This window comes from Hyla sarda, chromosome 9 (assembly GCF_029499605.1).
Source record: "Hyla sarda isolate aHylSar1 chromosome 9, aHylSar1.hap1, whole genome shotgun sequence".
NCBI classification, from domain to species: domain Eukaryota; kingdom Metazoa; phylum Chordata; class Amphibia; order Anura; family Hylidae; genus Hyla; species Hyla sarda.
This window is the reverse complement of record NC_079197.1, coordinates 72,121,082-72,224,994: the sequence shown is the minus strand read 5'-3', so window position 1 is coordinate 72,224,994 and position 103,913 is coordinate 72,121,082. Positions and strand designations below refer to the sequence as shown.

General features: G+C 43.0%; 1 protein-coding gene across 5 annotated transcripts; it reads right to left on the bottom strand.

Moving 5' to 3' along the window:
• Positions 1-48,793: 48,793 nt before the first annotated feature.
• Positions 48,794-95,784, bottom strand: LOC130290989 (mitochondrial ornithine transporter 1-like). 5 transcript variants are annotated; one of them, XM_056539284.1, is made up of 7 exons: positions 95,713-95,733; positions 71,376-71,471; positions 69,709-69,967; positions 63,409-63,549; positions 62,072-62,238; positions 61,833-61,991; positions 48,794-49,123 (listed from the first exon to the last, which is right to left on the bottom strand). In XM_056539284.1, exons 3-7 carry the CDS (start codon positions 69,912-69,914, stop codon positions 48,996-48,998), a joined length of 801 nt encoding a protein of 266 aa, XP_056395259.1. In that variant the 5' UTR covers positions 69,915-69,967; positions 71,376-71,471; positions 95,713-95,733; the 3' UTR covers positions 48,794-48,995. The 5 variants fall into 5 exon arrangements, with proteins under 5 accessions (XP_056395259.1, XP_056395257.1, XP_056395260.1 ...); XM_056539282.1 differs by lacking the exon at positions 71,376-71,471 and having other exon boundaries at positions 95,713-95,784; XM_056539285.1 differs by lacking the exons at positions 71,376-71,471; positions 95,713-95,733 and adding an exon at positions 92,748-92,981.
• Between the last annotated feature and the right edge of the window lie 8,129 nt (positions 95,785-103,913).

Sequence of the window (103,913 nt, the reverse complement as noted above, 5' to 3'; positions counted from 1 at the left end):
AAGAATACAGTAAAGAATCCCAGTCTGTGTTAATGGTGTAACCTTCTCTCCTCTAGCCATAGAGGATGTTACCTTGTCATAGTTACCAGCCTACTGCTTATTTATATATTTGTACATTGTGATCAAATCGCCTCTAAGACGTCATTTTCTCCAAACTAAGTAACTAATAACTAAATAACCAAGTTTGATAACCTGTCTTGGTACTATAATTCTTGGTACCATACCATTAATTATCATAGTAGCTCTCCTCTGCACCCTCTCCAGTTCAGCCATGTCCTTCTTATATACAGGTGTCCAAAATTGAACAAAATATTCCATATATGGTCTGACTAATGATTTATACAGAGGCAAAACTACAGTATGTCCTTGCCACAAGCCTCTATTTCTCTCCTGATACATCCCATGACTTTGTTAGCCTTTGCAGCAGCTGCCTGGCACTGATCACTATATTTGAGATTACTGTCCACCAATATCCGCAAGTCCGTTTCAGTAGTAGTTTTACCTAATGTTTTATTATTTAGCACATAATTTTAAATGTTTTTCTTTTGGTCCAAGTGCATAACATTACATTTATCTACATTAAAATTTAATTTGCTATGTATGTGCCAAAGGTCTTGATTTACTAAGAGTGAGTGTAGTTTTGTTTGTGGGTTGTTTTTTTTTGTTTTTTTTTACAACTGCTCTGAGCTGTCGGGTTTTCCACAGCTCAAATCCACCAAATTTTATGTGCGAACATTAATAAATATATTGGGATTTTTTAAAAATGTCAGGGACATGCCCCTTTATTGCAGCCATGCCCTTTTTCTCTGGCAGCTACACCCCTTTGATGGGTTTTCTGAGTAAAATGGAGAGTTGGTCAGATTGGTTACATTTTTTTGGTCACAAATTCTCTTACACAAAGCATACAACACAATTTTGGCACAAAACCCAAGAAAAAAAAAACCTGTCTGGATCACTTTAGTAAATGACCCCCTTTGTTTTTAGTCCCTCACCTTTACCCTCAGCTTCTTAAGCAAGGCAGTAGTTCTCTTTGGAATACTGCCCTGCGACCCAGACTCCGAAGAAAGGGGATCATGTTCTGCTTCAGTATGTTGCAGTACGTGTTTCCATTCATGTTCCCTCAATGCAATGACACTTCCACGTCCATGCTTGACACACAGCCAAGAGCAATTCAGTGTAAGATGAGCTATGATTGGATAAAGGATGCACACACACCCCTCAGCATTTCCTGATTTTGGACTTCTGCCAGGCCAGCAGGAGTCCAAAGTCTGTGCAAGAGATAGGGGGGAAATGTGCTCTGGACAATTAGGGAGACACCTAGTGGCAGCTTTTTTTAACCTCTTAGGGACTCAGCCCATTTTCACCTTAAGGACTGAAAACTATTTTCATTTTTTGCATTTTCGTTTTTTTCCACCTCACCGTCTAAAAATCTAATCAATTTAGCACCAACAGATCCATATAAGGGCTTGTTTTTTGCATCACCAATTATACTTTACTGTACTTGACATTTTATAACAATCTGCAGTGAAAAAAAAAAACAAAAAATTATTTGTGGGGTAAAATAAAAATGCAATTTTTGCAAATTTTTAGGGCTTTTGTTTCTACACAGTGCACTTTTCAGTAAAAATGACACCTTATCTTCATTTTGTAGGTCCATACGGTTACAGAGATTTATGTAGGTTTTAATTTATTTTCCTACTTCTAAATTCTAACAACATGCACCAAAATTTGTATAACTTTTTTTGTTTTCCGTGTATGGGACTATAGGAGGGCTCATTTTTTGTGCAGTGGTCTGTAGCTTTTAAATCGGTACCATTTTTGTTTTGATGGGACTTTTTGATCTCTTTTTAACCCCTTCAGGACCAAGCCCATTTTGGCCTTAAGGACCAGAGCGTTTTTTGCACATCCTACCACTGTCACTTTAAACATTAATAACTCTGGAATGCTTTTAGTTATCATTCTGATTCCGAGATTGTTTTTTCGTGACATATTCTACTTTAACGTAGTGGTAACATTTTTTGGTAACTTGCATCCTTTCCTTGTGAAAAATCCTAAAATTTGATGAAAAATTTGAAAATTTTGCATTTTTCTAACTTTGAAGCTCTCTGCTTGTAAGGAAAATGTATATTACAAATAAAAAAAAAATGTATTCACATATACAATATGTCTACTTTATGTTTGCATCATAAAAGTGACGAGTTTTTACTTTTGGAAGACACCAGAGGGCTTCAAAGTTCAGCAGCAATTTTCCAATTTTTCACAAAATTTTCAAACTCACTATTTTTCAGGGACCAGTTCAGGTTTGAAGTGGATTTGAAGGGTCTTCTTATTAGAAATACCCCACAAAAGACCCCATTATAAAAACTGCACCCCCGAAAGTATTCAAAATGACATTCAGTCATCATTTTAACCCTTTAGGTGTTTCACAGGAATAGAAGCAAAGTGAAGGAGAAAATTCACAATCTTCATTTTTTACACTCGCATGTTCTTGTAGACCCAATTTTTAAATTTTTACAAGGGGTAAAAGGAGAAAATGTATACTTGTATTTGTAGACCAATTTCTCTCGAGTAAGCACATACCTCATATGTCTATGTTAAGTGTTCGGCGGGCGCAGTAGAGGGCTCAGAAGGGAAAGAGCGACAAGGGGATTTTGGAGAGTACGTTTTTCTGAAATGGTTTTTGGGGGGCATGTTGCATTTAGGAAGCCCCTATGGTGCCAGAACAGCAAAAAACCCTCACATGGCATACCATTTTGGAAACTAGACCCCTTGAGGTACGTAAAAAGGAATAAAGTGAGCCTTAATACCCCACAGGTGTTTCACGACTTTTGCATATGTAAAAAAAAATTATTTTTTTTCACTAAAATGTGTGTTTCCCCCCAAATTTCACATTTTTCCAAGGGTTAATAGCAGGAAATACCCCCCAATATTTGTAACCCCTTCTCTTCTGAGTATGGAGGTACCCCATAAGTTGACCTGAAGTGCACTATGGGCGAACTACAATGCTCAGAAGAGAAGGAGTCATATTTGGCTTTTTGAGAGCAAATTTTGCTCGGGGGGCATGTCGCATTTAGGAAGCCCCTATGGTGCCAGAACAGCAAAAAATACCCACATGGCATACCATTTTGGAAACTAGACCCCTTGAGGAATGTAATAAGGAATAAAGTGAGCCTTATTACCCCACAGGTGTTTCACGACTTTTGCATATGTAAAAAAAAAAAAAAAAAAATTCCACTAAAATGTGTGTTTCCCCCCTAATTTCACCTTTTTGCAAGGGTTAATAGCAGAAAATACCCCCCAAAATTTGTAACCCCATCTCTTCTGAGTATGGAGGTACCCCATAAGTTGACCTGAAGTGCACTATGGGCGAACTACAATGCTCAGAAGAGAAGGAGTCATATTTGGCTTTTTGAGAGCAAATTTTGCTCGGGGAGCGTGTAGTGTAGTGTTTTTAGGGTACAGTCACATGGGCGGGGGTTACAGCGAGTTTCCCAGCGCAAAATTTGCTGCATCTCAAGATGCGAGAAACCCACTGTAAAAGCCTCGCCCATGTGAATGTACCCTGTACATTCACGGGGGTGGCGGGGCGGGGGGGGCTTGCATCAGCTGTTGCAAAACCACAACTCCCAGCATGCATGGTCTGTTAGTGCATGCTGGGAGTCATAGTTTTGCAACAGCTGGAGGCACACAGGTTAGGAAACACTGAGTTAGAAACAGACAATGTTTCCCAACCAGTGTGTCTCCAGTTGTTGCAAAACTACAACTCCCAGCATGCCCAGACAGCTGAAGGGCATGCTGGGAGTTGTAGTTCGGCAACATCTGAAGGGCCAGATGTTGCGCCTGAACTAAAACTCCCAGCATGCCTGGACAGTCAGTGCATACTGGGAGTTGTAGTTTTGCAACAGCTGGAAGAGCACAGATTGGAGACCATTATACAATGGTCTCCAAACTGGGGCCCTCCAGATGTTGCAAAACTACAACTCCCAGCATGCATGGTCTTTTAGTGCATGCTGGGAGTTATAGTTTTGCAACAGCTGGAGGCACACAGGTTAGGAAACACTGAGTTAGAAACAATGTTTCCCAACCAGTGTGTCTCCAGCTGTTGCAAAACTACAACTCCCAGCATGCCCAGACAGCTGAAGGGCATGCTGGGAGTTGTAGTTCGGCAACATCTGAAGGGCCAGATGTTGCTTAACTAAAACTCCCAGCATGCCTGGACAGTCAGTGCATGCTGGGAGTTGTAGTTTTGCAACAGCTGGAAGAGCACAGATAGGAGACCATTATACAATGGTCTCCAAACTGGGGCCCTCCAGATGTTGCAAAACTACAACTCCCAGCATGCCCGGACAGCCAAAGGCTGTCTAGGCATGCTGGGAGTTGTAGTTTTCAGACTCCTAGAAGCAGCAGTGAAGATCTTCACTGCTGCCTCTGAGGACCACATACTTACCCGTCGCTGCTCGTCCACGTGGCCGGTCCTGCGCTGCTCCTCGGTCCCGCCGCTGGATCAGGTAAGTCCGCCGGTCCCCATGTGTTCCCCCCGAATGCCGCAGGTCCCCGCGAGCCCCTGCAGCGCTTCGTCCCCCGTTCTGCCCGACTTCCAGGGGCGGGCAGTGTGGGGGATCTGAACTTTCACCCCAGATCACTGTGATTGGTCCACAGGGACCAATCACAGTGATCGCTGACCAGGACCATCAATTGATGGTCCTGGGGGTGAAGCAGAAGTTGTCCCCTGCTGGAAACAGCGGGACTTCTGCCAGTTAACCCGTGCGATGCTGCGCATCGCCGGGTTAACTGCATGTCATTTATAAACGCCGGGATGCGCGAACGCACTGCACAACCCGGCGTTTATATATGACATTCTGCGGGAAGGGGTTAATTAATATTTTTATGGTAAAAGAGGAGAGCATATTTAAAAGAAGAAAAACTACCACAAGAGGACATAGTTTTAAATTAGAGGGGCAAAGGTTTAAAAGTAATATCAGGAAGTATTACTTCACTGAGAGAGTAGTGGATGCATGGAATAGCCTTCCTGCAGAAGTGGTCGCTGCAAATACAGTGAAGGAGTTTAAACATGCATGGGATAAGCATAAGGCTATCCTTCATATAAGATAGGGCCCGGGACTATTCATAGTATTCAGATTATTGGGCAGACAAGATGGGCCAAATGGTTCTTATCTGCCGACACATTCTATGTTTCAATGTTTCTATGTTTCTATGTATCAGAAGTGACCAAAAATGATTTTGGTATTTTTTTTACGTGTACGCCATCGACCGTGCAGTTTAGCTAACCTTATATTTTAATAGTTGAGACATTTACACACGGCGGTACCACATGATTTTTTTTAAATTACATTTTATTTAAAAAATAGGAAAAGGGGGTGATTCAAACATTGGGGGGCTTATTCACATGTATTTTTTTTTTACACTTTTTTTATACAAAAAAAGTTAATATATATATTTATATACTTTTGGGGGGGGTATACAATGCAATTTTTTGATTGCATACACTGATCAATGCTATGCCATAGCATAGCATTGATCAGTGTTCTGGGCACTCTGCTGCTCCTGCCTGCTCATCGAAGATCACGCACCTGGTGGAGCAAGGTTACACTGGAGAAGGTCTTGTGGCTTGATTCCTCCCGGTTTACGGATTCAGGTTTTTCCTTCCTGTCCAATTGACAGTGATATGTTTAAGCAACAGTGGGAGTCAGCCTGCTCCATGTGTTCCAAGACCTTTTTGGAACTCTTGGTGAAACTTGATGAAACTGAAAGGGGGGCACCTAGATGACAACTCTATGCTGGTCACCTGCGATGTAGAGTCGCTGTACACCTCAGGCACTCGGATGGCATAGCAGACACAAATTTTTTTCTTGAATCCAGTGAACTTGAACCGGACTTATGTGCATTAATTCTGGAGCTTCTCTCCTTTGTACTCAGCAGGAATTTTCTTAAAAAGGGGTTCTCTACCTGCAACTCCAGGGAACCGCGATGGGGGCGGCCTGTGCACCCTCATTAGCGAACCTTTTTATGAGGCTGTGGGAGAGGACCTTTTTCACATCTGATACATATTCCCACGCCGAGAAAGTCCTCTCCTGAGGCCGTTACATTGATGACGTGCTGCTTATCTTGCAGGGGACTATGAGTGAACTTGACGAATTCATGACATATCTCAATGAAAACACTTTGAACATTCATTTGATAAATTTAGCAAAACTAGCATGGATTTTTTGGACAGCCAGATCCAGACTGATGGCCAGGGGTTTGTTCAAACAAACCTGCATTGCAAGAGTACATCAGAGAATAACCTACTACATGCTAACTCCGCTCATCCCTCCCACCTGATTCAGAATACACCCATCAGTCAATATCTACAAACTAGACGGTTGTGCTCTACCGAACAAGATTTTGAACATTAAGCCCAGGATTTGGAGCAGAGATTCCGTTAACGTGGCTGTAGCAACAGGAGTGTTAAAAAGGCTTACTGGAGGGCAAATCGGACTGACCGGACCTCTCTGCTATACAGGACATCTACACCCAAGAAATCAAGTGGCCAGTTGAGATGTATTCTGGACTACAACTCACGCAGCGATGAGGTGAGGGAGATTACCAAGCGTCACTGGACTATCTTACAGACAGATAACACTTTGAGTACATTGGTAACCCAATATCCAGCTTTGGCTTATCGCTGCAGTAAAAATCTAAAGGACCTTTTTGTACACAGTCACTATGATAGTTGCGGATCATACATATTTAGCTCTAAAGGCCCAAAACCAGGATGCTCCCCGATGCGGTGGATGTATTGCTTGTAGCAACGTGATCAACATTCTCTGACTCCTCTGGCACATGATCTTATGATATCAGACACAAAATCAAATGTCTGACCAAAGGGGGGTATACATTGTGAAATGCCCATGTAACTTAATATATGTGGGCACGACTACCAAGAAATTTTGCCGCTGCATATGGGAGCATGTCCTTGATATCGGGGCTGCTACCAATGAGGAGAATATCCAACATCTTAAAACGATACCTCAACATTTTAAGTTGAAGCATGGCAGTGATGGTCATCTTCTTTAAATTTGTAGGCATTGACCATGTTCCTGTGGGAGCACAAGGTGGAAACTGGAGGAAAGTAGTAGCACAACGTGAGACTCAATTAATTTTCATTGGTCCCGCATGGACTGAATGAGGTGAACCGTTATGCGCCATTTTTATTACCTAACCGCCTCTCCCCCCCCCCCCCCCCCCCCCCCAAACTCACTTTATATATATTTTAGGCAAAACCTTCTGGAGTTCCTGTGTATTTATACTTTTGAATAGACTTTTCACTATAGAACTACCTTGAGCCCACAACAGACCCCCCCCCCCCCCCCCCGCCTTTTCCTACATTTGTGGTTATGGAGGTGTATCTCTGTTTACATATTTATTAGATGTCTAAAACGATTTTAGTCCCTTTTCTGTGCATTTCTGTACCAATAAAATGTGATAATTTTGAGCTATTAGATCTACATACGCTTCCTTATTTTGATGTGTAAACTTGCTAATGGCGTAGGGGATCTTAGTGTATCATACAAAGGGTTTTAGCTGCCAGAACAATACAGAACCCCCACAAGTGACCCCATTTTGGAAACTACACCCCCTAGACCAAACTACACCCCCTAGACCAAAAGTCAGTACTTTAAGTCCTTTCTGTGTGGCTAGAATGGTTACAAAGTCAGTGAAAAAAAACATTTAAAGTAGCTTTCTTTTTACAAATGCATCATTTGTGGGGCATATTTTGTTTACATTGCATCTGAAAAGGAGAAAATGCACCCCATATTTTATAACGCTGTTTATCCAGTGTTCGTAAATACCCCTGCTTAGGCCATATTTGGTTTCTTTGCTACATGGTGGGACCCAGAAGGAAAGGAACACCATTTGGATTTCAGGACATCATTATAAAAATGAAAGGTCCCACTCCATGCCTGCAAAGGATTGAAGCTGGTAGATCCATACTGCACCCCCAAAAGTGACCCTTTCTAAAAGCTACACCCCCTAAAGTATTCACTTGTGTTAATAGTTCATTCTTTGAGGCCTTTCTGCGTTGATTGTATTCACATAAGTCAGTGTAAAATATTTAAATGCTTTGTATTCCAAAACATGGAAGAAACATGCTGCCTCTGGCACTGATAAGGATGACTATTATGATTTTGATTACTGATCAAAATTATATGTACCGTATTAATCGGCGTATAACACTTTTAAAACTAAAATTCAAGGCAAAAAGCCTGCCTGCGTGTTATACACTGATAATTCTGGTCACTGATTTAAATCGGCCGCAGCAGCGGCTGCTTGTTAAGTATTAGCAGCCCAGCTGTCGCCACTTTAAATCGGTGACCAGCGGCGTCTCCTCCCTGCTCTGCTTAAAATTTTTCTTACCTCCCCCTCATCATTCCCCCTTTTCCCTGCTTTTCATAGTTTTTTTTATTTTCCTTACCTGGCTGCGCTTCGGCAGGCCAGGTCAGGCAGCGGGTCTTGTGTGCTGCGGTCAGTGAAGCAGATGAGTGACGTCCTCTGCCGGCTTCTCTGCGCAGCATCAGAGACGTCACTTTTAATTTCCTGCAGTCGCCGCACTCCGAACTCTGACTAGCAACGGCTGCAGGAAATGAAAAGTGACATCCCTGATGCCGCGCAGAGGAGCCGGGAGAGGACGTCACTCATCTGCTTCACTGACCGCAGCCCACAAGACCCGCCGCCTGACCTGGCCTGCCGAAGCGCAGCCAGGTAAGGAAAATTTGAAAAAAAAAACGATGAAAAGCAGGGAAAAGGGGGAATGATGAGGGAGGGGAAGAATAGCATAGGAGGAACATGATGGGGGGATGATGAGACAGGGGGAAATGAGGGTGGGGAATGATGGGGGCATGATAAGACAGGGTGGGGGATGATGAGGCAGGGGGAAATGATGGTGGGGGAGGCACTAAAGGCTTAATGTCTGTATGGATAGTGGTGGTCTATGACAGGGGGAAATGATGAGACATGGAGGGTGGCGATGAGAGGGGTAAATGTGGCACAGGGACTGATAAAATGGAAGGAATGATGTTGCACTGGAGGGGACGGGACCAAACTGAGGTGTAGAAGAAAACGAAGTTTGGGGGATGATGTGGCATTTAGTCCAAGTAATTTATTTTACATTTTATTTTTATTTTACTTAAATTTCCCTGTTAAAATGGGGGTGCGTGTTATATGCCGATAAATAAGATATATATTAAAAATAGATATATGCTAATATTCTGCAGAAAAAAGCATTTTCCTTGTGAGACATTTCAGCTTGCTGACCAAGAAAATGAAGACCTTGGAATGAGGCCGGAAGAAGCAAGATAAGAGTCAAAGTCGGAAGACAAAATATTTAGATATAGGCTGTGTAGAAGGCCAGAGATATCTGGAATTTTCTGGTAGAATAGGGGGATGGTGAACTATGGCCAAGAAAGAAAAGAATTTTAACCCCTTAAGGACGCAGGGTTTTTCAGTTTTTGCATTTTCGTTTTTTCCTCCTTACCTTTTAAAAATCATAACCCTTTAAATTTTCCACCTAAAAATCCATATTATGGCTTAGTTTTTGCGTCACCAATTCTACTTTGCAGTGACAGTCATTTTACCCAAAAATCCACAGTGAAACGGAAAAAAATAATTGTGCGACAAAATCGAAGGAGCCATTTTGTAACTTTTGGGGGCTTCCGTTTCTACGCAGTGCATATTTCGGTAAAAAGACACCTTATTATTTTGTAGGTCCATACGGTTAAAATGGTACCCTACTTATATAGGTTTCATTTTGTTGTACTTCTGGAAAAAATCATAACTACCTGCAGGAAAATTTATACGTTTAAAAGTCCTCTTCTGACCCCTATAAAAAAAATTTATTTTTCCACTTACAGGGCGGTATGAGGGCTCATTTTTTGCGCCGTGATCTGAAGTTTTCAATGGTATAAAAAGTGACCAAAAATAAGCTTTTTTGGACTTTGGAATTTTTTTTACGTGTACGCCATTGACCGTGCGGTTTAATTAATGATATATTTTTATAGTTTGAACGTTTACATACAAGCTTATTTTTATTTACACTTATTTTTTTATGGGAAAAGGGGCGGGATGATTCAAACTTTTATTAGGGAAGGGGTTATATGATCTTTATTAACACTTTTTTTTTACTTTTTTTTTTTGCAATGTTATAGCTCCCATAGGGACCTATAACACTGCACACACTGATCTTTTACACAGATCACTGGCGTGAATTAACATGCCTGTGATCAGTGTTATCGGAGCTTGACTGCTCCTGTGTGGATCTCAGGCATGGAGCAGTCATTCGCCAATCGGACACCGAGGAGGCAGGTAAGGGCCCTCCTGGTGTCCTGTAAGCTGTTTGGGATGCCGCGATTTCACCGCGGCTGTCCCGAACAGCCCGACTGAGCAGCCGGGATACTTTCACTTTCTCTTCAGACGCTGCGGTCAGCTTTGAACGCCACGTCTGATGGGTTAATACAGGGCATCACCGCGATCGGTGATGTCCTGTATTAGCTGCGGGTCCCAGCCGTTGATGGCCGCCGGGACTGACCCAATATGACGCGGGTCACTGTGTGACCCCACGGCATATCGTGGTAGCCGGCGGAGGACGTAAATATACGTCCTTCGTCGTTAAGAAGTTAATATGTTAATATATATAGAGACGCAATACTCAAGTAAGCAATCAAAATATAACATGATGATTTTAACGTGATAACTAACCTCCCTTTTTGTCAAATGTAAAAACCAATGTACTTCCGTGTAATAAACAGAACTCCTTGGGGCAGCAACTTAGCCAGTATGCTGAGAAGGAGATATTATACCAACTTTCTGTCTGGTGAGTATTCCTTGTGCACGCACTCAGCAGTATACAGTGGCAGTCAATCATAGTTTAAGGCCTAACCAGCAACAATCCTTGAAAGTTGGTGTGAGAAGTAGGATTCTGTTCTCTGGACCAAACTCGAGGGAAGAGCCAAGTCTGGTGGGCCAACAGCCCCGGTCGTCCAGGGAGACCCAGAACTGTCCAAATTAGGAGTCTAATCTCCAAAAGAACATGGTAAATCTGCTGATTTCTTTATGAAACTGCAGCTTTTCTGTGTCTTTTGGGCAGTTTTTTGTGGGGGCCTGGGAGATTGTTTTTGTCGACCCTCTAGGACTAGCACTAGCGACAGGGAATGTCCCCCCTGTGTGGTCTCAATTTCACAGAGGAGTTCTAGTCACAGGTGACTCACTGCTGCTGCTTAAATCTAGTCCACAGTTTAGCAAATCAGGAGAAGTTGTGATAGAACCTGTAAAATGTTCTTTTTGCCAACCTTAACATCGAAAATGCACTGCTTAATAAGATTTCTTCTGGATTTTTGAGCTTTAGGAAATCTAACAGACATTTTTCGATTTGGAAAATGTCTTGCTTGGATTTAGATTTTTTTACATTTTTAGATCTACTCAGTGGATACGGTCAAGGGAATCAAAAGTGCTGTAGATTTTAGATTTTATTTTTTTTTATCTCTGGTAAATAGTGATGTATCCCTGATAGCTTTTATACTGTATCAGAGTTAAAGCTAACTCTGATATCTTTTTATATTGTATCAGTCAAGTAACTTTTGTGTATCGTACTTCTGGCGCCAAGTTCGGTATCTGTATCAAAGGATAACTTTTGTGGATATTGTGTGGATATCGTACTGCTGGTAGATTGTGTGTTGTATCAGAGTTCTCTCATATCTTTTGTGTTGTACCAATCCAGTATCTGTATCAGATGATAGCTTTTGTACTGCTGATGGATTTTGTGCTGTATCAGAGTTAAAGTTAACTCTGATATGCTCTTTCTTGTATCGGTCCATTATCTTTTTCTGTATCCCTGATAACTTTTTAGTGTACTGCTGATATATTTTATTTTTCCTCTTTTTGTTTTGGGTTGGGCCTGAGCTAAAAAATTATTCTGGTATTTTATTTTTGTGTATCAGCCAGTATCAGAAGAAGATTAGTATCAGGAGCCAAATTTTTATTGTACCTATACACACCCTTGTTTGTGCTGAGTACCAATCTTCGTATGGCCGATCCATCCTCTGAGAGATCTTGTTAATAGGGTAATTACACGGTCCTCACTACTCCCCAAAAAAATGTTTAAAAACGTTGAAATGGTTAAACTTTGACAGATGTGAACAGACTGCAATCAGACGTAGATGAAAAGGTAGAACTGTATTTAAAATGTGTCCGTTAATTGAGCCCTAATGTTTTATCTCCAAAGAAATGGGTGACTGAGTTGTGCCAAGGAATGATGTATGAGTGTGCAAGATGGGAAGTGTATAGAAGTTTCAAAACGGTGTCAGTGTTGTAAACTAAGTTGTTGAGTAGGAATGGTTGTCTCATTGTCTCCTAAAGAATATTGCTTGGTGGCTTTGGATTTGGTAGTTTGAGTGGACAAATGGCTGTGTGCATTGTGTTAAGGAAGTTGGTGGTTTTGGTCCAGGAGTTGGTGGTGTGTGCAAGAGCTTAGACAGGTGATGTAGGAGCGGATTGTTGTAAGTAGCTTGATAGGATTAGAGAGAGAGAGAAAACAAAATAGAGACTCAACGTTTTGATGGAAAAGCACTTGAAGAAGGAAAAGCATGTGGATATTAAAGCAGTTGAAAGTTTGGAATATACTGATGGTTAACCCCTTAAGGACTCAGCCCATTTTGGCCTTAAGGACTCAGACAATTAAATTTTTACGTTTTCATTTTTTCCTCCTCGCCTTCTAAAAATCATAACTCTTTTATATTTTCATCCACAGACTAGTATGAGGGCTTGTTTTTTGCGCGACCAGTTGTCCTTTGTAATGACATCACTCATTATATCATAAAATGTATGGCGCAACCAAAAAACACTATTTTTGTGGGGAAATTAAAACAAAAAACGCAATTTTGCTAATTTTGGAAGGTTTCGTTTTCACGCCGTACAAAAAATCACAAACTTTTTAACCAAATTAGTACGTTTATAATCCCTTTATTTTGATGACCTATAACTTTTTTATTTTTCTGTATAAGCGGCGGTATGGGGGCTCATTTTTTGCGCCATGATCTTTACTTTTTTTTGATACCACATTTGCATATAAAAAACTTTTAATACATTTTTTATAAAAATTTTTTAATAAAATGTATTAAAAAAGTAGGAATTTTGGACTTTTTTTTTTTTCGTTCACGCCGTTAACCGTACGGGATCATTAACATTTTATTTTAATAGTTCGGACATTTACGCACGCGGCGATACCAAATATGTCTATAAAAAAAATTTACGCTTTTTGGGGGTAAAATAGGAAAAAACGGACGTTTTACTTTTTATTGGGGGAGGGGATTTTTCACTTTTTTTTTACTTTTACATTTTTTTACATTTTTTTTTACACTTGAATAGTCCACATAGGGGACTATTCATAGCAATACCATGATTGCTAATACTGATCTGTTCTATGTATAGGACATAGAACAGATCAGTGTTATCGGTCATCTTCTGCTCTGGTCTGCTCGATCACAGACCAGAGCAGGAGATGCCGGGAGCCGCACGGAGGAAGGAGAGGGGACCTCCGTGCGGCGTTATGAATGATCGGATCCCCGCAGCAGCGCTGCGGGCGATCCGATCATTCATTCAAATCGCGCACTGCCGCAGATGCCGGGATCTGTATTGATCCCGGCACCTGAGGGGTTAATGGCGGACGCCCGCGAGATCGCGGGCGTCGGCCATTGCCGGCGGGTCCCTGGCTGCGATCAGCAGCCGGGATCAGCTGCGCATGACACGGGCATCGCTCCGATGCCCGCGGTTATGCTTAGGACGTAAATGTACGTCCTGGTGCCTTAAGGGGTTAATGGAGAAGTATTCATATACAGCAATAGTAAAGGGGTCAGTTAAGAGGATGGGAAACAGTATGTTGCAGACGGCGTAGAGAAAGGTAGGATTAGAGGAGGTGAGAGTGTTTATGTAAGTGAGATTATGGTAAAAGAATGTAGAAGAGTCCAAAAAGTTTGTTGAAACTGTAAAAGAGTGTTAATACTTTGTACAGGAATGTACTGAAGGTGTCAGGGGGGGGCCACAGGGGTCCCCTGGATCAATGAATGGAGTGGTTTTTCCTAACGTGAAGATGATGAGGATGAGGAGTGTTTAGTGCTATGGAATGCAGATGGTATGCTAGGTCTCAGGGAAAGCAGTGTGTATGTAGTCATGTGGTGACGTTCATAGGATGGTTAGTATGATATAAAGTATGTTGTATATGTGTTATATGTTTTAAATGAATCAGGAATATATGGAAAATGACCAGTGAATGTTTTCTCTGTGAAGCTGTGTTGTAATGGATCCTTTTTAGATTGGTGTAGACAAAAAGAAAATCCATGTGGTATTAATTGAACTTATTTGATGATTTCATTAACTTCCTAATAAGTTTTGTTTTCACGGGATGGAGACCAAAAAATTTAATGTATAAGGAAATTTGATTAATTGTCTGATTATATTGCAGGAGTAACAAGAGAAGAAGTTTGGCCAAGAAATAAAATGAGAGATAAAATAAATAAAAAGTGATCACTATTTAATTGATAAATATTACCTAAGTAGTTAAAATCAACTAATGCGTTATAGAATTATAAGCTATGTGCATTGAAGGTGATTTTTTTTCCCCAAAAAAAATTCTCTCTCTGTTTTTTGAAAGAGCTCTGTATATTTTTTAATCTTTTTCATTTTTGGCGAGAATGGGGGCCCTGTGTGTTATATGTTGAGTATTTGAAAATGTTGGTATTGTTACATGTTACGTGTCTTTTATATCTCTTGATGTAAAGTTTCACAGGAATCCAGTCAGATAGTAGACTTTCAAGGGTTATTGAAGACTGACCAAACTTGAGGGAGGACAAAAAGCCTGACTCAAGGGGCGGTGACCGAGGAGTGGGAGGAGAAAGGTGGGGCCTATAGGGAGAATGACAGAGGCTCTCCTGAAACATAAACATCACATTAGATTTGAAGGAATTATTAAAAATTTTGTGTGTTTACAATACCTGCATACACAAATGTGATATACCTATACATTCTACATTTAATTCATTTGAATAATATACATTTTGGAGTGGATAACTTTATAATGATCATTTAGTGTAATCTAAAGATACTGAAAAAGAAGACTTGTTTTTCCCTCTCTCTTTGGTAGCTTTGCTACTCTCAGATTATGATTACAATTGTTTTAAAAACTTATGAGGTTAAGAATTCAAGAGCCATGATAAAAATCTGAGAATCTATGGTTATTGCGGAGTTATATATGTAAGCTTGTCCCAAATTACGCAAAGATGTAATACATAAGACAAGATATATGGTGACCACACGCAGAATGTAGTTCTACTGCAATAAACCACTCAATCTGATATGGTGGTTCAGAAAGTAGAGTTGAAGGTATTCACTGAGATGTGTAAGATATCTGAAGTTATGACAAAATGAGTATGGGTACACTTATTACCACCTATTGGTATAAAGGTTTTCTTGAATCCTTGGATAAACCAATCTGTAATTCGGGTGTTCAAATTTCTAGAGCTGCCAGAGAAGGTGGCCATCATGAAGATCAAACCAACATGAAGGAAACAGCCCCAGAAGCCAAGGGGACTAAATGGTTAAGGAGGCTGCCAAGGCTGCAGTGCTCCTGTCCTCCCACAGTTATGGTGCAAAGTGTACAGGTGGATGGGGAATGTTGATTTTTCTGGTTAAGTCTTTTACAGATACCAGCAATACATGTTGAGAAAGAGATCAATGGAAGAAGAAAGAAGTGGTACAGGGCAAAGACAGTATCTGAAGAGTTGGTAAGAAACTGTGTGTGCCAGCAGTTTTGTACCCCATGGTAACATACATGGCCTCATACGCTAAACAGAAGGGAGCTGTGTGTGTAGTAATGTTCGTATATTGGGTGGCCTCAGGATTCAACAATGCAAAAAGAGGGTCTGTGCAGACTTCATTATCTGCATCTGTTATGGCCTAGGTAAAACAATAAAAGTACCTGACCACCACACTAGAATGATCTTACCCGTTTCAGAGACTATGAGTAGACTTCATCTAACTGCCTAAGGTGGGTCAATATAAGTATGTCCTTGTCTGACTGTACTGATTCCCTAACAATGGAGACAATAAATATGACAGTGTGGGGCAAAAATAGAGGTACATTTTTATATACATTCTTTAAAAATAATTCCTGACAGAAAAAAAAATTCAAAAGCAGCAGAGATGTATAATTTAACACTTAAGAGCCCTCTATCTATAATTTATGAAGAAGGAAAGTGGGCATAGACACAGCAAGGGAGAACCTGCCTGTCACATTTTTTGCAGCTTCATGAAAACATTTTCTTCTTTAGCTCACTGTGAACATCTCTTATCAGCATCACATAGCATTTTGTACCAAATCAAGGTCAAATGTACTTATTAATAATAACTGAATTGTAACTGAAGTGAAAAGTAGAAGCTCATTACATTATATCTGAGTGCCAGACTAGCAGCTAAGAACCTTCACAGAGACATGTTTCTTAAAAATCAATCAATTTTATATATCTCAATTAGTACATATGGTGAAAGAGCCTTTCTAAACACCTAATAGAAACAATAAATCATTGTGCATACCACCCCAGTCAGCAGGGTTTGCATATTACACCCATATCGGTGAAGCTGGAAGGAAAATAAACATGGATACATGCCTCGCACTGCAAGAGGGTTCCTACACCATGTTCCTGATTTATATATCCTTTTTTTTTAATAAATAATGGTTTAATAAGTGACAAAATAGATAAGTTCAGTAATACATTTAGTAAATGTAAACAATTGCCAGATTAATGGAAATTCTGAAGTATGTAAACCTGCTTATGTTATTTTCAAGGAGATATAACGGGGGGGGGGGGGATAGCAGCCCACATACACAGCTGCAGCACTGAACTCCTGTCCACATGGGAACAATCAGAAGAAGAGATATACTCCAGTCTCTTCAGGGATGTTTTCAACTCAGATGGCTAAGAGTGCCATTTCCTAGGTTTTTTCCTTTATTTTTCCTTCTGTGTGTTTTTTTTCTTCTCTCCTCAGTATAGCTTATCTCTTTGGCTCACAGATACTGTTAAGTTACTTTTCTGTTTTGCATAATTTTTGCTTTAACTACTTTTCAGGCCCTGTAGAACATACTGTACTGTTTTTTTTTCAGTTTAGAGTTGCTGTTTTTAAACCAATGTTGTCCCATTGAGTTAAATGTAGATTGCATTCACTGACATATAGTAGTGTTGGTGCTTATTAGTAACTCCAGTAGAGTAGGGCTAATATATGAGTCCCAGGTGAAGGATCAGTCTGGGTACAAAGGGGGGTGGTTCATAAGAAGCCACTCGTCTCAAACCAGTGAAGCATCCCATACACTTTTTTCCCCCACCTGAACCTTAGACTATTAGGCAGACTATATTATAGGGAAAGATGACGTGAAATAATGTTTTTCTGGGGGGGGGGGGGGGGGAATTGGTAAGGATGACCATTATGATTTTGATTATTGATCAATATATATATACACATATATATATATATATATATATATAAAATAGATATATGCTAATATGCTGCAGAAAAACATCTCCTTATAAGACATTTCAGCTTGCTAACTTGCTGACCAAGAAGATGAAAACCTTGGAACGAGGCCAGAAGAAGCAAGATAAAAGGCTGAAAGTTGAAAGACAAAATATTTGAAGAGATAAAGACTGTGTAGAAGGGCAGAGATATCTGGAATTTTCTGGTAGAATAGGGGGATGGTGAACTATGGCCAAGAAATAAAGGAATGTTAATATGCTAATATATACAGACGCAATACTCAAATAACCAATCAAAATATAACATGATTATTTTGACGTGATAACTAACCTCCCTTTTTGTCAAATTTAAAAACCAATGTACTTCTGTGTAATAAACAGAACTCTTTGGGGCAGCTTCTATGCTGAGAAGGAGATATTATACCAACATTCTATCTGGTGTTTATTCCTTGTGTCGGCACAGTATACAGCGGCAGTCACTCACAGTTTAAGGCCTAACCAGCAGCCATCCTTGACAGCACTTCCTGATCGTCATTGACCTAAGGCAGACCTGGGGGCCTTTTAAAGACCCCTAGCTGCCTAGATATGCAGCAGCACCCTGCGATCATTGAGGGGTGCTGCCGGAGAGACACAAAGTGAGCCCGCTACCTCTGATAAACCTTTGCTGCTGCAGTCAGAAGTGACCACAAGCTGTAAGGAGTTTAATTGCTAGGACTGAAGTTCATTTTAGTCCCGGAAGTGCGGCAGGTCCCTGCCTACCATGGATTACACGCAACACCCCGCGATCGCATCCAGAGGTGCTACAGGGGACACAGAGGGAGCCACTCCCTCTGTTAAAGGTCACTTTTGACCTTGGCTGTAAGGGTTAAACTGCAGGTGCAGGCAGTGCGGCAGAGTCCCGGCTGTGCGATAGAGCTGAGACTATGCCACGATCCCGTGGGTACATCGGGCAGTACCTCCAAGAACCATGGATGTGTATATGCGTCCAGATGTGGGATGTGGAAACGTACCAATCCCCCCCCCCCCTTGGCGCGTTAATAATAATAATAAAGATTTTTTTAATCATTTTATTAAATTATTATTTTTATTATTTTATTAAATTATTATTATTTTATTAAATTATTATTTTATTACAATATTATTATAATTATTTTATTCAATTATTATTATTATTATTATTTTATTCAATTGTTATTATTATTATTATTATTATTATTAAGTGGCCTGGCTGCCGGACATTAAGCGAGCTCCAGGTCTCAGCCTGCTAAAAGTGACTTACCCGCAGCAAATCACCGCAAAACCGAACATCTTTAGGTGCGCCTGCTCAGCTGAAGATAACGGTGAAACGCAGGAAGTAAAATCGCAAGGGATACGGGTGAAATTTTGCTTTATGCCACGCAATGCCTCCAACCAAGATGGCGCTGACTAAGTCTGCGCCGATTATCGCTCCTCCTACTGACCAGCTCAACCACAGATCTTCTTTGGATCATGTTCTCAGCAATATCACCCGTAATGCCTGCAGGAACTGGGAGCTTTCTAGACCCGGCGGCATACGGGGAATCCCGCTCAGCCCCACACAGCACCTGCTCATCACCCACAGGACGACAACGAGCAGAGGGAAACCCGCTATCAAGCAGCGCACTCAGACAACAAGTCTGCTTGCCTTCTACAGCTGCAGAGGAAGAAGATGAGGTAGAACACATGAGCACCTCTCTTACCACTCATGATAAAACGGCAAACCTATTAGGCTACTATGCGAGTGGCCGATAAGTCTCTGACTGACACAACAATGAGAGACATGCTCCTTCTCTTGCGCACTACCTTCCTGCAGGATATACAGCAAATAGAACGCCCAATGCAAGCATCCCTTACTGAAATGGGAGACAGGGTGAATAATATAGACCAAAAATGTGGGGAATTTGCCGCTTCCCATAATGAACTGATAGACCTACATTACATTGCAGAAGAAGATATACTTGCATTAAAAGCTAAGGTGGAGGACCACGAAGACCACAGACGCCGCAACAATATCAAACTGCGCGTTGTTCCGGAATTGGTGGCTCCAGCAAATATCCCGGATTATGTCCACACTCTAAACACGCTACCGGACTGTTCTTCTCATGATCTAATCATTGACTGAGCACACCGTGTCCCCCGCCAAAGACACTTGGATGACTCTGTGCCAAGAGACATACTTGCCCAGATACATTTTTTTCATATTAAGGAACGCCTAATGGAAGCCGCCAGGCGAAACAACAGCTTGTCTGCTCCCTACCATCAGATATCTATATATACAGACTTATCTGCTGCCACCTTACAGGCTTGTCAAGCCCTTTTACCCATTACCTCAGCACTCCGATCTGAAAAGATCCTCAACAGATGGGGCTTCTTTGTTCGCCTTCTTGTCAAGCAGGACAATGCTGTTCATGTGATCAGAACCTTAACAGAAGGTGAAGCTCTTTTGAAGGATTATAATATACCTCTTCTATCACCAGAGGCGCACTCTTTCAACTGCTCCAGATCTGCCCATCCTTCCTCCATCATCAAGGACTGGTCAGATACATGAAGACGCGGTGACACCTTTACCATTCTGATGCGTGGGCTCTGGTGCCGTTTCCATGCTGCGGCTACAAAGTGGACTCTAACCCCCACTCTTTATGTATTGGCATGCACTTGTGTTCACCTTCCTTCTTTCTTGTTTGTTTTATTGTGTTTTGACTTCTACAAGCCCTATTGCTAACGGTCCCAATTACAATATCCATTTACATTTGGCAGGCGCACGCTGGCTGGGAGGTGCGTTCTACCCCTACTATATCCATAACCGGTCATTGCATGTTTCTTCTGTCCAGTAACAAGATAGTGATAACTTTTGCTAGCTTAAACGTGAACGGGCTCAATTCCACACATAAGAGATCGCATCTTTGGAAAGAAGAGCAAATCCTGAAATGTGATATTTTGTGCCTTCAAGAAACGCATCTGCTAGCGGCAGATGCTTATCATCTGAAACACACTAATTTTTTCGATTCTCATTATAGCTCAAAGTCCAGAGGGGTCACCATTGCCATCAAGAACACGATAGCTTTCACCTTACATGAAGCCATCTCGGACTCCAATTGGAGGTATGGGATTCTCAGATGCATCATCAATGCCACGCCACTAGCCATTGTATCTTTATATGCGCCGAACTCCGGCCCATGTAGATTCCTGGAGCGTTTATTGCGAGTTGTCCAGAGCTCTCCCTGGGGCTCTTTAATAATATGCGGGGACGTTAATACCATCTCTAACCCTGCTCGACTCCTCCTCTCCTTCAAATTTCCTCACTGCAATGCCTTCACCTATTTTTTGCAAAACTGACCTATTTGATGGCAAATACAAAATGGTGAAGAGAGGGACTTTACATTTCTTTCTGGAGTACACAACACATATTCCCGCATTGATCTGTTTGTAATCAATAGATCGCTCCTTACCTCTGCTCTCAACACGATCATAGAAGTCATCAAATGGTCTGACCACGCGGTCGAGATCGCTCCAGAGGAAGTTTGAAAGACTATGAATTCGCTCCCCCCCTGACAAAGCCCCTGGCCCTGATGGCTTTTCCTACTCTTACTACAAACGATTCCAATCGTTATTAGCCCCACATCTTGCCTCTGTCATTCGGCTATGTTGACAAGCTCTTTTCCAACAAGGAACCTACAAGCCTACAGAGAACCCATCCCTGCTCTGCCAAAACCGGGTAAGCCATCAGACTGTCTTCAAAACTTTCGTCCCATACCACTACTAAACCAAGACGTTAAGATTTTAGCAAAAATTCTTGCCTCACGTATAACTTTAGTTTTACCCACGCTTGTCAACTTAGACCCGTCTGGGTTTGTGGCTGGACGCCAGGCGTCTGATAATGCCAGGCGCCTGTTTAATATCTTAATTCACCTGAAACACTCCCAGACTCCTGCCTTACTGTTGGCCCTAGATGCCAAAAGAGCCTTCGACCGTCTTCAATGGTCATATGCCTTCTCTGTGCTCAAGCAGATGGGGTTCACTGGAGCGATTTTTCAAGCTATTTTGTCCTTATACTCTTGCCCGTCTGCCAGAGTTCTGGCTAACAGCTCCTTTTCTGATTTCTTTACCATCTCCAAGGGTTCCCGTCAAGGCTGTCCACGGTCGCCACTTATATTCTGTCAATGGAGCCCTTGGCACAGGCTACAGACTACACGCCTCTATTAAAAAGGTGTTTAGATGGGGTTGACAACTCCTGTCATCTCGTTGTAAGTGGATGACATCATTTTGTCCCTTACCAAACCTCGTTCTCGTTGCCAGTGGTCATGGACACAATACTATCATATGGCTGACTTTCTTATTACCACCTTAATGGAACAAAAACACAAGGCCTTACCTGTTAATCTTTCACCCTCCTTGATAGAGGCACTACAATTATCCTACTCCTTTGATTGGAAAACTACGTCACTACAATACTTAGAAATTCAATTGTCCTATCCCCACAAAACCCTGTATACCAATAATTATGTCCCCTTACTGACAGCAACTGAGATCTCTTGGGTGGGTAATGTTTCTTTTAAATGTTTCTTTTACCCCGCTTTCTCTATTTATTTTGGACTTTACCTATTTCCCTCCCATCCTCCTTTTTTAAAGGCCTCTCAAGAACTTCTCTCCTTTTTATATGGGGGGGGGGGGAGGAAGACACCCTCGGATAGCTCTGGCACTACTCGCAAAAGATAGACACATGGGCAGCCTTGGCTTGCCTGATATCAAACACTACTATACGGCAACGTTAGTCTCTTTATTGAGACATTGGCAATGCAACTTGATGAATCTACAATGGGTGGAGATGGAGGACCTGTCGGTAGATCCTTAAAAACTTTGTGATCTTTTAGTTATCATATTGGAAACTGCCTACTCCCGTATTTCTCATCCCCCTAATTAAAGCTCCATACTCTGCATGGGTTGCGTAAGTAGCTGAGGACAGCACACATACTATACACAGTCTACGCAGATGCTGCCCCTTACAATTATCCAGACATCTATACCAGTTCTAGACCTTTCCACCTGGATCTCTAATGGCCTTACACACACTCACGTTCTCCAAGAAAACACTCAGTTGATTACTTTTGAATCCCGACACATGACTTTTAGAAATATCTGCAAATACAACACTTTTTTGCAACACTTAACACAAATTTTACCTCCAGCAGACTTACACAGCATTACACCTACCTATCCCTACCTCCTAAGGTCTTAAAATTGTTTTGTTTTAGGGCACTCATTCATGCATCACGGTTTACAAAATTTTACCCTATGAGATTTTGGGAAAGATCTACAATCTTACAATCTTTTCTCCAGAAGAATGGCAACAGGTACTGTTGGCAACAGAGAGTGTGCACTTAAAACTATACTTAGATGGTATTACACCCCAGACCGTCTCTCTATAATGTACCCTGGGGTCTCCCACTTGTGCTGGCAAGGCTGTGGTGCCAAGGCCACCCTTTTCCACATCCTATGGTCCTGCCCTGTGATACGACCCTTCTGGACTTCCTGCAAATTATTAATGACAGACTTATTTGGTAGACATCTTCCATTGTATCCTCAGTCAGTCTTGCTGTTCATAGAGTTAGGAATTATCCAACCCGAAACCCGCAACTTATTTATTTAGCAGAATTTGTATGTTGGCTAAAATACTTTTAGTAAAACAACAAAAAAAGGTCCTAACTAGGGAATCCCTGACTAATAAAAATCAAACTTACCTTGTTTCTCCGAAAATAAGACCGGGTCTTATATTAATTTTAGTCACAGAAAACACACTAGGGCTTATTTTCAGGGTAGGGCTTATTTATTTATGGGGGGCTGCAGGAGTGTGTAGGATTGGGGGCTGTAGCAGTGTGGAGGATGCCGCACCCCCCATCTTTCACAATGCTACAGCCACCCCATCCTTCCACAGCCCCCCATTGTTACGCCTAGCGCTCCGGGTCCCCGCTCCTCCCCGGAGCGCTCACGGCGCCTTTCTCCCTGCAGCTCCCCGGTCAGCGCTGACCGGGAGCGCTGCCCTGTCATGGCCGTTGGGGATGCGATTCGCACAGCGGGACGCGCCCGCTCGCGAATCGCATCCCAGGTCACTTACCCGTTCCCGTCTCCTGCGGTCATGTGCTGGCGCGCGCGGCTCCGCTCTCTAGGGCGCGCGCGCGCCAGCTCCCTGAGACTTAAAGGGCCAGTGCACCAATGATTGGTGCCTGGCCCAATTAGCTTAATTGGTTCCCATCTGTTTCCTGGCTATATCTAGTCTCCTCCCTTGCACTTCCTGGCCGGATCTTGTTGCCCTAGAGCCTAGTGAAAGCGTTTTTGTGTGTTTATACCCTGTGTACCAGAACTTTGCTATCTCCCCTGACTACGAACCTTGCCGCCTGCCCCCGACCTTCTGCTACGTCCGACTTTGCTTCTGCCTACTCCCTTGTACCTCGCCTATCTTCAGCAGCCAGAGAGGTGAGCCGTTGCTAGTGGATACGACCTGGTCACTACCGCCGCAGCAAGACCATCCCGCTTTGCGGCGGGCTCTGGTGAAAACCTGTAGTGTCTTAGAACCGGTCCACTAGCACGGTCCTCGCTATCCCTCTCTGGCACAGAGGATCCACCACCTGCCAGCCGGCATCGTGACAGTAGATCCGGCCAGGATCCCGCTGAAGTTCCTCTGCCTGTTGTCGCCGACCTCCCCACACTGGTCGCCCAGCAAGCCCGACAGATTGCCCAACAAGATCACCAGCTGTCGTACTTGACCACCATGACTCAGCAACTCCAGTCGCAGCTACAGCAGATTCAGTCTCAGCTACAGCAGCAGCAACCATCTCCTCCGCCAGCTCCTGCACCTCTTCCGCAGCGAGTGGCCACTCCTAGCCTCCGCCTGTCTTTGCCGGACAAATTTAATGGGGACTCTAAGTTTTGCCGTGGCTTTCTTTCCCAATGTTCCCTGCATCTGGAGATGATGTCGGATCAGTTTCCTACTGAAAGGTCTAAGGTGGCTTTCGTAGTCAGCCTTCTGTCTGGAAAAGCCCTGTCATGGGCCACACCGCTCTGGGACCGTGATGACCCCGTCACTGCCTCTGTACACTCCTTCTTCTCGGAAATTCGAAGTGTCTTTGAGGAACCTGCCCGAGCCTCTTCTGCTGAGACTGCCCTGCTGAACCTGGTCCAGGGTAATTCCTCCGTTGGCGAGTACGCCATACAATTCCGTACTCTTGCTTCTGAACTTTCCTGGAATAATGAGGCTCTCTGCGCGACCTTTAAAAAAGGCCTATCCAGCAACATTAAAGATGTTCTGGCCGCACGAGAGACTCCTGCTAACCTGCATGAACTCATTCATCTAGCCACTCGCATTGACATGCGTTTTTCTGAGAGGCATCAAGAGCTCCGCCAGGAAAAAGACTTAGATCTCTGGACACCTCTCCCACAGTCTCCACTGCAATCTGCGCCTAGGCCTCCCGCCGAGGAAGCCATGCAAGTGGATCGGTCTCGCCTGACCCTGGAAGAGAGGAATCGCCGTAAGGAAGAGAATCTTTGTTTGTACTGTGCCAGTACTGAACATTTTCTGGTGGATTGCCCAATCCGTCCTCCACGTCTGGGAAACGCACGCTCACACTCAGCTCTCGTGGGTGTGGCGTCTCTTGATGCCAAGTCGGCTTCTCCACGTCTCACGGTACCTGTTCGGATTTCCACTTCAGCCAGCTCTCCCCTCTCAGCCGTGGCCTGTCTGGACTCTGGAGCTTCTGGGAATTTTATTCGGGAGTCCTTTGTGAATAAATTCCATATTCCGGTGACCCGTCTTGTCAAGCCACTCCGCATCTCCGCGGTCAACGGAGCCAGGTTGGACTGTACCATACGTTTCCGCACGGAGCCCCTTCTTATGAGCATCGGATCTCATCACGAGAGGATTGAACTTTTGGTCCTCCCCAATTGCACCTCGGAAATTCTCCTTGGACTTCCCTGGCTTCAACTTCATTCCCCAACCCTGGATTGGTCCACTGGGGAGATCAAGAGTTGGGGGTCCTCTTGTGCCAAGAACTGTCTAAAACCGGTTCCCAGTAACCCTTGCCGTAACTCTGTGGTTCCTCCTGTATCCGGTCCCCCTAAGGTCATTAAGGACTCTGCCTGCCACAGGAAATGCCCCTCCCCCCCTCCCAGGCAAGCTTCTGTGTCCCCTCATGGCCCTCGTCCTGGTGTCACACTGCCCCTTGCCAGGTCTCGCCCTCTGCCCTCTCTCCCCATTCCTACTCCTGCGGTTCTGCCTGCCGTTGAGGAATCCCTCCTTCCTTTCCCGGTGTCCTCATCCCAGGGGAGGCAGTTACCCGATAAAGAGAAGGGGAGACCTAAGGGGGGGGGTACTGTTACGCCTAGCGCTCCGGGTCCCCGCTCCTCCCCGGAGCGCTCACGGCGCCTTTCTCCCTGCAGCTCCCCGGTCAGCGCTGACCGGGAGCGCTGCCCTGTCATGGCCGTTGGGGATGCGATTCGCACAGCGGGACGCGCCCGCTCGCGAATCGCATCCCAGGTCACTTACCCGTTCCCGTCTCCTGCGGTCATGTGCTGGCGCGCGCGGCTCCGCTCTCTAGGGCGCGCGCGCGCCAGCTCCCTGAGACTTAAAGGGCCAGTGCACCAATGATTGGTGCCTGGCCCAATTAGCTTAATTGGTTCCCATCTGTTTCCTGGCTATATCTAGTCTCCTCCCTTGCACTTCCTGGCCGGATCTTGTTGCCCTAGAGCCTAGTGAAAGCGTTTTTGTGTGTTTATACCCTGTGTACCAGAACTTTGCTATCTCCCCTGACTACGAACCTTGCCGCCTGCCCCCGACCTTCTGCTACGTCCGACTTTGCTTCTGCCTACTCCCTTGTACCTCGCCTATCTTCAGCAGCCAGAGAGGTGAGCCGTTGCTAGTGGATACGACCTGGTCACTACCGCCGCAGCAAGACCATCCCGCTTTGCGGCGGGCTCTGGTGAAAACCTGTAGTGTCTTAGAACCGGTCCACTAGCACGGTCCTCGCTATCCCTCTCTGGCACAGAGGATCCACCACCTGCCAGCCGGCATCGTGACACCCATCCTCCACACTCCTGCAGCCCCCCATCCTCCACACTCCTACAGCCCCCATCCTCCCCTTCCCCGTCATCCTCCACACTCCTACAGTGCCCACCACCCCTCTGCCATAATAAACTACACATTTCACCAGTTGAGTACCCCTGGCCTAGGGCTTATTTTCGGGGTAGGGTGTATTTTCGGGGAAACACAGTAATCTTATGAGAAAGTTGTGGCATTCACCTACCTTTATGAATCGTTGGAGACAATGGGCATCTTCTTATTGCAGAGATATTTAAATTGTAGTGTGGTAGCCCTTGGGGGGTGTATAGTAGGGATGGTATGATGTTGGTATATGAGGGGTTAATATTAACCCAGTCACTCGTGACGCCAGGGTGAGGGCTGGTATGCTGAATCTATGTTCCGGCCTATCGTCGCCCTTCCCAGAAGCGATAGGTGCAATGAAATGACTGAAGGTCCACAATTAGATTTAACTTGAACTTGAATAACTTTACTGCAGTGCTTGCAATATCCAATACATAGTGACAGTCTCATATAACAGTTCTTAGGTTGTTTAGCGACTGGCAGAAGTTGCGGACCTTGCATGAAACTTATAGTCTCTGAATTTAGGGAATGATATGCATATCCGTCCGGATTTAGGGGAAATATTGAGTCCGGTGATACTGCATAGTGCTTAGGGGATGAAACACTCTATAATTTAGATCATTCAGCCGTTGCTGCAAGGCTCAGGCCTAACTCACTGCGATTACTGAGATATAGGTCTTCTCTCATCAAGAGCCAGGAGCAAGAGAGCAATAAGATGGCCTCCGCTCCCTTATATGGGCAGGGGGCATGGCAATTTTGATTGGTCCGAACGTCTGTCACTCAATTTACATGGTGTCAGGATCCGGACTGGTATGCAGCGAGGACACTGGAGGTGATCCTCTGTGTCAGTGGCGTGATGGCGCGGCCGTACCAGGGGAATGGAATCTAAGGGGTTACTGGTTTTCACCGGAGCCCGCCGCAAAGCGGGATGGACTTGCAGTGGCAGGTAACCGCCAGGTCGTTCCACCCGATAGCGACTCAACCCCAACTGACAGCTGAGACAGGCGCAGTACACAGGGACAAGGCAAGAGCAAGGTCGGACTTAGCAGAAGGTCAGGGCTTGGGAACACACTAAACGCTTTCTCAGGGCACTAAGGCAACAAGATCCGGCAAGGACAAAAAGGGGAAGTGGGTTTTTATATATATGGAGCAGATGGAAGCTAATTAGGGTGATTGGGCCAGGCACCAATGAGCGGTGCGCTGGCCCCTTAAATCTGAGAGCCCCGGCGCGCGCGCCCTAGAGAGCGGGGCCGAGCGCGCCGGGACCCAGCAGGAGATCAGGACAGGTGAGTGGGACAGGATGCGATCCACGAGCGGACATGTCCCGCTAGGCGGATCGCATCCCCGACGGGCAAAACCGAGCAGCGTCTTCGGTCAGCGCTGCCGACCGGAGCGCTGCAGGGCAGAAGACGCCGCGAGCACTCCAGAGGAGGAGGAGGAGCCGGAGCGCTCAGCGTAACACATGGTATCATGGGATTGCTTACATCACAGGATCTATATACATTGCAAAACCCAAAATGAGGCTAGAGATACCAAAGTGAGGCCTGGAACGCATCCAGAATGCGGCTTGTAACGCATCACATGACCCGAAGGCCCTGCGACACCATGGAAAGCAGTAATTAACCATTTATATACAGAAATAATACTATATACATTATTCTATGGATAAATTAGGAATCTATACACTATAATAGAGGCAACTAGGGGCGGACTGACAAACAGATATCACTAAGTCCTAGGGACTCTGGCTACGGGGACCCATAGATAAATAAGTACCGTATGAAATGCGGTACTGGGACACCACAGTAGCTTCATGGCATGACCCCCCCCCCCCTTTTTTTTATTTTATTACAGAGCTAGTTTCTGGGAATTTCTCTCCAATTACTGATCAAACCACTCCTCCAACCGTTCACTATTGAGCACCACAAGCTTGTGATTCTTGTGCCAACTTGTAACGCTGCTGGATGTGGATCCTCTAACCTGTGTGGCAGATGACACAGGCCGTATCAGGGAGCGGAGTCTAAAAGGAATAAAAAATGGAAATTGAGGCTCAGGGTCAATGAATATTGGATAATATGTTTATTATAATAAAATATATATGATAGTTAAAGTGTGTGCCGAACCTAACAGGGCCCTTGTGGGTCGGCAAATACACAATAGATATAAAAATATAATACAGCAATTGTAACTAATATCAACAGGTAATTAGTAAAATTCATAAAATTGCTAAAAATGTATAAAAAAATATGAGTGTCCACAGTAGCCGATAAAACAGCCAAAATTATCCACAGTGTCCGATAAATCAGTCAAAATTATTCAGTGTCCCATATGCCAGCTGAAAAAAAAATAGAGATATACTTGAGAAATTGATCTAATCGTTCAGATGGTGGGTACCATGAAAATAAAGTGCATATTAATCTCTTAGTAGTTTTGTTCAAATGAATCCCCTTGTATGGGAATAGTTTGTAATCCGATGTATAAGTTCTGGCTCTTTGTGCAAAGAGCCCGCTGCTAGAGACTGGGCAACCTCAATGAAATACAGCGATGTCTGAAGTGAGCTTATAGGGAGGATACGATGTTGCTAGACAAGTGATACTGTTAAGGATGGACCGAGTGGGGGCTTTTCAAATGTGATTGACTGGGCTGCTATACACTTTGTCAAGTGTCGACACAAAGAGATATACACCACACAGGATATGTTGGTATACACTCTTTCTTGGCAGGAAGCTCTGGTGCTCCCAAAAGAGTTCTCTTTTTATTCAGGAAGAAACAGTTGGTTTTAACATTGTGCAAAGTAGGAGGATTGATTATGACATCACAATTAATTTGTTACAGTTTGATTGGTTGTTCAAATATTGCGTCCGTATATATTAGCATATCTAGTGTCCATTAATTTCTTGGAAAAAGTTCTCTGCTCATCAGATGTTTAGTCTTTCTTACTCCTGCATGGCCTCGTCTCAGGGCCTCTGTTCAGAGTCACGAGCAGATAACATTCTGAGTATATAGGTTGAAGGATAAAACTATGTGTCATTCTATATGCTGATTAGTCATTTGTGGTGTAGCATAAATCTTTACCTTGCAAGACTCCTAGCTTGAGATTTCTTCATCTTTCCAAGAAGTTCAATGTTTAGACGTCCTGTATTCATAGTCTCCATCCCAAGGTTTCTTAGTTACAGGCAAAGTGATAAGATAAAATGTTTTGTATTTAGCATTCTGATTTATCTGGGTTAAAGGGTAAGGGAACAGATATTTTTCCAGCAGCAATGGCATTTTAATATTAATATATTGATCAGTCATTAGAAAAATAAGGGTCATCCCTATCAATACTATGTATGCATACAATTGAGTAAAGGGTTTAGTTCTCTTGAATGAAATACATGCTGCTAGAGATATTGCGGTCTCAAAATATGCAGTGGGTTTTGGTGGGTAAATAAACAGGGGACTACAGCGCTTCAAAAGTACAGCATAGCTGTATACATAGTACATGATGTGGCGCTGGTGGTCCCAGCTTGGTACAGATGATGGTCGGCTGTTAGAGACACGGCTTGTCTCAAAAGATACAGCAAATTGTAGAGGATCTGATCTTTGCAACGGCTCTGATAATTAGCCCAGTGTGGCGTATCCTCGTGGCTGGAGCGTTGCGCATAGGTTTGATGCGCCGAAAATTGAAAGGTTCTGCCTCTGGGATATTGGCTGTATGGAGTGGCACTTAGAAGGGAAAGCTGGATGCGTTTCAAGTCCTCTGTAGCTACTGAGGAAAAGTCCTACGGAGGACTTGAAACGCGTCTAAACCATTTACACAATTGTATGCATACATAGTATCACTTTTCTAGCAACATTGTATCCTCCCTATAAGCTCACTTCAGACATCGGTGAATATCGAATTTAGCAGCGGACTCTTTGCACAAAGAGCCGGAACTTGTACATCGGATTGCAAACGATTCACATACAAGGGGATTCATTTGAACAAAACTACTAAGAGATTAATATGCACTTTATTTTCATGGTACCCACCATCTGAAATATTAGATCAATTTCTCAAGTATATGTCTATTTTTTCGGCTGGCTTATCGGACACTGTGGATAATTTTGGCAGTTTTTTATCGTATACTGTGGACACTCATTTTTTAGAAATTTTTAACAATTTTATGAATTTTACTAATTACCTGTTGATATTCGTTACAATTGCCGTATTATATTTGTATATCTATTGTGAATTTTTATTGTGTATTTGCCGACCCACAAGGGCCCTGTGAGGATCGGCACACACTTTATCATATATATATTTTATTATAATAAACATATCATCGTCCAATATTCATTGAGCCTGAGCCTCATTTTCCATTTTTTATTTATTGCATTTTTTACACCGTTATTTGAGTAGCTCGGGTCCCAGGAAACAAGTTGATAAGAGCCTCTCCTACTCTTTATACATTTGGAGTCTAAAAGGAGCTTGCCACAAGGCAGGATGGGCTTGCTGCGGCAGGCGACACCAAGGTCGCTACCCCGGATAAGACATGATCACACAGGTAACTGGGCAAGACATGGTACAGAAGGATGAGACAGATGCGTAGTCGGACTTAGCAGAAGGTCAGGGCAGGCGGCAAAGGTGCGTAGACAAACATCATAGCGGAAGACACAGGCAAGGCAAACAGACAATTGGGAACGCTTAATCTCAGGCTAGGGGCACTGAAGATCTGGCAGGGAAGAAAGGGCGAAGCTGCCTTATATAATTTTGGCAGAAGGACCAGGCACCAACGAGTGGTGCACTGGCCCTTTAAAATTCATTAAGCCTGCGGGGGCGCGTGCACATGCGTCGGGAAGCAGAGGCCAGAGTGGAGGCAGGTGTGACGAGAGTCGCAATTTGCATATGGGCGCCTCCCGCGATGCTAACCGCGGCCCGGACGGGAGAGCGTGGAGGTGAGCACTCACAATTGGAGCACCAGACCGGAGTCCCCCCCCCTTTTGGCCTCCCCCTCTATTTGGAGGACAAGAATTTTTCAATGATGTCACGGTCTAAGCTGTTGTCCTGCGGCCCAAATCCTTCCCAATTCACAAGGCAAAAATTTTTCCTCTAATAAACTTTGAGTCCAAAATTTCCTTGACGATATAAACATTACAGGTACCTGAGATGGGAGTAGGAATAATATCTTTTCTAGAAAAGCGGTTATGGATAACAGGTTTCAAGAGGACGGCATGAAAAGAATTCGGATCCAGAGAGAAGATGGCAGATGGAGAGAATAGGCCACGGGATTTAAACGTTTCTAGATCTTATAAGGGGACCCAAATAGTGAGGGCCCAGTTTATAACTGGGTACCTTAAAGCAGATATATTTGGATGACAACCAGACTGTCTCCCGGAGAGAATTCGGGAGGAGAATGTTTTTCTTGTCTACTTGAGACTTCATATGAGACGTGGCATATAACAGAGTGACGAGTCTTCTGCCAGATGGAGGAGAAATTCTGCGCTTGTTCATCAACCATGGGAACGCCGGAGGAAGAAGACAAGGGAAGATGAGGATTAGGATGAAGTCCATAGACCACGTAGAAAGGTGAAGTGCTAGTGGATTCAGAATCCCTATGATTGTACGAAAACTCTGCCCAGGGAGGTAAATCGACCCAGTCATCTTGACAAGCAGAAACAAAATGGCGAAGATAGTCTCCCAAGAGCTAGTTCACCATTTCAACCTGTCCTTTGGATTGTGGGTGATAAGCTGAGGAAAAATTCCAACTTAACTTGGAGACGAGAGCAGAGGGCCCGCCAGAACTTAGAGACACACTGGACTCCACGGTCTGATACAATATGAGATGGCAATCCACATAAGCGGAAGATATGGCAAAGAAAGAGTTTAAAAAATGGAAATTGAGGCTCAGGGTCAATGAATATTGGATGATGATATGTTTATTATAATAAAATATATATGATAATTAAAGTGTGTGCCGAACCTCACAGGGCCCTTGTGGGTTGGCAAATCCACAATAAAAATTCACAATAAATATACAAATATAATAATATGGCAATTGTAACTAATATCAACAGGTATTAGTAAAATTCATAAAATTGTAAAAAATAGAAGTGTCCACAGTATCCGATAAAACAGCCAAAATTATCCACAGTGTCCGATAAGCCAGCCGAAAGAATAGAGATATTTTTGAGAAATTGATCTAATAGTTCAGATGGTGGGTACCATGCAAATAAAGTGCATATTAATCTCTTAGTAGTTTTGTTCAAATGAATCCCCTTGAATATGAATATTTGTAATCCGATGTATAAGTTCTGGCTCTTTATGCAAAGAGCCTGCTGCTAGAGACTAGTGTTGAGCAGCATAGGCCATATTCGAATTTGCGATATTTCGCGAATATTCGTCATAAATTCGCTAAATTCGAATATTCGTAATATTGGCTTATATTTTCGCATATGCGAAAATTTGCGTATGCGAAAGTTTACATATGCTACAATGAGCATAAATGACAATTCGCATGTGCAAAAATTTGCATATGCGACAATTAGCATATGCAAATTTTTCCATATGCGAAAATTCATATGCCAGTCTCACACAGTAGTATTAGAGCCTTCTTTAGACCACACAAGCTGGAAGCAGAGAGGGGTGATCACTGTGATGTGTACTGTGAAAAAAAATAATAAAATAAAATATTCATAATTACGAATATATAGTGCTATATTCGCGAATATTCGAGAATTCGCAAATATGCAATATTCGCGAATAAAATTTGCATTGCGAATGTTCGTGAGCAACACTACTAGAAACTGGGCAGTCTCAATGATATACAGCGATGTCTGAAGTGAGCTTATAGGGAGGATACAATGTTGCTAGACAAGTGATACAATGTATGCATACAATTGTGTAAAGGGTTTAGTTCTCTTGAATGAAACACCTGCTGCTAGAGATTTTGTGGTCTCAAATTATGGAGTGGGTTTCGTTGGGCAAATAAACAGGGGACTGCAGCGCTTCAAATGCTGTATACATAGTACCTGATGTGGCGGCGGTGGTCCCGGCTTGGTAGAGATGATGGTCGGCTGTTAGAGACACGGCTTGTCTGAAAAGATACAGCAAATTGTAGAGGATCCGATCCTTGTAACGGCTCTGATAATTAGCCCAGTGTAGCGCATCCTCGTGGCTGGAGTGTTGCGCATAGGTTTGATGTGCCGAAAATTGAAGGGTTCTGTCTCTGGGATATTGGCTGTATGGAGTGGCACTTGGAAGGGAAATACAGACATGTTTCAAGTCCTCCGTAGGACTTTTCCTTAGCAGCTAAAAGTCTTTTACTTTTAGCTGCTGAGGAAAAGACCTACGGAGGACTTGAAACGTGTCCAGCTTTCCCTTCCAAATGGCTTGCTTGGATCGGGTCTAGATAAAACCGGTGCTGAAGAGAAGATTGACTTAAGTGTTTAAAAGCTTCTTCAGCCTCTGGAGTCCAAACCTTTGGGATTAGCAGTCTTGGTGAGAGAAACTATGGGGGCTACCAATGAGGGATGCATAGCCTATAGTAATTGGCAAAGCCAAGGAAGCGCTGAATAGCTTTCAAGCAAGAAGGTCGAGGCCAGTCCAGTACCGCGAACAACTTGTGAGGGTCCATTTGAAGACCTTGACTGGTAATGATCTACTCAAGAAATAGAAGGCTGCTTTTTTTTTTTTTTTTCAAAAGTACACTTCTCTAGTTTAGCAGAGAGATGATTGTCTCTGAGACATTGTAAAACTTGGCGGAGGTGAGAGCAATGAGTGAACATTGGGCGAGTAGATGAGAATGTCGTCCAAATAGAGAACGATACAGAAGTATAGAAGATCCTGAAAAATATCATTGACGAACTCCTGGAAGACTGCTGGAGCATTACAGAGTCTGAATGGCATTACATGATACTCAAAAATGTCTATCACGAGTATTAAACACAGTCTTCCATTCGTCTCCTTCTCGTATGGTCAAATTTAGAGAAGATCCTTGCTCCACGCAGACAATCAAATAACTCAGAGACCAAAGGAAGTGGGTAGCGGTTCTTGACAGTAATTTTATTCAAGCCACGGTAGTTGATGCAAGGTCGCAAAGATCCGTCCTTTCTTTCCACAAAGAAGAATCTGGCTCCGGCAGGGGAGTATGACTTTCATAAATCCTTTCTGAAGATTTTCTTGGATGTAATTAGACATGGCCTGGGTTTCGGGAACAGACAAGGGGTAAATTCTGCCCCGAGGAGGTGTGGTCCCGGGCAATAAGTCAAAAGGACAATTATAAGGACGATGTGGTGGTAAAACTTCAGCTTCTTTCTCACTGAAGACATCAGCAAAGTCCTGAAGGAATGAAGGCAGACTGGGCAAAGGAGTAGAAGGAGGCACCAACTTGGACAGAAGAGTATGAAAACAGTGGTTATAGCAGTAGGTGCCCCAACAAAGTACTTCTCCAGTTTTCCAATTAAGATGTGGGGCATGTAGTTGTAACTAAGGAAGGCCAAGTAAAGAGTGGAGGTACAGAGCGGAGGCAGGCGAGAAGCGCGTCGCGAATCGCATGCGGGCGCAGCCCGCGATGCAAACCGTGGCCCGGACGGGAGAGCTGGGAGGTGAGTGCTCACGGTCGGAGCGCTCACCGTAACACAACTTATCCTCTTTTCACAACTATAGCAATGGATATTGTTCTTATATTTTCTTTCTACACATATCAGTAACGATGGGACCATGACTTGTACTCATTGATAGTAATAATCTAGCAGTAATGTTTTGTTTCTCTGGTTGTGTCTTCGTTATAAATGCAGATGCTAACGGGGAATAGTTTTATTGCCCGTAACTTGTATGTGACTGATCAGGCCTACACTTCAGCATTCATTGTTATATGTATAGGAAAATTAATAAAAAATTATATTATATATATATATATATATATATATATATATATATATATTTTTTTTTTTTTTTTTTTTTTAAATAACAAGTAAACAAAAGGACAATTTTCCTTGTGCAGAACTCCAACCTGCATAGATAAGGGTTCTGTGCGGAATAAGACAGTACAGTCCAGATTTTCTCCGTTGACTGAAGAGATGTACAAAGGCTTCAGAAGGCGGGATACTGGCAGACAGTACTTATGTACTAAGGAGGCATAAAATTTCCCGCGGAACCAGAGTCCAGGAAGGCAAGAATGGAAATAGTCTGTTTGGAGGGTAGAGAAAGCTGGACCGTCAAATTCAAGTGTGGACAGGAGGTATTCACACCTAGGGAAGCCTCTCCCACAAACCCTAGGTGCAAGTGTTTCCCTGTGGCTGTGGACACAGAGGGCAAGCTCTGAGGAAATGATCTGCACTGGCACAGTAGAGGAATAGATTCTCAGCTCTTCGGCGAGTTCTTTCCTGCAGACGAGGAAAGCGCCGAGGTCGTGCCGACTCCCTTTCATGACGTAGTTCAGAGAAACGGATATCAATCCGAGATGCCAACTGTAGGCGTTCATTCAGGGTAGAAGGCAATTCCCGGGCAGCAAGGACATCCTTGATATGGCTAGAAAGTCCTCTCTTGAAAGTGGCGCAAAGAGCTTCATTGTTCCAACATAATTCCGATGCCAGGGTACGGAATCGGATTGCACACTCGCCCATGGAGGAGTTGCTTTGAGAATGACTCCGCAAAGCCATCTCAGCAGAAGAAGCTCGTGCAGGTACTTCAAAGACTCCTCGGAATTCCGACAAAAAAGCCTGGAGATTAGTTGTGAGTGGATCACTGCGATCCAATAGCGGGGCAGCCCAGGCCAGGGCCCTTCCAGTTAAGAGACTAATGACAAAGGCCACCTTTGCACATTCCGTAGGGAAGTGTTCCGCCATAAGTTTTATGTGCATGGAGCAATGTGTTACAAAACCACAGCAAGACTTGGGATCCCCCTCATACTTCTCAGGAGGTGACAAATGGAGCTTAGATCCCGAGATGACTGCAGGAGTGAGAAGCAGCACTGGAGCAGGAGGCGGCTGTGGCTGTTGAGCAGGAAAAAACTGCTGCAACATGGCGGACAATTGGTTTAACTGTTGTGCCTGCTGGGCAAACTGCTGCGACTGGAGAGCCACGATAGAGGCGAGGTCCGGATTATCAGGCAGAGGAACCCTAGTGGGATCCATGGCCGGATCTTGCTGTAATGCTGGTGGATGTGGATACTCTAACCTGTGTGGCAGATGACACAGGCCGTATCGGGGAGCCAAGTCTAAGGTGCCGCTGGTCTTCATCAGAACCCTGCTACAAGGCAGGATGGGCTTGCTGCGGCAGGCTACACCCAGGTCGCTACTACCGATACGACTCCACCACACAGGTAAAAAGAACACCTCCTCTGGGTCATCCTCTCGCAGACGATACAAACGAAATATCCATCATGATAATCAGCAGCATTCCATGAAGGTAATAAATTTATCTGATCGGGTGTTGTCTGATGCCCAAATGGAGGTCCTTAATCATGGTCTATTTTTTTCTCCTACTACCAGCGTTGATAGGTTTGAGGCTCTTAAAGATGTACAGCGGTTTGCACGAAAATAGATTTTTTAAAAAGATGTTCCATAATTCCACTTCTGCTTCTATTTGTGACACGCGTGATGAACTACTTGCACTCCAAGCTCTTGAGGACTTATCGGGTGAAAATGAAATACAGAAAGAGGATTGGTTCCCCACACAATTGTATCCTAGATCAAGTAAGTTCCCTCCTTTGGCTACTTACTCTAATGTAGATAATTTTGTACAATTGGTTTCAAGGGACATTGAAAAGCTATCACCCATAGCTCCTTTCGATAATTGTTCTCATGATGAGAGACAGGCCATACAAGAGTTGAAGGATATGAAAGATCTCACAATCAAACCCTCCGATAAGGGGGGTAACATTGTACTGTGGCCTGTCAAACTATATGAAAAAGAAGTTTTCAAACAACTGAAGGACGCATCATGCTATAAACGATTGACATATAACCCTCTTTCCAAATTTCGGGCTGAATTACGGCAAATTTTGAATCAAGCGAAAGATGAGGACATCATCACTCCTAAACAATACAATTCTTTGTGGACTGATAATCTGACGATTGCCACCTTCTATTTACTGCAAAAGATTCATAAGCATGCCACTATACCACCAGGTAGGCCCATTGTGTCAGGATGTAACAACTTTTGTGATAGAATCTGCAAATTGATAGACCATGTATTAAGAAAAATTGTTGAAACATTACCGTCCTATCTTAAGGATACGACGGATGTTTTGAGGAGAATGGAGCACATCCACATGGACAGCGATATGCTTATTGTGACATGCGATGTAGAGTCACTCTATACTTCTATTCATCACGTTGATGGTTTAAGAGCAGTTCAAGCTTTTTTGATGATGTCCGAAGTGGATGAAAATTTGAGTAGGTTTATTACAGATCTCCTAAGTTTTACCCTGACACACAACTTCTTTATTTTCAAAGAAGTGTTCTATCTTCAATTGCGGGGGACCGCTATGGGTGCGGCCTGCGCCCCAGCTTACGCCAATCTCTTTTTGGGATTTTGGGAGCGGTCGATTTTTCTCACCGAATCCCCTGAATTCATCGATCGAGTACAATTGTGGGCATGTTATATCGATGATATAATTTTAATCTGGAAAGAGAGTGTGGCAGAATTGGAATATTTTATCCAGACCTTGAATAATAATAGTCTTAATATAAAACTGACTTACAAGGCTGGCCGCAGTAATATGGATTTCCTTGATGTTTCTTTCAGTGTGGACGACCAGGGATATGTCCAATCTAATCTGTTTCGAAAACCAACCGCAACCAATTCGCTATTGCATGCACAATCAGCACATCCATCGAGCCTAATTAAAAGGTATACCCATCGGTCAATTTCTGAGGCTGAGAAGAGTGTGTTCCACTGAAGCTGATTTTGAGAAATGTGCCCTTGATCTGTTTAACAGATTCAGAGAACAAGGCTATAAGGAACAATGGCTCAGGAGAGCTTACTTCAGAGCGAAACACACCAAGAGAGAAACCCTTCTGCAATCAAAGCCACGAGAGAAACGTGATAACCAGGTGAGACTTATTTCTACCTATCATGCACAAGTCCCTGAGTTTCGTAATATCCTATCCAAGTACTGGGAGGTTCTCTTGGTGGATCCAATTCTCAAGTTATACTTCCCTCCAAGACCATCAATCACCTTCCGACGGTCACCCAATTTACGGGACATGTTGGTCCAAAGTCATCACCAAGCCATAGTTCAGAAACCAGCTTTTGAGAGACCTAAACCCAGATGGGGATGTGCCCCCTGTGGAAAATGCAAGGTCTGTGCCAATATTTGTACAGATACTGTATTTCCTAATTCAAATGGCTCACATATTTTTACCATTACTCACAGGATCTCATGCGATACCATAGGGATGATATATCATGCAACATGCCCTTGCGGCCTCATATACATCGGGATGACGACCAAAGAGCTTCGAAGACGCACACGAGAACACGTACTTGGAATTCTGGCAGCCAAAGAAGAAATGGATATTACAAAATTAACAACAATTCCACGGCACTTTAAACAACATCATGATAGTGACTCACACGGATTCTCGGTAAGAGGAATTGATCGTGTTTTCATTGGTACCAGAGGTGGGAACTGGAAAGTGCAGCTTGCTCGTATGGAGACGAGATGGATATATAGGTTGAAAACTTTATGCCCTGAAGGCCTTAATGATCAAGCCAGCTTCGTGCCATTTTTATAATTAGGTATACTTATGAGTTAACTCCGTCTCTTTTTGTGTCTAGTTTACTCCTTGATTGGAGTTTTTTTTATTGTTTTTTGATTTTAGTATTATTTTAATCTTATTCATCTCTTTTTCCTTTTTCTTTCCTTTTCTATTCTCTTTATCTTTAGGATGTTCTGCCTTGTGGCCTGAGGAGCAGAATACTTCTGTGTGGATGGTCATATTGATGTCTCTTGTTGTGCACCAGTGACTGATACTTGAATGAATAAATAACTTTCTAAACCTTGCCATACACCAGGGAGATTTATAATGCATTAATATATGATGATTATTATTAATTTAAATTTGGTTACTTTATTCATATAATTTATATATAGATTTTATTACTATTATATTGTATGCATTTGTATAATTATGTAGTATCAAATTTTTCTTATGGAATGTTAGTGTCACATATATCCTGATCATGTATTCGTTTCACCTAATTGGTTTTGATGCACTCATATTATGGTTTCAAAATAATAATTTTTTGGTATATGATGTCACACGTGATGCACTACAATATGAATTTTTGTAGATTATATTATTTCACATTATTAATTGTCTCATATATAGATTCACCGGGGACATATAAATAATTTTTTCTATATATTTTTCCTATTTACTTATTTTTATATTTTTTATAGAAATTATGTACATTGATTTTTTATTCTAAATTGTTTGGATGTGTCTCTTAGGATTGTGTTAGAGGGTTAATTGATGCATCTATGAGTTGTGTTTATATATTCTTATGGGATTAACACCATATCTATTATTATATTCATCTTACTAGGTAAATATATACTTTTATTGATTTTGCACTTTTGTCACGTTTGTTTTTTTGCACTATGAGCACCTTTCACGTATTTTTCACATATTGGTGATGATTTCTTTACTGTTATTTTTTCCTTTATTTCTTTACTAATATTTTTTATTACTATTTTTCCTCTCCTTCATTATGATATTATTGGCTATGTTAGTCATGTTATTATTATCATGTGACTGCATGAGTTATTGTTACTATAGTGATTTCTTCCCTGATAGTGAAGCCGGCGCCGATATGGATCACGTGAGCTGTGCACATCACGTGATCGGGTGACTCGTCTGTCACGGGACTGTACTGTGATCGCATGGGTATGATGCGCTATGGGATGCTGTGGCGCATTGGTCATGTGACCTCAGTTCAGTGACATACGAGTCAGGTGACCGGGAGCCGGACCGGATGTGGCGCTGGAGGAAGTCACGTCACCCGCCGAGTCAGCGGGCACCAGCGCTACACACGGCACCTGCCCTATCACTTAGGCTGTCAGAATGCACAATTACAAGTAGGAGATATCGTGTAAGACTCATGACCATTGGCTGCGATAGCTGCCCCTCAACCTAGCCCTAACCAATTGTGTTAGGAGGACCACTATAAATATGGACGCCCTTTAGTACTAGACACACCCCCTGACGAAGCCCATACGCGAAACGCGCGTTGGGGTACAGGTAGTGATCTCCCTTATTGGTGTATGGCAGGTATGTGATATTTTTTGCTGTCTTTCATGCTCTCTTTTTAACTACTGTGTAGTGCTGCTAACTGACCTTTGAGTAGGGCTATGTGCAATACAATTGGCTATTTGCACTTTACTTATACTAAATGCATAAGGCTGGTATATGTCCTCAATGGGGCTATATATATTTTTCATTATTTATTTTCATTATTTATGGGCATGTTGCAATTTGATATCTATGTACTGTATCCCTGCCGTCCTTATTGTTTACCATTGTGGTTTTAGTATCACTACCTTCTTTCTGTAGCTTTCATCTGTATAGTACCCTGTATTTTATGTATGATGTTTTTTTTATAATGCACTTGAATAAAGTTTACTCACTATTTTTGTATTCATTCAGTATACTGGTATCTCTTTTTTGGTGTAGACAGATAACTGGGCAAGACGAGGTACAGAAGGATGAGACAGAGGCATAGTCGGACTTAGCATAAGGTCAGAGCAGGCGGCAAAAGTGCCTAGACAAATAACGTAGCGGAAGGGTCAAAATACAGGGGCAAGGCAAACAGACAATTGGGAATGCTTAATCTCAGGCTAGGGGCACTGAAGATCTGGCAGGGAGGAAAGGGCAGAGCTGCCTTATAATAATTTTGGCAGAAGGACCCGGTACCAAATGAGTGGTGCACTAGCCCTTTGAATTTCATGAAGCTGGTGCGTGCCGGGATGCAGAGGCTAGAGCGGAGGCAGGTGAGAAGCGGGTTGTGATTTGCATGCGGGCGCAGCCCACGATGCGAACCGTGGCGCGTATGGGAGAGCGGGGAGGTGAGCGTTCACGGTCGGAACGCTCACCGTAACACAACTTATCCTCTTTTCACAACTATAGCAATGGATATTGACTCACATTTATCAAACTGTATGAGAGAAAAAAATTTAGAGATTTTCCAGCAGCAGCCAATCACAGCTCAGCTAAGGAGCTGAGGTAAAGTGAAAGCAGAGCTGGGATTGGTTCTTGTGGGAAAATCCCTCTACCTTTTTCTCTCACACAGTTTGATAAATCTGGGCCATTGTTCTTAAATTTTCTTTCTACACATATCAGTAACGACGGGACCATGACTTATACTCGTTGATAGTAATAATCTAGCAGTAATGCTTCGTTTCTCTGGTTGTGTCTTCGTTATAAATGCAGATGCTAACGGGGAATACTTTTATTGCCCGTAACTTGTATGTAACTATTCATGCCTACACTTCTGCATTTATTGTTGTATGTATATGAAAATTTATAAAAAATATTTACAAAAAAAATTGTATATAATTAATAACAATAAGTAAACAAAAATTAAAACATTAAAAAGGGGTACTCCGGAGGAAAATAATTTTTTTTCTAATCAACTGGTGCCAGAAAGTTAAACATATTTGTAAATTATTTCTATTTTAAAATCTTAGCTGCTGTATTATAAAGAGGAAGTTCTTTTCTTTTTGAATTTCTTTTCTGTCTGACCACAGTGCTCTCTGCTGGCACCTCTGTCCATGTCAGGAACTGTCCAGAGCAGGATAGGTCTGCTATGGGGATTTCCACAGGAGTACCCCTTTAAACATATGTGGTATCGTAGCCTGCTTGAATGTGAGAACTATAAAAATATTACATTAATTAAACCACACGGTCAATGGCGTATACACAAAAAAAAAAATTTCAGACTTGCATATTTTTGCTCCCTTTGTGTACCATAGAGAAAAAAAATGTATAAGAAAGTAATCAAAAAGTCCCATCAAAACAAAAATAAAGATAAATACTATATAAAATATTGACAAATGTGAGAGGTGTACTCACTTATCTGAGATACTGTATATGCTATTTACCCTGCCCACACTTGACATCTTGGGGGAGAATTTTAATTATTCCAGTTTACCAATGGTTAAAGGGGTACTCCACTCGAAAACTATTTTATTTTAATTTTTTTATCAACTGGTGCCAGAAAGTTAAACAGATTTGTAAATTACTTCTATTAAAAAATCTTAATCCTTCCAGTACTTAGCTGCTGTTCTGGTTCACAGGAAGTTATTTTCTTGAATTTCCTTTCTGCCTGACCACAGTGCTCTCTGCTGACACATCTGCCCATGTCAGGAACTGTCCAGAGCAGGATAGGTTTTCTATAGTAACATAGTTAATAAGGTTGAAAAAAAGACCAAAGTCCATAAAGGTCAACCTATAACCATAGTGCGTCCCTACTGAGTTGATCCAGAGGAAGGCAAAAAAACCCTCATACTAGAGGCAAAAATTCCTTCCAGACTCCAAATATGGCAGTCAGAATAAATCCCTGGATCAACGTTCTGTCTCTATAAATCTAGAATCCATAACCTGTAATGTTATTACTCTCCAAAAATGCATCCAGACCCCTTTTGAACTCTTTTACCGAGTTCACCATGACCACCTCCTCAAGCAGAGAATTCCACAGTCTCAATGCTCTTACAGTAAAGAACCCCCCGTCTGTGCTGGTGTAGAAACCTTCTTTCCTCTAAATGTGGAGGATGCCCCCTTGTTATAGATACAGTCCTGGGTATAAATAGATCATATGAGAGATCTCTGTACTGTCCCCTGATATATTTATACATAGTATTTAGGTTGCCCCTAAGACTTCTTTTTTCTAAACTAAATAACCCCAATTCTGCTAATCTTTCTGGGTACTGTAGTCCTCCCATTCCCCGTATTACTCTGGTTGCCCGTCTTTGAACCCGCTCCAGCTCCACTTCATCTTTCTTGTACACTGGTGCCCAGTACTGTACACAGTATTCCATGTGTGGTCTGACTAGTGATTTGTACAGCGGTAGAATTATTTCCTTGTTGTGGGCATCAATGCCCCTATTGATGTACCCCATGATTTTATTTGCCTTGGCAGCAGCTGGTCGACACTGGTCACTACAGCCAAGTTTACTATTAACTAAGACCCCTAAGTCCTTTTCCATGTAAGTCATCCCAAGTGTGCTCCCATTTAATACATAATCCCAGCCCAGATTTTTCTTCCCCATGTGCATTACCTTACATTAATCAGTGTTGAACCTCATCTGCCACTTCCCAGCCCAAACCTCCAACCTATCCAGATCCATTTGTAACAGTGCACTGTCCTCTATAGTGTTTACCGCTTTAGAGAGTTTAGTATCATCTGCAAAGAATGTTACTTTACTATTCAACCCCTCTACAAGGTCATTAATCAATATATTAAAATGGAACAGGACTCAAGACGGACCCCTGTGGTACCCCACTAGTAACAGTCACCCAATCAGAATAAGTACCATTAATAACCACCCTGTTTCCTATCACTGAGACAGTTCCTTACCCACTTACACACATTCTTCCCCAGCCCCATCCTTCTCATTTTTTGCACCAACCTTTTATGTGGCACCGTATCAAATGCTTTGGAAAAATCCAGATATACGACATCCAGTGATTCCCCCTGGTCCAGTCTGGAGCTCACCTCCTCATAAAAGCTGATCAGGTTTGTTTGACAGAACAGATCCCTCAAAGCCATGCTGATATGGGGGTCATACATTTGTTTTTATTAAGATACTCCAGAGTTCCAACCCTTAGAAAACCCTCAAACAATTGACATAACGGACATTAAACTAACAGGTCTATAATTCCCGGGGTCACCTTTTGATCCCTTTTTAAATATTGGCACCACATTTGCCATGCGCCAGTCCTGGGGAACAGTGCCTGTTATTATAGACTCCCTTAATATTAAAAATAGGGGTCTGTTTATTACATTACTTAATTCCTTTAGAACACGGGGGTGAATGCCATCTGGACCTGGTGATTTGTCTATTTTGATCTTTTTGTTTAGGCGGCACTGTACTTCTTCCTGGGTTAGACAGGTGACCTGTACTGGGGAGTTTACCTTATCACACTGTATTTCACCTGGCATTTCATTTTCCTCAGTGGAGAAGAATTTGTTTAATATATTTGCCTTTTCCTGATCTCCGTTTATAATTTCTTCCTCATCATTTTTTAAAGGGCCCACATTTTTTTTGATCTTTTTGCTATTTATATAGTTAAAGAACATTTTGGGGTTAGTTTTACTCTCTTCGGCAATGAGTCTGTCTCTATTTTTGCGGTTTTTATCTGTTTTTTACATATTTTACATTTTTCTCTATAGCTTTTTAATGCTTCCTCACTGCCGTCCTGTTTTAGTAGTTTAAGTGCTTTATTTTTGTCATTTATTGCCCTCTTATCATTTTTGTTCATCCATATTGGCTTTCTTTTATTTCTGACCCTTTTATTCCCATAAATGTAAATACATCTTACAGTGAGAATTTAAGATATTTTTAAAAGTCTCCCATTTAGTGTCAGTATTGTTTTTTTTTAGGGCATTAACCCATTTTATATTTTTAAGGGCTGCTCTGAGTTGATCGAACTTTGCCTTCCTAAAGTTCATTGTTTTTGTGGCCTCTCGAGAGATTCCATTATTGAAGAACAAGTTATAATGTATTATATTATGATCACTATTTCCTAGGTATCCTTCTACTTGCACATTAATTACTCTGTCAGGTCTGTTGGTTAATATTAAGTCCAGTAGGGTGTCCCCTCTCGTCGGGCCCTGCACCATTTGGGACAGATAATTGTCCTTAGCTATAGTCAAAAACCTGTTTCCTTTATGAGATTCACAGGTCTTAGTCTCCCAGTTTATATGAGGATAGTTATAGTCCCCCATTATTATCACATCATTTTGATTTGCTGCCTTGTTTATTTGCCTCAGTAATTTATCTTCTGTCTCTTCCATTATGTTTGGTGGCTTATAGAAAACCCCTATCAGTATTTTTTTTTTATCTCCTTATATTTCTACCCATAATGACTACACATTATTGTTTCTCTCCCATATATCCTCCCGTAGTGCAGCCTTCAGACTCTATTTCACATACAAACAAACCCCTACCCCTTTCCGTTTTGTCCGATTCTTCCTGAATAGACTGTAAACCTGTATGTTGACCGCCCAGTCACAGCTATCATCCAACCAAGTCTCTGTTATACCCACTATGTCATAATTTTCTTCAGACATCAACCACTCCAGTTTGTCAGTTTTATTGGTCAGACTTCTGGCATTAGTCATCATGCAATTCAAAGGAGTATGCTTTTTCTTCCTATGAAGCCTATCCCTATTAACTATTCTAACCCCTCCCTCCGCTCCACCCCCAAGTATATTACTTTGTCCCCTCTCTATCTACACTATCTTCCCCCTCTATGTTGTAGGTTCCCTCCCCCAGTCCCTAGTGTAAACACTCCTCCACCCTTCTAGCCATCTTCTCCCCAAGCACAGCTGTACCCTCCCCATTGAGGTGCAGCCCGTTCCTACAGTAGAGCCGGTAACCGACAGCGAAGTCGGCCCAGTTCTCCATGAACCCAAAGCCCTCCTTCCTACACCAGCTTCTGAGCCACTTGTTTACCTCCCTGATCTCCCCCTGCCTCTCTTTTGTGGCTCGTGGTACGGGTAATATTTCATAAAATATTACCTTGGAGGTCCTTGCCTTAAGTCGCTGAAATTTTTTAGGACACTCCACCTACCTCTTACCTTGTCATTGGTGCCAATATGTACCATGACTGCTGGATCCTCTCCAGCCCCACCCAGCAACCTGTCAACCTGATCCGCGATGTGCCGAACTCGAGCGCCAGGAAGACACCACACTGTTCGGCGATCCCAGTCTTTTTGACAGATAGCCCAGACTGTCCCCCTAATAATTGAGTCCCCCACTACCAGTACCTGTCTGGCCTGCCCTGCACTCCTCCTTCCCTCCTTACTGGTGCAGACACCCCCCCTGGTGGTCAGAGGCAGTATCTTGCTGCAGTACTGCTAGCTCTAAAATTGTATCCACCTCATATGCCAACCGGGCAAACTTGTTGGTTGTGCCAGTTCAGGACTAGCCTCCCCGACACTTTTCCCTCTACCCTGTTTTCTAACTGTAACCCAGCTGCCTGACTGTCCTGCACCTACGTCCCACTATCCTCACCCACCTCTACCCCAGAGAGAACTTGCTCAGTGAGCAGGAGACTCCTCTCCAAGCTGTCAATGAGTCTCAGTGTTGCCATTTGCTCCTCTAGATCCAGGATCTGGGCTTCCAAACAAACAACTAGCACACATCTTGCACAACAATATGCACCCTCAAAATGTTGTTCAAGGATTGCATACATTGAACAGGATATACATCGGACTGCATTTTCCAACATGGAGACCATCTAGTTATGGGGATTTGACAGATTTACAGCAAAAAACAGACAGTAAATATTACAATTAAATTCTCAGTAGACCTTCTGAGTTAAAGTCTCTACAGTGTAGGCAAAGTAACACTCAGATCTCAAACTCCTGCTTTAAAACTCTGATTTCCAACTCTCTTGCAGCTCCTCTCTTTCAAATCAACTATGGGGATTTGCTCCTATACCTGACAGTTCTTAAAATGGACAGAGGTGTCAGTAGAGAGCACTGTGGTCAGTCCGAAAGGAAATTCAAAAAGAAAAGTACTTCCTGTGGATCATAACAGCAGCTGATAAGTACTGGAAGGATTAAGATTTTTTAATAGAAGAAGTATTCAAATCTGTAAATTTCTGGCACCAGTTGAAAAAAAGAAAAAAAAATGTTTTCCAGTGGAGAACCCCGTTAAGCTATACTGGGACTGAAGAATTATGGCTCGTGAATTAGGAGTCATGATGAAACGCATTGGAAAGTCAATGCCATTTCATACCAATTTAGGTGTTAATCTGGGATTAATTTGTTGGCAAATTTGGATACATATCTGATGACAAGCAGAGTATATCCTGGTGGGGAGGCCTCCAAGTATTTGTGATAGCAATCGAACATTTAGTTGGATATGTTTGCTTAGATGTGTCCTCCTTATGTATTTTATGTACCATAAAGTGTGGACATGGGTTTTATATAGTAACATATCTTACACACCCTTTCTCAGAAATTTGTATTGTATCCGATATCATGACATGGATTTACAAGTCTTTATTAATACTGTACTCTGCTATATTTGGTAATCTCATAAAGAATGAATGAAGTAGTTGCACATCTGTTCTCATGGTCATAGCGAGTCCCAGTGGTCAGACCCACAGAGACAATCTATACTCTGGATATAGCAAGTTATCAAGGCCACAGCACCAAAGATGGACGCCTCCATATTTGTGCAAAAAAGAGCTGTAGTTTTATTGGTTCCAAAAGAGGTTCTACAGCTCTTTTGCACAAATATGGAGCCGTCCCTCTTTGGTGCTGTGGCCTTCATAATGTGCTGTTTGGAAACTGGAGTGGCCCTCTGGATGACCACGGGCATGGTGGACTGGTCTAAGTGCTGTCTTCTGCCTCTTTCTCTATATCCTGTGGATGTAGGTTGCTAATGTTCACTTTGTAGTAAATAATGTTTAGCAATTCTAATGTGAAAGGCATGTTGATGATACAGGTGTATGGGCAGTACAGTACAGAGATCTTTTTAGTGCTCTTTTACACCTCTCTCTGTAACCAAGACAAGGGAGCATATTCTTTCAAGAGAAAATACTCATTTACTAACAGATTCTTAACTTTGAAAGCAGCAAAATTATGGAATTCTGTTTCCTGAGAAATATTACAAGTTATGGATTAAAGATTTCTGGAGATGAGGCATTGATCCATATATTTTTTCTGACTGCCATACTTTGATTTGGGAAGGAATTCTGGAATATACTGGGTTACAAGATGAAGCAAATGGCATCCATCTCAGATTTTGCCATGGGATCAAGACAGTAGGATTATAGAATGGACTTTACAAACCTGTGTCTTTTTTCCAACCTTACCCACCAAAACGGCACATAGTATTCTGTATTTGAGTTTATTATATATACACACACACCAGTATAAAACAGTGAAAAGGCAGAACAGTATTTAAGGATTCAATCTAACATTATTTAGTCTTCACTAAAGATAGAACAGTAAGGAATCACGTTAATATGACAGAAACATACATAACACAGGGGGAACCAGGGTAGAAAAACAATGGAAAGGCTGCAGTAACTGTCTTCTTCATTCAGTTCTGATTATATGACCATTTTGTTAGAGTCCTTTTCGTCATTTCGTAGGCCAAAAAGAGAGCAGCATTGGAAGGGAATGCCCTGATGACAGTGGGCATCAGTCCACTGTACAGGTTGAGGATTCCTGTATACATAAATTCAATGCAGAGTTAAAATATAAATTTTGTAAACTTCATGGGGTAGATTTTCTAAAACCTGTGTAGAGAAACAATGGTGCAGCTGCCCATAGCAACCAGGCTGCTTCTTTCATTAAAAGGGGTATTCCAGGAATATTTTTTATTTGACTATGCTACAGGTGCTGTAAAGTTAGTGTAGTTCATAATACAGTGTCTGTACCTGTGTGTGATTGTTTTCTCACAATTTTTCTGTGATTTTCACCCCAATATTTATTTTTCGCAGCATACAAAGTGACTGTTGTCTCAGATTTTTCCCAGCTTGCAAAGCGGCCGATACCTGACTCACTAGTCAGCTGATGACAGGGAGCCTGTCTGCTTCAATGGGTGGAGGGATAGCTTGGTGAGAGAGAGAGATCAATCTGCAACAGCTGTAGGCACCCTGATTGAAAACCACACTGATTTGAATGGATGCAGCTCATTTATGTTTCAATGGGTGGGGTGGCTGATGTGTGGGAGGAAGGAAAATGGAATTGTGGGATTTGTAGTTAAAAAAAGAAAAGTTATATTAAATAGGAAATAGCAGTTCACAAAAAGCTAAGGTAATCTCACAACATAGACAAGCGCAGATCCTTCCTAAGCATGTCCATTACTGTCTGCCAGGTACATACTAAAATAACCTTATGGTGGATAACCCCTTTTCATTTTTTTTTTTTTTTTTTTTTAACCTTTAACCTGTTGGGGATGGAGGGCGTATGGATACGCCCTCGCGTCCCGTTACTTAAGGACGGAGGGCGTACCTGTACCGGGCGGTGAGCGGACCAGGATGACTGCTGAAATCATTCAGCAGGCATCACGTGCCAATGCCCAGGGGGGTCCTCCTGAGACCCCCCGATGTCGGCGATCGCCACAAATTGCCGGTGAATTCACACCGGCGATTTGCGGCTATTCTGGGTCTACGGTGACCCAGAAAATAAGGGGGATCGGGGTTTGTCCAAGACACCCACGATCCCCCTGAAGGGATAGGAGTGAGGTGGCAGGGGTGCCACCCCTCCTATTGGTCTAGAAGCAACAACCAATAGCAGATCGGGGGCGCTTAGTCATCGGCGGCAACAACAGTGGCGGGGATCGCGACAGAAGAGGACGGCGATGCGGCTGCCTGGATCCTACAGAAGCCAGTGAGTTGCGTACCTCCAGCTGTTGCATAACTACATCTCCAAGCATGCCCTTTGGCGATCAGTACATGCCGAGAGTTGTAGTTTCTGCAACAGCTGGAGGCACGCTTGTTGGAAAATACTGAGTTAGGCAACAAAACCTAACAAAGTTTTCAAACCAGTGTGCCTCCAGCTGTTGCAAAAGTACAACTCCCAGCATGCACGGTCTGTCAGTGCATGCTGGGAGTTGTAGTTTTGAAACCGCTGGAGGGTTTCCTACTTCAAGTTTGAGCTGCGGCAAATTTTCCACCGCAGCGCAAACTCCTTGCGGGAAACTCACCGTAAACCGCTGCCAGTGCCAATGTACCCTAAAAACACTACACTAACACATAATAAAGGGTAAAGCACTACATATACACCTCCTTACACTGTCCCCCCCCCCCAACTAAAAATGAAAACGTATCGTACGGCAGTTTTTCCAAAATGGAGCCTCCAGCTGTTGCAAAACAACAGCTCCCAGCATTTCCGGACAGCCACTGACTGTCCAGGCATGCTGGGAGTTTAGCAACAGCTGGGGGCACCCTGTTTGGGAATCACTTGGGTAGAATACCCCTATATCAGCCCCTATGCAATCCCTAATTTAGTCCTGAAATACGCATGGCGCTCTCTCACTTTGGAGCCCTGTCTTATTTCAAGGAAACAGTTTAGGGCCCCATATGGGGTACTCGTGAGAAATTGCACTACAAATTTTGGGGGGGGGGGGGGCTTTTTCTCCTTTTACCCCTTATGAAAAGGAAAAGTTGGGGTCTAGACCAGCCTGTTAATGTAAATTTTTAAATTTTTTTTTTTACACTAACAGGCTGGTGTTGCCCCATACTTTGTTTTCATAAGAGGTAAAAAGGAAAAAAAAAAAAAAAAAGACGCCCCAAATTTTTCCTGAGTACGGAAATATCCCAAATAAGGGTATAAAATGCTCTGCGGGCGCACAACATGGCTCAGGAGTGAGAGCGCACTATGTACAGTTGAGGCCTAAATTGGTGATTTGCACAGGGGTGGCTGATTTTACAGCGCTTCTGACAAACGCAAAAAAATAAATACCCACATGTGACCCCATTTTGGAAACTACACCCCTCACGTAACAAGGGGTATAGTGAGCCTTAACACCCCACAGGTGGTTGACGAATTTCCGTTAAAGTTGGACAGGAGAATGAAGAAAAACATTTTTCACTAAAATGCTTGTGTTACCCAAAATTTTTCATTTTCACAAGGGAAAATAGGAAAAAGCGCCCCCCAAAATTTGTCACCCCATTTCTTCTGAGTAAGAACATACCCCATATGTGGATGTAAAGGGCTCTGCGGGTGCACTACAATGCTCAGAAGAGAAGGAGCACCATTGGGCTTTTGGAGAGAAAATTTGTCCGAAATTGAAGGCCAGAACAATGGACCCCCCCCCCCCCCACGTGACCCCACTTTGGAAACTACACCCCTCATGGAATGTCATAAGGGGTACAGTGAGCATTTACACCCCACAAGTGTCTGACAGATTTTTGGAACAGTGGTCCATGAAAATGAAAAATGTAATTTTTCATTTGCAGAGCCCACTGTTCCAAAGATCTGTCAAACGCCTGTGGGGTGTAAATGCTCACTGCACCCCTTAAATTCTGTGAGGTGTGTAGTTTCCAAAATGGGGTCATATGTGGGGGTCCACTGTTCTGGCACTCAGGGAGGGGGGGGGGGGGGGAGGTTGTAAACGCACATGGCCCCTGACTTCCATTCCAAACAAATTCTGTCTCCAAAAGCCCAATGGCGGTCCTTCTCTTCTGAGCATTATAGTGCGCCAGCAGAGCACTTGACATCCACACATGGGGTATTTCCATACTCAGGAGAAAATTTGTAACCCCATTTTCCACTATTACCCCTTGTAAAAATGTATAGTTTGGGGGGAAAAAACAGCATTTTAGTGAAAAAAAAAATTTCTTCTCATTTACACATCCGACTTTAACAAAAAGTCGTCAAAGACCTGTGGGGTGTTAAGGCTCACTGTACCCCTTGTTACATTCCTTGAGGGGTGTAGTTTCCGAAATAGTAGGCCATGTGTTTATTATTATTTTTTTTAATTTGCTGTTCTGGCACCATAGGGGCTTCCTAAATGCGACATGCCCCCCAAAAACCATTTCAGCAAAATTTGCTTTCCAAAAGCCAAATGTGACTCCTCTTCTGAGCATTGTAGTTCGCCCGCAGAGCATTTTACATCCTAACATGGGGTATTTTCATACTTAGAAGAGATGGGGGTTACAAATTTTGGGGGGCATTTTCTCCCATTACCCTTTGTAAAAATTGTAAATTTGGGGGGGGGGGGGGGGGAAATGAAATTTTTTTTTTCATTTACACATCTGACTTTTACAAAAAGCCGTCAAACACCTTTTTGTTGTTATGGCACCATAGAGGCTTCCTAAATGTGACATGCCCCTCAAAAACCATTTCAGAAAAACTCACTCTCCAAAATCCCATTGTTGCTCCTTCCCTTCTGAGCCCTCTAGTGCACCCGCCGAACACTTCACATACACAAATGAGTTATTTCCTTACTCGAGAGAAATTGGGTTACAAATTTTAGGGGGGCTTTTTCTCCTTTTACCCCTTTGCTGCTATTCCTGTGAAACACCTAAAGGGTTAAACTTTCTGAATGTCATTTTTAATACTTTGAGGGGTGCAGTTTCTTATAATGGGGTCATTTAGGGGGTATTTCTAATATGAAGGCCCTTCAAATCCACTTCAAAACTGAACTGGTCCATGAAAAATTCAGATTTTGAAAATTTTGTGAAAATTTTTAAAATTGCTGCTGAACTTAGATGCCTTCCAAAAGTAAAAACATGTTACCTTCATGATGCAAACCTAAAGTAGACATATTGTATATGTGAATCAATATATAATTTATTTGGAATGTCTATTTTCCTATTTTTTGAAGCAGAGAGCTTCAAAGTTAGAGAAATGCAAAATTTTCCATTTTGTCATCAAATTTTGGAATTTTTCACCAAGAAATGATGCAAGTATCGACAAAAATTTACCAGTAACAAAGTAGAATAGGTTATGAAAAAAACAAACAAACAATCTCTGAATCAGAATGAAAAGTAAAAGCATCCCAGAGTTATTAATGCTTAAAGTGACAGTGGTCAGGATTGCAAAAAATGCTCCCATCCTTAGGGTTATAATGGGTTCCATCCCCAAGGGGTTAAGGGCAACGGATATAAAAGTCTGTTCTGATGCACTGGTACTTAAACACACCAGGATCTACATTTCCGTCCTGTATAAAAAGAGAGCACAGGAGCTACGTGCTATCAGCAACCAGTGACCTACCGGTAATGGCAAATAGTCCAATCTATTAAAATATAATGTAAATGATTCTGTATGTTGAACGGCGTAAACGTTACAAAAAAAAAAAAAAACACACACACAAACAAAAAGTTACATTTTAAAAGTAGTATAGTACTAGTAAAGATCATGGGGATCATTTTGACTCCCAGAACAACAACAAAAACATGTCAGTTTTACCGTAAAATGCTCTGCATAAAAACTAAAAACCCTCTTAAAGTTGCAAATTTGTGGTGTTCTTTTGAATTTCCCTACAAAAAACATTTTTGGCTAAAATAAAAATGTATCATTAGAAATTAAATTTGGCTGTGCAAAAAAATAAATAAAAACTTATATGGGTCTGTGTCTGGACATATTAAAAGATTTATGACCCTTAACGACTACGAACGTAAATGCACGTCCTGGTTTAGTGGTACTTCCCACACCAGCACGTACATTTACTTCCTGTGTATGACCGCGAGCATCAGAACGGTGCTCGTGTCATACATGGTAGGTTTCGGCTGCTAGCAGCAGCCGGGGACCCGCCGGTTATGATCGCGCGGATGTCCGCCATTAACCCCTCAGATGCCGTGATCAATACAGATCACGGCATTTGAGGCAGTGCGGTACTTTGAATGGATGATCGGATCGCCCGCAGCACTGCCGCGGCGATCCGATCATCCAGCATGGCGGCCGGAGGTTCCCTCACCTGGCTCCGGCCATCTCCAGAGTAGAGCAGAAGATCACCGATAATACTGATCGGTGCTATGTCCTACGCATAGCACTGAACAGTATTAGCAGTCAAATGATTCCTATAGATAGTCCCCTATGGGGAGATAAGTGTAAAAAAAAAAAAAAGTTGAAATATGTGAAAGGGAAAAATCCACTCCCCCAATAAGAATTAAAATTGTCCGTTTTTCACATTTCAACCCCAAAAAGCGTAAATTTTTTTTTTTATAAACATATTTGGTATCTCCACGTGCGTAAATATCCGAACTATCAAAATATAATGTTAATGATCGCATATGGTGAATGGCGTAAAAGTTAAAAAAAAATTTTTTTAAAGTTCAAAAATGCTGCTTTTTTGTCACATTTTATAAAAAAATTATCTAAAAGTTTTATATATGCAAATGTGGTATCGATAAAAAGTACAGATGATGGCACAAAAAATTACCGCCCTATATACAGAAAAATGAAAAAGTTATAGGTGGTCAAAATAGGGCTATTTTAGATTACTGATTTTGTACAAAAAGTTTTTTTTTTAAGCGGTACAAAAATATAAAAGTATCTATCCATGGGTATCATTTTAATTGTATTGACCCACAGAATAAAGACAACATGTCATTTTTACCATAAAGTGTACAGTGTGAAAACAAAACCTTCCAAAATGTGCAAAATTGTAGTTCATTTAAATGAAAAAAAATAATTTGGGTTCGCCGTACATTTTATGGTAATATGAGAAGTTTCATTACAAGTACAATTGGTCATGCAAAAAACAAGCCCTTATATGAGTCTGTAGATGGAAATATAGAGGAGCTATGGATTTTAGAAGGCGAGGAGGAAAAAACGAAAACGCAAAAAAAAAATTGGCCTGGTCCTTAAGGTTAAAATGGGCTTGGTCCTTAAGGGGTTAAAAAGGACCAAGCTAGTTTTTGCCTCATCCCCTTGTAAAAATCATAACACTTTCAATTTTGCACCTAAAGACCCATATAAATGACACCTTATCTTTATTCTGTAGGTCCATACGGTTACAAGGATACCCAATTTATGTAGGTTTTATTTTATTTTACTACTAATTAAATTATAACTACATGCACCAAAATTAAAATGTTTAAAATGTTCATCTTCTGACCCCTATAATTTATTTAAAAAAATTCCACATATGGGGCTAATTTTTTTTGCACCGTGGTCTGTAGTTTTTATTGGTACAATTTTTTTTTGATTGGACCTTTTGATTGCGTTTTATAAAATTTTTTTATGGCATAAAGTGACCAAAATAAAAATGTAAATTTTTGGACTTGGTATCTTTTTTACGTGTACGCCATTGACTGTGCAGTTTAGCTAACCTTACATTTTAATATTTTGGAAATTTACGCGGTACCACATAATATTTTTATTACCTTATTTTATTTTAAAAAATGGGAAAAGGGGAATGCTTCACAATTATGGTAGGAGTTAATTCACTTTTTTTATCCTCATAGGGGGCTATACCATGCAATCTTTTGATTGCATATACTGTTCAATGCTATGCATGGCTGACTGAGCATCAGACCACCAATCGGACGGCGAGGAGGCTGGTAAGGGCCCTCCTGCCGTCCTCTCAGCTGATCGGAACATCGCGGTTTCACTGCGATGGTCCCGATAAGCTCCGCTGAGCTGACGGGATGATTTTACTTTCGGTTTAGATGCTGCGATCAACTTGGATCACAGCGTCTAAAGGGTTAATCCAAGACATCGGCCCAATCTGTGGTGCCCAGCATTAACCCACCAGGATTAAAGTGTGCTCAGCTCATGAGCACGCTTCAAACCCTGGTAACTGGACCAGGTCGTATGTCCTTAACCTCTTAAGGACTCAGGGCGTACCTGTACGCCCTGAGCCCGGTCCCGGTGTTTAAAACGGGGTCATGCCGTGACCCCGCATCACATCTGGTCGGTCCCAGCTGCTATTCATAGCCGGGACCCTGGGCTAATAGCGCTCGGCACTGATCGTTGTGCCGCGCGCTATTAACCATTCAGACGCGGCGATCAAAGTTGACCGCCACGTCTGAAAGTGAAAGTAAAAGCTTCCCGGCAGCTCAGTTGGGCTTATCGGAACATCAGCTAGGACGCAAGCGGAAGTCTCCTTTCCTGTCTCCGTGGCGTCCGATCGGGGTTTGATTGCTCCAAGCCTGAGCTACAGGCTTGAGCAATCGAGCCCCTATCTCGCTGATCCATGCAAAGCTATGGCTTTGCAGGGATCAGCATAAGAGATCAGTGTGTGCAGCACCGCAAAAAAAAGTGAAAAAAAAAAGTTAACAAAAAGGTCATTAAACTCCTTCCCTAATAAAAGTTTGTATCACCCCCCTTTTCCCATAAAAAAAAAAAAAAACTGTAAATAAAAATAAACATATGTGGTATCCCCACGTGCGGAAATGTCCAAACTATAAAAATATATTGTTAATTAAATCGCACGGTCGATGGCGTACGCGCAAAAAAACTTCCTAAGTCCAAAATAGCTTATTGTTGGTCACTTTTTAAATCATGAACAAATGAATAAAAAACGATTAAAAAGTCAGATCAATACCAAAATGGTATCGATAAAAACTTCAGGACACGGCGCAAAAAATTAGTCCTCACACCGGCCCGTACGTGGAAAATTAAAAAAAGTTATAGGGCTTAGAAGATGAGAATTTTTAACATATAAATTTTCCTGCATGTAGTTATGATTTATTTCCGAAGTATGGCAATATCCAACCTACATAAGTAGGGTATCATTTTAACTGTATGGACTTACAGAATAAAGGTAATGTGTTATTTTTACCGAAAAATGCACTGCGTAGAAACGGAAGCCCCCAAAATTTACAAAATAAAATTTTCTTCTTCAATTTTGTCGCACAATGAATTTTTTTCCATTTCTCCGTGGATTTTTGGGTAAAATGACTAATATCCCTGCAAAGTAGAATTGGTGGCGCAAAAAATAAGCCATCATATGTAATTCTATGTGTAAAATTTAAAGCGTTATGATTTTAGAAGGTGATGAGGAAAAAATGAAAATGCAAAAACGGAAAAACGCTGAGTCCTTAATGGGTTAAGTACCAGGACGCAAGGGCGTACCTGAACACCCTGCGCCCGTAAGGGGTTAAGGCCAAAATGGTATGTGTCCTTAAGGGGTTAAAGCCTCTAAAAAATAAATAAATAAGAAGCAATCTGATAAGTTGCATTGGGCAACTGATCAACCTATCCTCTGCACAGGTTTTGATAAATCTTCCCCCATGTCTTCTCAAACTCTTTTGTATTTCAGCATTACATTAAATGTCCTCCTGCTTTTTCCAGGATAAAGTCCGTGGAGATCAGTGTAAGGACTTAGGCAGTTTGTGACAGAGGTTTTATTTACAAACTGGAGGAGAACGAACTTTTACTACAAGCCAATAAGCAAGAAGCAATGAGAGAAGGCAAAAAAGTATTTAGTCAGCCACCAATTGTGCAAGTTCTCCCACTTAAAATAGATGAGAGGGGCCTGTAATTTTCATCAATATACCTCAACTATGAGAGACATAATGAGAAAAAAAAATCCATAAAATAACTGTCTGATTTTGAAAGAATTTGTTTGCAAATTATGGTGGAAAATAAGTATTTGGCACCTACAAACAAGCAAGATTTCTGGCTCTCACAGACCTGTAACAACTTCTTTAAGAGTCTCCTCTTTCCTCCACTCGTTACCTGTATTAATAGCACCTGTTTGAGGTTGTGGACAGGTTTTTTTTATACTGATAAGTTCAAACAGTCACACTCCAAACTCCACAATGGCCAAGATCAAAGAGCTGTCGAAGGACACAAGAAACAAAATTGTCCGGGCCCATCTGAAGTTTGCTAGAGAGCATCTAGATGATCCAGAAGAGGATTGGGAGAATGTCATATGGTCAAATGAAACCAAAAGTAGAACTTTTTGTTAAAAACTAAAATTGTTGTGTTTGGAGGAGAACACACACCATATCTACTGTGACGCATGGGGGTGGAAACACACACTTACCTGTCCTGCACTTCTCTCGGGCGGTGGCCTGACATGTGACGTCACTGACGTCCTCCTACGCGGGTCTTCGGAGGGACGTCATATGCGCGACATCCCTCAGACTCGGGCCGGCCGGCCAACCGGAGATGGGATGGTGGGGCGGGGTAAGTGAAGGTAATGAGCTTTATTGGACGGGGAGGGGGTGAAGTCTTCCGGTATTTTGCGCTGCTTGCCCGAAGCAGGGCTAAATGCCTGAAGAAGTCACCTGCCCGGCGCCTGGAACTGCATGTTTCGGGCGTCGGGCTATACAAATTACATATCCCTGGAGCGGGCCGCAAATGGCCAGCGGGCCGGGAGTTTGAGACCCCTGGTGTAAAGGAAAGAATGAATGGGGCCATGTATCGTGAGATTTTGAGTGAAAACCTCCTTCCATCAGCAAAGGCATTGAAGATAAAACGCTGGGTCTTTCAGCATGACAAGGATTCCAAATACACTGCTCGAAAAATAAAGGAGTGGCTTCGTAAGAAGCATTTCAAAAAAAGGTCCTGGAGTGTCCTAGCCAGTCTCCAGATCTCAACCCCATAGAAAACCTTTGGAGAGAGGTGAAAGTCTGTGTTGTCCAGGGACAGACCCAAAATAACGCTGCTCTAGAGGAGATCTGCATGGAGGAATGGGCCGAAATACCAGCAACAGTGTGTGAAAACCTTGTGAAGACTTTCAGAAAAAATTTGACCTCTGTCATTGCCAACAGGGCCGCCATCAGGGGGGTACAGCCGGTACTCCCGTAAGGGGCCCGTCCGGGCCCGACTTTTTTATTTATTTATTTTTTTAACTCCTTGTCAGTCAGTCAGTGAGTGACTGTCACTCACTTACCGCTGGGGGGCCCGTCATTTTCCACCTACTGACTGTACTCTGTACAATCAGTCACCCTCTTTCCCGGGCCCCAGCCCTGCCACACATACCTCGAAGGCCGCTGCCACTTTAAAAAAAAAAAAACTGCAGTGGCCGTCGGAAGGTACTAGCGCAACGAACGTGCCGCACGTAGGCACGTCTGGTGCACCATGACGTGGCAAGCCGGAAGTCAGAGGAAAGCGAGCCCCGAAGAAGAACTGGAGCGGAGGAGCTGTCTGGAAGACGCGTGGCTGACATCGGGCCAGGAAGGTAACCACAGCAGGCTGCCTTCAATGCTCCGACCACTGCTCCTCCAGTCTGGGGGCCCACTGCTCTGATCCGTAGGCCCCGAACCGGAGGAGCAGTGGTCAGAGCACAGACATACTGCCTCCAGCCACATACCGTGTATGTCTGGAGGCAGTATGTCTGTGGGGGTACATGGGGCCTATAACTACTTGTTGGGGCACAAAGGGGGCCTATATCAACTGTGGGGGCTGAAAGGGGGGTTTATATTTAATTGGGGGCTGAAAGGGGGGCCTATATTTAACTGTGGTGGCTGAAAGGGTGGGGCCTATATTTAACTGTGGGGGCTGAAAGGGGGGGCTATAACTAACTGTGGGAGTTGAAAGGGGGGGCTATAACTGTGGGGGCTCAAAGGGGGGCCTATCATTACACATAGGGGCGCAAAGGGGGTCTACAATCATGTATATTGGAGGCACGTGGGACCTACAATTATATATGGAGCACAGGGGGCCTACAACAATTTATGGGGGTACAGAGGAGGTGTACAACTATATATATGTGTGGGGGCAGAGAGGGGGTCTACAACTATATAGAGGTGAACATTGTGCTGGAGAAAGGCTCCTTAAATGTCTGTCTGGTTGCTCCGACAGGTCCTGTGGAGATGGGCCTTGGGCAGGAGAAGTCTTTATGATGCCCGGACCGGATAGTGGAAAAAGGAAAGGTGAACGACTCCGATGAGAGAACAAGTCCCCTGTGAGTATCTAAATGTGATTATAACCATTTATTCTGTCTGCAGAGTGATTTCTGGTATCTACCTCTTTATAGTCCATGTGGGAGATTTATCAAAACCTGTTCTGAGGAAAAGTTGCCCATAGCAACCAATCAGATCGCTGCTCTCATGTTTCAGAGGCTTTCTTAAAAAAATCTAAGTTATCTGATTTGTTGCTATGGACAACTGCTCCATTTTTCCTCTGCACAGGTTTTTATAAATCTTCCCCCGTATGTGGAAATACTCCAATAATAATTTTTGGGCAGTTTCACAGTATTCAGAATAGGGTATATTAGATTATAGCAGAGTGTGTCGCAGTAAAATTACTTTGCAGCACAATGTATTACTGCACTACAATCTTCTATAAAGTAATTAGAAATATATCATTAGGAAAAAAATGGGTTGGGGGGTGGCCCTGGGGCGGACTCAGGGGCAAGACGGGGGGGGGGCGCGGCTGGCCTTAAGCTGCGTAAGGGGCCCCAAAATTTCTGATGGCAGCCCTGATTGCCAACAAAGGGTATATAACAAAGTATTGAGATGAACTTTCGTTATTGACCAAATACTTATTTTCCACCATAATTTGCAAATAAATTCTTTAAAAATCAGTGTGTGATTTTATGGATTTTATTTCTCATTCTGTCTCTCATAGTTGAGGTATACCTATGATGAAAATTACAGGCCCCTCATCTTTTTAAGTGGGAGAACTTGCACAATTGGTGGCTGACAATACTTTTTTGCCCCACTGTACATAACCAAGAGGCACAAATGAGTTGTCTACTCATACATCATTCAGGGGCCAGAGACTGCATAAAACACATATGGCACTATTAAATGTCACCAGAGACTGGGTCCGGATGTATTTTAAAAAGGTCATTGATGCCATCAATGATTGAATCACCAGCTGAAGTCACTTGGCACAATCTACTTGCACAGTCTTATTAACGCTAAGGAAGGGATCCAGAAATAAAGGTTGGAAGATCGGAGATCAGTAAGTGTGGGGGAATTAAACATTTTCCAGACAGGAAGCCCTGTGGTTTCTAGCTACGCCCCTGCCATTATGCATTCTCTGCCGAGTCCGCAGAAAGAATGAACAGGTTCATTCTGCGGACGCGGAAATAGGAATTTGCACTGTATAGGAAATAGAAATTTGCACGGGACTCTGTTGCTCCGGAATCTGTGTGGAATTCCGCATGGAAATTCCAAAGTGTGAACATAGCCTTAGGGACTGCTCATATCAGGTATCACAAGTATGCCTCCAGCATACACCATTAAAATATGAAAAAGATGTTATGATATACCATAAGGTTCAAACACAAAACAGTGTACTTGTGACTTCATTTGGTCTCTATTATATTGGTATAGATTTATTTGCTAGACACAGAAGCATTGGTAAACTGCTCTTTTGTATCTTGCAATAAAACGGTCTGAACCCTATGGGTATGCAGCAGTATACCTTTTTGATGGCATCCACAGTGAGCTGAGCAGCAGAAATATAATGTGAACATTCCCTTATACATCATTTTTGTGCCCACCTTTTTGTTTTGGGTGAAAAGATGCATCAAAACAGGTCAATATATACAACATCCCATAGATATAGAGGAGCTCACCTTCTTTCTTTAATATGTGCAGCAAGGAAATCAAGAAACCCCCAGAGGGAGACGCTATGGACAAAACCTGAATTCTTGACTTCACAGAGTCCACTGGATATACAGAGAGCCAAAAACAGGCCCCACCCACACCGCCACTTATTGTGACTACAAGTGCACCTGTAAATACAGCCATGTCTTAGATACATCCTCATATGAAACAAATCCCATACAGTGTTTCCCCATAGTTGATAGTTTACCTGGTTGATCTCCAGAACTTGAATTAAGAATTCTGCTGCTCAGCTCATAGCCACCAAAAAAGAAGAAGTACCCAGGAATTTCCCGCAGCCATGTGCTGCTGAGTCCACGGTAGAGGCCACAAACACCTTCTGTTTTCAGGATATCACAAACAATGGACCAGGGTGTGCTAAAAGGTTGTAAGAAATATTAAACAATGTTAAAGCAACGTGCAACTAAGCAATCATCATATGCTTAAAACTCTAGAGTTTTTGGCACCTGGGGCATATCCAATATTTGGAAACCCAACCACCCCCTCTGGTGCTGGCGACGATGACCAGTGATGTCACCACTTGCGCCAGGACAGAGGTCACACTCCTCCCCCAGGTGAAGGCTGCAGCCTGAAGCGGTCATCAGGATGCAGCTTCTCTTTAGCTGGTGATCGCTGAACTGGGGATCTGACACAAGTGTCCTGGATTTCCCAGCTAGTGACCGGAAATTTAATGTGTACACACCCAGGTCAGTGGCATGCCTCTATAGCAACAGTACGGGAGATAAAATAAAATAAAAATTGTAAATAGAGCAATAACACATAATGAAGAAATCGCAGGTGACTATATCTTTCAGTTGGTTAAATGGCCTGGGAATGGAGCAAAGACATCCTCTGCTAAATAGAAGTTTTAACTATCTGAAAAAAGGCCAATTACAAAAATGAAAGAGGTTGTCTCATAAAGATGGCCCCTGTTTGGATATTACTGATCACAATTGGGTTCAATTGTCGTCTGTTCTGGCTCATAACGGGAAGCTTCAAGAGTGAGAGCCAATAACTAAGATTTCTATATGACCCAACATGACAAAACTAGAATAAAAAGTATTTAGGCAGCACATCCAAGTTTGTATGGACGGATGTTGGATCAAATCTGGTGAGGCATACAACCAGTTATAATTAGGCGTGTTTTCTATGCTGCTGAAAAATTATTTTCTATATGACCTAACATTACGTATAGAATGTGTTTTTTTTCTGATGAATCAACATATGTGATTAAACACATAAAACATAATGTGATACAAATCAGGTATGTACTTGAAAACATTTCCTATTCGCAGGATACATGTCTGATCACAATGGGGTCTGACCGATGAGACCCACTGCGTTCTGCAGATTGGGACCCAGTCTCTCCCTGTGCATAGATCAGTGCATCTGTACGCGCTCCATGCACTGTTATGTGAACGTTGGAGATACACAAACACTCTGTATGGGTTTCATGCTGAAATGTGGCTCTTTACACAGGGAAATTGGGCAGTCCCAGCAGTCACTGTTGAAGTGCCCCTTTAATATGCGCTGCTGTAATACACTCACCTCTTATTTGTTATGCCTTTGTATCCAGACATTCGCATCTCATGCTGTGTTTGCATACGGCACTTCACCAGTTCTGTTGGACAAAGTACCAGTGAGGAGAAGACAGAAGCCAAAGAGCCCGAAGTAGCCTTGTGATAGTCTCTAGAGAAAACAATATTGTAAGAGACTGCCTCCCACTAGCTTTATTATGGGCTGGTATACAGAAATTAAAAATAAAATCAATAAATAAAATGTTTCTCTTCTATGAGATTGTTCTAATAAAAATTCACCCATATGCTGCAATTGTGGCTTGTTAGCTCAGTATATTACATGTACAGAAAAAAGAAGTGGTAAGGAAAAAAAAAAAAAGAAAAAAAAAGCCTGTGCTTCATGTAGTAAACTGTTCGGAAAGACAGACAGTTCTGGACTGGAAGTGCTCACTTTGTTAGAAGGCATCTTTAGTGCATGTAAAACACATAGATGTGATGTAGTGCTGTTTCTGCAACATGTGCATGAATGTCTGCAAGCCCCATTAAAGATGAAGTCTGAAACAATTCTGCAACAAATTGAGAATGTACACTACTTCAAAAAATAAAAAGGGAACACTAAGATAACACCTCATAGATCTTAATGAACTAATCGTATGAAATACTTTCGTCTTTACATAGATTAATGTGCAGACAAAATCACACAAAAATTTATCAATGGAAATCAAATTTATCAACCCATGGAGGTCTGGATATGGAGTCACACTCAAAATCAAAGTGGAAAACCCCACTACAGGCTGCTGATCCAACTTTGATTTAAGGTCCTTAAAACAAGTCAAAATGAGACTCAGTAGTGTGTGTGGCCTCCACGTGCCCATATGACCTCCCTACAATGCCTGGGCATGCTCCTGATCAGGTGGCGGATGGTCTCCTAAGGGATGTCCTCCCAGACCTGGACTAAAGCCAACTCCTGGACAGTCGTGGTGCAACATGGCGTTGGTGGATGGAGCAAGACCTGATGTCCCAGATGTTCTCATTCAGATTCAGGTCTGGGGAATGGGCGGGCCAGTCCATAGCATCAATGCCTTCCTCTTGCAGGAACTGCTGACACACTCCAGCCACATGAGGTCTAGCATTGGCTTGCATTAGGAAGAACCCAGGGACAACCGCACCAGCATATGGTCTCAAAGGGGTCTGAGGATCTCATCTCGGTACCTAATGGCAGTCAGGCTACCTCTGGCAAGCACATGGAGGGCTGTGTGCCCCCCCAAAGAAATGCCACCCAACACCATTACTGACCCACTGCCAAACTGGTCATGCTGGAGGATGTTGCAGGCAGCAGAACATTCTCCACGGCATCTCAAGACTGTCACATCTGTCACATGTGCTCAGTGGGAACCGGCTTTCATCTGTTAAGAGCACAGGGCGCTAGTGGCGAATTTGCCAATCTTGGTGTTCTCTGGCAAATGCCAAATGTCATGCACGGTGTAACACGGCTGTAAGCACAACCCCCACCTGTGGACGTCAGGCCCTCATACCAAACACATGGAGTCCGTTTCTGACCGTTTGAGTGGACACATGCACATTTGTAGAGGATGCCCCCTTGTTATATATACAGTCCTGGGTATGAATAGATCATGGTAAAGATCTCTGTACGGTCCCCTGATATATTTATACATAGTTGTTAGGTCGCCCCTCAGCCTTCTTTTTTCTAAACTAAATAACCCTAATTCTGATAATCTTTCTGGGTACTGTAGTCCTCCCATTCCCCTTATTACTCTGGTTGCCAGTCTTTGAACCCTCTCAAGCTCCACTATATCTTTCTTGTACACTGGTGCCCAGTACTGTACACAGTATTCTATGTGTGGTCTGACTAGTGATTTGTACAGTGGTAGAATCATTTCCTTGTTGTGGGCCTCTATGCCCCTATTGATGCACCCCATGATTTTATTTGCCCCCGACACTGGTCACTACAGCTAAATTTACTGTTAACTAAGACTCCCACGTCCTTTTCCACATCAGTCGTCCCAAGTGTTCTCCCATTTAATACATAATCCCAGCCCGAATTTTTCATCCCCATGTGTATTACCTTACATTTATCAGTGCTGAACCTCATCTGCCACTTCCCAGCCCAAACCTCCAACCTATCCAGATCCATTTATAACAGTGCACTGTCCTCTATTGTGTTTACCGCTTTACAGTATCATTTTAGTATCATCTGCAAAGATTGCTACTTTACTATTCAACCCCTCTACAAGGTCATTAATGAATATATTAAATAGGACAGGACCCAAGACTGATCCCTGTGGTACCCCACTAGTAACAGTCACCCAATCAGAATAAGTACCATTAATAACCACCCTCTGTTTCCTATCACTGAGCCAGTTATTTAACCACTCACACGCATTCTCCCCCAGCCCAATCCTTCTCATTTTATGCACCAACCGTTTATGTGGCACTGTATCAAATGCTTTGGAAAAATCCAGATATACGACATCCAGCAATTCCCCCTGGTCCAGTCTGGAACTCACCTCCTCATATAAGCTGATCAGGTTAGTTTAACAGGACAGATCCCTTATAAAGCCATGCTGATATGGAGTCATACATTTATTTTTATCAAGATATTCCAAAATAGCATCTCATAGGCTAGGTTCAGACTACGGAATCTCCCGGCAGAAAATTTCCGCCCGGAGATTTCGAGTGCGGCTGATTCAGTCGGCGCTAGGACCGCACGGACACTGCAGTCTCCAATAGACTGCAATGTGTTCCGCGCGGATTTCCGCCTGAAGAAAGAGCACCGCCTTTCTTCAGGCGGAAATTTCCAAGCGGATTGTCCGTTCACAAATTCCGCTTCACAAATTCCGAAGTGTGAATGGAAAAACCGTCACTACACTATACCTTTTTGAAAGCGGAATTTCCGACCTGCAATTTCAAAGCAAAATTGCAGGCGAAAATTGCGTAGTCTGAACCGAGCCTTAGAAAACCCTCAAACAATTTACATATAACAGAGGTTAAACTAACAGGTCTATAATTCCCCTGGTCACAATTTGTCTACTTTGTAAATATTGGCACCACATTTGCCATGCGCCAGTCCTGGGGAACAGTCACTGTCACTATAGAGTCCCTGAATATTAAAAATAGAGGTCTGTCTATTACATTACTTAATTTCTTTAAAACACGGGAGTGAATGCCATCTGGACCTGGCGATTTGTCTATTTTGATTTTTTGCAGGCGGCACTGTACTTCTTCCTGGGTTGGACAGGTGACCTGTACTGGGGAGTTTACCTTATCTCACTGTATTTCACCTGGCATTTCATTTTCCTCAGTGACTACAGTGGAGAAGAATGTGTTGAATATATTTGCTTTTTCCAGATCCCCGTTTATAATTTCTTCTTAATCGTCTTTGAAAGGGCCTACACTTTCATTTTTGACCTTTTTGCTATTTATATAGTTAAAGAACATTTTGGGGTTAGCTTTACTCTCTTTGGAAGTCTGTCTCTTATTTTATTTATTTATTTTATTTTTTTCCACATATTTTACATTTTCTCTATAGATTTTTTAATGCTTCTTCACTGCCATCCTGTTTTAGTGGTTTAAATGCTTTATTTTTGTCATTTATTGCGCCCTTAACGGTTTTATTCATCCATATTGGTTTTCTTTTATTTCTGATCCTTTTATTCCCATATGGTATACACATCTTACAGTGAGAATTTAAGATATTTTTAAAAGTATCCCATTTAATGTCCGTTTTCTTGTTTTTGAGGACATTGTCCCATTTTATATTGTTACGGACTTCTGAGTTGGGCAAACTTTGCCTTTCTAAAGTTCAATGTTTCTGTGGCCCCCTCGAGAGATTCCCATATTGAAAAACAAGTTAATATGTATTATATTATGATCACCATTTACTAGGTGTCCTACTTGCACATTAGTTACTCTGTCAGGTCTGTTGGTTAATATTCAGTCTAGTAGGGCGCCCCCTCTGGTTGGGCTCTGCACCATTTGGGACAGATAATTGTCTTTAGTTATAGTCAGAAACCTGTTTCCTTTATGAGATTCACAGGTCTCAGTCTCCCAGTTTATATCAGGATAGTTAAAGTCCCCCATTATTATCACATCATTTTGATTTGCTGCCTTGTTTATTTGCTTCATTAATTGATCTTCCATTATGTTTGGTGGCTTATAGAAAACCCCTATCAGAATTTTTTTTATTTTTCTCTCCATATATTTCTACCCATTTTGACCCCACATTATCGTTTCCCTCCCATATTTCCTAATGCAGTGCGGCCTTCAGACTGGACATTACATAAAGACAGACTCCTCCCCCATTCTGTTTTGTCCGATCCTTCCTGAATAGGCTATAACCCTGTATGTTGACCGCCCAGTCACAGGTATCATCCAACTAAGTCTCTGTTATACCCACTATGTCATAATTCTCCTCAGACATCAACCACTCCAGTTCATCTGTTTTATTGGTCAGACTTCTGGCATTAATCAACATGCAATTCAATGGTGTGTGTTTTTTCTTCCTTTGAAGACTATCATAACTTTTCTAACCCCTCCCACCGTTCCACCCCCAGGTACATTAATAAGTCCCCCCTCTCTATATTTATACATTTATTTCAGAAATTATTACCTTGGAGGTCCTTGCCTTAAGCTTGCGGCCTAAGTCCCTGAAATCATTTTTAAGTTTCACAATGTTTTTATTGAATTTTATAAACATAAGAAATGTAACATATAACATTATGGCATCAGATGTGTCAGTTTACATATAAACATGCATAATAACCTTGACTGGTGGAGCATAATCGTTCATCCAAACAGTGTTACGCATATTCACAAAGGATCTATTAGGTCCAAAAGGGACCTTACTCCACCTACCCTCTTACTTTGTTATTGATGCCAATGTGTACCATGACGGCTGGGTCCTCTCCAGCCCCACACAGCAACCTGTCAACCCGATCCGCGATGTGCCAAACTAGAGCACCAGAAAGACAACACACTGTTCAGCGATCCCGGTCTTTGTGACAGATCGCCCTGTCTGTCCCCCTAATAATCGAGTCCCCCACTACCAGTACCTGTCTGGCCTGCCCTGCACTTCTCCCTCCCTCCTTACAGGAGCAGACACCCCCCTGGCGGTCAGAGGCAGAGTTTTGCTGCAGTACTGCTAGCTCTGAAGTGGCATTCCCCTCATCTGCCAACCAAGCAAACTTGTTAGGGTGTGCCAGATCAGGACTAGCCTCCCTGACACTTTTCCCTCTACCCAGTTTTCTAACTGTAACCCAGCTAGATGCCCGACTGTCCTGCACCTACATCCCACTATCCTCCCCCACCTCTACCCCAGAGAGTACTTGCTCAGTGAGCAGGAGACTCCTCTCCAAGCTGTCAATGCATCTCAGTGTTGCCAGTTGCTCCTCTAGATCCATGATCTAGGCTTCAAAATGAACAACTCACACACATCCTGCACAACAATATGCACCCTCAAACTGTTGTTCAAGGATTGCATACATTGAACAGGATGTACACCGGACTGCATGATCCAACATGGAGGCCATCTAGTTATGGGGATTTCACTGATTAACTGCCAACAGACAGTATATATTACAGATTAATTCTCTATAGACCTTGTGAGTTACAGTCTCTACAGTAAAATGACACACAGCGATCTCAAACTCTGTTTTCTAACTCTCTTGCAATGCCTCTCTTACCAAAGCCCTCTCAGACTGAGCATGCTCAGACAGAGTCCCAAACTAAGATTTAAGCACCTGTGTGTGACCAATCTACCCCTCACCCTAGAGGTAGACTGGAGAAAAAACGTGAAAAGGCTGTTTAGATTCTAGCAGTGATCAACTGTGCAACTTTATGTACTCACACAAATCCCTCCAGCTTCACAAATTCACTCTGCACAGGAGATATTCACTCCGCACAGCAGCACAATTCACTCCGTATAGCAGATCTTTCAGTTTTCTAACTCTCTTGCAATGCCTCTCTTACCAAAGCCCTCTCAGACTGAGCAAACAAAGTATTAAACAATTGAGCGCTTCCATGCAAAGCTATAGAACACTTCACATGGAACAGCAGTGCCTGCTTTAAAACTTTGTATGTTAACCTCAAGCAATGGATTGTAATTAATTGAATGGTGTCCCCACATGACTGGTTCAATGCCCAAATAACTGCTGCCATAGATGCCCGAAAACCTCAATCCCCCCCTCTCAGATTTACAATTGCTAGAAAATAATGGCTGACAACACAGACACATGCATGCTAGGAAATGCACTTGTATCATGTTAGTAAGAAAGAGCAGGACATCACCAAGGATCTGTAATAGAGCACACACCTAAGCTGTGATGGATCTTGCATCCCCAGGACCTGACACACAAGATTCTGACAAAAGCCATAACATGCAAACAGCACTGCATTTTCTGAGACATTTGCTAACAAAGCCGGAACGGTGCCATGATACAACCCACGCATTCCCTCTACACGGTATGTTCGCACTGTGCAGTCCATAAAACTTCGATACATTGATGGGAAAGTCTGCATCTTAACCTTGGCTGTGTCAAAGGGCTGTCCACTGACCACACAGGCCACACCGCCTAAAAAGGAAAATAGCAAAAATTGTGAAGACATAAGAGTTGAAGAAAACAAACACATAAGATGTGCCATGTTGTAATATCAAATTATCAATCTCATTAAAAAAATTCACTTAAAAAGTACCTGTCATTTGTAAAAACTTTACGGAATGTAGATAACATATGTATATTTGTAATATACATTTGTGGTACTCTGGTGGTGTAGCGCAGGTATTACTAGGGGCAGATGGTAATAGCCCAGTGACAGATGGTAATATAATCCCTTGTAATCTTCCTGATGCCAGGATGTGGTTGTAGGTGTAGGGCACCGCCAACCACTAACCCAGAAACGGCATATATTAAATGAGAGTCCAAAGCAGGTTTTGATGCCACTGGAGCTTTACTGAAGAAGGCAATATAACAGTCTTTACAGATAGCCAACTTCCACAGAGGTGACGGGACACAGGGAACCTCTCAGGCTTGCTTGGACTTGTAATGATGATGCAGACCATTGTGCTACTGTAATGACTTGGGTAGGAACAGTAGAGACTTGACTTGCAGATTAGATGTGGCTGCAGACTTTTAGGCTTTGGCCTAGCTGTACTGGACTGAACTTGTACAGGACTGGTGCTTGCTTTAGTGTCCAGGAAGTGAATGGAGAAGAAAAGAGACCAAGTGTGGAGACTACAGCCCTTTATATATCAGGGGCTGGACTAAAGCCCATTGGTAGCTGTTGCCTGTGGTTACCTGTGCCCCTGGGTATCAGGTGATCACATATCACATGACCTTAGGAAGGTCCTATACAGTTTAAACATCCTAATTACCTTTGCACATAGCTTATATTCACTGTACAAGACCTAAAATAAACAAACATACATAAATGTAGAAATTATAACCTAGGGGGATCCTGCAGGAGAGCCCTGTGGACTTGAGGGACTCTACCTTAGGGGACTTTAGGAAACTGTACAGAACCATGTTCTGTACTGGGACACGACACATTGTTTACAAAATGTGTATATTTTGTGGGTGAAAAAATCCTGGCTTGTCCCTGCAGCTATTGCCTGTGTGTCTCTGTGTAGAGACACAATACAGGAAGTGTGGGTGGACAAGCAGGGCTCTGTGCAGTGAGGCTCTGACATGATTCCGACTCACAGCAGGATGATTGAGGAGCCAGCAGCCTGCATAGATCCCTGCTTGTCCAGCCCACACTTCCTTTATTTTGCCTCTGCACAAACACACAGCCAATAGCCAGAGGGACAGCATTTTTTCACCCCCCAAAAATATAATTTTTTTAACTAATTTATCTTACAAATTAACTACAATGTTATAAAAAAAAATTGTGTATATATTTAATTTATTAGAGATCGACCGATTATCGGTTTGGCTGATATTATCGTTTACGATTTTGGACATTATTGGTATCGGCAATTACCTTACAGATATGATGACAATGCGCCGACCATTTTCTTAAACAGGGCTGTGCTGCAGCTGGATGCCACTAAGGCCACTTTCACATAGCTGTCGGACTCTGCTATCCAGATGGAAGTTTAGCAGAGAAAAAAAAAAAAAAATAGTGCAAGCATTATTTTTTTTTTTCCCTCCGCGAAATTCCTGTACAATTACCGGTTCTTTGATGGACCCCATGTAAGTGAATGGGGTCCGCCAGGGCCCAGTAGTAGCAGTTTCCTTCCGACCCGTTTTAGGGTCCGATCGTCTCAAAAAGAAAAAAAGCTGATCGGACCATTAACAGGTTGGATGCTAACAGCAATGTGAACCCAGCCTTAGCATGAAAAATAGAGTAAAGAGGATGCAGTACTGAATCAGCACCATACTCTCTTCTATCCCAAGATCAGTGGGGTCCTGGATTTCACAGCCACTTTATAATAAGGTAATGGTATATATTTTTTCATAATTCCTCCATTACATATTAGAATTGATTTTAGTCTGAATAGAAAAAAAAAAACCCTACTGAAATCAATATTACAGAATTAAAATACGCTGCATCTTTATTTGTCCCTTATTGCATCTGTATATCATCAGTAATACGGTAAATACATTTCCTACCTGGAAGACAGCCCTTCCATATTAATTGTACAGAAATATAGATGTGGCAGACCCAAGAATTTCTACCTCAGATTTGCCCTGTGTCATGCCACGGATTCCCTATTTAATAGGGCTTATCTGCAAGAGCTCACGTCTGCCACGTAAATTTTTAATCCTGTGTGGAAAACTTAAAGGGGTATTCCAGGAATTTTTTTTATTTGACTATGCTGCAGGGGCTGTAAAGTTAGTGAAGTTCATAATATAGTGTCTGTACCCGTGAGTGACGTTCTCACAATTCTTCTGTGATTGTCACTCCAATATTTATTTTTACCAGCATACAAAATGACTGTTGTCTCAGATTTTTCCCAGCTTGCAATGCGGCCGAGATCTGATTCACTAGTCAGCTGATGACAGGGAGTCTGTCTGCTTCAATTGGTGGAGGGATCAATCTGCAACTAATGCAACAGCTGTAGGCACCCTGATTGAAAACCACAGGTCTTCTGTTTCAATGGGTGGGGTGGCTGATGTGTGGGAGAGAGGAAAATGGAATTGTGGGATTTGTAGTAAACAAAATAAAAAAAATTTAAATAAAAAGTAAAACAGGAAATACTAGTTCACAAACAGCTAGCCACAGTGTTATGGTAATCTCATGACATAGCCGTTAAGCCCCAAGACAAGTGCAGATCCTTCCTAAGCATGTCCATTACTGCATGCCAGGTACATACTAAAATCACCTTATGGTGCATAACCCCTTTAAAGGGTACCTCTCATCAAATAAACTTTTGATATATTTTAGATTAATGAATGTTGAATAACTTTCCAATAGCATGTTAATGAAAAATATGCTTCTTTCTATTGTATTTTTCCCGATCAGTCCTGTCAGCAAGCATTTCTGACTCATGCTGGAGTCCTAAACACTCAGAGCTGCCAGCCTGCTTTGTTGACAGCCAAACAGGCTGTGAACAAAGCAGGCTGGCAGCTCTGAGTGTTCTCCTTTGTGAACAAAGCAGACTGGCAGCTCTGAGTGTTTAGGACTCCAGCATGAGTCAGAAATGCTTGCTGCCAGGACTGGTAGGGAGACCCCTAGTGGTCATTTCTTCAAAGTGGAAAATTAAATAGAAAGAAGCATATTTTTTAATAACATGCAATTGTAAAGTTATTCTGCATACATTAATCTATAATATATCAAAAGGTTTTTTTTTTGATGAGAGGCACCCTTTAACATGACTGCACAACATGTCAAAAAGTTTTTACAAATGTTCAAACTTCAGAATTTCCGTGTGGAACTCTGCATTGTATTCAATGGTATTCTGCAGAGCTGTGCACACAGCGGAATTTTCGCGCCAGATGTTTCTGGCATGGAAATTCCGATTTTCGTGCCTGCAAAAAGAATGAACCTGTCCATTTTTTCTGCAGACTCCACACAGAATGCATAGCAGTCTATGAGATGGCGCATTCCCATGTGGTCTTAACGTTGTTATGCTGGTGCCCACAGTCTTGGAAATGTCCGTACAGAGATTTTCCGTGCGGACATTACCATGTGTGAACATAGCCTAATGCTTTAAAGAAGTGATTTAAGCTTAGAGAAAATACTGGATACTACTGCAACTTACAGGAGGTCAATAAACATTGCTTGGAGTTTAATTTCATTGACAACTTAAAAGGAAATCTGTCACCAGTGTCACCTGCACTAACCTGTTGGTACCGACAGGTCGTGCAGGTGACCTGGATGACAATGGTACTTGTCCTGTTCCGTGGCGGGGATCTTTGTTAATCTTGGCCGTTAGCTCGAGCTCCAGGCATCCAACTTGGGGCATGGGCGGAGCTTAGCTACGTCACCGCTGAGGCTCCCTGCTGGGTCCCACTGCTAGAGAACAGCAGCGGTGAAGTTACTAAGCTCCGCCCGTGCCCCAATCTGGGTGCCCAGAGCTGGAGCTAACAGGAAGATTACCGGTGATCCCCACCACGGAACTGGACAAGGTGAGTACCGTTGTCATCAGGGTCACCTGCACTGTCGGACAGGTTAGTGCAGGTGACAGATTTCCTTTAAAGGGGTACTCTACTGCCTAAGTGTTCGTAACATTTTGCGGGCACCGGGGCTCGCATTCAGAACAAAATGTTTCAAACGCTGAGGAAGTGGAGTACCCCTTTAATACAAGAGTTTTCTTTTTTTTTTTTCCCCTCTGGAAAAATGTATATAAAAATAATTTCAAATGGTCACTTTCAGTTGTCAAAAGTTTTGATTAGCGGGGGTCTGAGTGTTTAGCCCTCCACCGATCAGAAGAACGTGCTGGGAGAAGTTCACGCTTGTAAGTCTATAAGAGTGTTTCGATCAGGTGACATTGAAACAGGAGAGAAGTCAATTGAGATCTACCTGCTCATTCTCCTGATCGGTGGAGGTCTACAACACCCAGACCACCTATAAATCAAAACTTTGACATGCCGCTAAGACATCAGAAGCTTTGGCAGCCATTTTCAACAGAATACACGTGGGAAGCTGCAGACCTCTTTCCATTACCCAAATAGATTTAAAAAAAAAAAAAAAAAAAAAAAAAAAAAAAAACTAAAATCTGGGAGCTCTATGTGGACCGAAAAGACTCACAACCAAGGATGCTGTGTTACACACAACCATATGTGCCAAATTGGACTAAGAAAATATATGGAAACAGTCCTACTAGGTAATGGGAGCAAGAGAGATAGAATAGTAGAAAAGAGAGCGTGAGAATCAACTTTATTACATAATTTATTGCTTAAAGCGTACCTCTCCGTGCAAAAAAAAAAAGAAAAAAAGTGATATGTTACTCAGGACCCAATCCTGATCATGTGCATATAATTTTTATGTGTCTAGGACCTATATATCCAGAGATATAAGCATTTATCTGCTGGTGAGTTACTTTTTCATTGTGCAAGCTGGAGGGGGCGTGTCAGTCTGTCTCCCTCACAGGAGCAAGCCTGGGCAGTCAGCCAATCAGTACTCTCTACTCTGTAACCCTTGCCTCTCTGCTTTTATGCTGTGTCATGTGTCAGAGGAAGACTTGGAGCTTGCCTGCAGTAATCAGAAGACATTATGGTGAATTCATAACAGGATAAAATGTATAAATATAAGAATAGATCTTTATAAAATTAGTGCAAGGATTTTTTTTAGATAAAAGTACAGCATTTTTATGAATACATGTTCTGTTTTATCTTCTCCTAGTAAAGCTGGATGCTAATCAGCATAGCTGTCACTATGTGTGTCATTGATCTTTCACAGACTCCTGAATGTCTGATCAACTTCTTTGTCATTCAGGAGTCCAAGAAAGCTTTGACTATTTCAGCATGCTGGGAGTTGTAGTTTAGTAACAACTGAAGCTGCAATGTTTGTAAATAACTGTGTTAGAGCAGTGTTGCCTCCAGCTGTTGTAAAACTACAGCTCCCAGCATGTCCACACATCCTTTATCTGTAGTTTTGCATACACAATAGCAATCTCCTATACTGGATACCGGTATGCTTTACGGCAGATATCCAGTATGCTGTAAAATCTAGACTAGTCTGTCTGGCTAAAAGACAGGCGACCCCTAGTGGTGGCTATTTTGAGCTTGAATTTCATTTAATTTAAAAAAAAAAAAAAATTTAAACAGGTGTATATTGTGAAATGTCATATTATAATGAGTCCTGCAATATATGAAAAGTTTTTAATAATGACAGTGCCTCTTTAATTATAATTAACATCCTCTGCAGTGCCCTTGCATTGGATGCGACACACAAAATAGAGTATGGATGGTTGAATCCAAAGTTATAAAATTTACATTATCTATCTATCTATCTATCTATAAAACTCAATGGGGGCGATTAAAACCGGTGCAGAGGAAAAGTTGCCCATAGCAACCAATCAGATGACTTTCATTTTTAACAAGGCCTCTGCAAAATGAAAGAAGCGATCTGATTGGTTGCTATGGGCAACTTTTCCTCTCGAAAGGTTTTGATAAATCTCCCCCAATGTGTCTATGTATGTTCCAGCATCACGTCCAAACGGCTAAAGATATTAACATGAAACTTGGCACACGTTACTTATATGTCAACAACAAACATAGGATAGGTAATTTAACCCTTACTCACCCCCATTTGCCAGGGTCGGGGTTTTGTTTAACCCCTTAAGGACACATGACGTACTGGAACGTCATGTGTCCACTCCCGATCTATAACGCGGGGCCACGGCGTGGCCCCGCGTCATAGCGGGTCGGGCCCGGCCTCTAACAACGGCCGGGACCCGTGGCTAATAGCGCGCGGCATTGATCGCTGTGCCGCGCGCTATTAACCCTTTAGACGCGGCGTTCAAAGTTGAACGCCGCGTCTAAAGTGAAACCGAAAGCATCCCGGCTAGCTCAGTGGGCTGTTCGGGATAGCCGCGGTGAAATCGCGGCATCCCGAACAGCTGACAGGACAGCGGGAGGGCCCCTACCTGCCTCCTCGCTGTCCGATCGCCGAATGACTGCTCAGTGCCTGAGATCCAGGCATGAGCAGTCATCCGGCAGAATCGTTGATCACTGGTTTCTTATGAGAAACCAGTGATCAACATAGAAGATCAGTGTGTGCAGTGTTATAGGTCCCTATGGGACCTATAACACTGCAAAAAAAAAGTGAAAAAAAAAAGTGAATAAAGATCATTTAACTCCTCCCCTATTAAAAGTTTGAATCACCCCCCTTTTCCAATAAAAAAAAAAACACAGTGTAAATAAAAATAAAAATAAACATATGTGGTATCACCGCGTGCGGAAATGTCCGAATTATAAAAATATATCATTAATTAAACCGCTCGGTCAATGGCGTGCGCGCAAAAAAATTCCAAAGTCCAAAATAGTGCATTTTTGATCACTTTTTATATCATTTAAAAATGAATAAAAAGTGATCAATAAGTCCTATCAATGCAAAAATGGTACCGTTAAAAACTTCAGATCACGGCGCAAAAAATGAGCCCTCATACCGCCCCATACACGGAAAAATAAAAAAGTTATAGGGGTCAGAAGATGACAATTTTAAACGTATTAATTTTCCTGCATGTAGTTATGATTTTTTCCAGAAGTCCGACAAAATCAAACCTATATAAGTAGGGGATCATTTTAATCGTATGGACCTACAGAATACATATCAGGTGTCATTTTTACCGAAAAATGTACTACGTAGAAACGGAAGCCCCCAAAAGTTACAAAACAGCGTTTTTTTTTTCAATTTTGTCGCACAATGATTTTTTTTCCCGCTTCACCATAGATTTTTGGGCAAAATGACTGACGTCATTACAAAGTAGAATTGGTGGCGCAAAAAATAAGCCATCATATGGATTTTTAGGTGTAAATTTGAAAGAGTTATGATTTTTTAAAGGCAAGGAGCAAAAAACGAAAATGCAAAAACGGAAAAACCTCCGGTCCTTAAGGGGTTAAAGTCCCATACAAGTGTATGGGAAATATATGTTACAGCTGGAGATATTTCGATAATACTTGGTCACATGTTACTTAAATGTCCACTTAAAATATAGGATAGTTAATTTAACCCTTAACTACCCCCAATTGTGAGGGTCAGGATTTTTGTTTAAAGTCCCATGCAAATCAATGGGAAATGTATGTTGTCACATAACTTCTGTACGGCTGGAGATATTTCAATAATACTTGGTCACATGTTATGGGTCGGTATAGAAGAACGGATAGGAGGTCAAAAGCTTCTTCCTTTGTTTGTTTTCCTCCCCAACAAGGATTAGGAAGGAAAAACCGGGCAACGCCGGGTACTCCGCTACTAAACATAAAACATGTGCGATGATCCCCAACTAACACATTTTGTATATTCGTTTGGCTGTAACTTGTGAGATGGCTAACGTTGTAGGAACAGATAATTTGCCTTTGGGACACTGTCACAAAGATCGCACTCTGTCATACAGAGAGGTAAATAGTGAAAGCGCTCGACAGCGCTGTAGATACCAATGTCTTATTCTATTTCACTTATATGGCCCAGATGGCATGGGGCCGATATACTATATAAAAAAAATCACAGGTACAGTATAGTAAAAGCGTTCAGCAGCACTGTAGATCCCCTTCATCAGTGTTACAGTATATAAACAATGCGCTCAGCAGCGCAGTAGGTCTCTTAATCCTGTCCCACTCTACTTGATTGGCCCTGATGGCACAGGACTGATGTTATAAACAAGTTAGAAGTGGAATACTGTGTGTGGAACAAAGGGAACAATTAAACAACACAATGTAACTCCAAGTCAATCACAGTTCTGTGAAATCACACTGTCCACTCAGGAAGCAACACTGATTAACAATCAATTTCACATGCTGTTGTGCAAATGGAACAGACAACAAGTGGAAATTATAGGCAATTAACAAGACACTCCCAATAAAGGATTGGTTCCTCAGGTGGTGACCACAGAACTTCTCAGTTCCATGCTTCCTGGCTGATATTTTGCTCACTTTTGAATGCTGGCGGTGCTTTCACTCAAGTGGTGGCATGAGATGGAGTCTACAACCCACACAAGCGGCTCAGGTAGTGCAGCTCATCCAGGATTGCACATCAATGCGAGCTGTGGCAAAAAGGTTCGCTGTGTCTGTCAGCGTAGTGTCCAGAACATGGAGGCGCTACCAGGAGACAGGCCGGTACATCAAGAGACAGAGGAGTCCGTAGGAGGGCAACAACCCAGCAGCAGGACCGCTACCTCCGCCTTTGTGCAAGGAGGAGCACTGCCAGAGCCCTGCAAAATGACCTCCAGCAGGCCACAAATGTGCATGTGTCTACTCAAATGGTCAGAACTACACTCAATGTGGGCCCGATGTCCAGAGGTGGAGGTTGTGCTAACAGCCAAACACCATGCAGGAAGTTTGGCATTTGCCAGAAAACACCAAGATTGGCAAATTCGCCACTGGTGCCCTGTGCTCTTCACAGATGAAAGCAGGTTCACACTGAGCACGTGACAGACTTGACATTCTGGAGATTATGTGGAGAACGTTCTGCTGCCTGCAACATCCTCCAGCATGACTGGTTTGGAGGTAAGTCAGTAATGGTGTGGGGTGGCATTTCTTTGGGGGGGGGGGGGGGGCACACAGCCCTCCATGTGCTTGCCAGAGGTAGCCTGACTGCCATTAGGTACCGAGATGAGATCCTCAGACCCCTTTGAGACCATGTGCTGGTGCGGTTGGCTCTGGGTTCCTCCAAATGTAAGACAATGCCAGACCTCATGTGGCTGGAGTGCATCAACAGTTCCTGCAAGAGGAAGGCATTGATGCTATGGACTGTCCCGCACCTTCCCCAGACCTGAATCCGATTGAGCACATCATGTCTCGCTCAATCCACCAATGCTACGTTGCACCACAGACTGTCCAAGAGGTATATATTTAAGTATATATTTGTGGTCATGGCTCGAAGAGCCCAGAGTGGGACCTGTACAAACTGTATAATACTGACCGTACTTACCGACCTGAAAACGGGAGACCATCTAGAGGACCTAAGAGGGAAAACTAGCGGATGAGGTGTGCCCAATTACCGCGACCGTGGGTATTCCTGATAGAGGGCATACCCTAGTGAGAATTATGAGAATGAGGGAGGGCTGGGTGGGTGACGCCAACGTAACACACGCCCCCAGATGTGGGAGAGGGGTGGTTATATACCCCATGCCACTCCCACAAATAAAGCCAATTAGGCTTAACACTTGTGGTCATGGCTCGAAGAGCCTAGAGTGGGACCTGTACAAACTGTATAATACTGACCGTACTTACCGACCTGGAAACGGGAGACCATCTAGAGGACCTAAGAGGGAAAACTAGCGGATGAGGTGTGCCCAATTACCGCGACCGTGGGTATGCCTGATAGAGGGCAAAGAGTCGGAGAGTCGAAACAACTGAGTTTTATTTGAATTTACAGAGCCAACACTTTAAACACCCCCGCCATCTCGGTGGACGGGTCAGGGACGTAGCGCTCGAAGCAGCCAGAATTCCAGCGCCCCAACTTCTTGATGACGTGTGCAGGGGCATTGTGTTTAGACGCTGCAGAGGCTGCTCCGATCCTAAATGAGTGACCTGAAATACAACTAGGCTCGTGTCCCAGGATTCTGACAAGGGACCGCACGTGTTTGGTGAACTGTGAAGAGGAGAGTGCTGACCCATTGACCGGCAGAAGAGGGCTGTCCGCTGGCCGTCCAGGGAACATGGAAAGGAGTTGTGTGAGGGCCAGGACCGGACACCATTGGTGAAAAGTTAGAAAATAGCGTATGGTGGCTCCCCATCTACAGGTTTTGGTGGAAGACAGAGTGAGTGCAAACCCTGCCCCGTGCGGTGATAGTTGGCTCAGGAGAGGACCCCGTGAACTTCGACCGCAGCGTGTGAACTCCCCCGGCCTCAAGAATCCGTAGAAGACCAAGTAGATCGCTGCTTTGATGACAGTGCTGAGTCTGGGACCAAACGGGTGAGTGTCCAGAAGTGAGGACATGGATCGGAAAAGGTCGCCAGTGACTGGTGCACGGGAGGGTGGTTTGGGACGTGACAGGAGAAGGATGCCTTTGAGTGCCGCCTTAATGGGGTTAGTGGACAGTAGAGAAAGTGCGTCGGGATGTGAGAGGGATCTATGGTGTTGTAACCCTGCTAAGTGAGGCTTGATGGTGTTGTAGGAGAGGTGAAGAGAAGAGTGGCAGAAACCAACATAAGCAAGAGAGGAACACACCGAAATTGTGGCAGGGAAACCTTGTTTGTGCATGAACGCGGAAAAAGAGGCTAGAGCTGCGTCATACGCCCGTGTGGTCTTGGGTGCAAGGGACTGTCTGTTTAAAGAATTTCCAAATGGCAAAAAAGAAAGAAAAGTTGGCACTACCTTGTCCCCGGAGTTAGAAGCGGTACAGTCCTGGCAGCAGCTGCAGGTTCCCCGGTGGTGCTCAGCCTTTAGAGCAACAAGCCAGCAGATACAATTTGAAGAAAGGAACAGGCGGCAACTCTCTGGTGGGTGCAAACAGATTCTTTTATTCTTGTGATGTGATAAATTACTTCTTAAAATCGGGGGAGACACAACTTCAGACTTCATGCAGTGTGTACAGGTAACAACGTCGTTTCACACACCTTGTGTGCTTCTACAGACCTACTCACTTCCTGCTGGGCGGCGCTGAAATAGCTCCTTCCAGCGACGTCAGCAGGACAGGTGAGTTGAATATGCCTCTAACTATACAAGAGATACTAAAAACAACATATGAAAAAGTATTCCAAAAAAGTTTTTTTTCTTCATAGAAAAACACTAAAATCAATTTTATCATTAAGTCCTAGCATATCTTGAGCTCTTGTTTTAAGTATGATGTAAGCTTCTCTTTGTAGCAACTTTTTGTGCCCATCCTCGCCGTTGCTACTAGCAACACTCTCTAGACTGCAAAATTGCAAATTCGAAGTATCACTATTATGCTGTGATCTGATGTGGTTGATAAATCTTGGTGAACCCTTTCCCGACCTAACGGACCAGACATGCTCTCTAAATCTCGTAAATAATGGTCTAATTGTGCTTCCCATGTAAAAGAAACCGCAACTACATTGCAAACTATAGACAATAAATTTTGATCTACAACATATAAAAATCAGAGACTATGAAATTTTCCCCTCCTAGTGAAATATTTTTACACGGACGAAAATATGAACACCAATTACAGGAACCGCACTTATGGTTACCGTCAGGTCTGGATCGGGTCAACCAATTATCACACTTGGTACTGGAAAATTTACTTCTGACTAATTCATTTTTTAAACTTCTACGAAACGTGATAATAGGTTTCTGCAAACGAATCATGCCTAGACTTGGATCTTTTTCGATTAGGGGCCAGTTCTTCAGAATAACTTTTTTGATGGTATCTGCCATCGGGGTGAATTTGAATGAAAAACAGAGTCGTTCCTTATCCTCTCTAAGACCTGGAGATGAGGAGGTCTGAATAGGACCAGAGTTTTGTGTTTTTTTTCTCCGAGAAGGAGATCGGAACGGCTCTGATTTTTGGCACGGGAAAGGGCTTCGAAGAGAAGGTCTTCTGGATAGCCTCTACACTTTAAACGTTCCAATAACTCTGAGGTTTGCACCATGAAAGTACAATCATTGCTATTTATTCGGCGAAGCCTAAGAAATTGGCTATAGGGTAAAGCCCTTTTAGTATGGGCAGGATGATAACTTTCGTGGTGCAACAGAGTATTGGAGGCATTGGATTTCCTAAAGCCTTTGTAGTTATTTGTTCCTCCTCTACACAGACCTGTACATCTAGGAATTCTAGTGAACAGCTGTCAATTTTATGTGTAAACCGCATATTGAAGTCATTTTGAGTGTTCAGATACGTGACGAAATCCTCAAACTGCTGGACCGTTCCGGTCCAGAGAATGGAGATGTCGTCCACATATCTGAAAAAGCACTGTAGATATTTAAGATACTGATTGGACGGGGAAAAAACAAATTTTTGTTCAAAGGCTGCTAGGTAAAGGTTGGCGAATGTACACGCAACGGGCGTGCCCATGGCCGTCCCATTTATCTGGGCATACCAGGTGTCATCAAAGAGAAAAGCATTGTGGCTAAGAATGAAATGTAAAGCCTCACCAATAAAGGAAATAAAATCTGCATCCTTATCTGTTTTGGATAATAACTCCTTAATGCAATTTGTGCCCTTTTCCTGTGGTATCCTGGTATAAAGGCTCTCGACATCGATAGATGCGAGCAGAAAGCCCTCCTGCCAGTGTAAACCATCTAAGGCCAACAAAAATTTGTTAGTGTCTTTAATTAAAGATGGGACAAATTTTAGCATGGGACGGAGTAGCCAATCTATATACCGTGACAGAGGTTCTGTCACCGAACCCACCCCAGACACTATGGGTCTTCCCGGAGGGGACTCGGGCGTCTTATGAATTTTTGGCAAAAAATACCACTCTGGAAATTTGGGGTGGGTCGGTAACAGCTTCTCTGCGGTACAATTAGAAAGAGTACCTTTTTCTACATATCTTCTGAGTAAGGACTGCAGACTAGACCTATATTTGGGAGTAGGATTTTCCCGTAATTTAAAGTAAGTTGACTGATCCCCCAATTGGCGCAGAGCTTCTTTCTTATAATATTCTTCGGACATGTGTCTCCCCCGATTTTAAGAAGTAATTTATCACATCACAAGAATAAAAGAATCTGTTTGCACCCACCGGAGAGTTTCCGCCTGTTCCTTTCTTCAAAGTGTATCTGCTGGCTTGTTGCTCTAAAGGCTGAGCACCACCGGGGAACCTGCAGCTGCTTCCAGGACTGTACCGCTTCTAACTCCGGGGACAAGGTAGTGCCAACTTTTTTCTTTTTTGCCATTTGGATATGACTGTATCTTAAGTTTGAGCACACCTTAAAAGTTACCCCGTAAGCGTTGCTATTTATTACTGGCTTTCCTCATATGGAAATGGAAACAACGGAACCCGAAGTCCGGGAACCAGAGGAATTAACCAGCTGCTTTGGTGCAATCAACATCGGGAGAGAAAATCTAGACACCTTCTTCATGCAGTGTAATGAGAAAGATCCATTTCAGGTTTTAAGTACTAAGGTCCTAGAAAATAAAGTCCTACAATTAGCCGAGAAAGAGACACGGCTTTTTTGGACTCTGAATTCTCTTAAATCTTACGCCAGGTGTGAACGTGTACCTAGAGGCTTGAGAGGCTATAAAGAAGCCTCCCAATTTACAGAAGACACTGTTTTTATGGAAAAATGGAATAAGTTACATCTCGATTATTCCAATGGTATGATGATGTTGGTTCTGGATAGAAACAAACAAGAATATGAATTAACCACATGCGAACTGTGTAAAGGGAAGACCGAGCTTCGTACCCTACTTTCAGACAAACAATTTGAGGACTTTACCAAAAAAATGGAAAAAAAGATCCTAGCTTTACAAGCTTCCTTAAAGGATATAAAACGCGACAAATTTATACGCGATAAAAATGATTATGAGACTGGCAATATTTTTCTTAAAAAGAAGTCAACTAAACCGCGGAGAAAAAACTCCAACTATAACAAAAATAAAACACGAAACCGCAGCAATAAAAGTGTCAGACTACTTGACAACAGACTCCGATTCCAGTTTATCGGATGGTCCAACTTCCACTAGTCAAGAAAGTAAAACCATAATGGGAAACCAACATCTCTCGGACAACGTGGTTAAACCAAAGGAAAGTACCAGCATCCCTTTAGGGGGAAGAAAAGAACTAGATGGGGAAGGAAAAGAAGAAAAATCCTCTGACAAGTGGAAAAGAGTCTCCTGGCAGCGTCCCACCTAAATGCCACAAATAATATTGTCCCCCCACCCGATGCCCCTCCTGTCATTAATTTGACACAATTGGAACTTAGTGACGCTGTAGTGTCTCTGCTCAAAAAGGGTCTCATTTTCTGCTTGCCAGAACGGTTCGATCTCACTTCTTTTGAGATCGATCTGTTCAAAGCAATCCGAAAAATTAATTTAAAGAAGTTTTTTCTTAATAAAGAATTCACAAAAGAGCACAGGACGGGCGAAATCCCAGCTGTCATAGGCCCTTTGGGTTTCAGTGTGATTGAGAACATGACACATGAAGATATTGATTGTCTTTCTACCCTAGGAGAATTGTTAGATGAAAATTTAGATTTTTCCGGTGCAGACACCATAGAAATTTTAGATTTCAGAGGTGGTATCAAGTCAAAATTTAATCCTCCTATGGCATCAGGCAGTAGCTTGGATCTCTTTCAATACACCGTCATGAAGGAGATACGAGCATTAATTTATCCAACTGTTGCCCCCAATTTGTCCAGAGCTGAACTTAATGCCCTTCGGTGGCTAAAATCGCAGAAGGGCATTATAATTAAAAAAGCAGACAAGGGCGGCAATGCCGTCCTTATGTCCGAAGAATATTATAAGAAAGAAGCTCTGCGCCAATTGGGGGATCAGTCAACTTACGGGAAAATCCTACTCCCAAATATAGATCTAGTCTGCAGTCCTTACTCAGAAGATATGTAGAAAAAGGTACTCTTTCTAATTGTACCGCAGAGAAGCTGTTACCGACTCACCCCAAATTTCCAGAGTGGTATTTTTTGCCAAAAATTCATAAGACGCCCGAGTCCCCTCCGGGAAGACCCATAGTGTCTGGGGTGGGTTCGGTGACAGAACCTCTGTAACGGGATATAGATTGGTTACTCCGTCCCATGCTAAAATTTGTCCCGTCTTTAATTAAAGACACTAACGAATTTTTGTTGGCCTTAGATGGTTTACACTGGCAGGAGGGCTTTCTGCTCGCATCTATCGATGTAGAGAGCCTTTATACCAGGATACAACAGGAAAAGGGCACAAATTGCATTAAGGAGTTATTATCCAAAACAGATAAGGATGCAGATTTTATTTCCTTTATTGGTGAGGCTTTACATTTCATTCTTAGCCACAATGCTTTTCTCTTTGATGACACCTGGTCAGATAAATGGGATGGCGATGGGCACGCCCGTTGCGTGTACATTCGCCAACCTTTACCTAGCAGCCTTTGAACAAAAATTTGTTTTTTCCCCATCCAATCAGTATCTTAAATATCTACAGTGCTTTTTCAGATACGTGGAGGACATCTCCATTCTCTGGACCGGAACGGTCCAGCAGTTTGAGGATTTCGTCACGTATCTGAACACTCCAAATGACTTCAATATGCGGTTTACACATAAAATTGACAGCTTTTCACTAGAATTCCTAGATGTACAGGTCTGTGTAGAGGAGGGACAAATAACTACAAAAGGCTTTAGGAAATCCACTGCCTCCAATACTCTGTTGCACCACGAAAGTTATCATCCTGCTCATACTAAAAGGGCTTTACCCTATAGCCAATTTCTTAGGCTTCGCCGAATAAATAGCAATGATTGTACTTTCATGGTGCAAACCTCAGAGTTATTGGAACGTTTAAAGTGTAGAGGCTATCCAGAAGACCTTCTCTTCGAAGCCCTTTCCCGTGCCAAAAATCAGAGCCGTTCCGATCTCCTTCTCGGAGAAAAAAAAAGAAAAGAGGAAAAAAAAAACAAAACTCTGGTCCTATTCAGACCTCCTCATCTCCAGGTCTTAGAGAGGATAAGGAACGACTCTGTTTTTCATTCAAATTCACCCCGATGGCAGATACCATCAAAAAAGTTATTCTGAAGAACTGGCCCCTAATCGAAAAAGATCCAAGTCTAGGCATGATTCGTTTGCAGAAACCTATTATCACGTTTCGTAGAAGTTTAAAAAATGAATTAGTCAGAAGTAAATTTTCCAGTACCAAGTGTGATAATTGGTTGACCCGATCCAGACCCGACGGTAACCATAAGTGCGGTTCCTGTAATTGGTGTTCATATTTTCGTCCGTGTAAAAATATTTCACTAGGAGGGGAAAATTTCATAGTCTCTGATTTTATATGTTGTAGATCAAAATTTATTGTCTATAGTTTGCAATGTAGTTGCGGTTTCTTTTACATAGGAAGCACAATTAGACCATTATTTACGAGATTTAGAGAGCATGTCTGGTCCGTTAGGTCGGGAAAGGGTTCACCAAGATTTATCAACCACATCAGATCACAGCATAATAGTGATACTTCGAATTTGCAATTTTGCGGTCTAGAGAGTGTTGCTAGTAGCAACGGCGAGGATAGGCACAAAAAGTTGCTACAAAGAGAAGCTTACATCATACTTAAAACAAGAGCTCAAGATATGCTAGGACTTAATGATAAAATTGATTTTAGTGTTTTTCTATGAAGAAAAAAAACTTTTTTGGAATACTTTTTCATATGTTGTTTTTAGTATCTCTTGTATAGTTAGAGGCATATTCAACTCACCTGTCCTGCTGACGTCGTTGGAAGGAGCTATTTCAGCGCCACCCAGCAGGAAGTGAGTAGGTCTGTAGAAGCACACAAGGTGTGTGAAACGACGTTGTTACCTGTACACACTGCATGAAGTCAAAAGTTGTGTCTCCCCCAATTTTAAGAAGTAATTTATCACATCACAAGAATAAAAGAATCTGTTTGCACCCACCGGAGAGTTGCCGCCTGTTCCTTTCTTCAAAGTGTATCTGATTAAAGAATTTGCCACCGTGATGAAGTCTGTTAGTCCATCTGAAGATACTGTGTTGAGGGAACTGGGACCCCGACGATGTCTGCATCTGGGTGTACCTGAAAAAACAGCTTCATGTTACCTCGTGACAGAGAGTCAGCTGCTGTGTTTTTGGCACCCTCAATGTGCTCAACACAAAAGTGAAAATTATGCTGAAGAGCGATCAAGACAAACTTCCTGACAAAACGCATGATATGCGGGGACTTTCCTTAAGATGTCTACTGTGGCCATGTTGTCGCATATGAAGCGGACAGTGGAGTTGACCCACGAACCACCCCATACGGCAGCGGCTGCCACTATTGGATAGATCTCGAATAAGGCCAAAGTTTCTTGAAAATTCGGGATAAGCAGTATGTCCTGTGGCCAAGGACTGGCCAGCCAATGTGCACCATGGAGAGCGGCGAAACCGACGGCTGAGGCGTCAGAAACCACGGAGGGGGATCTTTCCGTGGCTGAGGGGACAAAGAACGAGATCCCGTTCCAGTTACTCAGGAAGTGACCCCACATGGCCAGGTCTGACATTGCCTCGCTGTCGATTCAAATGACATGCCTCTGCCCGGAAACTGAAGGAAGTAAGTCCAGGAGTCTGGATATGAATGACCTACCTTGCGGAATGATCCTCATCGCAAAGGCCATCATGCTTAGGAGGCTTTGGAGCTCCACCCTGGATACTGTGTGGCATTTTGTAATTTTCTGGATAACCTCACGGATCCTAGCCAGTTTCTCCTGGGGAAGCCTGGCTTGCATTTCCTCTGTGTCTAAGATGATACCTAGAAAGGTGAGCTGAGTGGACGGGCCTTCAGTCTTATGGGGTGCGATTGGGACCCCAACTTCCTTGAACAGCCTCAACAGTGACCTGAGATTGGAGGGACTGTGACCAGGGTGTTCCAGTAACAGGAAGTCGTCCAGATAGTGAATAGTGTAGTGACAGTTGGAGACATTTTGTAAGGCCCAGTGTAAGGCCGTGGCTAGTTGATCAAAAAGCCAGGGGCTACTTTTGGCTCCAAAGGTGAGTTTAGTGGCAAAGTAATACTTGCCTGCCCATTTTACCCCATGCCACTGCCACAGGTCTTGCTTGATGGGGAGAAGTTTGAAGGCGTCGGTAATGTCAGCTTTGGAGAGCCACGTGCCCCTGCCCAGCTGTAGTATGGCCTGTATGGCTTGATCGATAGTGGAATATTTCATACTGACCTGATTGGAAGGGATCAGTGCATTGATGCTTGGGATGTTAGAAGAGTAAGGCGCGGAGAGGTCATAGATTAACCTTCTTTTATTAGAAAATTTCCCAGTGGCTAGCCCCAACGGGCTAACCCTCCAGCAAGAAAAAGGGGGTACATCAAAGGGGCCGATCATGAAGCCTTTCAGAAGTTCGGTTTGTATTAGTTCTGACACCACCGTGGGTTCGGCGAGCGCTGACTGTAGGTTAAGGCATTCATGCGTGCTTTGAGGCAACGCGACCAACCCTGTGTGAAAACCTTCACGAAACCCCCCAACTAGCCATCTGACCCAGCAGGGATCAGGGTGGCTGGCTAGAATGCGGGCCAGGGCGTCAACCCGCACCACGCCTAGTCACGCCTGGTTACCCTTTTGAGAACAGATGGAGCTGGGGTGGGCCCGGAAACAGAGAAAACCCACATGGAGAAGCTTGCAGTTGCTGTAGGTGCACGCAGAGAGGTTGAAATTGTTACATATCTGAGTCTTGCCCAGAAACCTGACCGGCCTACCTAGCCTGTCTAGCGCAGGAGAGTTCCTCTGACTGGGGCCTATGGAGATATTTTGGCTCCTGTTGGTGCTTGTTTCCGCCTGGTCTTTGCTCAGGGGGCACCAATTAGTGGTGTGTGCGGTGACCCCGCACCAGCTGCAGGAGGGGGCTTTTAGACCTGCGAAATGCTCGCAGTAAAGTTCGGTGTCAACGGCTCCCCAGTTGGTCGTGTAATTGAATTGCTCGAAAGAAGCAGCTACTTTAGCCGCAAAAGATTTATGGTACTCGTAGAAGGTGGACCCTCCGTGTTTTAACGCCATTTGTGCGATCTTGTGGAGGTACAAATTGAGTTCCTCCCTGCGACTGGGACTAACTGAGCAAATGACGTCTCTATATAGCCCAAAGGCTATGACAAACTCGTTAATTGTTAGTTTCCTGTTAAGCCTGGCATCTTTGCTTTTGAAGGTGACAGCGAGATCGCCACAGGCAACGGTTTTGGTGTCATTGATGTCCGTGGTGGCTATCAGCAGAAGAGCCAAGTTGACATTCTTACCCTCCAGAATGTCTTTTTTAATTGCTGCCGGGATAAAGTGTGCGGGTGTAACATTCGGGGGAGGCTGATGCATACCTGAAGGCAGAGCCTGAGAGGTAGAAGCAACAGGAACAGCGGGGCCTGGGGCTGTGTCCGTGACCCTGGCGCGTTCCATGTCCTCTAGTCTATCCTGGAGCCCGTACACTGACATGAGCACCTGGCTCATCATGGTATGGAGCTGTGAAAGTGAAGCACTGGACGCTTGGTCCGATGCTGCTGCCTGCCTCGCCGGGGGGGCCCGGTCTGTGCCCAGCAGGTTGAACAGCTCCCCTTTCTTGGCTGAGGCCGGAAAGGGGGTGCCCCTCCTCCTGAGTTCCTGCATCAGTTTGGGGACTGTCCAGGTACGGTAGGAGGACACGCTGCCCCGATCCGAAGCTCTTGCTGGGGTCTCGGGGACGGAGAGGGTGTCCTCAATGTCAGATGGTTGCGACATGCTGCGTCGGAACCTGTCCGGGCCAGTAACGGGTGCCGGTAGACAAAGTTAGATGCTAGTGAGAAACCGGGATGGTACCTGAACAACCCTAGCTGATATCCTATAACACTGACCTGCTGTATCCTGAGTTGTGGGAATAAAGGGAGCCTGAATAGACACGACCCGGCTCACGGCTGAGGGGATACACAGAGACAGACAACAAATAAGTGAAAAAATGGTTGGCAGCTGAGTGCCTGACATGATGAGTGCGTGACGTGGTGGGCTAAAAATGAGTTTCCCCCTTTTTTTTTATATTTTTTTTTTGGGGTGTGTCAGTTAACGGATGACCCAGTGTTCGTGTGTGTCGAGTTGCGTTGCGCTGAAGCAAGTCAGGAACAACGGGCTACACCAAGGCCCCCACTGACGCGAACGGCCCAGGCTGTACGGGGGGGGAGTCGGCCGCCCGAGGCCCTGGGCCGCGTCAGCGGCGGGTCCGGCGCGTGGAATGTGTTGGCCAGAATGATTGAATGCCGTGCGGAAGTGAGAACTGATGGCTATGTGAGAAGAAGTGAAATCAGTATATGCGTTTTTTTTTTTTGTTTTTTTTTATACCTTGAGCTGAAAGCTGAAAGCTGAAAGGCGAAGCCACTTGTGGGGCTTAGGAACAACAATGGAACCTGAAGGGTAAGACAAATACTAGAGTCATTAATGTTGAGGGACAGCATGTGCCTGGCCGTAGGGCATGGGATAGATGACCAACCCTCCCCCTGGTTCCCCCCTTCTTCTTGTTGCCCCCTTTTTTTTTTTTAGAAGGGAGAGGGGGGTGGGGGTGAAAAGGGGGGGGCAGGTGTGACATGGTGGCCGAACCTGGGTGATGCCGATGCTCATGCCCCGACAGCCCGGATCCCGGACGCCTCCCCCCCGCGCAGCACCCGACCATGCATAAGCACGCCGGGAGCCAGCAAAACAGGGGGGAGAGCGCCCGGACCCGGCTGTGGGACGGCACCCTGCAAACGTCCCGGCCGGCCCCCATGACAGGGATGGTGTGACTCCGGGGAGTGGCGCCGCCCCCCGCAATGGCGGAGCCCCGCCCCTGCAGCCCTGTGGTCGCTGCAGAGCTGGGCGCAGGAACGGAGCCCCCCCCGGGCCCGGAGAGCAGGCGCCCCCCCCCTCCTGTGGTGACGCAGCGCCGGGTGATGACGCGGGACGCCGGGACGCGAAGCCCCGGCCGCCTCGCGGCGCCGGCTGGAGCGGGGAGCGGGCCCCGGGCCCGGCGAGCACGCGCCCTCTCGCCCCCTGGATTTGAGAGGAGGAGTAACCCCGGAGCGACGCCGACCGCCGGGGCGAATGGAGACCCCGCCCCCCCCCCCCGCGCCGCGATCTGGAGTGTGGGACGGGATCCCCGAGCCCGGCAGCAGGCGCAACTCCACTCCCTCGGGACCGGGGACCGGGCGGAGGAACACGGAAATGGGGAAATAACAGAAGCAAAGAAAAAACAGGGTACCAAAAACCTAGGGGAGCGCGAGGCGGCAAGCGACCCAGCTGGGGGTGAGCCTGCTCCGGCACTACGAACCCGGGCTGAACGACAGAGCCACACTGGCACTAACCTAACCAACCTCTGCGAGGACGGGGGATAGAACCGCTACACACTACCAACGACACTCCGGGGGGGGGGGGGGCGTATGCACTAACACGGTAGACTACTAGAGAACTACCGCCAACGTAACACACGCCCCCAGATGTGGGAGAGGGGTGGTTATATACCCCACGCCACTCCCACAAATAAAGCCAATTAGGCTTAACACTTATACATATGTGCACAAAATGAACACAATCATTAAGACACATTAGGCGCAGGCAGTGTTCCCCCCCCCCCCCAACGGCTGTCCGGGCATGCTGGGAGTTGTAGTTTTGCAGCATCTGGAGGTCCACACGTTGAAGACCACTGATGTAGGGAGTGTTCCCCCACAGACATACAGTGTATATGGTTGGAGGCTGTATGCTTGTGTACTGCCCACTTCAGTGCTCTGACCACCGCTCCGGCTATAGCAGTGGGTCTCGGGACTGGTGGTTGGAGCACCGCAGATGGCGTGCTGCTGGTCACTTACCAAGCTGGCCAGCGCGTGTCTTCCTCCTTCTCTATCCTCCGGTCGTCGGCGCCTTCGTTTCCATGGGCGCACGCATGGGAAGTCAGTGACGTCCCGGCGGCCCTGCGTCTAAACTTAACGCAGGGCCGCAGGGAGTTAATAGTGATGGGGGGGGGAATTGCCCCGTCACTACAGGACGGGCAAACACAGGCTCTGCTCGGGGCCCCGGGCCAGCTTGGGGCCCCAAGCAATTGCTTCGTTTGCCTGTCCTGTTGCGGCCTTCCCCGCCGAACCCCCGGGGTTCGATCGAACCCAGGTTAAGAACCACTGATCTATGATGTGTTCTTAGTATTCCCTTTATTTATTTTTTTTGAGCCATGTATGTACCTCTTACCCCGCTCCTGGTTAGTGGATCGTCTGCTATATAAACTTGTTCCGCTGGCTCAAGCCGTTTCTCAGCGTGCGGGATGTGCGTAGCAGGTATCCACAAGGAGCGCACGCTCTGATCTTGATATAATAAGTCAATATTTACAAACGTGCTGTAGTTCGTTTGGGTACATCAGAATGTACTGCTAAATGCGTTTTGGGGAACCAGGACCCCTTTTTCAAACAGCTCAAAAAAGTCAACATGCAGATTTTTTTTTGAGCTATTGAAAAAGGGGACCATGTTCCCGGAAACGTATCTAGCATCACCAGCAGTACATTCTGACGTGTGGTATCCCGGTACCGTACCTTTTGTCAGAGTTCCTATGTACCAGTAGGATCCTCCTGGTGGGATATCCCCTAGTCACCTCTTCCTTCTTTAATTTTATTATGTTTGATGTGTATTAATTGTATATATTTTATCATCTGTATAGTATGTGGTGTCCCAGTACCGTATGGTATACCGTACCTTGTATGGTGGTCCCCAAAGTCAGAGTTACTTCGTTCCAGTAGCATCCTCCTGATAAGATAGCCCCTAGTCACCTCTTCCTTCTTCTTTGTGATGTTTATATGTATATTTAATTGTATATATGGTGTCGCAGGACCTTCGGTCATGTGACTAGTATAAATTCTATAAGAGTATGTTAAAGGACCTTCCTAGTTCATGTGTGTGGTCAAATGTCTAGACCGTAATTCCTTGTAAAGTGAATGACAGTTGGTATGGACCAATGAGCTCAAGGCCAGCCCCTGCCCATATAAGGGAGCTGCCAGCCAATCCTCGCTCTCATGCGCTCTTGTTCCTGCACTGCAAAGCGAGCAGCATAGCTCTCTTGATACCAGATTACCAGACTGAGCAGATCTGTTATAACCTTCAAGTCAAGCTTAGGCCTGAAGCCTGCCAGCCTCGGTCTGAATTCAATCGTGAGTTACAATACCAATCCCCGCTAAAGCTAGCGTGACTGCTGGACCTAAACTCAATCCCCTAAATCCAGCAGAACAGCGCATATAAATCTCCTGATCTTAAAACTCACAAGGTCCCAACCAACTGTCAGGATCCTAATAGACTGATTGTTCAAAGACTGTTCCCATTTAATGTTGCATAAAACCTGCAGTAAAAGTTCTGACAGTTTTCTGAAAACCTTCGGTTGTGGACAATCATTTATTATGCCTCCCTATCGCTCTTGGGATGGATGGCGATAGGACAAGCATATACAGAGGAGCCCTCACCCTGGTGTCACAAGTGATAAGGGTTAAACAAGCACCCTTTAGTTACCATACAGCTACACCTCATATACCCTACACCCCCAAGCTACCACAAGTACTTCCAGGACCTTAGGTCACATGATCACTAAGTCTAATGTTAAGTTAAGCTTAAGGACCTTACAGGGCACGTGATGTGGTCACATGATGTACCATAATGCTTTGTGAAAGGACTGACAGCTAGTGGGAACCAATAAGCTCTAAGCCTGCCCCTCTCCAAATAGGGGACACTGTAACCAATCTCTCGCTCACTTTTCCCCGGGATATGACAGCGAGCAGAGCTCAGCACAAATCTAAAAGACAGAACTAGGCCTGAAGCCTACACTGCTGCAACTTACTAAACGTGAGTCTACCAAATCTAAATCCCGTAAATTCTGCATGACTGCTGGACCTAAACAATTCCCCTAAATCCAGCAGAACAGCGTAATTCCAGACTCAGAGCTTATATACTACAAGGTCCCAACCAACTGTGAGGAACTTACAGACTACTCTTCTGTATAGACTGTTTGCCGTTATAAAAGCTGCAGTAAAGTTATCTACAGTTTACTAAACCTCCGGTTGTGGACAATCCTTTATTCCTCCCTATCGTTCCTGGGACGGGTGGCGGTAGGAGAATATATATATATATACATATATATACACATATATATCTCCTACCGCCACCCGTCCCAGGAACAATAGGGAGGAATAAAAGGATTGTCTTTATTATTATTAGAAATTTTCTAATAAAAGAAGGTTAATCTATGACCTCTCCGCGCCTTACTCTTCTAACATCCCAAGCATCAATGCACTGATCCCTTCCGATCAGTTCAGTATGAAATATTCCACTATCGATCAAGCCATACAGGCCATACTACAGCTGGGCAGGGGCACGTGGCTCTCCAAAGCTGACATTACCGACGCCTTCAAACTTCTCCCCATCATATATATATAAACACCCACCCACCGGAAGAACCTGCATCCTGGTGTCATGACAGTTAAGGGTTAATCCAACACCCTTTCATCACTGCACAGCTACACCACCTACATCCCCAAGCTACCACAGATGTACTCCAACTTGAGCTGAACGAAATACCTACAGCATGTTTGGAAATATTGACTTATATCAAGATCAGACCATGCGCTCCTCGTGGATACCTGCTCTGCACATCCCTCACGCTGAAAACCGTCTTGAGCCAGCGGAATGAGTTTATATCACAAACGATCCACTAACCATGAGCGGGTAAGAGGTACATAGTACCAAGCCCCACAAAGTCTCCCACTTGTGACTTGTTTATAACAGCAGTCCTGTGCCGTCAGGTCCAATCAAGTAAAGTGGGACAGGATTAAGGGACCTACAGCGCTGCCAAGTGCTTTGTCTATATACTGTACCTGTGATTAACGGATCTACAGTGCTGCTGAACGCTTTTACTACATACTGTGCCTGTGTTTTTTTATACATTATGTCAGCCCCATGCAATATGGGCCATATAAGTAAAATAGAATATGACATTGGTATCTACAGTGCTGTCGAGTGCCTTCACTATTCACCGCTCTTCCTCTCTGTGAAACTGAGAACGCGGTCTTTGTGACACAGTGTCCCAACGGCCCGGCGCTGCCGGACCCACGAAGAACTTGGTATCATTTATCTGTACCTACAGCGTTATCCATCTCACAAGTTACAGCCAAACGGATATACAAATTGTGTTCGTTGGGGGATAATCTCGTTTGGATCTATTCTCCATTTTATTTTCACTGTATTTTATGTGTCGCACCCGTTGCAAGGGTCCTTTATAATTAAGCAATAAATTGTTATGTAATAGATTCTCACTCTCAATTTTCTACCATTACTTCTCTCTCTATTGCCCCAATTACTTGGCAGGACTGTTTCCATATATTTTCTTCTTTACATTAACCACTCCCTTTTACACCCCCCCCCCCCCCCTTTCTTTTTAATATCTAACATAAAAAATAAAATACATTTTAAATGTCTGCTAGACATATACAATCGCAGCCAAACATATATCATATGTTTAACGTATACCATAAATGTGTATGCAAGTTTGATCCAATTTGAGTACTTTCTTGCTCATGTTTGTGTTATAGATGTGAATGTACCACAAGATATACATGAATGAGACTGTATAATACTTCTTCCTTGCCTCTGATGGTTTCATCATCTCCTTATCACTCACCCATTGCTCCTGATGTCAAATTAATCAGAACCTGCACAAAGTGTGACGGATGGCTTTGATCGGATGACATAACCTAGTGAAAACAATTAAATTATCACATTAAGGAGTTTATATTAATCATGTGACTGCATTCACAAGCAATTCAGTTTAAGAGAAATTATGCAGAAAAAAAAAAGTGAAGGGGTTGCTTATAGCAACCAAATTGCAGATTTCGTATGTGTTGTACAGGTCACAACATGTAAGTAAAATTCAGAAAAACCATTCCACTCTCCATCAATAAGGTAATCTAAAGACGTTTACTTGTTCTGAAGCATCTCCTCTGTGGAACACACTGGAAGAGATTTATCGAAACCTGTGCAGAGGAAAAGTTGACCAGTTGCCCATAGACACCAGATTGCTCTTAAATTATAAAAATCACGATGTCCTGATCAGCTAGAACGCGAGCGGAGGCCCCCTTACCTTGCTCCGTCGCGTCCGATCGGCGTTTGATTGCTCCAAGCCTGAGCTACAGGCTTGAGCAATCAACCCCCTATTACGCTGATCCATGCAAAGCTATGGCTTTGCAGGGATCAGGGTAAAAGATCAGTGTGTGCAGTGTTATAGCCCCCTATGGGAGCTATAACACTGCAAAAAAATAAAAAAATAAAAAGTGAAAAAATAAAATAAAAAAAGTTAAAAAGGTAATTTTACACCTTTCCTAATAGAAGTTTGAATCACCCCCCTTTTTCAATAAAAAAAAAAAAACTAAATAAAAACAAACGTGTTATGTGTCCGAACTATAAAAGTATATTGTTAATTAAACCGCACGGTCAATGGCGTACGCACAAAAAAATTGCAAAGTCCAAAATAGCGTATTTTTGGTCACTTTTTATATCATAAAAAAAGTAATTAAAAAGCGATCAAAAAGTCCGATCAATACAAAAATGGTACCGATAAAAACTTCAGAACACGGCGCAAAAAATTAGCCTTCATACCGGCCCGTACAATTTTAAACGTATACATTTTCCTGCATGTAGTTATGATTTTTTTCAGAAGTATGACAAAATCAAACCTATATAAGTAGGATATCATTTTAATCATATGGACCTACAGAATAAAGATAAGGTGTCAATTTTACCGAAAAATGCACTGCGTAGAAACGGAAGCCCACAAAATTACATTTCTTCAATTTTGTCGCACAATGAATTTTTTCCCGTTTCGCCATGGATTTTTTGGTAAAATGACTAAATGTTACTGCAAAGTAGAATTGGTGGCGCAAAAAATAAGCCATCATATGGAATTTTATGTGCAAAATTGAAAGCGTTATGATTTTTAAAAGGTGATGAGGAAAAAATTTAAATGCAAAAACCCCAAGTCCTTAAGGGGTTAAAATTGTCCTCTTCTGACCCCTATAACTTTTTTATTTTTCCACATACGGTGCTATATGATTGCTAATTTTTTGTGCCGTGGTCTGCAGTTTTTATCAGTACCATTTATGTTTTGATGGGACCTTTTAATCGCTTTAAAAAATTATTTTTTTTAATGATATATGAAGTGACTAAAAATGCACAATTTTGGACTTTGGTATTTTTGGGTGTGTACGCCATCGACCATGCGGTATAGCTAACATTATATTTTAAATAGTTGTGACATTTACGCAGGCGGTGGTACCACATATGATTTTTTATTTTTTTTTTTTAATGGGAAAAGGGGGGGATTTAAACCTCTTAGGAAGGGGTTAATTCACTTTTATTAGCTTTTTTTTTAGCACGCTTCATACCTCGCTTATGGGACCAGGGCGTACAGGTACGCTCTTGGTCCTTAGGTACCGGGACACAAGGGGGTACCTGTACGCCCTTAGTCCCCAAGAAGTGAAATAATATTTTAAAGCTACAGTGACTTTTTGTAAAGATACGGCTTCATTGTGGACAGCTGTATTAGAGCTCAATGGGGGAGATCAAAAACTGTGCAGAGGAAGAGTGGTGCAGTTCCCCATAGCAACCACTTAGATTGCTTCTTTAATTTTTTAACCCCTTAAGGACTGAGCCCTTTTTCACCTTAAGGACTGAGCTCTTTTTTTTGCAATTCTGACCACTGTCACTTTATGCATTAATAACTCTGGGATGCTTTTACAGTTTATTCTGATTCATAGATTGTTTTTTCGTGACATATTCTACTTTAACTTAGTGGTAAATTTTCGTCATTACTTGCATCCAATCTGTGTAAAATCCCCAAAATTCATGAAAATTTAGCATTTTTCTAACATTGAAGCTCTCTGCTTGTAAGGAAAAAATTCCAAATAAATGATATATTGATTCACTTTTGCAATATGTCTACTTTATGTTGGCATCATAAAGTTGCTTGGTTTTTACTTTTGGAAAACATCAGAGGGCTTCAAAGATCAGCAGCAATTTTCCACGAAAATTTCAAAATCGGAATTTTTCAGGGACCAGTTCAGTTTTGAAATGGATTTGAGGGGCTTTCATGTTAGAAATACCCCATAAATTACCCCATTATAAAAACGCCACTCTCAAAATATTCATAATGACATTCATAAAGTTTGTTACGGTCAGTTTCCCTCTAGGAGTTTGAGCTGTGGCAGAAAATTTGTCGCAGCTCAAGCTTGAAGCAGGAAACTCACTGTAAACCTGCCCGTGTTAATGTACCCCGTACATTCACATATTGGGGGGGGGGGGGGGGGATTGGCAAACCTCCAGCTGTTGCAAAACTACAACTCCCAGCATGTACTGATCACCCAAGGGCGTGCTGGGAGATGTAGTTATACAACTGCTGGAGGTAAGCAACTACAACTCCCAGCAGGCCGAGACAGCCGTTTGCTGTTCGTGCATGCTGGGAGTTGTAGTTTTGCAAGACTTAGAGGGCCACGGTTTAGAAACCACCGCACAGTGATCTCCAAACTGTAGCCCTCCAGCTGTTGCAAAACCACAAATCCCAGCATGCCCAAACAGCAAACAGCTGTGTGGGCGTGCTGGGAGTTGTAGTTTACAAAATCTGGAGGGCTACTGTTTAGAGACCACTCTATAGTGGTCTCAGACTGTAGCCCTCCAGATGTTGCTAGGCAACTCACCGGCTTCTGTAGTCTGCAGCAGGGAGCCAGACGCACATCTTTGCAGCTCGCCAATCATCACCCGCTGCCGCCGCCGATGGTAAGTGGACCTCTGGCGCCGGTCACCGCTGGTTGCCCTGTTCTGCCCGGACTACTGTGGGTGGGCAGAATGGGGGAACCGATCTTTAACCCCCCGCCCCTGATCTGCTATTGGCTTGTTGCTTCTGACCGACCAATAGCAGGGATAGGAGGGGTGGCACCCCTGCCACCTCATTCCTATCTCTTCAGGGGGATCAGGGGTGTCTTGGACAGCCCCGATCCCCCTTATTTTCCAGGTCACCGGAGAACCGTTTGACCAGGAATAGTCGACTGCGAGGGTGGGGGGGGGGGGGGGGGGGGATTGGGTGTCGTCTCTCAGGACCCCCCTCAAAGATGTGCCGGGATGCCTACTGAATGATTTCAGCAGGCATCACGATCTGGTCCCTGACCGGCTAGCGGTGGGGACTGAAATTCCCACAGGTGTACTCCTATGCCCTCAGACCTTAAGGGGTTAAAGAGGCGATCTGATTGGTTGCTATGGGCACCTGGGCCACTTATCCCCTGGACAGATTTTGATAAATCTCTCCCAGTGTGACTACTGCTGTATTGCTGCTAAAGCTTCATAGTTAACCCCTTCTCGCTGCTGGATGTATGCAATACAAGTGCCCCTTTCCCAATAAAAGCCCTGTATGATCATAAAAAAAAAAAAATATATCACATACATCCTAGGTATTGCAAAGTATGTAATGATGTGTACTAGAGATGAGCGAACTTACAGTAAATTCGATTCGTCACGAACTTCTCGACTCGGCAGTTGATGACTTTTCCTGCATAAATTAGTTCAGCTTTCAGGTGCTCCCGTGGGCTGGAAAAGGTGGATACAGTCCTAGGAGACTCTTTCCTACGAATGTATCCACCTTTTCCAGCCCACCGGAGCACCTGAAGGCTGAACTAATTTACGCAGGAAAAGTTATCAACTGCCGAGCCGAAAAGTTCATGACGAATCAAATTTACTGTAAGTTCGCTCATCTCTAATGTGTACTATAAAGCAATAATGGTGAACACCGTTTAAAAAAAAAAATAAAAAAAAAAAGGGAAAATTCCTCAATTTTGTTACAAATAGCAGAATAAAAAAAAAAAAAAAGATCAAATGGTAACATGTCGCAAAAGTTATACCAATAAAAAGTGCAGGTTTTCCTGCAATACAATACGACGAAAAATAATTAAGTTACGGCTGTCGGAAAATTATAAACAAAAAAAAGGGAAAAAAAATATATAAATAATTTTGCTCAGAAAAGGAAAAACATGAAAAGCTATATAAAAATGGATATCGCCATAATTGTACTGACCCACGGAATATATATAACATCACTTTTACCACACAGTGAACACTATATATATATATATATATATATATTTTTTTTTTTTTTTTAAAGGCAAAAAGGCAGAAATTTTCCAGTTTTTCAAAATATTTTGGAATGCACCACTTATATAAAGTAAATTTGCCACGAAAAAAAATAAAACTCTCACAATTGCTCCACAAAAAGCATTCTAAAGTTATTACCAGACACATGTAAAATAAGCCTGGTCATTAAGGTAAAAAATGGGTCCGTCCTTAAAGGGTTAAAAACCAATACAAAAACAGATTGTGCTCAAATATATTGAAAAGCATAACCTCCATATTAGTAATAGCCACGTGATGTTTTATTGGAGCCAAAACGCTCGGGCCATCTGTTAGCTGGGAGTCAACAGAATATTAAATCCACACCTACATTACATTTTTGTTTGGGGCATTTTTTCACCCTTTAGTGTTATTTTTTTGTCTTTGTAGCAATTGCAGCATGCTCTGGGCGGGTTTTTTTTTAATTCTGTTTTTCCATTATTTTTAATGGACATCTATAAATGAAATAAAAAGATAAATTAAAAACATGTGGGCTTTTTCCCACCCAATTCTTCAATAAAAATCCTTGGATCACATGATTAAAGATACCCTATCACACACCACTTTGCAGGCAAATGACAGCAGGACTGCAGCAGTTTTGCACAGGCAGCACCAGAACGAGAATGGCATACTAACCATTACATTAATAACCTTTGACAGTTTATGCACCTTGTAAATTGTGCAATCTTAATTTTAATTAACACCTTAAGGACGCAGCCCATTTTCACCTCTAGGACGCAGCCCTTTTTTGCACATCTGACCACTGTCACTTTAACCCCTTAAGGACCGGGGGTTTTTCCGTTTTTGCATTTTCGTTTTTTGCTCCTTGCCTTTAAAAAATCATAACTCTTTCAATTTTGCACCTAAAAATCCATATGATGGCTTATTTTTTGCACCACCAATTCTACTTTGTAATGACGTCAGTCATTGTGCCCAAAAATCTACGGTGAAACGGGAAAAAAAATCATTGTGAGACAAAATTGAAAAAAAAAACGCCATTTTGTAACTTTTGGGGGCTTCCGTTTCTACGTAGTACATTTTTCGGTAAAAATGACACCTTACCTTTATTCTGTAGGTCCATATGATTAAAATGATACCCTACTTATACAGGTTTGAATTTGTCGCACTTCTGGAAAAAATCATAACTTCATGCAGAAAAATTTATACGTTTAAAATTGTCATCTTCTGACCCCTATAACTTTTTTATTTTTCCGTGTATGGGGCGGTATGAGGGCTCATTTTTTGCGCCGTGATCTGAAGTTTTTAACGGTATCATTTTTGCATTGATAGGACTTATTGATCGCTTTTTATTCATTTTTTCATGATATAGAAAGTGACCAAAAATGCACTATTTTGGACTTTGGAATTTTTTTGCGCGCACGCCATTGACCGTGCGGTTTAATTAACGATATATTTTTATAATTCGGACATTTCCGCACGCGGCGATACCATTTATGTTTATTTTTATTTTTATTTACACTGTGTTTTTTCTTTTATGGGAAAAGGGGGGTGATTCAAACTTTTAATAGGGAAGGGGTTAAATGATGTTTATTCACTTTTTTTTGCACTTTTTTTTGCAGTGTTATAGGTCCCATAGGGACCTATAACACTGCACACACTGATCTTCATCATTGATCACTGGTTTCTCATAAGAAACCAGTGATCGATGATTCTGCCGCATGACTGCTCATGCCTGGATCTCAGGCACTGAGCAGTCATTCGGCGATCGGACAGCGAGGAGGCAGGTAGGGGCCCTCCCGCTGTCCTGTCAGCTGTTCGGGATGCCGCGATTTCACCGCGGCTATCCCGAACAGCCCACTGAGCTAGCCGGCATGGTTTCGGTTTCACTTTAGACGCGGCGTTCAACTTTGAACGCCGCGTCTAAAGGGTTAATAGCGCGCGGCACAGCGATCAATGCCGCGCGCTATTAGCCACGGGTCCCGGCCGTTGTTAGAGGCCGGGCCCGAACCGCTATGACGCGGGGCCACGCCGTGGCCCCGCGTTATAGATCGGGAGTGGACACATGACGTTCCAGTACGTCATGTGTCCTTAAGGGGTTAAACATTAATAACTCTGGAATGCTTTTACTTATCAATCTGATTCCGAGACTGTTTTTTCGTGACATATTCTACTTTAACATAGTGGTAAATTTTAATGGTTACTTTCATCCTTTCTTTGTGAAAAATCCCCAAATGTGATGAAAAAATTGAAAATTTTGCATTTTTCTAACTTTGAAACTCTCTGCTTGTAAGGAAAATGGATATTCCCAAAAATTTTTTTTTTGGATTCACATATACAATATGTCTACTTTATGACTGCATCATAAAATTGACATGTTTTTACTTTTGGAAGACATCAGAGGACTTCAAAGTTCAGCAGCATTTTTAAAATGTTTCATAAAATTTTCAAACTCGCTATTTTTCATGGACCAGTTCAGGTTTGAAGGGGATTTGAAGGGTCTTCATATTAGAAATACCCCATAAATGACCCAATTATAAAAACTGCACCCCCAAAGTATTCAAAATGACATTCAGTAAGTGTTTTAACCCTTTAGGAGTTTCACAGGAAAAGCAGCAAAGTGAAGGAGAAAATTCAAAATCTTCATTTTTTACACTTGCATGTTCTTGTAGACCCAATTTTTGAATTTTTACAAGGGGTAAAAGGATAAAATTTATACTTGACTTTGTAGCCCAATTTCTCACGAGTAAGCACATACCTCATATGTCTATGTAAATTGTTCGGCGGGCGCAGTAGAGGGCTCAGAAGCGAAGGAGCGACAAGGGGATTTTGGAGAGTATGTTTTTCTGAAATGGTTTTTGGGGGGCATGTTGCATTTAGGAAGCCCCTATGGTGCCAGAACAGCAAAAAAAAAAAAAAAAAACACATGGCATACCATTTTGGAAACTAGACCCCTTGAGGAACGTAACAAGAAATTTAGTGAGCCTTAATACCCCACAGGGGTTTCACGACTTTTGCATATGTAAAAAAAAAATAATAATAAATTTTTTTTTTACCTAAAATGCTTGGTTTAGCAAAAAATTTTACATTTAAAAAAAAAAAAAAAGGTAATAGCAGAAAATACCCCCCAAAATTTGATGCCCAATTTCTCCCGATTCAGAAAACACCCCATATGGGGATGAAAAGTGCTCGGCTGGCGCACTATAGGTCTCAGAAGAGAAGGATTCACATTTGGCTTTTTGGAAGCAAATTTTGCTCTGGGGGCATGCTGCATTTAGGAAGCCCCTATGGTGCCAGGACAGCAAAAAAAAAAAAAAAAAAAATCACATGGCATACAATTTTGGAAACTAGACCCCTTGGGGAATGTAACAAGGGGTAAAATGAACCTTAATACCCCACAGGTGTTTCACGACTTTTGCATATGTAAAAAAAATATATATATTTTTTTTTTTTACACTAAAATGCTTGTTTTCCCCCCAAATTTTACATTTTTACAAGGGATAATAGCAGAAAATACCCCCCAAAATTTGTAACCCCATCTCTGAGTATGGAAATACCCCATAAGTGGACGTGAAGTGCACTGGGGGCGAACTACAATGCTCTGAAGAAAAGGAGCATCATTGAGCTTTTGGAGAGAGAATTTGGCCATGTGCATTTACAAAGCCACCCGTGGTGCCAGAACAGTGGACCTCCCCCCCCCCCCCCCCCCCACATGTG

Excerpts from the sequence above, each read along its gene's own strand:
- LOC130290989 (XM_056539282.1), bottom strand. The coding sequence starts at position 95,782 with ATGTCATCCGATCAAAGCCATCCGTCACACTTTGTGCAGGTTCTGATT. Across the intron at positions 63,550-69,708 it reads CAAGATCCATCACAGCTTAG|AGACTATCACAAGGCTACTT; the intron begins GTGTGTGCTCTA and ends TGTTTTCTCTAG. Across the intron at positions 49,124-61,832 it reads GCACATATTAAAGAAAGAAG|GAATCCTCAACCTGTACAGT; the intron begins GTGAGCTCCTCT and ends TTATGTATACAG.